The sequence below is a fragment of the Amphiprion ocellaris genome, chromosome 10 (assembly GCF_022539595.1).
Source record: "Amphiprion ocellaris isolate individual 3 ecotype Okinawa chromosome 10, ASM2253959v1, whole genome shotgun sequence".
In the NCBI taxonomy this organism is placed as follows: domain Eukaryota; kingdom Metazoa; phylum Chordata; class Actinopteri; family Pomacentridae; genus Amphiprion; species Amphiprion ocellaris.
The window spans coordinates 7918266-8021504 of record NC_072775.1 but is presented as its reverse complement, the minus strand read 5'-3'; the positions used below and the strand labels follow the sequence as shown (position 1 = coordinate 8021504).

Below are 103239 nucleotides of genomic sequence, written 5' to 3'. Positions count from 1 at the left end.
AGAGATGGACGTCTTTGTGCCTCTGCTGTGGCACTTTCATTATGCATTCACAATTCCAGGCCTATCAGAGTGGTGTGTGTGTTCCTGTTGTCGTGTTGCCTCAGCTGATAGCCTCTGGCTGTCAGCCCTGCAGTGGGAGCTCCTGTGCTCTCCCAGCTCCTCCACTGTTCTCTGCTGTTGTTGTTGGCTGTCACATGTGGCTCCATGTGAGGCTTTCCAGGAGCGTGCAGCAGCAGGAGGAAGGAGACCTGCTCTGTTCTCAGCTGTTCAGGCCAGTACTGACTGTTCTGTGGAACTGTGAGGGTGAGACCGTCTGCCTCCCCCCCTCCCTCCCCCCCTCCCTCCCCTATGTGCTCAATCCCTCACTGATTGCCTTGCTTTTCCTCCATTGCAGCTGGCAAAACACATGCAGCAAAGGCTGACAACACAGCTGTTAGACACAGGATGAGCTTCTCACTTCTCTCAGTGATTTCTGGCCTCCTGTTTTCAGTCACATGTGTTTGTACAAAGACTTACATTTTAAAGCTACATGAGATGTGTGTGTGTGTGTGTGTGTGTGTGTGTGTGTGTGTGTGTGTGTGTGTGTGTGTGTGTGTGTGTGTAGGTGTGTGTGTGTGTGTGATGCATCACATGCCATCCAGCAGTCCTTTGGTTTTGCAAGTAGGTGCAATGTAAACATGTGCACATGGCAAACTGTAAAATATGACAACAATGTTCTGTCAACAAGCAAGCAGTCATGAGGCCCTTTAACCACGTTCAGGTTAGAGGGAAGGAGTCATGTCGCTCTGGCGCCATCTCCTGGTGTCTGTGTGATATTACCATGGTGTTTTTTTAGTTCACCACACAATGAATGAACCAGTTTCTCCACTGGAGGTCGACCACAGGCCAAATAACTCCTTGTTATTGTGACTGGACTACATTCAGACTGGTGTCATTTGCTCCTATGCATGTAGTTAAACTGGAACCTAAGCCTGCAATAGGAAGAGTGTTCACACTGAATGAAGGCCCTGAAAACTTACTAGCAGGCAACAGGAATGAATGAAATACACGATATATACTATTTTCTAGCATCATAACACTTTGGGTAAATTCATTTTTATTTGTATATGTTTCTTGCTGGGTTTAATTAAAACATAGCTAAACACCAATCAGAATGCAGCAACATTTGAATCATAATGACACCTGACAGGTTGTTTTCCTGCCAGATAGTGCCCAGAGGCTTTAAGAATGAAATATAATCACAACATAAAATGTCAAATGTTTTGTGTAATAATTTGTCCTTTAGTACAGAAATACATCATTATTCAATAAGACATGCTGCTGGAAATCATTTTACCTTAGTCTTTTACTCAATATACAGTAATATACACAGCAATGAAAGAAAGATTCTGTTCCTGAATATGCAACTCAACAGAAGAACATAGCAAACTTTAAAATAAAACTAAAAGATTATCACAAAAATCCAGTTATTAATATCTATGGGGTGTTCAGGGGAGCAGAAACCGGTAAAAATGAAATAATCAAATAAATATAAATTCTTAACTCAAATGTAGTGGCTGCAAATATTCCAATAGCAAGACAGATTCCAATAATACTGTATGTATTGAGAATGTAATCGATAGTGAGGATGCAAGGTTCTATGTTTCACTACTGGAGACTGAGATCATGGTTAGTTTCTGTAGTAGATTGCTCTTTGATCATTATTATTGTTGGGTCATGGCATCTTTGTAGTAGGACAAAATCTATTTTTATGATGATTCCATGTGGGAGTATTGTGTGTTATATGCTCTTTTTGGTTCAATATGAGTTGTGCACATGTATGTCATTTGTATTGTGTATGTGTGCTCTTATATGTATTGGTATGTATTGTTTGTGTGTTGTGTAATGCTGATTTGTATGCATTATGTGTACATGTTGCATTTTGGTGTTGTCACAAATGAAATTATGAAGACCCCAGGAAGAATAGCTGCTGCCTTGCAAAAGCTAATAGGGGATCTTAATAAAACAAATGCATACAAACAAACGTCAACTATAATCTATAGCAATCCATGTTCATGTCAACACAATAATTATCTTTAACATTTTTCTTTTTTTTAACTTGAGCACCGCAAAAACAAGCAGCAAACACAACTTTATCTTATAACTCCTTTCAGTTTGATTATTGCAGACTTGTTAACGAACAGTTGTCTGTTTATCTTACACTGCATGTAAATAATAGACACAGACATAGAATTCTCTTTTATAAACAGTCTATGCTGTTTACATGCCCAGTTCATACAGAGAACATTAGCTTTAACATTAAATTTGTTTAAAAAAATGAAAATAGCAGCTTTACTATCAGACTTGTTTGGAACAAACAGATTGCAGCAAGTTTAAAGTTAGACTTAATAAAATCATGGATTTTAGCAGCTTTAACATCAGATCTATTAATTTAAAAAGTTATCATAACAGCTTTGCCATTAGACTTGTTAAAATAATTGATTTTAGCAGCTTTAACACTACATTTATGAGCAGAAAAGTGACTTCATTGGCTTTAGCGTTGTGAGTAAATAAAAAGGTGTTCATAGAAGTTAATTTTTAAAAAAAAAGATTTTAGCAGCTTTAACATTACTACATACACAAAGTACAACTACAAAACAACACAGCCGATGTGGTAAATTTTCCCTGAATAGTGGTAATGAAAGCTTATCTCATTTTATTCTAAAATAAATAACCACCTAAACAAAAAAAACCCCACACAAGGCCATGGTAATAAGAACTTAACCCTCCTGTTGTCCTCATTTATGGGCACCAAAAAATACTGTTTCCTTGTCTGAAAAAAAAATCCCAAAATTCAGCAAAAAATTCTCCAAATTTCTGAAAATTTGCAAAACCTTCAGGAAGAAAATTCCAATAATTCCTTAAAAATTTTGCTTAAAAATTTTATTTAAAAAAAATAAAATCCCAAATTTGGCAAGAAAATTCTTGTAAATATTTTCAAAAAATGAGTAAAAATCTTCCAAAAAAATCCTAAAACCATCTAAAGTGATTCCATACATATCAATAAAACTTCTAATATTTTCTTGAAGAATATTCACATAAAAGCCAACCAAAATCCAGCGAAATTCGCTGGGTTTGGTTGATTTTTATGTGAATGTTCTTAAGAAACATTTTTAACCTTTTTTCCATCAAAAAATGTTCAAAGATTTCCCAAAAATGTTGAAAATGTGGACATCAGAAGTTTCACTGTGAAATTTTTTTTTTTTCCATTTTCAAACTTTAAAACGGGTCAATTTTGACCCACAGGACGACACGAGGGTTAACACATATTTGTTGAGGACACATTTCTCTCCACACAGTAAAGAACAGCTGTCAGTGATTGTTAGCCTGTACATTATGAAACTGTAAACTTTATGATACATTGCCTGTAAAATGTTTTTCCTTAGACCTAGTAGGATAAAAAAAAAAGTATGGTAGAATTGTAACTCCACCCTTTGAGCACCAGCAGACTGTAATCATCAACAGAAAACAAGCATGACATCTGTTCACCTGCACTGTCAGCTTTTCTGCTGCTTGTTGTGTTCTGTATCAGCAGAACGGCGGTAGCAACTTATCACATTATCATCCGTTTAAGTGCACTGAGGAATGACGGCATGAATGAATGCGACTACGGCTGCGGCAGTAAAACGACGGGCTACACATGCGAGGTGCAGATAAAACGCTGCTGCTCTGAGTTCTGGCATGAGATACAGTAACAGGGCAGCTATGTCGGGCATTTCAACACCGACATCTGACCGGAGCAGCTGTCATAGTGCACACAGGTCTGGTTTCTCAGTGGTTTGTGATGCCTCACACTGTCAGCACTGTCATTAGTATTTAAACACCAAACTGAACTGTTTTCATCAAGTTATGGAGAAAGACAGATGTGGAGGATGTACTTTGGTGATGTGTTTTGCATAATAAAGACAAATAAAATTGGAAAATTCAGCTTTTACTTTGTACTTGCTTTTTGAATTGCAGTTGTGTTTTATTGATGCATCAGAGAAATTTATCAGGGGGCAGTTATGGTGGTAAATCTCATATCCGGAAGCCTTGAATCACAAGGTGTTCAAGGACTTTGGCCACTGGAAATTGCTGTGTCTTGTGAGAGATGCTCCTAAACCACAAGTCAGGCAGGAAGACAGAGATGCACAGGTGACTTCTTCTGCTTCTCCTCTTCAGGTAAGAAGCTGAATATTCACTGGATTTGGCAAACAGAACATTTTTTTTGCAATAATAATATTTCAACTATGTCGCATTTTGTAGTTTTCAGATTTGCACGGCTTTGATGTGAGATTTATAGAATGTAAAAGTGAATCTAAATGTCTCAGTTTGAGATTGAAATGTGTTTTTCTTCCTTTAAAAGTCGAGTGGTGCACGACTTTTAGCAGCATTATAATCATTTACTGAGTGTACAACAGCACACAGTCATCTTGAGGCTTAAATTTGTGTTTGCTGTCTGAGTGCAGGAGTTCATAAACATTAACAGAGTCATATGACTACCAGTGTCATAGTCAGTTACATAATAACTCAGATGAAGCTAAACCTCGGTTGTATACTTGGATTTTTGATGATTTCAGATTTAGTTTTAACTGATTGTAGATGTTAATGCTGAATTAAATAAAAGGATTAATGGGTTTTATTATGTGTGCTATGATGCAATATAAGCAGAATTATAATACTTATTATAAGAATAATGATGCAATTTCATCTGTGCTGGAAAGTTACTAAGAACATTTACATAAGTACTGTAGTTAAGTGGCATATTGAGATACTTGTACTTTACTACAGTATTTCCATTTTATGCTTCCTTATACTTCTACTCCCCTACAGTTTAGAGGGAAATATTGTACTTTTTACTCAACTGCTGTAGTGACTTTCAAGGTGAACATTTTGCACAATAGATAATATGACAAGCTTGTGAAATACAAAACATTAGAGACTAAACCAGTGGTTTCCAACATTTTTTGGTTTTTGATGTCTTACAAAAACACTGTGTGTTCGAGGTCACAGTTCAGATGTCTGTGAGTTGTTAACAGTTTTTTTCCCTCTAAACTTCCCCAAAAAATTTCAATAATTGTTCACAGATTAGAGAGAAAGTCCTAAAATTGAAAACAGATTTGTGTATCAGAAGTTTGTTTATTCTCCCATGCCTTTCCCTGTAATTATCTGATAAACCATCATACTTGTCTCCTGTAACTGTGCATTTTTTAAATAGTGCTTCATTGGTACTTTTAACCCTGTAAAACCCACTGTTGCAAAAAATACATCAGTTTTAATTTTTTTGTTATTATTTTTCTTTATTTGGGTTTACACAAACACACACACACATATATATGTGTGTGTGCATTTGTATTATATTATTTTATACAATTATTATTATTATTATTATTATTATTATTATTATTATTATTATTGTAATAATAATAATAATAATAATAATAATAATAATAATAATAATAATAATAATAATAATAATAATAATAATAATAATAATAATAATAATAATAATTTTTTTGGCTATTTTGTTTCTATATATGGGTCTTACAGGGTTAAGAGTAAAGGATCTGAATATTTTTTCCACCCTTGACTTTTAGAGCACAAATCACATATTGCTCCCTTATTGCAGCTGTTGTTAGAGGGACTGTGATGGAGACATTTGGCCTGAGGAGGACTCAGTCCCTGAAGACTCTTTCTGATGTTCAGGAGAGGTCGTGGGTCCTGCCAGCTTCAACCCGCTGGGACAGAAAATCTGTCTCTGAGCTGGTGCAACAGTAGGTTTCACACAACATGGTCAGGCATAACATTATGACCATCTGCCTAATATTGTGTTGGTCTCCTTGATGCTGCTAAAACTCCTCTGACCCAGTGGGGCATGGACATAGGATCTCTGGGGATGTCCTGTGGTACCAGTGAATTCTGTGGGTCCTGTGGGTTGCAGGGTGGGATCTACCTAGATCAGGCTGATCCTGACACATCCCACAGATGCTCAGTAAGATTTGGTTCTGGGGAGAGTGGAACCTGGGTGAACAGCTTAGCTCTGCCATGTTCCCTGGACCACTCCTGAGCAGTTTTTGTGGTGTGTCAGGGGGCATTGTCCTGCTAAGGGTGGCAACTGGCATCAAGGACTGCTGTTGACATGGGAGGTTGCTTGACCTGCAGTGTTTAGGTGGGTGATACCTGTCAAACATCCACATGAATGTCAGGACTCAAGGTTTCACAGCAGAACGTTGCATTAGAACAAGATGATCGATGTTATTCACTTCACCTGTCAGTGGTCATAATGTTGTGGCTGATCAGTGTATATACATATATATAGTACACATTATGGACATTTACAAGCTAACTGAGTACCCTGCTTCAAATGCATGCATTTACACACATTTGCACCCAAAGCTTCTCACTAGAACCGAGCTGGGGTCATTTCTAATCCAGTTCTCTATAAATTTGTTCCAACAGTTACCAAAGCTGTGCTGACCTGAGGAGTTATGACAGAGCAGAGCAAAAAGCTGAGGTGATACGCCTATGTCTGATTTACCAATCCAATCTGAAAACTTTCAATAAATCTGACAAACACCTTAAAATCACCCCCTTCCTCAGCTGGCAGAGAGCTGTGTGGACAGCAGAGAGAAGGATTCCCTCTGGGGGTCAAGAAGAAGCTCTAATCTGTCCAGGAGTCGCTCCATGGACTTCTTACCTCAGAGGCAGACTTCCAGCACCAGAGCTCTGTGTGCTCTGTTTGAGTCCAAAGCCAACCTGCAGAACTACAGCAGCAACCCTGGGCTCAACTCCAATAACACAGGGAGAGACTGCCACCTGCAGGACAGGAGAGGTCACAACACTCTTCTAAAGGACACAACTACTCGGGTATGTGAGCTCCAACATGAGCTCTGTTTAACATAAGAAACCATAACAAGAATTGCCATTGTTACTCAAAAAAATGATGTATTGCACAGAAGTAACTTATCCCTAGACTTCTTTACTCCCTGTAGAGTGTGATTTGTTACACTGCAGATAACATTACTCTTGTGTTACTCCACAACATTGCCTGGGATGCATTCTCACCTAACTGCCAGTTAGCAAGTTATTAACTCTGCTATTGTCTTCATTTACGGGCACCAAAAAATATTGTTTCCTTGTCTGAAAAAAATCCCAAAATTCAGCAAAAAAATTCCCCAAATTTCTGAAAATCTGCAAAACCTTCAGGAAGAAAATTCCAATAATTTCTTAAAAGTTTCCCTTAAAAGTTTTATTTTAAGAAAATCCTCCAAATTTGGCAAGAAATTTCTTGGAAATATTTTCAAAAAATTTGTAAAAATCTTCCAAAAAAAATCCTAAAAATATTTAAAGTGATTTTTTTATTTTTATATATATATATATATATATATATATATATATATATATATATATATATATATATATATATATATATATATATATATATATATATATATATATATATATAAAAATAAAAAATAAAACTTCTAATAATTTCTTTAAGAACATTCACAAAAAAATCAACCAAAATCCAGCAAAATTTGCTGGATTTTGGTTGATTTTTTTGTGAATGTTTTTAAGAAACATTTTTAACATTTTTTTTTCCCACCAAAAAATGTTCAAAGAATTCCCAAAGATGTTGAAAATGTGGACATCAGACGTTTCACTGTGAAAATATTTTTTTCTCCACATTTTCAAACTTTAAAACGGGTCAATTTTGACCTGCAGGACAACACAAGGGTTAAACTTTACATATTTTTTTATTTTATTTATTTCTTTATTTGGTAGGGACAGTGCACATTAATGAACGCCCATTTATTCAGAAATGGGCGTAAATATGCCGGATTATAGCACAATGCTAATTTACATCCGTAGTCCCTAAGAAAAAGAGACATAACAGTGAAACATAAAAGCCACTGTACCCACTTATCAGTACAAATCCCTCACTTAATAAGGAGGATGTAAACAAGATCTTTCTTTTATACTCTTTAATATAAGTATCAATACAAAACCAGCAGCAAAGTTGGTGGAACTCAAAGTGCAGTTCACAGAAAATGTCATGGATAAAGGAAAGCTCTGTCGCATGTGTGAGAGAATCAAAGTGGCAATGCCAGCGGGCTTTACTACAAAATAGTGCTGACTCAAACAGATTAGTAACTGTAACCTGGTTTTAGAAAGAAGAAACTTACAGAAAGTAAACAGTTGAACAAACAAAGAGCAGCTGAAGATCCACTGGCAAAAATAAAAGTCAAGAAGTGAAGAGCTAATCCAGCATATCTCAGAAAACTCTCGGTGCCAAACTACTGCTTTAATCTCCCTTTAGTTAAATCTTGGCAGCCACCTCTAACTTTACATGTTGTTGTTTCACAGAGCGCCACCCAGCTGGATGGAGGAAAGCCAATGAATGGACTCCCAGAGAGTTACAACAGAACATCTAAGCACACACATGGTGAGCAGAGGCATTAATTTCATGTTTATAGTCGCTGACATCTATGAGGCCTGATGAGATCAGCGCCAGGGTCCTTTCAGAGCCAAGAAGCTTATATTTTGGGGACTCAGTTTATAATGAGCTGTCCTCACTTTCAGTATTGACCTACTGAAATATGACTGCAGGCTCAGTCAACATCCACACATATCCAGCATATCACATGAGTCTATATTAAGTTTCTAGAGAGCAAACATGTCAGGATCAAGGCCTGTAGCGCTCAGACCGTCGCCATCTGGATCCTGACAGAGTTTGGTAAGCAGTAACTCATGTTGCTGTTTGGTGGTGGGAGGAAAAAAGCTAAATAAAGACAAGGATGTAGTGGTGTAAAAGCATAACTATGTGTTCGGCACACATGCTTAAAGATAGGCTGTCTGACGGCTTTGACCGTGAAGCAGACCTTGGCCCCGTGAGGTGAGACGTCTCCGAGTCCAGGAACTGATATTGCTTCATTATGGTGGCGTTTTTATCTTGTGGTGTGAGTAAGAGAAGGTCAGGAATGTGAGTGTATGAGCCCAGTATCGAAAATAAAGACAAATTATTTAAACATTTCAGCTATAAAATTGTGTTCTGGTGCAGTAGAGGAACATTATGTGGCACATTAATAGGAAGTAGTATCTGTAGAAATGTTATTAGAGCACCATGTTACCAAAATAGGACCTTCCCGTGTGTTTTTTTATTACACTGCCCACAATACTCCCACTGACACACATACTATTGGTCCCACCCAGCGCCCGTTATAGTGGGTGACAATGTAGCTTTGGGAATGGGAGGTGGAGGGGAGCCCCAGTCCTCCAGTGACTAACAGAGGTGTTTGACTCAGTCGAGTAGCAGCAGCCAGCCCACCATCCCAAAATAACCGCAAGCCTTCCACTGGGACAGCGGGACCTGATAAAAATCAGCTGTCACCAAGGCCACAGGACTAGAAAGAGCTCAGTCACAGTGAGACGAGCTGCAGCTCACATCACTGAGGCCTCCAGAGTCCAACACAGCAGAGACACACAGGGAAGTGACGGGCAGAACAACACCGGATGCGACTTTAGTAAGTAGATATTAACTTCATTCAATAATGAGGATGTGTGGCTGATGTAGAATTACAATCCTGCTGTATAACAATGAAGCTGTTTGATATTACAGCATTCTGTTTTTGGCCTCAATGTGTGAGAAAAATAGAATGAATTTACTTTATTTCAGCCAAATGGGATTCAAAATATTAAGTTTAACATTGTGCCTGTGTGTCGCCTTTTCTGATATTGAGACGATAAAGAATATGTTTGAGATTATTGATTTTAAAATTAATTACGATGATCCATTTTGCTCTTGCCTCCTTATGAGCTATAATGGTCACAAACTGAAGTGTTTTGACTATTTCATTGGCATCTTAATTTACTCTTAAGCGGCTATCGATTTTCAGTCCCTTATCCTTAGAAATGTCTGGAATGGGAGGTCAGAGATCACCATCAATCAGATGCTCAGATGGTCTCCTTCTTTCTGTCATCAGCGTCATGATGAATAACTATAAGAATAAGTTCATCTATTATAACAGAGAATAGAAAAGTCTAAGTTTGTTATCCGGTGTGATACTCATTGCCGTTTGGGGGGTTTGAAGCCCTCCAGTGTGAGCGTTCTTCTGGCATGCTGGTTTTTGTTACAGTCTGTGAATGTGGCTACGATCGCCAACAGCTGAAGGTGGTGAAGGTGGTGGTGGTGGTGGTGAAGAACAAATACCAACTGCATTTCACCGTCATTTGTACAGCTGCCAGCGGCCCAAAACGCCCTCCCATTACTGTGCCGCTAATAGCTCCTTTTCATTCCTGAAGAATGAAGCCGGATCAAAGACATGTCAGCGGAAACTACTCTGACAGTGTGACAATCACCAAAAGAGATACTCGATTGGAAGAAAGTTAATAAAGCCGAATGTCTTTGAATCCCTTTCATGAATAAATCAGTATTTCACCAGCGAGTGATACAAGTGTGAACGTACAGGTGATGACAAGTGACCTCTGGGTTTAGTGGGTGAGGACTTCAACGGGACACACATGGCGCTCGGTTGCTTCATTCTGTCTGCTCACCCATCTATGAAAATGCTTTAAGTCCAGACTCGTGAGAGGCGCCAGCTTGCTGGTCCGTCCTTTTGTCCGGTGAGGGCTTAGTGCGTGAAAAGAGGAGGTGTGTTTAAATCTGGCCATTAGTTACAGCTGGATAGCCTGAGCAGCACTCTGGTCTGTTGACCTCTGAACATGCTGTTCACTATGCTGTTGTTGTTGAAATATTTTCTGAATATATCCTATGCACTGTGTAATTTATTTATATTATGGAGCATTTTTTTTTTTAACCTGAAACACTGAGGGTGTTTGTTGTAATCAGTCAGAATCTGCACTATCGCAGTAAAGACTAAGGCTTCAGGTGGAACACTGAGATCATTTCCATGTTTTTTATGGGGTCAGGCAGTCGCATTCCTTTGGTCAGGTGTTGATGGTTTGATGGTGGACAGCTCATGCAAACAATGTGCAAACAATCTGTGACACTCCAGCTGAGCTAGCAGTTGCTGTTTTTTTTTTTTCCCTTCTTTGGCATCATGGTCGGGCCGTGGCATGCGGTTTGGTTGCCGGCTGTGTGGGCCTATTTGTCTTGTCGGCTGCCAGGATCAAAACCGTAATATACCAGCTTGTTTGTTTTTCTTCACTAAAATGTACTGAGTGTAGTTTCATTCCTTGATGTAAATGAAATAGGTTACACAGGAAGTTGGAGGAGTGATAAGAAGGATTCCATGCTCACTATAAATACACACAATGAACACCACTAAAAATACAGACACAGTGTTATCACTAAACTTGTTGCCGACATTAAACACACTCCACTTTGCTTACCGGATGTCCTACTTTTAGCTGTGTCAGCTGATTTCAACTAGTAAAAGTGAACCGATCCTAATGCTGCTGTCCTATTCTGAAGATTCTACATGAATTTGGAGTGAATTTGAGTGGATTTTTTTTTTTTTTTTTGGTTTTCTGTTGCAGATGACAAATATAGTTCATCACTGACTAAGGGGGGCTCCCCAACAAGACCAGCCAGAGACAGGATATCCACGTCCTCCTCAGTGAGAGACAGATCAGCTCTCTATCTGTCCAGAGCAGCAGCTATTGACTCCACAGGAGGCTCAACACAGCCAGTGAGTTCCTGAAATGCTTCTCATTCCTCCCACACTCTGAGGCCGAGGGCTTCAATAGGGAACCACCACTGTGCTCTGTCACAATGGCAGCAATTTTACAATAAATCTCCTGCCTACTTTAAATATGTGTAACACAGTGCCAGTATTTAGTGAAAATAATGCTGTCTGTGATCCAAGCTGACTGACATCACCCTTTTCTGTCGTTCAACAGGAATTCATTGCCGCACCAGCAACAAAAGTCAAAACTAGTAAGGTATTGTAAAGTTTGTTTGGCTCCATTTATAGCAAAATGTGGTTCGTTGTCATTTGTGTGCTGTGGATTTCAGTCGCTGCTTGCATAACCAATGACACACTAAAACCTCAAAGCCTAAGGAGAAACATTGGAGTAACATAAAATTACATTTACATTAAGACAAAAGAAGCGCAGAACCACAAACAATCCAGTTCATAATGACAGATTTGAGATTTCTATATAGGGCTGCACAGTTAGAAGATCCCATGGTTCATGTCTCGACCTGCGATGTTTCTGTATGGAGTTTGCATGTTCTCCTCTACATGTGTGGGTTTTCTGCAGGTACTCTGGCTTCTTCCCACTGTCCAAAAACTTACTGATGTTAATTGGTGTTTCTGAATTGTCTGGAGGCGTGAATGTGAGTGTGATTGTTTGTCTGTATTTATAGCCCTGTGATGTTGCTGTGGTGGTTTCTTAGACTACTGTTAGCATTGCAAATTATTTGCAAAACCTGAGAATGAAAGTCTCAGTGATTTTTTATGAGCAAATGTAATAATAAGTCAATGTTGTGTTAACCTTTGTTTATACTGCTCCTAAGTGGTCAAAAAAAATAATGCAAGCTAGGATAGGCAATATATTTTTCGTGTCACTGAGCATAAATTCCACATTAACCTTTCAGCATTTTGTAATTGAAGTTGTATTACAGGAAACTTCTACACCTCATCCATTTTCAGGCTTTAGAAAATCTAATCCATGACTGGAGACTTCAGCTAATTGCAATGAGAGAGCATCAATACCAATAACATCAGCAAACAGCATAAGATGTGACAGTAGAATGGGATTATTAGAGGACGTCCATTCAGGAGAGCAGGCTTTGAATCAGATGTAGAGCGCAAGTGAATACTGAGTTTTGGCTTGACTGGGTTTGCACATTCAAAGCGTATATATGGTTATATATTCTTTTGCGTTTTCCAGATTTCTGCCTTCTGCAGCTTTAATGCAGATTTAACACTGTGCCCTATTGGTGTCATTTTTGACCTGAACCAAGAGCCAAAACAAAAACATGTTTCCCAGCCAGTTACTTACAAATTGCACTCTATATACACTATGTTTCGCATTTCCAACCTAAAGAGAACAAAATACCGAAATATAACAATAAAAGCAGCTACCTGCACTGACAGCTAGATTATGTGTCTGTGTGAAGTCTGCCTACTAACAGCTGTGCAGTGTTTGTTAACCCTGGTGTGACAGAGGATGGTTTGCGGTGAAAAACATCAAGTGCTCATAGAGGAAAGGTAAAGTATAGCTTTTCTTGTTAAATGCATGCCATTCTAATATTTGCATGTATCTTAACTAATGCTGTTTTTTGATGACTAGATCCTGATAATGTTGCTCCTTTCTGTTTTTCCAAGATGGCAGATGCCGCCAGAAAAGTCACAGTTTCACAACCCCCTCATGATGAAGATGACCTGCCTCTCCCCCCACCTCCTCCTGTGCCACCGAGACCTCTTGACTATGAAGGGCCCTTAGCTCAAAGTAGCCTTCCAGTGCCTCCACCTAAAGAAACCTTCTCCATGTTCTATCAGCAGCGGCAGAAGACTGAACTGAAGAGGCTTTTCAAACACATCCACCCAGACCTCCGGGCAAATCTCGACGATGCAGTGGACGATGAGATAATGAAGGCAGTGCAGTCGGAAAACACTCAAGCAGGAGACGCAGCCTATCAGGGAGAAGTGCAGTCCATGAGGTGGATCTTTGAGAACTGGACTCTGGACAATATTGGAGATCCTCATGCAACTAAGAAGCTGCTGGATAATGAGGAGCTAAAGGGTGGAGACGTCAGAAGCACCTCCTCAATGTTTGAGCACATCGACAGCACCCAACAAATGTCTGCTCAAAGACAGACTTCTGTCAGAGGGGATGTGAGAACATCAACATGGTTGTTTGAAACCCTGCCTTTAGATTCCCTAAACAAATCAAAAAGAGAAGAGAGTGAACTGGTTGAGGCAGTGCTGAAAGAACCCATCCAGCCCGGAGATGTAAGAGGGACTCGGCTGCTGTTTGAGTCTAAAACACTGAGTGACTTAGGACGCTGCAATTCCATTGAAGACCACAGCTTCCTGAAACTGAGATCTGAGCTTCAGGAGCAGAAAGGAGATGTCCAGAAGACAGTGAAGCTCTTCCAGACAGAACCCGGCTGTGCAATCAGGGACAACAGCGGTAATATCCATGAGATTAAATCCATCTGCAGGGAGGAGATCAACAGTAGCAGCATCAGCACCGCCCGGTGGCTTTTTGAAACTCAGCCTTTGGACCTGATTAATAAGGGAACTGATGGAGTGAAAATAATTCGGGGTATATCTCTGGAGGAGGGGCACAGAGGAGGTGTTGACCGAAAGAGGTGGATGTTTGAAACTCAGTCATTTGACACGATACGAGAGGTTGTGGGAGTGGACAAGTTTGAAAGAACTTCAGGGGAGGCTGATGTCAGCAACAAAAGGAAACTCTTTGAGATGCAACCACTGGAAAAACTAAAAGGAGATTCTGCAGAAAAGTCTGTGGAAAAGGAGGAAATCATTGGAGGTGATGTCAAGACTTCTCTGTGGCTGTTTGAAACTCAGCCAGTGGAGGCTCTTAGTGACAGTTACAAAGTTGGGCACCTGAAGAAAATTACCCTTTCAGCTGAAGAACAAGGAGAAGTAAAAGGCAAAAAAGAAATATTCGAGAGTGGCAGCATTCAAAAGAACACTTCATTTAAAGAGCAAGAGATTGAAAAGGGTGACGTTAAAGGATTCAAACAACTTTTTGAGACAATTCCTTTGAGCAAAATTGCTCATTCTGATCAGGAGATTACCGAGAAGGAAAATACTATTACAGCTGGAGATGTGAAAGGTAACAAAGCAATGTTTGAGATCACCCCTTTATATGCAATAAAGGACAGCTCTGGAAACCTCCACAAGGTTACAACAGTCAGCCGAGAGGAATTCATCAAAGGGCAAGTCAAAAACTATAAGTGGATGTTTGAGACCAAGCCTTTGGACCAGCTGGCAGAAGGAAAAGAAAATGTTGAAATAATCAAAGGTATCACCAGACAGGAGGATAGTATGGGTGATGTCCAGATGGCAAAGTGGCTTTTTGAAACCCAGACAATTGACGGGATCCATTCAAAGTTCAATCAGACCGAGCAAAGCTCTTCACTGGAGGAGGAGCAACGTAAAGGTGACGTCAAGACCTGTAAATGGTTATTTGAGACACAACCGATGGACATTTTGTATGACAAATCTGAAAAAATGAAAGAAAAAGAAGTGATTGACAACACAGATGTCAAGTCCATTACTTGGCTTTTTGAATCACAGCCTCTCGACAGCATCAAAGATGGCGATGAGTACAATCTAAAGCTATGCAGCACCACACAGGATTCTGTCAAATCAGAGGTCGGTGTTCAAACAGTCAAACATCTTTTTGAAACAGAAACCTTGGATAAAATAAGCAGGGATTCAAAAGTAGAACAAGATTTGAGATGCATCAGTCAGGTCAACTTTCAGTCAGGAGATGTCTCACGAGTCAAAGAACTATTTGAATCCCAATCCCTTGATGAAATAGGATTAGAAATGATGGCAACATCAGTTGAGCAGAACCAAGACAAACAGATTGAAAAAGGTTCTGTACATAAATTTACTTGGATGTTTGAGAACTGCCCCATGAACAAAATCAGCAAGGACAATGAGGAAACTAATGTGGAGAGAGTTGGAGGTCTTGAGAGCGGTGATGTACAAAACAAAAAGTTCATATTTGAAACCTCATCACTGGACAAAATCCACGATGAACCACTTGAGCACCAGTCAGTCTGTGTGGAACAACCTGCAATCAATGTCGACGTGAAGTCAAGCACGATGATGTTTGAGTCGCTGCCACTGTACGCCATCAGAGACAAAGAGGGCCTGTTTCATGAAGTCACAACTGTAAAGAAAGAAGAGGTAAAGAGTGGTGACGTAAGAGGAGCAAGATGGATGTTTGAGACAAAACCACTCGATGCTATCAAGGCAGAGAATGAAGTTTATGTCATCCGAGCTGTCACCCAAGAAGATGTCAAGAAAGGAGATGTAAAGTCAGCCAGATGGAAGTTTGAGACACAACCTCTGGACTCCTTCACCAGCCGAGAAGAGTCCCCTGTTACAGTCACTGAAGACTTTGGCAGCACCAGTGTGCAGCTGAATAAACAGAAATTTGAATCTGAGCAGTCAAGCAATAAGTTTGTGCGAATGGTTAGTGTCACTGATGTCCAGCGTGGTGATGTCAGGACCTCCACATGGCTCTTTGAGAATCAGAGCATTGACAGTCTGAAAGGGGAACCTCAGGAGCAGACTCCAGTGAAAACAGTCCACAGGGAAGACAACCAGAAGGGAGATGTGAAACGCTGCACCTGGCTATTTGAATCACAGCCCTTGGACAAGATCAAGGAGCCTGCAAATACCTCAGTGCAAGGTGTTGAGGAGATACCAAAAGCTGATGTGAAGTGCACTACCTGGCTGTTTGAAACCACTCCACTGGACAAAATCACTGTCAACAGTGTTGCTGACACACTTTCCTATTTGCGTCAAATGACTTTTATTCACTCAAGTGGCATCATTATTGAAGCAAATGAGAGCAGGAATGTCAACATGGCAAAATATCTGCTTGAAAGCAATGAAGGTGTGCAGATCCAGAAAGAGGAGGTTGTTGGGGGTAACATCAGGAACATCATGCTACAACTCTTACTCAAACCAACCCTCAATCCGCAAGTTACACTTCTGAGAGAAACTGAAAAAGGCAAAGTTAACACAACAGTAGTAGAGCTCCCTGTCTTCCAGTCAAGCACCACAATCAACATAGAGAGAGATCAAAGAATACAAAACATTGCCCAGATGATCGATGAGCTGCTTGTTGAAGATAAAAATTTCAAAAAGGGAATCGTAATGCAAGAGACTGCAGAGGGACAAGCGCAGATGTCAGTTTATTCGCTCATCTGTAGTTATGAGATGAAAACTGAGAGTCACCTCACAGAGAGGGGAGATGTAAAGTCAACAATTGGAAACCTGTTAGCTACTGCCAACAGTCAGAGGACTGCAACATTATGTAGAGTGGATGAAAACGAGAAGGGAAACGTCAATCTGTACAAAAGCTGTATTGAGAAAGGAGAGCTGCATTACCTGAAGAGTCTTCATGCTGAGACAGAAGATGAAGTTGATCACAGCTATTTGGCCAAAGAGCAGATTGAAACAGTGCAAGGTGGTGTGAAGGAAGCAAAGAGAAGCCTGTGCCAGCAAAAAGAGCAAGTGGAACGAACCATTTCTGATGTTCTGCCAGGAGATGTGAAGAACACCAAGAAAGTTTTTTCATCAGAATGTTCTGTCAACACTGACAACTCTATGCCAAAGGAAGAAATAATTCCTGGCGATATCTCATCAGCAAAGCAACAACTTTCAGTAAAGCAACCTGTGTTTGTTGAAAAAGAGGAGATTGTAGCTGGAGACATCAAGGCAACAATGCAGTCATTAGAACGTGCGAAGCAACAGAGCATGTGTGTGGAGCGAGAAATCTTTACACCTGGAACTATCTATGACATGGACTTGTCAGCTCAAGGTCCAGAAATCGAAGGAAACCAAGCACAAAAAGAGGTCATTATATCCGGAGATGTGAAAGCAGCAAAAAAGTCTCTGGAAATGGCGAAGATGCAAAGCATGCATGTGGATCGGGAGGTGGTTGTTCCTGGAAAAATATACAACCTGAATGTGTCAGCGCATGAGGAAAGTTCTTCTACAGTGACACAGTCTGCATGCTCATCCTCCTCCAGATGCCAGCAAATCAGGACTTTTCCAAAGGTCAGTGATGCACAGAGAGATCAGGAAAGCCATGTTTCCTTTGAACCTTGTCAACAAAGTGCAGTCGTAGTCAGTAATTGTGCCCCAGAATCACATACACCTTTTGTGGGATGTGAGTTTAATGGTCATACAACTGAAGATGAGGCAGAAGAAGCTATAAGAGGAGATGTGAAGGCAGCCATTAGATCTCTGCAGAATGCAGCCACAGAGCAGAAGTTCTTAGATAAAGAGAATATTGTAAGAGGAAATGTGCAATTGGCTCTGGAATCTCTTGAGAAGTCTAGCGTAAATGTATCCAAAGGAGACTATAAAGCTGCAATGATATACAGGAATTCAGGCAGAGCTTGTTCAGAGAGGAGCAAGACTGTTCACAAGCAGTGTGTTGTGGTGTCTGTGCCTCCATCTGACACAAAATTATCTCCTTCAATTTCAGTAACCTGTGAAGGACAGCCATCCATTACAACACAGAATCCAACTCCCAACCCTGTAGCAAATGGAAACTCTAAATCACCCAGTTCTGAAAATGGAAATCCACCTCCACTCTGTTCAAAGACTGAGAAATCACAGGAGCAGAAACCAGCTTTACCACCGAAGCCACAGTGGACAAAATCAGTCGTTGTGGAAGAACCAAAAACGTTGCCAGGTCCTTCTCTTGAAGTTGCTCGCCCTATTAAAGGCATAGTAAAAGGTGCAGTGATTTCTCCAAAACAGTTTCCTTCACTGTCTATAGACAAGCAACAAGAAACTACAACACATGGTAAAATCAGTAAAGAGAACTTACATGAAACATACCACAGAAAATGTATTGAGGAAGCAGTGCAAGAATCTAATCAAACCAGTGAACATCTACTAGTGACTCAGGAAAACATGAAGAAAACAGCACCACTGACAGGGAGCAAATCAGACTGCCAACTGATCAACAGCAATGATGTGGAAATGGAGAGAAATGAGATCAAGAAAATCAATGCAGCTGAGGAGATACAGATGTGCATGAAGAGTTATGCAGAAGAATGTAAAAATGAAATGAATTCAAGCTTGCGGGCAGCTCTACAGAACTTTGAAAGAAAGGACAGTGAGGCTTTGGACAAAAGAGCTTCATTTTCCAAGAAGGTAAAAGTCACAAATGATAGTGTTAATGACCATAAACAAACTGACAACAAACCACATCTCAAACCTTCCAAAAAGCAACACAACAAGACTGAAGTGCAAACATCAGAGAGTAACACCTCAACTGATGTGAGTTTTATGCAGCAAAATCACCTCAATGTAAAGAAAAACAAGCCTAAGGATAAAGTAGTTTTAAGAGAGAAGAAAGCAAGGGAGACAGAGGACGAAAGACGACAAAGGCTTTCTGTCCACAAGGAGGAGATCATGAAGGGAAATGTGAAGGCGGCAATGGAAATCTTTGAAAATTTAAGGAAACGAGAGGAACTCAAAGGAATCCTGTCTCAGGTGCAAGAAATCGAAGGCGAGGCCAACAGCGTAGACACCAGCTGCCTGAAGACGTTGTACGAGAACGTCCCTGCTTGGATGGCTGCACCAAGTCAAAAAGCTAAGCAAAGCAAAATGGAGGAAAAGAAAGTTGAAATAGAAACACAGGATGATGATCTTGAGAGCATCTCCTCAGTGGAGACTGCATTTGAAGATCTGGAAAAGGCGAGCAAGGAAATAATGAATCTGAAGGAACAGACTTTAACAAAACTGCTTGAAATCGAAGAAACAATTAAAAAGGCTTTGTACTCTGTCTCTAATCTGAAATCTGAGGCGGACATTGCAGGGTTGTCAGGGCTATTTGATGAATCTTTGAAATCTGAGCAAAACCTTCAACCCGGCAACAACATCAGGAAGATCAGTATTGTGTCCAGCAAGGCCAAATCAGGTCAAACCCAAGAGACGACTGATGCAAATCTCCAAACAGATTTGGATTCAAGCTTTTCCAAAAAAGACGGGCCCAGACAAGTGCACAATAAGCCACTTATTAGACAGTCATCCTCCCAGTCTTCCCCATCATTCATCTCCATTCGCTCCGCTGCCAGAAGGCCCATCGAGCAACCAAAGTCAACCATGTCAACTTTCAAACCAAAGACGGATGATGCAAACAGTGATCTGGTTTCTGCTGCATCAGAGTCTTCAAAAAATGGTCCACAACGCAAAGTCAGTGTGCTTGAGGTGAAAACTGTTCCAGAGCAACCAGCAGGAATGATCGGCAAAAAAACCGTCAGCGAAACATACGAGGAGACTGATGGCTTTGGCAATGTTTTTGTTTCTTCCGTAACTTCAACATTTGTCACCAAACAGTCTGACAGCAAAGCACCTGCTCTGTTTGAAGTAGTTGGGAGTCCAACCAGATACGAAGTCATGACATCCCCATTAATGCGAAGACCTGGCCGCACTTTTGAAGATAAAGTGTCGAGCAGCACCAAAGAGGAAGGGACGGTGTTTGTAACATTCAGCCAACCGAAGGACAAGCAGTAAACAAGCCACTCGTCAATGTCCTTTAACATTAGGAAAGCAGTTATTCCATTTGTGTATTTATCCCATTATGTTTTAATGGAGAGGTTTTGTTAGTTATTAAACTGATCTTATGAAATAATGAAAATGTTGACTTTAAATTGCAAAACATTTGTCTTATAGATTTTATACTGTAACCACACAATAAAGTGTTAAGTTCTTTTATTAAGGCTAAGCATATAGTTAACACTGTATGTTCTGTTGTGTAAATTGTCAAATAAATTACATTTTAAGAGAAGTGAGTGTAAAAAGTTATTTTGAGTCTCCACACTTACTCTCATTATTATTGAATGCAAATGACAATGAAGGAATTATATCAACAAGCACAGATATAACCTCTGGGGGAATTACAACCCAGGAAATGTTACTTTAAGGATGATCAACATAGTGTAGAAAAACTACTGACAAGGCACACAAACCAGTCACTGATATAAGACAGCGACATGTTCTCAATTAATCAAATATTTTATAGAAAGAACCCAGTAAAAAAATTAATAAACTGTTGCCGCTACGAGGGTAAAAAGATTTTAGAAATCAAACTTTACCAAGCAATAAGGGGAGTAAATTTGAGTTTTATTTAGTAAAGTTAAAATGCCTATATTCACATATTTATATACACAAGTACATTTCAGAAAATTTTAAATATTCAATCCAACAAAATGCAAATAAAAGTAAAGAAAGTAAGCTGAATCACTTTACTGAGGAGGCTCTAAGGGTTCTAACTCAAGGGCTTCAAGGGTCACATAACAATCCCCACAGCAAAGAAAATGCCTCAGTGTGCTCAACTCCAGCATGAGGACCTCAGCATTAGTTTAGCCTCCACACAAAATGGTTGCTCCACTGCAACAGATGTAAAATTGCTATAAAAAGTATCAAATAAACCACCTAGATGGTTGAACAACAAAGGAATTAAAACTGAACTGTAAAATTAAAGAACTAAACAATGATGATAAAACAGCAGCAGGCGAGCCACATTTAGAATTGGGACTTTAACGACGGATGAAGAGAGCACAGCTGCCCCCCCCCATCCTTACCACCTTCTACAGAGGCACCATAGAGAGCTGCTGACCAGCTGCATCTCCATCTGGTTTGGCAGCTCCAGGCCCTCAGATAGGAAGTCACTGCAGAGGGTGGTGAGGACGGCAGAGAAGATCATGGGGACCTCTCTTCCATCCATCCAGGATGTTGCACACAGTGCTGTCTCAGCAGAGCCAGCAACATCATCAAAGACTCTACACACCCCTACCATGGACTGTTCTCCCTGCTCCCCTCTGGGAGGAGGTTCTGCAGCATCAGAATGAGAATAGCCAGGTTCTGGAACAGTTTCATCCCCCAAGCCATCAGACTCTTGAACTCAAACTAACCCTTCTGGGCACCCGTTGTCACTGTGAATACATAACTGCTGCTACTTTTTTTTTTTCACTGCACGTGCAATACCGATGCCACATCTTCACTGTAAAATATATATGTGCGGATGTGTATGTTTACAGGTGTGTGTGTGTGTGTGTGTGTATATATATATATATATATATATGTATGTGTGTGTATATATTTATATATACATATTTATATATATATTTATATAGTTGTTTACATGTATATATTGGAATTGTTTTTTAGAAAAATTCTTGTTTGTTTTTGTATTTATCAGTCCAATGACGAGCTTGTTGCACCGGAATTTCAGTCATAATGTGCACCAGCTAGTGTATGTTCTGGTTGACAATAAAGTGGCTATTCTATTCTATTTTATTCTTAACCCTCTTGTCATCCTGCGGGTCAAAGTTGACCTGTTTTAAAGTTTGAAAATGTGGGAAAAAAAAATATTTTCACAGTGAAACTTCTGATGTCCACATTTTTAACATTTTTTGGAAATCTTTGAACAATTTTTGGTGGAAAAAAAGAAATGTTAAAAGTGTTTCTTAAGAACATTCACAAAAAAATCAACCAAAATCCAGCGAATGCAAACTCCATGCAGAAAGATCCCAGGCCAGGACGCGAACCGAGGATCTTCTAGCTGCAAGGCGAGTCAGTGTGCAGCCCTAGTTATAACACCTGTGACCACAGAAAAAAGTCTGACAAACATGAGACAGTCCCGCATGTTTTTTTTGTTTGTTTTTTTTTAAGTTGGTGAACTGAGATGAAATGGTCAATATGAGATTTACCTGCAATCGGGTGACATTGCTCATACTGTCATTCCTCACATAAAGGATAACAATTGAATGCACCACAGTTGTAATGGATGACGGTAAAGAAATCACACTCTTACCTGAGACTAGGCCAACAATAGGATTTATGAACAGGGGGCAAATTTTTCCACATTCATTCCCATTAACTTGCTGCTCAAGATCCCATTTAAGGGTCGCCCATAGACCTTTGCATGAACCCTACTGGCCTTGAATTCCCAATGACTGCAGGTCCGACTTACCAGGCAGTTTTCTCTTAGACTTTTGGGTTACTAAAGTTCAGAAGTTCTCCTTACCCTCCTCCCATTGTGCACAGCACCTTGAACATGCAAATATTGAACACATTTGAAATTAAAATCATGTGTCTCTCAAACACTGGCTTCAGTGGCTTTCTATGCCTCACTGATGCTGTCCTTACTAGAAGGTTCAATACTGTCGTAAGTGTCTGGGTATCTGCTTACGAACTAAAAATCTGCCAACCAATGAGAATAAAGACGTTTCAGATCAAGAGCTGTATTAGGAATTGTGATACTTTAATGCCTCAGAAGGGAGATTATTACATTTTAAAAAGATAATTTCAAGTGCAAGCAGCTCCATTCTGTTGTGTCACTGTAATTTGGAATACCACTGAAAAAAATAAAAAAATAACTAATCCCAGTGTGAGCAATAAAAACACAACAGAAAGACCTTGTAGTGTCAAATGTGTAATATCAATTCACCTCAAACCGAACTTATTTTCATCATCACAGTTCCGGCCCCCTGCCAAGGAGATGTGTTCTGCATGTTTGACACCCGTCTATCCGATGGAAAAAATGGTGGCCAACAAACTTATCCTGCACAACACCTGTTTCTGCTGCAAGCACTGTAGGAAGAAGCTCAGGTAAGATATTTTTTAACACGATTAACAGAAATGTACTCACTAAAACACACCAGGATAAAAAGATCTAATATTACCTTTCATACGTGAAACCATTTTGGGTAGATTTAATTAAGAAAATGTTATTATTTCCACTTTCTAATGCATTGAAATCATTCACAGCAACTCTTCTCGTACAAATTACAAATCATATAGCAGAACAAATTACTCAATATCAGATTTTGTATTTTGACTTTGTATCATTTCATTGCAGCCTCACCAACTATTCATCTCTTTATGGAGAGTTCTACTGCATTTCTCACTACCAACAGCTGTTTAAAAGAAAAGGAAACTATGATGAGGGATTTGGCCACATGCAACACAAAAACCGTTGGCTTCAGAAGAATAAAGGAACAGATGAGCCAGATGCCAAATCCACTCCCAAAGTAACAAAACCTAAACTAAGCACTTCTGTCACCTCCAGAGAGTCTCCCACTGATGCCATAAAGTTGCCTGCAAAAGAGTCAGGAAATAAAAATGGTACTGAATTTAAGGGGAAACTGAAAATGAGCTGGCCCCCAGAGAAGAACAATGGGCTTAATCTGACACAGCAAACAAGTGCATCATCTCTGAAAAAATCTGGAACAGATGAGTCAGATGCCAAATCCACTCCAAAAGCGACAAAACCTAAACTAAGCACTTCTGTCACCTCCACAGAGTCTCCCACTGATGCCATAAAGTTACCTGCAAAAGAGTCAGGAAATAAAAATGGCACTGAATTTAAGGGGAAACTGAAAATGAGCTGGCCCCCAGAGAAGAAGGATAATGAGGTTAATCTGACACAGCAAACATGTGCATCATCTCTGAAAAATAAGATATCTGAGTTCGGCAAAGCAGCTGCAGTTGCTATGAGCTTTTCAGAGAATCGGAAAAGTGACAAACTCAACTACAAAACAGATATGAGAATTAAGGCAGTGAAGGAAAAATCGAAGGCAGCAGGTTTTATCTCAGCTGAGAAGTTACCCATAGAGAAAATAAATCTTAAAACAGGCAATTTCCAAGTCAAGAGCTCGGAGAATAGTATTTCTGTCCCGAGCCAAAAAACACTTCAGTCAAGTGTTACACCTGCCACGAAAACAAACAGTCCAACACCTAACAGGTTGGATCCAAATAAAGTTCGTAAATCTGTACGGTTTTCTCCGCATGTTGATGTGACTCAGAATGACCAGTCCTCTAAATCAAGTTCAGGAGCTGAAAAGAACATGCTCTCAGATCTACCCGAACAAAATAAAGTAACAGGAATCAGCGACAACACAAATGTTGATCGTTTAACATCTGAGATCAGTGGAGAACATCAAGAAAGTGAGATCTACCTTGAAATCCCTGAACGTAAACACCAAGAAGAAATAACTAATACATCAAACAAGAAGAGTGATGTTAAAGAGGAGAACAGTCAACAGATTCCACAGACTGAGATTACAACTCCCAATAAAGAGAAGGTTGATGAATCACTTCACACTCAAAATTTTAGTTCAACTCAGGACATCATGATGCAGCAGGAGCCAGTTGAGAAGCCGGATGTCCCACCAAGAAACTTGGTAAATGCATGTGAGTCAGAAAATCTAAGTATTCCACAAAGTCCAGCAAGAAATGTGACCGTAGTGGAGGTCAGTCTTAAAAAGAATGAAAACCAGTTGGAAAAGACTGATTCAATCAATGACCAAGAAAACAGCGGTGATCAGAAGACGCCTCTCGCAAGAACAAATTCTCTAAAAGGTTCTGCTAAACAGGCTGACAAGACTAAAACCAAACTGGGATCCTGGTCCAAAGGAAAGAGCCCTTTGTCAAAGTTCTTCACATCGAGTGGAAGCGACAAAACAAACAAGGCTGAACCGAAGGACGACAAGAAACCTGAAGTCAAAACTAGCAGTGGACTCTTGGGGAGGCTGTTTCAGACATCTTCAGAGAAGCCTGAGGACACAAAAAAAACAGCTGATGAAAGGAACAACAAAACACGTGCTGATGACAAGAACACAGGGAAGGAAAAAGAGACAAAAGAGATGCAAAAGGAAAAAGACAAATCTCAGGTCTCAACTCTGGAACCAGATGTTCAGAACAATACCAAAGTGAAGTCACAGCCTTCTGAGCCCAACACACTAGATAGTAACTGCAGATCTAGAGAGCCATCCAACCTCCCCCAGATACCTGCTAGTGAACCGGGTGATGATCAAACAGCTCCAGCACAAACTGATGTAAATCCAACTGGTGACAAAGAGTCAAATTTGCAAAGCAGTGAAACTACAGATCTGTCTGTCAGTGACCCTGAAACTGATTCTAAAGATCCTCCCTCCCTGGACACAGTGCATGAGGAGTCAATCAGTGAGCTGATACCTGAGAAGAGCAGTGAAGACATTTTAAATGATCCATTTAAAGATGATATTTCTGGAGACAGTGTCAGTTCAGCCCCTGTTGACCCATTAGCCGTTCAGATAATTACAGATGAATCAGGCCAAAAGCCAAACAAACTGCTCGATGCATCAGATGAAGGGGAAGGAAAACTTTGCAATAAACCACATGTCAATCTCAACCATGAACATCCACAAGATTCCTCCATTTGTTTGGACCTGTCCAACACCACTGATGATGCATTTTCATCTTCTCTAAATGACACCCAGACAAAACAGGAGGATGTAGATCTTTTTGGTGTAGACAACCAGACAAACCAACAGGACTTAGATCCTTTTAGTGCAGACAACCAGACAAACCAGCAGGACTTAGATCCTTTGAGTGCAGACAACCAGACAAAGCAGCAGGACTTAGATCCTTTTGGTACAGACAACCAGACAAAGCAGCAGGACTTAGATCCTTTTAGTGCAGACAACCAGACAAAGCAGCAGGACTTAGATCCTTTTGGTACAGAAAACCAGACAAAGCAGCAGGACTTAGATCCTTTTGGTACAGACAACCAGACAAAGCAGCAGGACTTAGATCCTTTTGGTGCAGACAACCAGACAAACCAGCAGGACTTAGATCCTTTTAGTGCAGACAACCAGACAAAGCAGCAGGACTTAGATCCTTTTGGTGCAGACAACCAGACAAAACAACAGGACTTGAATCTTTTTGGTGCAAACAATGAGACAGAACAGCAGGATATAGATCCTTTTGGTGCAGGCAACCAGACAAAACAACAGGACTTAGATTCTTTCAGTGCAGAAAACCAGACAAAACAGCTAGACTTAGATCTGTTTGGTGCAGACAACCAGACAAAACACCAGGACTTGGATCCTTTCAGTGCAAACAATGAGACAAAACAGCAGGATGTAGATATTTTTGGTGCAGACAACCAGACAAAACAACAGGACTTAGATCATTTCAGTGCGGACAACCAGACAAAACAGCAAGACGTAGATCTTTTTGGTGAAGAGAACCAGGCAAAACAGCAGGACGTAGATCCTTTCGGTGCAGACAACCAGGCAAAACAGCAGGACTTGGATCCTTTTGGTGCAGACAACCAGGCAAAACAGCAGGACTTGGATCCTTTTGGTGCAGAGAACCAGGCAAAACAGCAGGACTTGGATCCTTTTGGTGCAGACAACCAGACAAACCAGCAGGATGTAGATCCTTTTGGTGCAGATAACCAGACAAGTAAGGAGGACTTTAACTTTGATATATTCAGCTCAAATGACCACTTGTTCACTCAGCCTCCCACTGTTAATGTGTCTCAAGGAGAAGGTGATACTTCCACAAATCAGTCATCTGCCTTGACGGATGACATCTTTGGAATAAGTGATGTCTCAAGCAGTGCAGATGTGTTAACACTGCAGCCAAACAGTCCAGCCACTGGTCAGAATACTGACTCTGATTTACTGAATAATTTATTTGGTTCTGATGCTCCTTATTCTTCTGCTCCATCAGCTCAGATGGATCTTTTTAATGGTGACATTTTTGCATCAGAAGAACAACTGCTGCCATTATCTGAACCACGTAATGCAAATGTATTAGTGAACAGCCTTGTGGTGAGTGAAAACAACAGTGCTGAGCAAAAAACAGAGAACAATAGCTGGATGGATGATTTGCTTGGGTAGACTGTGTTTTAATGATGTACTACTTTCTTTTTTTAAATAAAAGAAGGACTGATTATTAGTTATAATAAAATGCTAACTGGTTACCAAAAACACAATATTGTTCTCACTCACATTGGATTTTATTAGGAAATCTGCATCAAATGCTGTTGTAACATTTATGTTTAAATTTGTGTGGTAAATAGGCTATGCATCTTATGAACATTGCTACAAGATTAATGTATTTTATGACTTGATTTTCTGTCAAAATGAAATTAAAGAGAAACAGAGGATGTAACATTTCCTGAATAACTGAACATTTACTGTGAGATTATGCCTTAACATAAAGGTAAGAAAATGAAGGAGTCAAAAGCAGACCTGCAAGAATTAACTAATAAGCTGTAAACTATTAAACTAAAAGCTAACTATTCAGATAATCGATTAACTAGCTCAAGTAAGCCTTAAAAAGTACAAGTCTTTTGATTCCAGCTTTCAGTTTCTTTATTCATATAAAAGAGAGATTTATCATCTTGGCTTTTGAAAAACACTGATTAACTTTTTTTTTTTGAAACCCTTTTGCTCATGTGTTTTAGACATTTTTATATCAATCAAACCTGAAAATAATTGCCAACTACTGTTTGATTCAAAAGCACTAACTAGATGTATATTGAGTTTGAAATTTTCTGTATGGTTTCGAGAAAATAAAGTCTTAAAAATGGCCTTCTATAAAATGTGTTCATCGATGAATAATCTGTAATAAAATGATTACTTTAAGAACTGAGGCAGTTTTGTCTGATGATTTTTCCTGTGTCTGTCTTTATTTTGCAGGGAACGAGGTAGATAGAAGATTGATGTCTCTCAGAACTATAAATAAATAATAAATATGAAGCCAGCAGCTAGTTAGCTTAGCTTAGCATAAACACAGGAAAGATAGGGACACAGCTAGCCTGGCTCTGTCTGAAGGTCACAAAATTCGCTTGGTAACATCTCTAAAGCTCACTAATTAACATATATCACATTTGTTTAGTCTACACATAAAACTATGTGAGTTAGGTAAAGTTGGCAAGATATTCACAGATTCGGACTTCCGGGCTCAATAATTCATGAGATATACGTTGTAAAAACATAAACAATGCCTCTTTCCCATCGTTGTAAGCTAGACAATGTGCTACAAGGCCAGTTTTATCAAAAGTCGCTGTCTTTCAAGCTGCAGAAATAACATTGATGTCTATGAGCAGCTGGCTGTGCGACGAGTGAACAGGGACCGTCTGCAAATAGCAAAACCGCTGCAATAGCGAAGAGAGACACTACACAAATATTCAATAACTTAACTTTTATACACTGTAGCGTCACCAAATTTACTGGAGCCATCAATTGTCTCCTGCTGGTCATACTACAACTCTTAGTTTGACACTAAATGCAAAATCTGAATTTTAAGGAATTTTTATTATTTTATTATTATTTTATTAGTAATAAAATTCAATAACTTCACTCTTATTTACTGCAGTATTACCAAATTTACTGCAGCCATCAATTGTCTCCTGCTGGTCATACTACAACTCTTGGTTTGACATTAAGTAAAAAATCTGAATTTTAAGGAATTTTTATTATTTTATTAGTCATAAAATTCAATAACTTCACTCTTATGTACTGTAGTGCCACCAAAATCACCGGAGCCTTCAATTATCTCCTGCTGGTCATACTACAACTCTTGGTTTGACACTAAATTAAAAAAAAAATCTGAATTTTAAGGAATTTTCATTATTTTAGTATTGTTTTATTAGTAATAAATTCAATAACTTCACTCTTATGTACTGTAGTGTCATCAAATTCACTGGAGCCATCAGTTGGCTCCAGTGAAATTTTAGAGAAACCAATTTTTTGGAAACACAACCACAGAAATTTTATTCATACAGCATACAACACAAGTGAGTGATAGTGCACACCTGTGCAACAGCATTAAAATGTTAAATGATTGAAAATTGTATCACCTCAATAATTTCATTATTTATAAGATGAAAAATCTTACATCTAACAGTTCAGATTTACCTTATTAAAAAGTAGTGACTCAGTGCAAAAAGAAAAAAACAGTCATTAAGTTTTAAATATTTTTGTTTTCAATACTTTGTATGCTCGCCTTTATTTTTTTAATACAAACTTAATCCTCCTTGGTAAGCAGAATAACAAATTTCTAGAGAGGTGTTATGATATTCTTTGCAGCTTTCTTCGGCTGCTCATTGCTGGAGAGGTTGTGCTGCTCTGTCTCTTTCTTTGAAATATTTTAAAAACAGAATAAAGCAAGTAAGCAACACATTATGACTAAAACAGCGTTGCTGGGGGTGACAGAACCCTCTGAGGCCTCTTCTTGGGCTGTCCTTATTTCTCTCCTGTCTTTGCCTGAGATGGCACAGAGGTGAAGAAAGCAACCCCTGCTATCTGTAAACAAAGTAGTAAAACCTAACATACATTAAAACCTGCACCTTGACCAACATTTAGAGTATATACCAAAGTTATAAAAGTTGCTTACCACAGCCACTGCCTGTACTGACACAAATACAGTTTACTAGCACGATGCGACCATTTGATTTTTTTTAACCCTCACACTCTAATAAAACATTGCAGTCCGGAGCTCTGCACTATGATTCAAATCAAATCAAACTTTATTTATAGAGCACTTTTCATACAGTTAAAAAAATGCAACGCAAAGTGCTTTACAACATTAAAAACATTAAAAACAAGAAAACCCATCCCTCCCTCCCTCCATTCCACAGTGAAGTTTACCTTTTACCTTTTGGATTTAAAATGCTGTCACACAAAGCACTGTGAAAGCTTTTAATTGACAGCTCTTGCAAACATATTTATTAACATAGCCAATAATATGTTGAATGTGCTACAGTGTCTATTCAAGGTAATTCAAGTAAGCATGATGTAAACAATTCAGTCCAATAACTATAGTGACATAACGCAAGCTATTAAAGTGCTTGTAATTAGTGGGCCAGATAACTGCAAATATTACAAGAATCATTCATGTTGCCATACAAGCACCAATATTATTATTTTAACATTCCTGGTGAAGGGTTAGAAGTCCGTCCTGCAGACATGGGACGTTCTGTATGTTCAAGTCTAATCTTCACCTACAAACACTTGTGGACAGGAACAGAAAAAAAAGTAATCCAGTGCATGATCGGAAGTTTCATGGCAATGTTCATGTCAGTTTGATCCTTCTTGTGTAAGTGAAAATTTGGTGGTTCTCTGGGATTCAGCTGAGTCCTCAAAATGAAGAAAATAAGAATGTGTTCTGTAAAAATCATAAACATCTACCCTGAATGACAATAGAGTAGTAGCAGTAACTTGACTATGGACCCAAGAGGACAACGAGACCAGCAGACACAAACATTACTATAGCCTGGTTGAAGCACCGTGCTGAGGTCTGTTTGACTGACTTATGCTCCTCAGGGTAGTCTTACTTCTGTGGAGAAACCCAATACAGAGAGGTTTATTAGTTTCACTGAACAAAAACAGCAAAAGGGTGTTATTATTCATATCTTTCTCTGCCACTTTCTGAACAAGCTCTCTAGATTCTTGGGCTTTAACCTTTTCATGTTAGGTTAGTTTACAATTGAAAATGATACAATATAAAAATGTGAGATATTTGTGAGTTTACTTAAAACTTAAATATATAATTTTGTGTTATATATAACACTAATACATGCTTATCTAAAATTAAAAATCCCAACGTGAGACAGCAATATTCACATTTAACTTAAAAAATATGCTGCCTGTCAAGAGGGTTTTTCCTGCTTAACCTCTGTCGCAAAGTACAAAGTAGACAGACTTACATAATTTACACTTCACTAACAAGCACAGATAATACAGGTCACACACATTCATGGCTTTGATAAAGGTGTTAGGAGTTGACCCAGATTTACTTGCTTGCTGCTTGCATACCTGTTGCCCTCGGCGTCACTGGCTGTTTCTGGAAGCTCTTTGTTTCTGGTCTCAGGAAGCAGGAGGCCGAGAGCTCCGCTGATGATGGTGAAGCTGCTGAGGATGGAGATGGGTATGGCCCAGTGGTACACAGATAACATGTTCAGCAGTGGAGCCACTATAGAGCCTGCTCTCCCTGCTATGGATCCTAAAGCTGTTGCTGATTGTCTGAAAAAGGGAGGTCATATAGGACATTACCTCTCTTATTAGTTATTTGCTTTATTTTCACATCATCTTTCACACTTCTCTGGAAAACTCTCACCAACAGACACCAGAATACAAACTGTGAACACCTACCTAACCGATGTCGGAAACAACTCCTGCATATAGACAGCACAAACAGAAGCCATAAATATCATGCAGACACGTGATGCGACAGCTAAACATGTCGAAGCAATGGCATAACCTGAAGGGGAACAAAAGAAAAGAAATTTAGACGTGGAAAACAAAATTGAAATAGTAATTTTCCTAACCAAACCTAAAGGTTTACTTTCAGGAACAGCCAGGATCAGCATGGAACAGAGTCCTCCAATCAGAAGGACTGCTGTGAATAATATTTTTCTCCCCAAAATCTCCAATAGCCACATGGAGAGTAAAAGAGCAGGTACTTCAAAAACACCAAAAAGGAGCTGTGTCACAAATATGCTCAAGCCCAGGCTTGCCATGTCAAAATATAGGGAGTAGATGGAAAGGTTCAGTGAAAACCTATATAAAAAAAGACAATCTGATTAGTCATCTGGAAGTCATGCATTTACATCAAAACCAGAAAGCTGTTGCTTAAGATTTATGATGAATCTGCAGCATCTGACTATTAGCAATATGATTAAGTGCAATGAAGATATTACAAGTACTTGTACAAACCTTAAAACGACTACAAATGATACATTTTACTATTATACAATATTTCCCATTCTTTCAGACTTACCATGCCAGTGACACAATAAAGAAATATCTGGCCAGTAGTCGTGATCCAAAAATCAATTTAATGCCGCCGTCATTCACAGTGTTGGTCACTTTAATCTGCGGCAGAAATACTGGTTAATGTGGCATCCTCTTTAAAATCCTGAGTTTTGAGTAACTTGACAGACAAATGTTGTCCAAGCAGTTTTAAAGGAAAATGAATGTAACAGCCATTAAATCACATTTACAACACTGATACCATGCAAGGAATACTGAAGTAAAGCCTGAAGTAAATGCAAAGAAACACTTAATGAATAATAATCACTATTTTTAGTCTTTAGTTAAACAGAAGTATTACTATCAAAAACAGACAGATCATAAATAAATGTAAAACAGACACAAATTGTACATGAATAAATGGGCAATGAAATAAATAAATAAATAGATCAAATAATGTTCTGCCAAGATCATCACCAACAATGAATCTTAATATATAATTTTGGGATGCAATAAAGAGAAATTAAGTTAAAATATTATACATGTCATAGACAATGTGCTTGAAGACTCGTTCCTAAAATGCTGCAGTGGTTCAGTACCTCTTCCAGCAGAGAGTCTGGGATGGGACGTTTATTAATGGCTGCTGCTTTGATGATGAGCTTTTTAGCCTCTTCTGTCCTCCCTCTGTTTAACAGCCACCTGGCTGACTCTGGAATGAACCTGAAAGAGAATATGACACTTCCAGTTGTCTGTAATTTACAAAACAAAACAAACAACAGGCAAAGACAAAGAAAAAGAACACAATGCTCACCATATGTAAACAACAGTCAAGACAAGGGGAGTTGCTGAGATTAGTTGAGCCAGTCTCCACTTTCGGACGCCATAGATCAAACCAGCGAGGACGCACTGTCCGATTGCACCAAATAGCTGAGCCACACCTACTCCCCATGATCTTTTGGATGCCCCGATCCATTCAGTGGCTGTAATGACCAAAATATAAGACTAGTTACCTTTATATTACATTAACATGGTGGCATAGAAAAAGAAAAACAACCACTTGAAGAGTTAGTGTTAGGGATAGGTTTCAATGTTAAACATTTTAACTGCTGTAATTACTTATTTTACTTTCATGAATCAGCATGTATCATGTTAATCTTTTTCTTAATATTGTCATTATTTGTCCATCAGCTCTTCTGTCTTGGTAGTCACAAAACATCTGATGAGGTGTCTCACTCTGTCATAGACTGAAAAGACATGTGTAGCTATGACAACATCACCCACTGGTTTGTTGATGACTGTTTTGATACATGGACATTGAAATTTGGCCGTCCACATCTCGGTGTTTTTAAATCAGACATGTTAAGTGAGGGGTAAATCTGAGTAAGAACTTGAAGACAGAACACATGCCCTTCAGGTCACAACATGCCAATCACAAGGTAGTCCCGCCTTAAAGCATACCCTGCATTATTGTCCATTTTACTCTAAATGGAGCCATAATCAAGGTTCAAAGATCCAGGATATGGAGGCAACAGCTCTGGAGAAAAAGCTGTTCCTCAGCCTGCTCGTCCATGTTTTGATGGCACGGTACCTCCTCCCCAGCAGCAGTGGGACAAACAGGGAATGTCCTGGGTGGCTGATGTCCATGCAGATGGCCCGTGCTCTTCTCCACATGTGCTTAGCATACACAAAGTCCAAGTCCAGGAGCTCAGCTCCCACGATTGTCTTTGCCACATTTCCCACCCGGGACAAATCTTCTGACTTCTCCTGTACAGCCACTGTACCACACTGTGCAGCCCTGGCAGAGGATGCTCTTGATACTACCTCTGTAGAACTTTGTGAGTAGTTGTGGAGCCAGACCGCCCTGCTTCAGCTTCCTCAGAAAGAACATCCTCTGCTTGGCTTTTTTCGCCAGGTTGGAGGTATTTAGTGTCCATGTCAGATCCTTGGTAATGTGCATGCCAAAGGAATTTGACTGAGTCCACCCTCTCTACCTCTTCTCCACTGATATGGGGTGGGGACTGTATGACCCTCCTGGTCCTCCTGTAGTCTATGACGACTTCCTTTGTTTTGGTGGTGTTGAGGACCAGGTTGTTGTCTGCACACCACTTTACCAGATGTTGGAGCTCCTGACTGTACCAGGTCTTGTTGTCTCTGATAAGGCCTACCACTGTAGTATTGTCGGCACTTTATCGGGGTGTTGGAGGATTGGGTGGAGACACAGTCCATGCTGAAGAAGCTGAAGAGTGTCAGACTAAGCACACAACCCTGTGGTGTGCCTGTATTCATGGTTGTGGTGTTGGATGTCAGGTTCCTCATCCTGACATTTTGAGGCCTGTTGGTCAGAAAGTTCACAATCCATGAGCATAGTGTGGTGGAGAGTCCGAAGCTGGTGAGTTTTTCTACCAGTTTATGGGGGACTACAGTGTTGATGGCACTGCTAAAATCCTCAAAGAGCATCCTGACATCTGTGTTTGGCTGCTCCAGGTGGATTAGGGCTATATGAAGTGCAACCGAGACAACATCCTCTGTACATTTCTTCATCCAGTACGTGAACTCATGGCTGTCCAGATCATACTTCATCCAGATAATTTACTAAATGAAGACCATGCTGCATTAAAGCAGACCTCAAACTAACAATTGAGACCATAAACTCATTCGGAAAATGTTTACTGAGGTAACAAAACAAGTCGGAGGCAGATTTATTTCCTCCTAGACTTCCATACAGTTGGACCGCTTTGCAACCAAAGAAGTCAGCAGTTAGAAAGAATGCAGATTTAAAGCACTTTCGCATTCACTTCACTTTTCACCCAGAGGCTACGTCCATCTATTATATACAGTCTGTGGGTTCGATTGACTTGTAAACTACTGATGTAAAATATTCAAATATTGGCAACAAAATATACTAGCTATTAAAAGTAAAAATACTTATTTCCCAATAACCTGTAGAGCAGTGGAAGTATAAAAAATTAAAGAAAAATTGTTCAAACAAAAACTGTGCAAAGGACTTTCTTTTTAGAAAATGTCAATAGGCTTTTAACACAATTTAAATTTTACAAACAATTAAATAATCATTCAGAAAACAATTAGTCAATTAATCTATAATAAAAACAGTTGTTAGTTGCAGCCTTATGCTAAATATGTAGAAACTCAGGATACATACTTAGTACAATACAGTTGACCCGATATCCTCCAGCTCCAACTCCAACTAAGAACTGGGACACTAAATATAAATAGACATTGGGGCATAGGGCTGTTGTCACAGTGAATACCAACTTCATAACTGTTGGAATTTGAGTTGCTCGTTTGCGACCGAACCTGCAAAAAAAAACAAAACAAAAAAAAAAAACAGATGATAACCACAATGATGAAGTGTAGATAGACTGGGTAAACACAAAAAAAAAAACAAATTACAGAAATAGCTTTAACCACGAGCTGCATTTCAGGGAAGGAACAATTTCATCTATGCTAAAGCTTCTGCAAACTTTCATTGCCACCATGTGTTTCACATTGACCTAAAAAGCATTTACGTACCTGGTCAGGTTTATTGGAAAAGGATCAGTTGTAAAATAGTGATTACCGTATTTTCCACAACATAAGGCGCACCGGATTATAAGGCACAGTCTCAATTACGGGGTCTATTTCTGTACTTAAGCCATACATAAGGCGCACCGTATTATAAGGCGCATGCTAAAACAAAGTAATGGAAGCAAAACAGTGAGTTTGGTTGAACTTTATTCTATTACGTATTTAAAAATATACACATTATTTTTTGATCAATCTTCTGTCACAAATCCATCAAAGTCCTCATCTTCTGTATCTGAATTGAACAGCTGGGCAATTTCACCATCAAACATGCCGGGTTCCCTCTCGTCATTGTCGGAGTCAGCTTCATTGCCGGGTGGCTGTTCAGCAATGATGCCGGCTTTTGCGAAAGCTCGGAGACAGTCAAAGCAGATACCTTAGCCCTGGCATCCACAATCCATTCACATATGGTGGCGTAACTCGCCCGGCGCTGCCTCCCAGTCTTAGTAAAGGTGTGCTCGCCGTCTCTCATCCATCGCTCCCACGATGCTCGCAACTTCACTTTGAACGCCCTGTTTACTCCAATGTCCAGCGGTTGGAGTTCTTTTGTTAATCCTCCCGGAATGATGGCAAGCTCCGAATTCATTTGCTTCACTTGGTTTTTCACAGTAGCGGTGATATGGGCGCGCATGGAGTCGCAGAAACTCTGTTTTGTCTTCTTAACTTGGCACAATTCATTCTCCTGCTTCCTCCACTTCCGAACCATAGATTCATTGATTTTGAATTCTCTCGCGGCTGCTCTATTCCCATTTACAACCGCGTAACTGATAGCCTGTAGTTTGAATTGGGCCTCGTAAGCATGTCTCTTCGCTGATGCCATTTTCGGGGGTCCTTAGCCAAACAAATGTTGTTTTGCAGCATACCGGTAGTACAGTATACCTGCCTACCGGAGGCGTGGCGGAGGTAAGCGTAGGTACTGTACGTACCTTTACGTAATGTTCTGTAATTGGTTTATCGCTGCCAGCACATGTAGTGTACGTATTACGTCCCTGTCGGCGGGAAATGGTCCGACAGTCAATCAAGCGGAGCGGGTTAGGTGGAACTCAGTGCACATATAAGGCGCACCGGGTTAAAAGGCGCACCGTCGGTTTTTGAGTAAAGGCTTTTAAGTGCGCCTTATAGTGCGGAAAATACGGTATATTCTGTCCTGTGAAACAAACACCTCAGAGTGACTCTCTTGTTTTTATGGTCACAATTAGTTGATAAAGAAACGTTGTTACCTTTGAGCAGTGTTGGGCTAACTGACTCCCAGTCTTTAAGCTAAAATGCTGCTGGCCGTATAGCTTCATGTTTACCATTCAGAAGTGGTAACCAACCTTCAGGATTACAGCAAATACGCATATTTTTCATATATGTCAGTTGAGTTATAAAACATATTCACATTGAATTTAGACACAGTCAGCTGTGAGATAATGAATTCAAGAAGACATAACTTGGACTGCACCATATTTGTATTGCTTTCTGGCCTATAGTATGAATTGTTATAAATTGCATATTGATTAAAATATATCAAATCCTATACAGAAAAAATAAGTATATCTTTGAATCATAGACTGAAACACATAATTCTTGACTGAAATACACTTACGATTCAGCAGCAGGTCCAAAAATGAGGAAACCAAGAACCATTCCAGCCATAAACACTGTTTGTAACACTTGAACCATGTTACCCCGACCACAGACCAGATCAAACTGTAAAGATTTTAAATAGAAAAAAAAGTTCAACTGAAGGTCATAATTAACTGAGAAACAATGTCAGTTTGTCAACACTTACATCAGTGACTATGGTGGCTTCATACAGCATGTTTCCATACACCCATCCATTCAGACACCTGGTGGTCTCATTGAGTCCATTTTCTCTGATGGCATCGATGTCCCAGTCCACAGGGACGAACATCTGACACCTGCTGAAGCTCCCGTCCTCCTCCCGAGGCAGAGTCAGGTTCAGCTGCTCCTCTGTGGTCAGATTAGGACCAGCACTGAGGATCCAGTCTGTGTTACAGCGTCGCTCTGGATCGAACTCGACAAAAAGTAAACTTGCAACTGCAAAAGACTGAATTATATTTGGAAAGCAAAGTGCAAACAGATTTATCTGCTGGAATAATCCAAATTCTCCAATGTTCCTCAGAACCTCTCCAAAGTCTGCCATCCTGATGTTGGTTACCTGGTTAATGCCTGTTTCAAGAGACTGCTCCACAGGTTTTGACAATATCCAATCAATAAAAGTTAATCAGTTTCCAGAGGCTCATCCTGAGTAGTGATTGCCAAACATGGGCCTGACCTTTCTGTCTTTAATTCAACCACAGAATGTTACCTAAATGACATCCTTCAATACATCTAATTTATCTCTATATCTCTCCAAAAGTCTCTTTATGAAGTTGTTGTCAAAATCAATGCATAAATACACATCACCTAAAACAAGGATGGGCAACTTTAATGACAGAGAGGGTCACATTTTTTCCCCCCAACACTACCGGGGGCCACATTATAACTATGAATTTTAATCATACTCTTCTTCATATAAACATATTTTTCATCTAGGAAAAAACAAAATAACACAGACATTGTGGCAATTAACAATGTTTGTTGTACTTGTTTTACAATTGCTAACATTCAAATCCTCTCTTGTAATGCTTCTGTAAAAAACATGTATTTGTAATCTATGAAGAAAGTACAATAACAATTAAGAGTAAAGTGCAGAACTTCAACACAAAGTGCAACTGTTAACATTTATGTTTGCAACGGCTTAATTGGAACTATTTCTACACAACCCTCCAATTCCACATGACGTTTCAAGTAAGGTCCTGAAAAGACCCTGCCTCAGCAACATTTTTCCTAATGAGATATCTGTGGCCTCCCCTGCTGCTGCACAATATTCTGAATGTTAGTGTCAGTTTTTGTGCTTCCAATTTGCATGAGCTGGAGTAGTTTCATCTGTCAGCCTGTTTCTCTCTTTTGATTTAATGTGCTCCATAGTTGAAAAGCTGCTCTAACAGATGCAAGTGTTCGCAAGCATGCTGGCCATCCATCCATCCATCCATCCATCCATCCATCCATCTATCCACTATCTGCTTAATCCTCATTGGGGTCACGGGGAGGACTGTGGGAGGAGCGCCATGCTGGCCATCGAAAGTGAAAAATCCCTAAGCAACGGGAAATGGGACTTGGGTAGCATATTCATTAACTTCACTCGAATATACTGTAGTGTCACCAAAACACTGCAGCCTTCAACTGGCTCCTGTTGACACCAATGTTATTCCTGCAACTTGAAAGACAGCTACTTTTGATAAAACTGGGCTTGTAGCATATTGTCCACCTTACAACAATTTGAAAGAGGTATCATTAATGTTTTGACAAAGTATATTTAATGAGTTATTGATGCCGGAAGTCCGAATCTGTAAATATCTTTCCAACTTTACTGAACCGTGGCCCCGAGGAGCAGTGGTGGGGGTCCTTTATTTTCATTTCTGAAAGGTGGCAAGCCTACGGACCACACCAAATGGTGCTGCCAGCCACATGCGGCCACGGGCTGCCTGTTGCCCATCCCTGATCTGAAAGATCTAAATGTGTTGCTTAGAAGAAAAATGTATTCCAACAAACTGCAAAGTTGGAGTTGCAGCAGCTCTGTATTTTAAAGAATTTGAGAGATTGACAGTAGTCTTTGAGATAATGTGAGAAAAGAATGAAGTGTTAACAATAAAGTGCTGTCCCTGTGCAGTTCATTTCTGAGTTTTGGTGTCTCGAAAAGCTTTCAACCAAAACTACAAAATCTGAGCTGGCATGATTTTAATCGCAGCTTGGTGCTTCAAAGAATCTTAAAGATTGGCCTTGACCTAGACTCTAATCTGAACTTCATTCATCACATCTCACTATGATTTTTACAGGAGACATTGAGCCCAAATTTTAAAACACCCTGAGCTACAGCAGTTCAGCTGAGGGTACAACTACAAGTTAGTCATTAATTCAATCAATCATTAATCCTTACAGCCTCGGAGCTGTGTTCTTCCATCAATCAGTTATAAGTTGCAGTTTATATCCTTGTCTCTATAGACTTGTACAATATATATAGAGTGAGGATTTTGAAAGAATTAAAATGATTATAATGTATTTTTTGATGAATTAGAAGTCATCAGGATACTGACACACGTCTTCAGCCCTTGAATGAAATTTGATTTGTGATACAAGGATGTAAAAATATAATGAGACATCAACCTGTGCAATCATGTTTCATGGTTTACTCATTAACCACCTGTTAGCTGTAGCTAAGTGTCCTGCAGGTCAGAGCTGATCAATCATAACGGATCGACAACTGCTGTCTCCATGTGCTGTTCGTTAACGATCAACAGATATAAATAAATCTACATTAATGTTTCTGCACAGAACTCTGTTACTGATGAATGTTCATCTCAGTTCAGTTCTAAGTTAATATCTGAGCTCTCACTGTTAGTGTCTTTTCCTTCTAGCCTTGGTCTGGATCATTGCGAACATCTAGTCTGATGTGGACTAAGCTCCAGAGAACATGAACATCCAGCTGTGGTTGTCTGAAGAGCCATTTATTGCATGCGTTTACACATCTTTACAGTTCAGATTTGTTAAATAATGTAGTTTTTAAATGTGCAATAAAGGAAATAATGAAGCTCCTGCCCTGAATGTGTTGATGTTTTAATGCAGCATATCTGCTATAAATAACATGGACTTTTAATATTGTATTTCTGCTACAACAGCAGAGATGAAGTTAAAGGTGAAGAATGGAACGTGTGAATACTAAGAACAGAGAATAATAAACTGCTTAAAGAGTTGGTCTGAACTTATGTGAGTGAAAGCTAAACTGGATATGATTCACTGAGGATGTCATCCATTCAGTCTCCTTCTTCACAACCAGATGAGGTTTTCCTTCTGTTGGCTTCCCTTAGAAGATCCTCACAGCATCAGTATCAACAGCAGAGGTTCATTTTAAAGTGACTCTGGAAAGATTTCCTATTTCATATAGTTTTACAAGAACTGAAAGGCCTGTAGTCACTTCAGCTTTAGGGGAGAGGATTTTATTATCCAGCTTATCTGTGCTGCAATTTAAATGTAATAACTGTAGTGTTCATCATGACTTTGGTCATATTCTGGGTTCATTTTTCCAATCTACGCTAAGTAAGAAGTACTACAACATGTGAATCAGTCATTAAACAATGTTAACGACTGTAGCGGCCCCTTGGATTCACTCAGCAAGACGGAGAGAGTTTCAAAGTGGTGTTGATTTATTCTCACTCTCGACAAGCACCGTGTACCATAAGCACCGTGAAAACTACAGAATTAAACAGATTACAAATGCCTCACTGTAGTATCACAAACAACTCACATATAAATCATATTTACATCTAATACAAATAAACGCAACTCATCTGATAATAATGCATATTTAACATTTTCATACCTCATTCCGCCGTTCCAAGGGCGCTAATTTAAGTGTTAGCCATCAGCTAGCATGCTCTCCAGCTCGATATACACACACACACGTCGCTGTTCAGAGCTACGAATACAGGATAATGAGGTAAATCACAATGTAAACCTTTCCTTAATACAATTCAAACAGATAAATGTGATGTATAACTAGTTTTTAGACAGCTTTTACCGTTTCTCCGACGATGCGTGAGCACAATGTTGTTTAGACAAAAAAAACAGGAAGTTCGGCGTCACAAAAACCGCCGAAGAAGAAGAAACGCGCCCTTAACAAAATAAAAGCGGAACAGACCACAAGGTGGCACTGCAGGACTACAATATCTTCTTAATACATAAACAATACTGTGCAGGAGAATAATAATACAATTTATCCGACATTTACAACGACTAGAGAGTAGATTTACTGTTTTCTCCAGTTTAACTTCAGAGACTCAGCAGATATTCAGGACTACTGACAACACAGAACCTTAACCTCACTGTTTTAATCATATTTAGGTTTTCTAAATGTTACATTGATGTGAACCAGTATCTCCACTGACAGTTTTGTTAAGGAAATGTATCACATTACACTAACACAACACACTTCAGCTGTTTACATAAAACAACACAAACATCATTAGCTTAATGCTACGTTAGCTTTAATCAGGCTACGACTGAGCAGCTAGCTCGGTTAGCACTGCTAATTTACATTAAAGCTAACATTTTCTTGATGCTAACTCTCTTCTCTGCTCAATACACACACAAAAAAATTACATCAACATCTGGAGTGCACGGCACACATTATATCTGACACTAAAGTTGCATATAAAATATGCGGATGCCACTGACTCAGCGGCGTTCACAGACATTTTGGCGGGCAGGTGCTCAGTGGGAAAAAAAGGGCACCTTGTGCAGTGTGTAAAAGCACTGGATGCCTTAATATAACAGTGTAAGATTTGAAAAAATAAAAAAGTCAGGAACACATTTTCTGTAACGGCATTTATTTTAACACCTCAATAATAACACACAAAGGGTCAATCAAGCATTGTACTGTAACATTGTAAATGACATCATAATGAAACAAATGACCTTTAGAAAAGTGAGTGAGTTGTGTGTGCATTATCGCTCTCCTGCTTTAAAAGAGCATCCTCCTTGGTGCCATGTCTTTGAAAATTCTGATGACCTCACTGTGGTTTATCTGGATGCCTTTCTCTATGGCAAGCAGGAGAAGGTCAGAGAGTCGTTCTTCTCCACACAGACTTCTTAGTGTTTGATGATTTTCAGTTTTGAAAATGATCTCTCCACAGAAGCAGTTGTCACTGGCAATGTTGCATATATCTGTATCATCTTCACAGAGGTTGGAAAGATCAGCTGACGTTATGTCAGTTAGTTTATTATTATGGGTAGTTGAGCTTGTTAAGCAGACGGGCAGTTGGCTAATTTAGGCACGGTTGTTAAGCACTGCACGAGACAGGCTACTTCACAACAGAGACAAATAAATGCACCGTGTGGCTTGGCAACTGAGGCTTATGAACAATACACTTGATTCATTTACGTCAGTCAGGGTGGAGATGCCTGTGGGCTGTGCAGCTGCTGCCACTCGTGTGTCTGCACCTCGTGTTCACGTTATGAGATGGGGCGGGGCGACTCACGGCACGGCATGGCACGGCACGGGTTGTGTGTGTGTGTTCCTCTGTATGTGCGTCTGTGAGTGTGTTTAATGTTTAAATTTTGATTGAAATGTTTAAATTGAGATGCGGAGGGCACCTGCTTGATACTGAGGGCAAGGGACAGGTGCTCTAGCACCACCTGGTGTCTGTCTGTGCATGCACGCCACTGTGCTGAGTGATGAAGGACATCAAGCCTGTTAAAGGGCACACTTAGGGGCCCTTAAGGATAAATACCGGTGGAGACCAAAGTTATAGAAGTTGTACTTTCACCACTGTACTTAATACAGTCACTGCCTGGGATCATCGTGTACTAGCACAATGCGATCTTGAATTTTTAACTCGCACACTCTAAAAAAAATGCCTGGAACCCTGCACTATAATGTCACAGTGAAGTTGACCTTTTACCTTTTGGATTTAAAATGCTGTCACACAAAGCACTGTGAAAGTTTTTAATTGACAGCTCTTGCAAACATATTTATTAACATAGCCAATAATATGTTGAATGTGCGACAGTGTCTATTCAAGATAAATCAAATAAGCAAACAATTCAGTCCGATAATTTTAGTGAAATAACACAAGCTGTAAAGTGACAGTTTGTAATTAGTGGGCCAGATAACTGCAAATATTACAAGAATCATTCATATTGTCATACAAGCACCAATATCATTTTTATTTCAGCATTCCTGGTAAAGGTTTAGAAGTCCGTCCTGCAGACATCAGACAAAAACAAACATATGTCTGTGTTCATATATACTTCCAACTACAGTAAAATCTTTTTTCAAATTCTGTTAATTCACAGTAGCAGCTCATCAATTCACAGTGTTTTACAGTCCCAACAGTAACAGTAAGTGTAGAATACCTTTGTTTCATTCAAACTTCATTTAATTCAAAGACATTTGGTATTCGATTAGGATTTGAATTATCAAGACTTAGATTCACTGATGCTTTCGGCTGCCATAATAGAATTGTGAGGTGTCGAAATGCATGCAACAATGTTAATATCATCAAAATTGAATAACTTAGTTTAAAGAAATTCAAAACAATCCAAAATGATGACATTGTCGGCCATCTTGAAAAATGGCTGTGATTTAGAACTTTGGCAAGGATAACATTGTTTTCTGAATAGGTTGTTGTTAGGAGTTATTATATTGCACACTTCACTAACAAGCACAGATAATACAGGTCACACACATTCATGGCTTTGATAAAGGTGTTAGGAGTTGACCCAGATTTACTTGCTTGCTGCTTGCAAACCTGTTGCCCTCGGCGTCACTGGCTGTTTCTGGAAGCTCTTTGTTTCTGGTCTCAGGAAGCAGGAGGCCGAGAGCTCCGCTGATGATGGTGAAGCTGCTGAGGATGGAGATGGGTATGGCCCAGTGGTACACAGATAACATGTTCAGCAGTGGAGCCACTATAGAGCCTGCTCTCCCTGCCATGGATCCTAAAGCTGTTGCTGATTGTCTGAAAAAGGGAGGTCATATAGGACATTACCTCTCTTATTAGTTATTTGCTTTATTTGCACATCATCTTTCACACTTCTCTTGAAAACTCTCACCAACAGACACCAGAATACAAACTGTGAACACCTACCTAACCGATGTCGGAAACAACTCCTGCATATAGACAGCACAAACAGAAGCCATAAATATCATGCAGACACGTGATGCGACAGCTAAACATGTCGAAGCAATGGCATAACCTGAAGGGGAACAAAAGAAAAGAAATTTAGAGGTGGAAAACAAAATTGAAATAGTAATTTTCCTAACCAAACCTAAAGGTTTACTTTCAGGAACAGCCAGGATCAGCATGGAACAGAGTCCTCCAATCAGAAGGACTGCTGTGAATAATATTTTTCTCCCCAAAATCTCCAATAGCCACATGGAGAGTAAAAGAGCAGGTACTTCAAAAACACCAAAAAGGAGCTGTGTCACAAATATGCTCAAGCCCAGGCTTGCCATGTCAAAATATAGGGAGTAGATGGAAAGGTTCAGTGAAAACCTATATAAAAAAAGACAATCTGATTAGTCATCTGGAAGTCATGCATTTACATCAAAACCAGAAAGCTGTTGCTTAAGATTTATGATGAATCTGCAGCATCTGACTATTAGCAATATGATTAAGTGCAATGAAGATATTACAAGTACTTGTACAAACCTTAAAACGACTACAAATGATACATTTTACTATTATACAATATTTCCCATTCTTTCAGACTTACCATGCCAGTGACACAATAAAGAAATATCTGGCCAGTAGTCGTGATCCAAAAATCAATTTAATGCCGCCGTCATTCACAGTGTTGGTCACTTTAATCTGCGGCAGAAATACTGGTTAATGTGGCATCCTCTTTAAAATCCTGAGTTTTGAGTAACTTGACAGACAAATGTTGTCCAAGCAGTTTTAAAGGAAAATGAATGTAGCAGCCATTAAATCACATTTACAACACTGATACCATGCAAGGAATACTGAAGTAAAGCCTGAAGTAAATGCAAAGAAACACTTAATGAATAATAATCACTATTTTTAGTCTTTAGTTAAACAGAAGTATTACTATCAAAAACAGACAGATCATAAATAAATGTAAAACAGACACAAATTGTACATGAATAAATGGGCAATGAAATAAATAAATAAATAGATCAAATAATGTTCTGCCAAGATCATCACCAACAATGAATCTTAATATATAATTTTGGGATGCAATAAAGAGAAATTAAGTTAAAATATTATACATGTCATAGACAATGTGCTTGAAGACTCGTTCCTAAAATGCTGCAGTGGTTCAGTACCTCTTCCAGCAGAGAGTCTGGGATGGGACGTTTATTAATGGCTGCTGCTTTGATGATGAGCTTTTTAGCCTCTTCTGTCCTCCCTCTGTTTAACAGCCACCTGGCTGACTCTGGAATGAACCTGAAAGAGAATATGACACTTCCAGTTGTCTGTAATTTACAAAACAAAACAAACAACAGGCAAAGACAAAGAAAAAGAACACAATGCTCACCATATGTAAACAACAGTCAAGACAAGGGGAGTTGCTGAGATTAGTTGAGCCAGTCTCCACTTTCGGACGCCATAGATCAAACCAGCGAGGACGCACTGTCCGATTGCACCAAATAGCTGAGCCACACCTACTCCCCATGATCTTTTGGATGCCCCGATCCATTCAGTGGCTGTAATGACCAAAGTATAAGACTAGTTACCTTTATATTACATTAACATGGTGGCATAGAAAAAGAAAAACAACCACTTGAAGAGTTAGTGTTAGGGATAGGTTTCAATGTTAAACACTTTAACTGGACATTGAAATTTGGCAGTCCACATCTCGGTGTTTTTAAATCAGACATGTTAAGTGAGGGGTAAATCTGAGTAAGAACTTGAAGACAGAACACATGCCCTTCAGGTCACAACATGCCAATCACAAGGTAGTCCCGCCTTAAAGCATACCCTGCATTATTGTCCATTTTACTCTAAATGGAGCCATAATTTACTAAATAAAGACTATGCTGCATTAAACCATACCTCAAATTAGCAACTGCGACCATAAACTCGTGAGGAAAATGTTTACTGAGGTAACAAATCAAGTCAGAAGCAGGTGTATTTCCTCCTAGACTTCCTTTCAATTGGACCGCTGTGCAACCAAGGAAGTTGCCCTCTGCTGGATGTTAGAAAGAATGCAGATTTAAAGCATTTTCACATTATTTTTCAGACCCGGAGGCTACGTCCATCTTTTATATACAGTCTGTGGGTTCAATTGGCTTGTAAACTATTTTCAAAACTCCATTTATGCATTTTGGCCCATTGTGGAAGAGTAACTGAAATGATTTATTTATGCAAAATATTAAAAAAATATGAATACATACTTAGTACAATACAGTTGACTCGATATCCTCCAGTTCCAACTCCAACTAAAAACTGGGAAACTAAATATAAATAGACATTGGGGCATAGGGCTGTTGTCACAATGAATACCAACAACATAACTGTTGGAATTTGAATTGCTCGTTTGCGACCGAACCTGCAAAGAAAAACAAAAACCAGATGAAAACCACAATGATGAAGTATAGATAGACTGGGTAAACCAAAAACAAAAAAAAATGACAGAATTAGCTTTAACCATGAGCTACAGTTGAGTATAGGCCCAATTTCATCTATGCTAAGGATGTCTTGAATGAATGCACATGATATATAAAATACCTAACCAATTCAACACAACAGCGTTTAATAAAACTGCATTTTCAGATATATGCATTCATGGATACATGCCTGAAATATTTCAAGATTTTGGTAAAAACCATACAACCGGGACCAGCACTGATCTGTGAAGTGATTTTGCAAAGCTTCCGCAAACTTTCATTGCCATCATGTGTTTCACACTGACCTAAAAAGCATTTACATACCTGGTCAGGTTTATTGGAAAAGGATCAGTTGTAAAATAGTGATTATATTCTGTCCTGTGAAACAAACACCTCAGAGTGACTCTCTTCTTTTTATGGTCACAATTAGTTGATAAAGAAACGTTGTTACCTTTGAGCAGTGTTGGGCTAACTGACTCCCAGTCTTTAAGCTAAAATGCTGCTGGCCGTATAGCTTCATGTTTACCATTCAGAAGTGGTAACCAACCTTCAGGATTACAGCAAATACGCATATTTGTCATATATATGTCAGTTGAGTTATAAAACATATTCACATTGAATTTAGACACAGTCAGCTGTGAGATGATGAATTCAAGCAGACATAACTTGGACTGCACCATATTTGTATTGCTTTCTGGCCTATAGTATGAATTGTTATAAATTGCATATTGATTAAAATATATCAAATCCTATACAGAAAAAATAAGTATATCTTTGTTATAGACTGAAACACATAATTCTTGACTGAAATACACTTACGAATCAGCAGCAGGTCCAAAAATGAGGAAACCAAGAACCATTCCAGCCATAAACACTGTTTGTAACACTTGCACCATGTTACCCCGACCACAGACCAGATCAAACTGTAAAGATTTTAAATAGAAAAAAAAGTTCAACTGAAGGTCATAATTAACTGAGAAACAATGTCAGTTTGTCAACACTTACATCAGTGACTATGGTGGCTTCATACAGCGTGTTTCCATACACCCATCCATTCAGACACCTGGTGGTCTCATTGAGTCCATTTTCTCTGATGGCATCGATGTCCCAGTCCACAGGGACGAACATCTGACACCTGCTGAAGCTCCCGTCCTCCTCCCGAGGCAGAGTCAGGTTCAGCTGCTCCTCTGTGGTCAGATTAGGACCAGCACTGAGGATCCAGTCTGTGTTACAGTGTCGCTCTGGATCGAACTCGACAAAAAGTAAACTTGCAACTGCAAAAGACTGAATTATATTTGGAAAGCAAAGTGCAAACAGATTTATCTGCTGGAATAATCCAAATTCTCCAATGTTCCTCAGAACCTCTCCAAAGTCTGCCATCTTGATGTTAGTTACCTGGTTAATGCCTGTTTCAAGAGACTGCTCCACAGGTTTTGACAATATCCAGGCAATAAAAGTTAATCAGTTTCCAGAGGCTCATCCTGAGTAGTGATTGCCAAACATGGGCCTGACCTTTCTGTCTTTAATTTAACCACAGAATGTTATCTAAATGACATCCTCCAGTACATCTAATTGTATCTCTACATCTCTTCAAAAGTCTCTTTATGAAGTTGTTGTCAAAATCAATGCATAAATACACATTACCTAAAAGATCAAAATGTGTTGGTTAGTAGAAACTAAATCTTCCCACAAACTGCAAAGTTGGAGTTGCAGCAGCTCTGTGTTTTCAAGAATTTGAGAGATTGACAGCAGTCTTTGGGTTAAGCACTAAACTATGCTAGAAAAGAATGAAGTGTTAGCATTAAAGTGCTGTCTGAGCTTAGGTGTCTGGAAAAGCTTCCAATCAACACTGCAAAGTCTGAGTTGGCATGATTTTAATCGCAGCTCGGTACTTGAAAGAATCTTAAAGATTGGCCTTGACCTAGATTCTAATGTGACCTTCATTCATCACATCTCACTATGGTTTTTACAGAGGACATTGAGCCCAACTTTTACACTTTGAGCTACAGCAGTTCAGCTGAGGGTACAAGTTAGTCATTAATTCAGTCAATCAATCATTCATCCTTACAGCCTCGGAGCTGTGTTCTTCCATCAGTCAGTAAAGTTGCAGTTTATGTCCTTGTCTGTACAGATGCATACAATGTATATAATGATTACTTTGGAGGAATTAATTAAAAGGAATATAATGAATGTTTTGATGAATTAGAAATCATCGGGATGCTGACACACATATCTTCAGTTTGTCAAATGAATAAAATTTGATTTGTGATATAAGGATGTAAAAATATAATGAGACATCAACCTTACTCACTAAGCACCTGTGCTGGCATGGAATCCCTGGCAAAAATATGATGAGCAGATGTAAACAGAGGAGGTTGACAGTCTGTCATGGTGGCGTCAGATGAACATCCTGCTGCTGAACGTCAGTAAATCCAAGGGGCTGATGGTGGACTTTGGGAGAAGCCAGCAGAGGATGAACAGATCACTTGTAGAGATTGTGTGCAGCTTCAAATACCTGGCAGTGCACATCTCTGAGGATCTGTCACAGACAAAGCACATACAACCTGTATCACCTCAGACAGTTTGACGAAATTCAAAGTATCTCTGAAGATTCTGAGGACATTTTACCCTTGAGTGGTGGAGAACGCTTTGACTGGAAACATCATCCACAGACATTACTCTCTCGCAGCCGCTCATATGGTAACCTCTAGATCATGCTAAAAACACAAAAGAAATTATTGAGCGCGGCAATTAAACCTAATTATCATTTTCCTAGCAGAGCTTGTACTGGTCAACTTACCACGGAGATCGGACACAGCAGACTGAGACTGCAATGTGGGGGCACACAGCCCAAGTCTGTAGGGGCCCAGAAGAGTGCGCCCATGCCACATCCGGTCACCGTGGGAACCAAATACACACGTGGACAAAACTGTTGGTACCCCTCGGTTAATGAAAGAAAAACCCACAATGGTCATAGAAATAATTTGAATCTGACAAAAGTAAGAATAAATAAAAATTCTATGAAAATTAACCAATGAAAATCAGACATTGCTTTTGAACCATGGTTTAACAGAATTATTTTAAAAAAATAAACTCATGAAACAGGTGTGGACAAAAATGATGGTACCTTAACTTAATATATTGTTGCACAACCTTTTGAGGCAATCACTGCAATCAAACCACGCGTAACTGTAACTGTTAATGAGACTTCTGCCATCATTTTTGCCCAGGCCTGTTTCATGAGCTTATTTTTTAAAAATAATTCTGTTGAACCACGGTTCAAAAGCAATGTCTGATTTTCATTGGTTAATTTTCATAGAATTTTTATTTATTATTACTTTTGTCAGATTCAAATTATTTCTGTGACCATTGTGGGTTTTTCTTTCATTAACCGAGGGGTACCAACAATTTTGTCCACGTGTATATGTAATATGTGATAAGTGATGGCAAGTGGAATCATTAACTCCGCTACACCTACAGGGCGTATGATGGGACTGACAGTTCTGACACCATTATACTTTTCTAAATCTATTGGCCAGATCATGACATCAGGTTATCATATTTCACTCCTAGATCTCACTTCACAAAGGACCTCAGGTTATCATTAAGTCATCTACAGAGAACATGCCCAGACATTTTCAGACTTTGCCCTATTGAGACATATTTCATGCATTTTATACCATTAGGTATTGTTATGTTTCTGATACACCTCTTTTAAAGGTTATATTGCTTTAAGTTTACACCATTATGTTTTGAACACTCCACATTTCATTTTTCTACAAAGCATGTGAATGTCTTCACACCAACAATACATGTTTTACTTTATCATCTTCCAGCTGCGTGTGTGTGCCCCCCACAGACACACAATACCATCACAACATCAGTGATTACTAGAACCTTCATCATTATGTGTTTTACACATATGTTTTAACTCTGGTCTTCAGTTTAATAGCATTTGCCGTAATTATGTCATCTTTTACTTATAGCACATCGTACTCAGAAAAGATTACACTACAATATCTGTGCTTTGGAGACTTACGACACTTCCTCAAATGTTATGGAGGTGACTGGTATCGAGATAAAACTTAAACCCAGTAGTATGTTTGCAACACACAACGCCTTCATAACACAGAACAATACACACACAACACTGTGATCTTTTAAAAAAATGTTATTTGATACATACTAGAAGAAAATAGTTCTCTGAAAACAGAAATAATATTGGATGTGCTACACTACCTATTCAAAATAGGAAAACTAAGTATGCGGTAAACAGTTTGATAAAATAATTGAAGTGACACAACAAAGTCTGTTAGGTAACAATTTGCGATGCAAATTTTTACACTTCTTGAGATTGCAGCAACATCTCACACATTAAAAATGCATTATTTATTTTGTAACACATTTCATTGTCTTTTATTTTAAATCACTGCCAACTAATTATTACTTTTTTCTGTGATGCAAACTGAGAGCTGCTGTGTGTCTGTGACTCAGAAAAAGTACCAAGACAGCGAGTTCATGCTGCCCAAAGACTGATTATTGCTGCTATTGTCAGCACCGTGGAGAAGGACTAAAAGTCTGACAGAAGAAGTGAAGCAAGTGGTAATAAAAATTAATGTTTCACTCAGATGCTTGTTACCTTGTTTGAGCATCAGTGTGGTTTGGATTTGGAGTTGATTAACTGGAAGGTGGCAACACAAAAACAAACTAAGTGTCCACAACTGAAAGCATGACAGTCAGTTTCACGGCAGTGTTCAGAGGACAGTTTGATCCGTGGGGAGTACAAGTGGAAATTTGAGCATTTCAGAGGATTCAGTGCAGTCATCAAAACAAAGAAACCATAAATATCAGCACTTTTCATAAAGATAGAGTGGAGGCAGTTGCTTGAGCATTACAGACGGGTTGACTTGGCTTCTGGAGATTTATTTGATTTACTTTGCTTCTTCAGGGTAGCCTTGCTTCTGTGGAGAAAATGGAACAGAGGGATGTTCATGTTAGTGCAGATGGAAAGAACCAGTGAATGTGTGCATTTTATTCAGATCTTTCTTTTTTAAACTGATGCAAAAATTCATGCTGAAACTCAGCTGACAGGTAATTTTTTGATTAAGTTTATCTCAAAAAATATTTGGTATATCAAACTAAAAAAAACTTTGCAAATGTCTTTCTTATAAATATCGAAATTTTATGCTAGAAACATTTCAGGTAATTCAGAGATGGTCTAGTTGAAACTGGTGTAAAAACTGCATGATTTCAGATGAATTACTCCCTGAAGAAATCTCTAGCTCCTGCTGCCTCAGTGTCACTGAATGGCCAGGATGTACAGAGTTCTTCACTGAGTGAAGAACTCTGTACAGCCTGGCCATCAGCTGTTTCACCTGCTGCCCTCTAGTGGGCGCTAAAGGATCATTAACACTCAAACAGTTTGTTTCCCAGTTCCATTTGTGCACTGAATTTAACCAAGCAAGGAATGGCTTCTTACATGGAGTCATCTATTAATAAGAAGACATTTTCATTCAAACTTGTTCAAAAATCACATTTACTTCTAGTGCAATAATTCTAGTGCAAAAAGCGACATTCCTACAAAATGACACTACCTCTTTTGTTCGATGTTAACATTTATTCCATGATTAATCTGTTTAGTTATTGGGTTTGTTCTGTTGTTTGTTTTGATGTTTCTTTTTGTCTGCGTGTCGCTTAATGCACAAATTAGTAGTCACGCTCCTAATTTCACAGCATTCTGCACAATAAAATGATGATAAAGACTTTGTATTCTGACATACTATACATATATCCTTCAGTTTTACTTTCTCAACAAACTTTCTGGCTTTAATGAGCTCATCATTTGCTTTGACCACTCTGAGTATTTAGGTTGTTTTAATAAAAAAGAATACGACCAAATGACTAAAACCTAATAGACTGAGGCATCTGGTCCATCTTGAAGTTGTTCCGTTTGAGAATATGTTGTTTTTGCACACCAGTTAGAACCAGCTAACATTTGGTCTATGTAATGTAACGTGCAGCAGCAAAACTTCTGAAGTTGTTTTATTGCACACTTTACAACCAGGTACCAATTTATAGACCAGACTGGGTCAAAGCTTTGAAGTTGTATACTTATACTACTGTTCAAAAGTTTGGGGTCAGCCAGACAATTTCATGTTTTCCATGAAAACTCACACTTTTATTCATGTGCTAACATAATTGCACAAGGTTTTTCTAATCATCAATGAACCTTTCAACACCATTAACTAACACAATGTAGCATTAGAACACAGGAGTGATGGTTGCTGGAAATGTTCCTCTGTACCCCTATGGAGATATTCCATTAAAAATCAGCCGTTTCCAGCTAGAACAGTCATTTACCATATTGACAATGTCTAGACTGGATTTCTGATTCATTTAATGTTGTCTTCATTGAAAAAAAATGCTTTTCTTTCAACAATAAGGACATTTCTAAGTAACCCCAAACTTCTGAACGGTAGAGTACCTGTTGCTCTCGGCCTCGTCAGTTGAATCCGGAAGCTCTTTTCTTCTGGTCTCAGGGAGCACGAAGCCGAGAGCTCCGCTGACCAGAGTCAGGGTGCTGTAGACGACGATGGGAATGACCCAGTGGTACATGGCCAACATGTTAAGCAGCGGAGCCAGCAGCCCACCGGCTCTGCTGGCAATGGAGCCCAAACCGGAGGCTGTTTGCCTGAAACAGAAACATACAACAGAGGATTTATTTGTTGTCTTAGCAGATATGCAGCAGTTTCTGACTAAATGACTAAACCTAATTCATTGTAATAAGTAATGTATAAATAGTGAAATAGTGATCGTTTTGCCCTGGACCACTGTGTTTCTTTTTTATGCCTTTGAATAGAGATGTTTAATGTCGGTCAAAACTAGCAACCAGGTTGAACACATAAAGAAGAATGTGGCACTTCATCCTTAAGTCAACAAACATAAATCACACCTCCAGCTAAAGTGTTGGTGCCTGTTAAAGATATCATAGCCAATCAGAAACAGGTAAGAAGCTATATGACTAATCATAAACCTTTTTGTTTTGGCTACAACCTTGGTCCATTACCATTATTCTGTGTTCTACTCTTCTATGTTTGGTTTGGCATGTGAAATAAATTTAACTTCCTACTCCTATCTTAGAGTGTCCTTTACACAACAATAACAACAAAAGGAAAACTTAAAAAAATAAGGAGGACAATATTGGAGAGAGGAAAATAGTTATAAAAAAACAGGAAGAAAATATGGCTTTTCTTTCATATCCAGTAGAGGGCAGCAGAGGACACATTCAGGATCTCTTCAGTTAACAATAATTTACTATTTGGAATATCATTCAGTGTTTCAATGAACCGGAAGTTCACCCTAAGTCAAAAATAACGGCATTAATATCAATTTTCTCTTTTAACTGTAATACATGTAAGACACAAATGAAACTAATATATTGGTTTTACATATTTTGTCTTCTTTCTCTTTCTCATATAAAATAGTTGGAAAAAAATTGATGTAGGTCTTAGAAATCTTTTTTGTTGTTTCATTTTTTAGGCCTTACTGCAATTATAGACGAGATGAAATTGGAAAATATGAAGTACATGTGTGCTGTTTTGTTTGTGACATATTTAGATGTGATATTTCGCATTTGTTATTATTGTTTGATTGGGTTTGAAAAACAGAAACAAGTATTCAATCACTATATTTTAATTGGTACTTGCACTCACAGCTGGTGTATTGAAAAAAACAAACAAACACAGCAACTGCAAATTTTATCCTTCATTACGGTGAACTGCAAAGACGCCGCTTACCGGAATGATGTTGGAAACAGCTCCTGAACATAAACGTTGCATATAGATGCTGCCCAGTTGGTGAAAAAACGCCCAGCAGTTGCTAATATGGTGACAGCAACAGCATCACCTGAACACAGAGTAACAGCATGACAGAAAAAGGAAAAAACACAGACCACAGAATGACAATCTACAGAGGGGCTTTGATGCTACAAAAAATGTCAATGTTACTTTACAAAAAGCTAATTTTTCTCAGTCTTGATGCTTCTCTACTGTTGCAAAAATGAGGAAAAACACCACAAACAGCTATAAGGAGAAACTGCCCAACACTGCTTTCCACATTTAAATCATCAATGCATCTCATGGCTTTGGGTTTGGTAGAGTGTCCATACAAACTATAGTCTTTGAGAAACAGTTTCTACTCATGGTCCATCAGACCCCTGAACTCCAAACACCTGTCTACCTGAATGCACAATGTCACTTTGTGCTGCTTTGTGCAATTTCCTGACATATTTATTCTTTTTTAATGGTTCTTATTCCATTTCATTTACCTCCCATTGTATACATCAGGCCTCCTTTGCATATGTTGTCATTTTTAATATTATTTTGTTATATATGTACATTTGATTTTATTATTTAATGTTGATATTTTATTTCTTATTGCTTGTTATTGTGAACCATCCAGCGGAAGCTATTTATATTTTCGTCATGCCATGTATGATGACAATAAAGCCACTCTATTCTATACTATACTATTCTATTCTTTCAAGAGATTGAATCAAAGTGATTATGGGGATGTCTTGCCATTCGGTGGCCATCTTGGTAGTGCTCCTGGGCAGTTATTTCGAGCTAACAAGACCACGTTTCTCTTTAAATGAATGGGTCAATGGCAACAAATCACGTGATTTTTGTAATAGGACCCTCCGCGAGCTCGTCACCAGAGTACCACCATCTGAAGAGTTTTACCTTGAGGAACAGCTAAGATTAAGATGCACATTAATCCTCCGATCAGAATCGTCGAAATGAATGACACTTTCCTCCCCACTGCTTCCAACAGCCAAATGCTCATAATATGAGCCGGAAGTTCAGTCAGGCCAAACATGGCCTGCGTCATGAACACGTCCAGTCCGAGCTTCCCCACGTTGAAAGAAAGGCAGTAGTAGGTAACATTCAGGGAGAACCTGGAAAAACAAGGAACAGTCACGCAAACGCAAAAAATATTACTGAAGTACAAATGGTAGAATTTCATATTCCGTTAGCATCGCATCATTTTGTATTATAAAAGGTAACTTACCATGCAAAAATTACGGTAAAGAAATACTTCCTAAGCACAGGTGATTGGATAAGAATTATCGCGCCTCCCTTTGTCTTAGTTTCTTTGACAACAATCTGTAATGTACAGGAGTGGACACAACATCATGCTAACATTTGCTTATGTTAGCAAATCATGTAATCCAACAGCCTTGCAAAAGTAAATTTAAATCCTTAAATTGCAGAACAGTTCGACTGATTGTAGCCCAGTTTATTGCAACCAGTACAACGTCCACGTCCGTATTAGGCTACATTTCGACACTGCAGTCACTTTCTTTTAAAATAGTCATTCATTGCTGATATTCATCTTGTGTTTAGTATTATCACGATCTGTAATTATTCTTTCAAGTCTTGTTACAAAGGCAAAAAACCCCATGTTTCATGTGATACCTTTTCCAGCATAGATTTGGAAACAGCGCGCTTGTTTATGGCTGCCGCTTTGGTAATCAGCTGGTTGGCCTCGTTTATCCTTCCTCTGTTCAACAACCACCTGGCCGACTCTGGAATAAACCTGTCCAAAATGCCCACGTCTCAATAATCTGTGATTTTCCAGTAAATCATGCCAGAAGTGATAGAAAGTGTTGATACTCACCATATGTAAATTGCGACCACTGCTAGCAGAGATGCAGTGACAAACTGGGCCAGTCTCCAGTCTCTGACGAGGTAGATCAGACCAGCGAGGGCCATCTGTCCGACTGCAGCGAATAACTGAGGCAGACATGCTCCCCATGATCGTTTGGACACCCCGATCCATTCAGTGGCTAAAAACAGCAATTCAACAGTTAGTTTTCAGTTCAGTAACGTCTCTGCTGCTGGTCAAGAGTCATAGAGGCCTGAAATTGTCAAAATCTGAACAAATATTATAGAAATATACGAGCTTTGAACTTTTCCTTCACTTGGAGAAAAACGTTTTTGCACGCTTGGATGAAACACTGATACACAATGAAACGCCAGATAGTTGTAATTTTCTCTGTAGCATAGACAAATTTCAGAATATTTATATTACATTTCAGGCCATGGACTCCACAATGTTGCTATTTTTGGTCCATCCACTGGGCAAGAAAAGCACCTTAGCTAGTTTGGGTTCAATCAAGAATATCAGTGCTGTAAGCATAAAAGTTTGTTATTAGGTAATTATTTATCCACCATTGCAGTCATATGGGAATAAAGATGATAGCTTGGGAGTTTTATTAAAGGAAGGTAATGAAGCATTATACCCAGTATAATGGCGTTCATTCGAAATCCCCCATAGCCAATTCCTGCCATGAACTGGGAAGCCAAATATAAGTAGAAGTTGGGACATAGTCCAGTGGTTAAACAAAATATGACCATCAGAACGACTGGGACCTGAGTCGCTCGTTTACGACCAAACCTGGAACAGATGAGACAACTCAAGTCAGTTGGGACACCACGAGACAAACACACTGCTACTGCTACTTTATAACACTCTACTTTTCTTAAATAGACAATAAAAAGTAATGATGTTGTGTACTAAAGTTTTACTCCTTTATTTTCCAAGATAACCCATTTTCAACACATTTTCTCGCACACTAAAATTTGAGGCCATGATTGAGCAACGATATCTCAGGAACTGTTCAAGAGAAAAGACAGAATTTTTGATGCTGAACTTGCAATTTTGGACAAGTAGATCAGATGTTATAAAATACTGAAATGTCCAATGTTTGAGCACAGATTAGCAAAGAAAAAAAAGATAATACAGGAGTCAATTGGTTATATTTTCTGAACCACATATGGTTGCATGCCACAGTGGACAATATTACATAATATAATAAAACAAAACAAAACATGGATACTTGGCCAGAGTCCAGATGTGACTTTGGTCTTGAAGGCCAGGTTTATTCTAAATGGAACACAAAGCTGTTGACACATTTTGATCCTATATAGCAGTTTCCATAACGAACATGAGAATAAATTCACCACCAAAGTCAAAGTTCACGTAAGTACATCAGAGTCCCATTTCCCACTAAAGGAATGTCACTGTCCCAACAGATCTGTGTATTTGGCTGTGGTTCTATTATGCTCATGTCACCCTAATGTAGGACTAATTCCCAAAGAAGTTACACAAAACTACATAACATTTCTCCTCCAAACAAAAGTTTAGTCCCACATAGTAAAGTCTGTAAATTATTTATATTTTGTGGACCATTTTGAAACTCCAGAAGTCTATTGGACTTGGATCAAGCCATCTGGCAATACTTTTACAACTGCCATACCTGCTCAATCAGTTACCAAAGTTCACTGAAATTAACTTAGTTAACTAGTATTTCACATTAAATATAAACATTTTGTATGTTTTGTGTTACTGTAACATTCAACTACAAACGGTTCAGAAAATTTCACTAGTTGACATTTTTTGTTTATGTGCTCAAAGATTGGACTTTCCACAGCAGCTTCAATTCTTTTCATATTTCAAAAAACCTATAATCAGACATTATTTGATCTATTTGCCCAGTATTGCAGATTCCAAATGCATGGCACTATGTTTAATAGTTCTTGATATACTGTCACTAAAACACAGCATGAATGTGTTTATAAATATCCATACTGTAAAGTTCAGGGAAATCACAGATGGACAGAAATTGCTGTAAGAATCAGATGATTTAAGTTGTGGTGAATCAGCACAGAATGAACAACACATATTGTGTATTGTTACAGTTACACTTACGATTCAGCAAATGGTCCAAATAAGAGACATCCAACAAGGATACCAGCCATAAACAATGTCTGTGCCACTTCCAGGAAATTTGCGTGTTCACAAACTAGATCAAACTGTGGAACAAATAATCCAAACTGTTATTAAAAGTGGCATAATTTAATGGTAGCATCACAAATGACCAGAAGACAGACTTACATCAGTGACTATGGTGGCTTCATACAGCATGTTTCCATACACCCATCCATTCAGACACCTGGTGGTCTCATTGAGTCCATTTTCTCTGATGGCATCGATGTCCCAGTCCACAGGGACGAACATCTGACACCTGCTGAAGCTCCCATCTTCCTCCTGAGGCAGAGTCAGGTTCAGCTGCTCCTCTATGGTCAGATTAGGACCAGCACTGAGGATCCAGTCTGTGTTACAGTGTCGCTCTGGATCGGACTCGACAAAAAACACGCTGGCAAAATGAAAAGGGAGAATAAAATTTGGGAAGCAAAGAGCAAACAGGGTAATCTTCTGAAATAATCCAAAATCTCCGATACTACGGAGAACCTCTCCAAAATCAGCCATGTTCGGGGCACTGACTTCCACTTTGGAGATGCTGCCAGAGGATGACCTTTAAACAATATGTCCATTAATGTTTAAACCCAGGACTGTGTGCTTCAGGAAGGATGAGGCAGCACTTAAATTGATATGTCTTGTTAGAAAGAGCTGCTTTAATGATGATTTAACCAGATATGTCACTTTTTAGCTTTCACAATGTAATATCTGTAGAACATTTTCATGCTTTGGCCTGAAGCCCAGAGTTAAACTCATGTCAGCACGTGTTGCTCAGCAACCTTCAGTCTTGCAAAATATTATATAACAATTAAATTATTTTTAAAAATAATTTAACACTGAAGCAAACCTTGTATAGCAAGTGAGAATGGGCATAGCTGAGCCTTTGCAGACAGTGTACCACATGTCTTTGCTTATCTACTGTTGATGTTTCAATGACTTTTACAGTATGCTGACTTATGAAATCTTTCCCTCGGAACTGTTACGTGAGATTCAAATGCGTTATGTCACTGTAAGTCATCGTGACTACAGAGAAGCAGTTATTCAGCAAACTGCACCTTGTAAAGCTGTGGTTCCCAACCTTTTCTATTGGATTTACTGCCACAGGCCTGTCAGACACTCAACCACCTCCAGGGACGTGCACAAGGCCCGGTGGAAGTTGCCCAAGTAACACATTATTTGAGGTTTTTGGCTGGCTTGCCCCTCTGGAAGAAAATATAAGCCTCATTTTGCTGTTTTGACTACATAAATATGTTAAATTAAATTGGCAAATAACCCAAATTGTTATTACTTTTTGATTGGCACTTTCTTACACAGCTAAATGAATGTGAAGTCGGCCTTTTCTCTGAGAAGAACTGTTAAAAGTTGGAGGTAGGCAAATAATAACTGAGTAAAAACCAACATTTCAATCATTAATAAATACTCAGAATATGATATCTGTGCACAGTGTTGTGAATTAGTTTCATTTTTTAACATAATTAAAAAGAAAGAGCTTTTCTACAGGGGATCAAGTACAATACTTCTAAAAGCTCTTGTGATGTATGGCATGGAAGATCAGAAAATATGTTCATGTAGACCAATATGACATTCTGCAGCTGTAACTGTATACTAGATACAACCAACTCCAGTGTAATTCCTTGACTTCACCAGGAATTGTTGAATCAAGACACTGTCAGTATCCAGTCCATTAAATCTCCGCTGCTACACTAAGTTGGATTAATGAATTTTTCTGCAGTGAGAGATGAAAGTTGATGGTTCAGTCTGATGTTGAGGATTAAGAGGATTGGAATTGTTGAACCGGAAAAACGAAACAAAACAAAACAATACACACATGAACACACACATATATCAAAAGCTGAGGTTCTATGATGAACAAGCAACTTTGAATCTGTAATATCTTCTCCACTTATCATTACACTTGTAACAGAGTTTCTCTATTCTCTCCTTTTTTTAATAAAAATTGCAAAAGTGCAAGGGATCTTTATCATCCACCTTAATTAATTTGCTTCAAGGTCTTTTTCACAATCTTGTAACTTGACTCTATCAGTCTATTTTCATCTTGTTTCGTTCATCTTTACGGCAGGCAGCACTGATCTATTTCCTTGCTCAAACTGAACTTTTTCTCCCCAGTTCTTGGGTATAGTGTGGGAACCACTTCTCTCTAGCAAGGCTGAGATCCAGAAGGATGATATATGCAGTGAACTGCACACATAACATACATAACCTACCATAGTAAACAGAAAATGGAGGTTATCTGGCAGTAAAGCGTTTCACAACTTCTTATCAGCTGGGAAAGTGTTGCTGAAGGCCGCCACTCTTTTGAAAACAAAAACATTTTCCGAGTGAAAACCCGTCATATGCAGTTGTTGTTTTTGGGTGAATTTTTAACTGATTATATGGGTCACGTTTGCTTTTGCCGTCACTTCAACTTTCCTTTTTTTTGGACCGCTGTTCACTTAAGTTGTCTCATTCATCCATTCATGGAATCGGTTGGTAGAGTAAAATACTATTCAGTGTTCAGCAATGACACCAGAAGACACCAACATTTGACTCAGAGACAGCAAACAATGAAGGTATAACTGGTTATTTTACTTACTATTGTACAGCTAAAGTTAATCCCAACAAAAACATCTGTAAACAACAGTGTTCCCACTAGAGTCTAGTGGAATTATTACTGCCGTTTTCAGTCATGTTGAAATCGCTTCCTGCTGCCTTGTTGGGCCCCATCCTATAAAAAAACACAACGTAATGCGTTAGACATGACATATTGCATTTATACTTTTACTGTATCTTAATTACTACTTGTGCCTTCATATGCAGTATAGTTACACATGGAAACACCCAAGAGTTTCAATAACAGACTGGTAAATGTGCACATGAACAATGCAGGTGTCAAACTTTCAAGAACTACAATTACAGCCTTGAACATCTTCTACTAGTGGTATCTTATTTTCTTACTCATTTTAATTTGTATTTTTTCTAGACACTTTACACACTTAAGACTCTTGACACACTGTGACACTTCACACAAGCACTTGTAGAAACTTGCATTTTGTACTTTGTATTCTGACTAACCTCTGTGTAAATGTGTATATTCTACTAACCTTTGTTTATTGCTTGTTGTACTCTGGCAAAAATAATTTCCTCCAGGATGAATAAAGCAGATCTTATCTTATCTATCTTAGCTACGTCACAGTTTAGATCTATGCATGTCCAAGTTCTTGCGCTATACAAAGTGAAGATTTTGAGGGAATTTAGAAAGTGGGCAGGCAAGGTTAGTGTCACCAGTTTCAAATAAGGAATACAGTCATAAAATCCTCCTCTCTTCCTGAGTTCTGGAGTTGAATGATGTCCAGAAGATTCTCTGCAGAACAGCATGATGTCACTGAGAGACTGAAACCGTCATCGTTTCAGCATTTTATCCTATTAGACATTTGTGTAAAATCTTGTCATAACTGGCACATGAATTCTTGAGTTATGGCCACCAAACTTGAATCAGCTCATCACTGAGTCCACAAGAATTTTTACACCAAATTTGAGGAAATTCCCTCAAAGCGTTCAAGAGGTATCACATGAAGATGAACAGACAAAAACACAAAATGCTGAAGACCATCATAACCACATGCAAAAACAGCTGTAGCAAATGAATAAGGAAAAAAGACAGGGTTTGGACATATTGGTATTATTACACATTTTTGTAAATATGTCCTTATTTCTGGATTTATTGCTTTCCAGACTTATATTTGTAACTCTGTCATGATTTAGCGTTTTAGATGAAACATATTATTTCTTCTCCTACACAACCACTCAAAAGTTTGAACACTCCTTCTCCTTCAATGGTTTTAATTTAATTTTTTACATTGTAGATTAATACCGAAGACATCAAAACTATAAAAGAATACATAAAGAATTATGTTGTAAACAAAAAAATTTTAATATTCAGTATTAATCTACAAAGTAGAAAATAACAAATAAATAAAAAGCATTGAACGAGAAGATTTGTCCAAACTTTTGACTGGCAGTGTATATTTGTAACTTTGTCATGATTTTCAGTTTTAGATTAAACATATTATTTCTTCTTCCATATATTGTATTTGCTGCCTTGGTGACAGGCTGCTACATATTATTGCCAATGCAAAGATAAATAAAGTTGTACTGACCTGAATTGAACTGAATTGGACTGAACTGAACTGAATTGAATGAACAAAGGATGTATTTGTGACACATACTGGGTGAATATGGTACTTCTGTTCAAATGTAACAATCTCAGTGTAAGTTGTAGTTGTATGGGCTGCCTGTGCCCGACTATTTCTTGGCTGAATACAGTAAAATCCCATTAGTGAGTTCAAGTGGTGCCTGTAGGTTTTGCTTTTTCTTTACATTTGGACATAAGAAGTTGAAACCCCCCATTTTATTCCTCTCTGTTTTCTTTTCTGTGTCATGCTAGACTTTAGAAACAGAATTGCTCCTAGTAGAGCAACTAGAAAATTTGATTCTTGTAGAACATCAGTGCATTCAAACACTTTTTTAGTTTTAGAAGACTGCACAATATCCATATTTTCTACATATAGAAGAACCATGTACAAGATCAATATTTGCTACACTTAGAGGACATCGTTTTACTTATTACTATTGTTGTATTTGTGTTTTACTATATTGTGTACTATTGTATATTTCTTGTCCATTAAATTTTTTTACTCAAGCCCTCATTTTTGTAATATTTTTATTTTTGCTGCTGTAACTGTGGAATAAATAATGTATCATCATCATCATCATCTGAAAAATTGCAAAGTCTGCACCAAAGGAAGTTAATCTCTCCCACAGAAAACACCACTCATTACCTGTCTAAAACGTCTTGTTTAAAGTCGAGGTTTTTATTTCCTTCACTGATCTACATCACCTTGTAACACATTTGCATAACGCCTGCATATAGTGGCTGTTTTGGCCTCAAACTATAGTTGGGGTTGCAGTATAAAACCACTGTTGCCAATCAGAGCAGACTTGGCTTTTTAGGGTCGAGGCCTTAACGTGACAGGAAAAATAATGTGCTTTTGGAACATAAAGCATGTAAACACAAGCTTAACCCTAAAATACAATTAAAAATATGCCTGATATGGGCTCTTTAACTTTTACGTGTTTCTAATTTTATGCTAAGCTAAGTGTGTCTTAGTTGGAATTTAATATTTTATTGGTAATCATTACAGCAGTGCAGATCCTCTCACCTAACTCTCAGGCAAGACAATGATTACATGTGGGTTTTTTTTTTGATGTGTTGAACTTTTAAAGTCTTCTTCTGAAGTATTTTTATGTACTAACAGCTTCAGAGTATTGACTGTAATCACTTTTATAGCCTTTTTTATTGGACAAATTTTGAGAAGACCCAGGGTTAAAATGAATCTAATGCACAAATAAGCTCCACTACATTTATATCAGAGCAGATAATTTCCCCTTTTGCTTTCCTGTGAATTAAAACCCTATATTGCTACCATCCTTCAGTAAGTGGATAGAGGATAATTTTGTTGTAAAATGCTTACCCGTTGACATCACTAGTTGAATCAGGAAGCTCTTTTTTCCTGGTCTCAGGAAGCAGACAGCTGAAAACTCCACTGAACACTGTCAGGACGCTGAAGACAACGATGGGTATTGACCAGTGGTAGACGGCCAACATGTTGAGTGGTGGAGACAGCAGCCCTGCCACTCTGTAAGCTATGGAGGCCAGGCCAACAGCTGTTTGCCTAAAAGAGACGACAACTCAATTCACCTGCACACATACAGTATAAATGTACATAACTTCTGTATAATTACATATTTCGTGTTGTTTTATTTTGCACACCTGACAGAAGTGGGAAACAACTCCTGAATGTAGACCATACATACTGAAAACGCCCAGTTCAGGAGAAACTTCCCTGTGGTTACAAGGATTGTGATCACCACGGCGTTGTCTGGAATCACAATTTAAACGAAATTTAGAAAACTTGCTGCCACTCAGATAGATGTATCCTAAAGAAGTGAATGTTAAAGGCAGTAAAATCACCTTGAGGGAAAGCCAGGGTTAAGAGGCAAACGAAACCACCCGCCAGAAGTGTGGATATCAGGGACTTTTTTCGCCCCAAGAGCTCCAGAAACAAGATACAGAGAAGATGTGCAGGCATCTCTGAGATCCCAAACACAAACTGAACCAGGAAGATGCTCAGACCGAACTTTCCCACATTCAGAATAAGGGAGCAGTATCCAAGATTCACACAGCACCTTAATATTGCAAAACAGGGAAAATTAAATTCAAGTAAATTAAGCGGAAAAGTACAGTTCAACCCATGCGTCACTCACCAGGCAAAAGATATAATGAATAAACGTTTGGTCAGGACTGCAGACTTGAAAATTTCTTTGATTCCTCCGCTTTGGACTTTTTGTTCCCTTTCTACCTGAAGAACAAATGGATTGTTAGAATACAGAAAGCACAAATTAACAGATTTGTATCACAAATTAGGCAGCAGTTATGTTTATACTGAGAAAAGGTGACTGGGCTTTTGCAGCCCAGGCTCTGAAAAAGTCTCCAGCTTCACATTAAACCCCACCACTGACAATTCTACATTAAAATGAACAACTTTACTCTTAATTCTAGCTCCTCGTGAAGCTACCCTAGTCATGTCCACTCTTAGGTTCGTTTTATCATCCTGATGTTTTGCATCAACTGCCTTTCTGCTTTTACTCAGGTTGCACTTTGGATTCTTTCTTTTGCTTTTTAGCTTTACATCTTTTTCATCTTGCCAGTATCTTTGCTGTCCTCTTCATATAGTCATCTCAAGTTTTTTGATAATATTTTCACTCCCTCTTTGTACTCACATGCCACTATTACATGGCTTGTACTTTACATCTTCTCTCTCCCATCTTTCCTGTGGCTTTCTGCAACGGTACAAAGGTGTGATTCTGGAGCCGCATGTTTTGCATCAGAAACCTGCCCAGTGTTCATTGTGTTTTAATGTTTTGTCTATTTCTCTCTGCATTCTTTTATCTCTCTCCCTCCACCCTCACCCCAACTGGTCGAGGCTGGCGTCGATCCTCCCTGAGCCTGGTTCTGCTGCAGATTGCTTTCTGTTAAAATTCTTCCTCTATAGTGTCTTCAAGTACTTGCTTCAGCGGAAATCTCTGGATTTCTTGATAATATTAATCCTTTGATGCGCAACATGGGTCAAAAGTGACCCAAATCCAATGGAAAATGGGCCTCTCCTGGCCCACACTGCACATCAAAGGGTTAAAGGGTCTTAACATTAAATTATTCAAGTCAGTTTTTAATGTTAATCTCATTTCTCTGTGAAACACAGCTTTGCGTTGCTTTAAATGTGCTACTTGACTACAACATCTCTGACAAAGACTTGCTTTTCCATGGTCGACCCATACTTTTTTCAGTTGGACCCTATAACCCCTTAGAAATGCGCTCAGCTGATTCAACACCACCCACCAAGTTCCAAAGGTTCTCACTGCAATTTATTTTAAAGTGAAGACTGTTTATTACGCCGTAATGCTTGCATTAGTTTCCACTAATACTGCTATAACTATAAAAGGCAAGACGTACTTTCAGTCACGTATTTCCCATTCATTAGTATACCATGTACTACATGTGACCTTCTATTCTTTACTTATTCCCACCATTCAGCTATTACCTTAATCCCAACAGAGCACTTTGCTCTCAGGCTGACCTGTGGTTCCCAGAGTTTCCAGAAACTGAATGGGAATTAGAGCCTCAGTTATCAGGCTGCTCTGTTGTAAAATCAGCTCCCAGTTTGGGTTCAGGAGGCAGACACACTCTCTGCTAATAAGATCTGGTGCAAAACTTCCCACTTTGATAAAGCTTACACTTAGGACTGCCTAGGATCACTTGAACCATCCCTTAGTTATGCTGCTGTAGGTCTAGACTGCCGGGAGAATTCCCATGATTCACTGAGCTCCTCTTCTCTAGTCTCCTCCATCTCCCTCCATACAATTCTATGCCCCCACTGCACATCACTAACTCTTATCTCCCCCACAGTTTGTGCTTTCTCCCCTTGGCTGATATCTCTGGATCTAGAGTTACTTGTTTCTGATCAGCAGTTTCAGTGTTTATCTCTCTCTACTTTACGCTCACCCCAAACAGCCAAGACAGATCCCTGAGCCTGCTTCTGGAGATGCTTTTTCCTTCCTGGTAAAGGGGAGTTGTTGCCAAATGCTTGGATTTCTCTAAGGGTTTGTTGAGTTTCTCTGTGCAAGTTTTGTGAAGTCGTCACCTTACGATGTGAAATACTCTGAGATGACAGATGGCTGAACTGACTTGAATTACTTTCAGAAATGTCTTTTTTGAGCCATTTTTTAAAAATACTTTTAAATGAAAGTAAGATTGTTTGCATGAACAACAACCTGCTTTAAGGCCAACTAGCCTGCTAGTTTGGTCCACAAAAGATGAAGAAGTGTGACCCAATGATCTTTCATCAATCTCACTCACTTTTAAGCTTGTATTTGGTGTTAACTGGCAAATTTAAGCTTGATAATATGTTCAATTAAGGAAGTGGACATGATAAATATATCAGCATGTAGGCATCGCCATTGTGATCCTACTGATGCTTATAGCTCAAACTAAAGCATCACTGAGCTGCTAAGTCCTGTTTTCTGAGGGATCATTATTTGGTCTAATGTAATTAGGACTGAATGCAATTTACCTCATCCATCACATTCTCTGGGATTTCCTTTTTATTGATTGCTGCAACTTTATATATCAACTTTTTAGCTTCTTCGGTTCTTCCCTGTCCCAGCAGCCACCTGGCAGATTCAGGAATCCACCTTAAAATGGGTCATAATCCAAATGATCAAGATGTTAATCATCCAAATTAGAAACTGAGCAACCAGCTAGTTAATCTTATATTCCCTGAACAAACTGTAAGCCAGCTGCTTTGGTTTCTCATTAAGTGAAGTAGCACAGGATCTTTTACACCAAGGTAGACATAGCTCAACTGGATTTGACCAGACAGGACTAAATGTGTTAATGTCCAAACACAGCACTGTAAATATGTTACCGTGGAACCAACAGTGGGTTTATATAAATCAATATACAACACTTACCACATGTACAAGAATACACAGGCCTCTGCTCCTGCCAGGACATACTGCACTTTTCTCCAGTCACGAATAGCATAGACCAGACAGGCCATGGCACTCTGTCCCAGACCTTGAAACATCTGGCTCACACAGCTGGCAATGGACCTTTTGGAGGCCCCAATCCACTCTGTGGCTACAAACAGAAACGAAACACCAAAATCACTGCATGGCTAAACATAGCAACCTCCTCTGGAAATACCTGGGCAGAGATGTTCAACAGAAGTCCTACCTAACACAGTGGAGTTCATCCTGTATCCTCCAAGTGCAGCCGCAGCTATGAACTGTGTCACTAAGTAAACGTAGAAGTTTGGAGACACACCAACTACTATGACAAATATCACCATGAGGACGGCTGGCAACAGCGTGGATCTCCTGCGGCCGAACCTGAAGTTTGGAGAGTGAGTGACAGTGAAAATGGTTTGAAGCTTTCTGTTTCCCAGCATTTCTCACGTCTTAATCTTCACTTACGATTCAGCTACAGGTCCAAACACAAGCGAGCCGATGAGTAAACCTGTCATGAAGACCGTCTGCACAATTTCAGCCATGTTAGACTTCCCACAGACCAGATCAAACTGCAAAACGATGACAAGATCAGTGGACGTAGATGACATCAAAGAAGACATAATGAATCAAACTGTGCTTACTTACATCAGTGACTATGGTGGCTTCATACAGCATGTTTCCATACACCCATCCATTCAGACACCTGGTGGTCTCATTGAGTCCATTTTCTCTGATGGCATCGATGTCCCAGTCCACAGGGACGAACATCTGACACCTGCTGAAGCTCCCATCTTCCTCCCGGGGCAGAGTCAGGTTCAGCTGCTCCTCTGTGGTCAGATTAGGACCAGCACTAAGGATCCAGTCTGTGTTACAGCGTCGCTCTGGATCTGTATCAACAAAAAGGAAACTACTAAGGAAAGTTGCCATTAAGAAATGCGGCAGAGCCAACCCAAGAGTGATCAGCTTTTGGAAGAAGCCGAACTCTCCGATGCTTTTCAGAATCTCTCCAAATTCCAGCATTCTCGCGCAGCAGATGATGAGGGAAGACAGCTGCAGTCCAAATGAGGATCAATATTTAACTGAATCAGTGACGGACCACGTGGGGAGGCCACATCCATATCTGAATGCTAACTCTGTTTACTAATGGTTGACCTGTTAAATGAAGAAGGTGAAAAGAGGGATTTATCACATGCTTTAAACAAACACTCTTATCCACTCATTGTAGTTCATAATGTGACTTTATTGAACTCCTAAAAATCAGGCTGCATGTGTTGAAATTTTCCAACAACATATATATTGGTCAAGGAATCTCCTTTGCATCTTATCACAAATATCCTGCTTCAAATTCAAATTATGCATGTGTGGATGTACACATTTTATGATTAAGCACATTTAAAAAATAGATGAAATGATCTGTAAAAAAGAAAATTACAAGGAAAATGTATTTGCCAATCAGTTAATTTAATACAAATCATTCAGGAGAGGCAGAATGAGGTTTTGTTTTTATGAGTAAACAATAAAATAGAAAGAAATTTAGAAAGTCGAGGTGACTTTCAGCACAAACTCTTTGACGATCAATCGTTTCATCACCAAATCACACGCACACACAAACACACAGGGAGAGAGAAAAGTGTGACTTGTGCCGTCCGTCTGGTTAAAATAATGTTCTTTATCCATTAGCCTGGTTTCAGTGAGAAAAGCTGCATATCATGACATCAAAACAGAGTGTGATTACAAGCCCCATGTGATTCCAAAATATGCATGTTAACGTATCAATAAGGTGTCAATTGAACTAATAATCTGTGCATGATTAGTGACGCTCTGACAAAAAGGCCAATAGTGGAAAAACACTACAAAACAAATCAAATGCTGTGGACTGAACAAGATGAGTCTCAATCGGTTTGCCTTAATCAATATTTACAAGTAAAATATTTCTTTTTTTGTTTGTTTTATCTGGCATGTACACTTCAACAGTCAATGCATCTACATCGTTACATACAAACCTCATGATGTTTGTGTGACAGTGCTTGGAGTTGCCATCATATGTACATTTACAACATCTTTACATACACCATTTACATCGGTACCTGAACTAGGAGCTACATCACAGCCCTTTGCACGTGGTACAAAACAACCATACAGCTACACTGGGAGTGACGAGTGATTTCCTTGGTGAGTGTTTAGAAAGCAAAGAGACTACAGTGCTGTCAAACTAACTTGAATAGTGACAAAAACAACTAATATAAGAACTGGTTTCTGAAGACATTTGAAGGGTTACTTCACCCAATATATGAAAATAGTGGTACGCAGCCATGCTGATAGGTTTGGATTGATTTACTGAGGCTTTAAGAGATTCGTTGTAACCTTTGATGCACAACATGGGTCAAAAGTGACCCATATTCAATGGAAAATGGGTATCTCTTGACCCATGTTGTGCATCCAAGGGTTAATACTGCAGCTCCTCAATACAGTGGAGGTGGATGGAGTTGTGCGAGCGGAGCTCATGGCATTAAAAGCAAGTTTACTGTCAGACAAGCAGCTCAGTGGGATTAAACTGAGCTAAATATAATGTCAGAATTCTAACATGCTCATATTTCGCAGGTAGCTGGAGTTTGCTAATTAACAGCAAAGAAAGTATTGGGGAAAATTGAAATTTTGACTTCATTGTGGTGCTACAGGGAAAAAAAAATCAGAGTATTAAGAGTTCTACTCGTGTCTTTAATGGCAGCCCATTCATTAATGTGTGGTTTTCTAACAAGCAAAAACGTCATCTTGCTGGAGAAAGTCATTAAATTTAATCGTCTAAGAACCACAAACTCTTGTGCCAATCAAGATGGTGAGGTTTCACAGATAAAATGAAACTCTGACCGCTAATTTTAACAGGATTTGTCTTTTAGTGAACTCAATTCATGGTGTTTCATTCAGTAGTTTTTGAGTTATTGACTTAAAAAAAAAAAAATCACTGCTATCCATACTATCCAGAGTCCATTTATTTCCATTGTATCTGGCTGCAGTAAAACTCTCACATCTCTCAAAATCTCAACAGTAAGTCCAAAACTATCTGCTTGGCTGATGACAAATTTGATCTTCGAACTGGGTGAACTGCCCCTCGCAGTTTTATTTTGCATTGGAAGAGCATTTTCAGTTTTTCAACATGCGTACCTCCACAGAAGTTCATCAGCAGTCAGCCTGTAACATGAGCCGACTGGGGCTCGACACTCATAACCAGCATTCAGGATTCTTCCCAGCTGTCAGATCAGTCATTTAAAGGCTCTAACTTAAAGGGGAACGCAGAAAATGATCTATCATTACCCGTGTCTGTCTGTTTTTTTATGTTAGTTTGCTGACGTATTTGTTGAAATGAAAGTAAAATTCTCGCTGCAGGTTCTGAGAGCTGCCGCTTTTGTTGGTTGACTCTTCATGAACTTCTTTTTTTTTTGAGGTACGAGCACAGAAAGTGGTTTTATTCAACACAAGAGAAATAATATTAGCAACCGGTGGTCACACACGGTGAAAAGAAAACAGCTATTGCATAGTATAAGAATATCAGGCAGGTCTCAATCTGTGAAAATAATCCTGTCTTTAATATCTCAGGAAAACACCATCTCACTAAGTGTTCTATTGTAAATAATTATCAAGTTTTTACAGCTGATCTGACACTCCTTTTTTGTTCTGACAAAAACATGACACCGATACAGTGGAGGAGAGAATTCATCGAACTGCCGTGGGCCGCCTTATACAGGAGAACGGATTCTTTTTAAGGTTTTGAGTTTAAATTCATTTGAACTTAGAGAATTACAAAACAAAAACTATGCTACAGAGTGTTTAGAAGGTTTCTGTATCAAAGTGAAGGGATTTTCATAGAATACACCTAATAATCACAGACTGACTTAATTTTTCACCAATCACACTGGTAAAGTCTATAGTAACTAAGGCTGAACTTACACTTTTCAATTTCAGTGCAGCATAAAGTGCCATATAAAGGTGGCACGATACTCCCATGAGTTTTGTGGCACAGTTGATTTTTTTTTTTTTTTTTTTTTTTTTTTTTTTTTAAAGAAAAAAAAAATAAAAGGCAATCATTTCCAGTACTGGCAGGAGATGGTTTGGATTGTGCTTGTGTATGAAGAGGAAGAAAAAAAAAAGAGATAAAGAAATTACGATTTGATATAGTTGATTGCATTTCTTCTCCCGTTTACTGTATAAGCGCACTGTAAACTTTTCAAGTGTGATTCCGGTGATGAACTGAACCCCTCAATGTGGTCCTCATGCATCCTGCAGTAGTGTCACACTGCTGCCAGCCTCACGTCTCCTCCTCCTCCTCCTCCTCCTTATCCTCATAATCCTCCTCCTCTCTTTGGCAGTAGTGGTTTCTTGGAATTGACTACAATGCAGCTGTGCAATACCATTTGCTTCTGTCCTTTGTTGCTGGCTCTACTTGACTTAACTGATGCTGAGCTGCGCGAATCCAATGAGTTTAATGTCATCAGGAATTTCAGACTCCTCCACACCAGATGCCTGAAAAAAATCATAAAATGTACTTAGTAAATCTCTCAGCTGTAATAACAAAGCGACATAGCACAAATGAGTAGAACAAAATCTATGTATGGTTTAATAAATGGTTCAGTTCAACTGCTTACCAGTTTGAAGGTCACATTTTTGTTACTATGAGGATCATCAACAATCTTTTGCAAATTGGCAGCGACTAAGGAGGAAAAAAAAAAGAAGTGAGACGACCGTGTCAGATGATTAACAAATAAGAACAAACAGGCCTTTTTCAGTCATTTCAGCAGAGAAAACTGGAAGCGACTCACAAGGACTATTTGTGCTGCTATGATTGGGTTGTAATTAACAGGTCAATATAGGATTGCAGGACTTTTTGTATCATTTTTTATTAATAAGTGATTGTTTCCATAATAAATAATTATGGAATTTGTAGAGACATGATCACAATGAACATAAAAAAACATCAGTTTTTTATTTTAAATAAAAATGTATGAAAGATATATCCCATGGACTTCAAAAGTCCCTCAGTTTTATATTGACCCTCACCTCTATTTCAACATGTACAATGATTGTTAATGTTCTTTCAATTTCTGTACGAAACGCCGACCTGAATAAAGGCTGAGTGACTTGGATCCTTTCTCATGGACACAATAAAATCTAAATCTTTCAGATCATACTGTACACATTTACTACAAATCACATACATTTTATGTCTTTTTCAGTTTTCCTTAACACTTATTTCAGTAAAAACTTAAAGGTTTACTTGCTTGACATAAGTAATACGAAACAACTGTCATGATAAACTTTGCATTAAGCTTCTATGATGTCAGAAAACTAAACGCAGAAGACAGTTGGGTTCAGCTGGGTTTGTACAAACACTATGACAATATGAAGTCTGCAGTGTGGGGGTGGAGATTGTAAAGTTGCACAAAGCAGGCCTTTATTTCTTTTCTTTCAGGGCAGGGAACATGTTACGTAAAATATAGACAGCTTTATGGCAGACTACAACTTAATTATACCGAGCTACGTGCAGGTAACGTCGCTTCATTTACACCTTAGAGGCCCTCACTTCCCACAACAGCGGACCGACATCTCACACGGGTTACCCACAAGGCACATTTCTTAACAGTGCATTATCAGCAAGGAACAAGACCTCAGGTTTCAGCTTATCTTATCCGTTTACCACGAGTGCAGCACATGTCATCACAAGGCTAAATGAACTCAACTAAAACAGCCCAGGTCAAATCTGGGGTCTTTAGCTACCCGACAGCCGTATAATAACTCTAACATCTTTATTCCATAAAGAAACAATATCCCACCATGCAGGATCATATCTTTTACTCACCAATGACTAAGTCCCTCCCATCAACCAGACCAGCTGAGACTAACTCCTGAGAAACTCCATCAGCAGAGTCTGAGGACAGAAATGAAAACAAAAACAAATCAGATATGAAACTTTAAGTGGAAGATGAAATGCCGGACAGGAAAAAGCAATGTGAGCATTCGTACCTCTGCCAGGCATGAACTCAAACCGAATGTCATTGAGCTCCTTCTTAAGGTTCCTCAATCTCAGGACGAGGCTGATAGGAACGCTGGTCGAGGCAGGTGGGTCCTGCAAAAGCACAACAGTAAAAGGCACACTGGTGACAATATGGCAAGAAACATGGAGAGTGTCAAAGACTGAATAAAAATGTCTTGAAGAAGAAAAACTACATTGTCATGACTGTTAGACCTCAAGAAGGAAAACGTGAGATTCTTTGGCAACACTAAATGTTAGCAAATCTTTGGTTTGTTTACAAGAAAACTCCACAGAGTACCTTTAAAGTTAACTAGAGGAGTCATTTCATGCCAACTCAACTAACCTTCATAGGGATTGTTGTGGATTTTCTTCAAAAAACAAAAACTAGGGTGTTCAGATAGCTGACCAGACGACTCATAAACAGGGGCGATCGTTCCCCATGCAGCGGCCTGGGTTTGATTCCAGCTCACAGCCCTTTGCTACAGGTCTTCCCACCATTCTTCTCCCTACTTTCCTGTTCCTGTTTGCCTCTCTACTAACTTGTCTAATAAAGCCAACAAAAGGCCAAAAAAAAAAAAACTTCAAAAAAAAAAAAAAAAAAAAGATGTGAGAAAACTTATATTAAATCTATGGGACCTTAAAAAATTGGAAAACTTTATTGCAATTACTTTTTAGTTATGAATTTTTGAAGTTCGGTCTTCAGAGCTAATTTTCAGAATTTCTCACCAATCTCTATTTTTTCCTGGATAGAGTTGAAATTTATGCTGAGCATCCATGAAACACTGAGGATAATTTGCAACTAAATTGCTGTTGCTGAATGTTTTACAGCAATCCTATTAATAACAATAAATAATTTTCAACACCAGAAGCTTCAATTTTTTTTTAGTTCTCTTTTATTTATTGAGTATTTGGTGACGCATAAATAAACTGAGTGCCACAGACTTTCTTAAATGTAGCTTTTGAGCTGAAAGACACGCTTTTAAAGGTATTTCTATTCCAAAGTGGCATATGTTCCAAAGTGTTACAACCCTGTAAAACCCACTGTTGCAAAAATACATCAGTTTTATTTTGTTATTATTGTTTTCTATTATATATATATATATATATATATATATATATATATATATATATATATATATATATATATATATATATATATATATATATATATATATATATATATGTATTTATACTTCAAAAATATTTTGGATTTTATTTTATTTATATACACAAAATAAATATGTAGTTTTATTTTTCTATTTTATTTGTTTATGTTATGCTCATTTGTTTTTCTATATTTGGGTCTTATAGGGTTAAAGTGTCATATGTGCTCTAAAATGGAACCAGCTGTTAGGGTCTGAGTGAGTTTGATTAAGGGCCTGTACAGAAAAAGCAACAAAACAAAATCAACAGCAGGATTGCTAAAACTACTTTGCATGCCTCCCAAAAGTCATTCTGCAAACAATGCATCTGCATGTTCTTAAAGAGCACCCTGCATTTTCCTATCATGTCTTCACCTGAACAGCAGGTGTGTGTGAAGGGCTCGCTGTCTGAGTCGGAGCCTGTGGTGGTGGAACATCCTCTTTTGTTGGACCCACGGTGGCAGACTTCTCATGCACTGCAACGGGTGGCTGCAGAGTCGGTGCGGAGCCATCTGCTGGCGGGAAAAGCTAAGAGACACGAATTTACAAATAAATCAGCGAAATCAGTTTCACATAAATGCAGAAGAAAAAGGTAAACAAAAGAAGACACACATAAAACAGTCATGCAGATCGCTCTGTCAAGGCATTACGTCAAAATCAAGATTTTCAGGTCATGTCCACTACGAATAGACTCACCTCCATGTTCTGGGACCCGTCCTTCACTCTGGGTGACTGCAGAACGGACATGACAGATTGTCAGGATTAAATACATGCAATTCTCCATTTATCCCCCCTACATATGGACTGATGAGGCATTGTAGGATTGAAGAAATTTGACACAAAGTAGGTGACGTTAAAACACAAGGCTTGACTGATATCACAGTTAAGAAGGAAAGGACAATGAAACCCCACACCCAGACAAAAATTGAGAAATAATTTGATCAGGTGATCTGAGCAGGGAGTTTGTTGGGGGTTTTTTTCTTCGGCCTAAACTCTGGCAATTTAAGTTTAATTAAAGTAATAATTGTTCCTGTAAACTGTAACACTAACTGTTTGTGTTGAGATCACGGCATTATTCATGACTTGTAAAAGAGAAACAGCTGAGTCCAAAAGCATTGGGGCATTATATATTATAACTTGAATTCCCCTCGGGATTAATAAAGTATCTATCTATCTATCTTGCTTTCTTTCTTTTTGGAGCTTAACTGCATCTTTTTGTTGCCCAAAGCTGCAGCAACAAGGAAATAAAAGAGAACTGGACTCTGTCAACTTTGTATGTATTTATAATGCATTTCGTTGCAAATATGCAACAACAATAAAAGAAAATCTATTCTGTTCTTTAAAAAAAACATTCTGTTTCTAAGTCATACAAAGTTTTATAAACTAGTATTTCTTGGTTGATTTTCCTAATAAACCTAAACTTGAACTACACTGAAATTGAGCAGGAGGTTTCAACAAAAACACACTCTTGTTTCGCTTTAAAAAAAACAAAAAAACAAAAAAACAACTCAGATTAACAGCACAGCAGCACCATCTGCTGGTCCGAAGGAAACTGTGCACTGACAAACACAGCATAGTGGCCTGTTAAAATAAACCAGACTGCTGTAAGACGCAGGCATGCAGAGTCTCACCCGCAGAGCCGCCACAGCAGCTTTGCCCTCCTCGCTCTCCTCATCCAGTTCATCGTCACTCCACTCCCACCCACCGTCCTCCGTTTTGTGTAGACGGCCGCTTGAGCCGGGCACCCGACGCACCTGAGTAACAGAAGAGAAACACTCAATACTGACTCATTTATCAGGTCTTTAATACGTGCCAGACTCTACCCAGCATGCATTAGCAGAACGTTACGAAACTGGGACACACCCTGGACAAGACAGCACACCTTGGCAGCACTCTACATAGACATTATATTCAATTAGTGTACATTCAGTGTGGTGCTAATGGATGCCAAACCTTTTTAGATCTGTCTGTAATTGTCGGACCTTTCTGTAGGAGCCTCTCCTGTAAGTACTCATTGTTCTGTAAGAGGAAGATCAACATTTCTTACACCATCTATAAATACTCTGGTTAAAAACTACATTTTTATAATCGTACTACATGGCTCACCTTGGCTTTTGTGAAGAATTTATGCTTCAGCAATTCAGCAGCAGTTGGCCTAAATAGGAAAGAGACACGAGACTCTTCATTATATTTGTTTCGCAACTGGGGAATCTGGTAGAAAGCAAAAGCAAAACAAGCACAAACTTAATCTGGCATTTGGCAGAAAAGGGTTTGGGGACTAACAGACCTTTTTTCAGGATCTTTCTGTAAACACAGTGAGAGCATCTTCCTGAAGGACTTGCCGTACTTCTTCACCATTTCCTTATCCGTGATGCCCGTCTCCAGACAGGGAGGGTCGTTCTGCAAAGTCAGCATCAGCACCTGCAGACACGCAAAGTCCAGTTTCAGTTAGCAAACAGATTAAAATTATCTGGAAAAACAATATCCACTCTAAAATTTTCCTCAGAATTAAGCTTTTCCAGAATATGCACAAACAGCTGCAACACAGAACTCTGTTAAAGAGTCTCAACTGGTTTTGTTGGAGTTGTTTTAACTATTTCTTCTGTGGTGAAATAAAGAAGCAACATGTACCCACAGGGGATTTGAACAGTGTTACCTTCATCGGTGGGTATTTGTGGTAAGGTGCAGCCCCAGTGGCCAGTTCAATAGCTGTTATCCCAAAACTCCAGATGTCCGCTTTGAAGTCATATCCACGAACCTGCAGATTAAAAAAAGACAAAAAAAACAGACGCATGTGAACCCAGGTGGCCCTTTCATATCCGAGCTGAGGCATTACAGACAGAACAGAAAGAAGCCATCTGTAAAGCAAAGCTCCTACCTGCTCCATGACCTCTGGAGCCATCCAGCATGGCGTTCCCACGAACGTCTTCCTAACCTTGTTCCTCGTCATGTCTCCCCCTGCTGCTAGAAAGGCACTCACACCAAAGTCTGAGGAATGTTTAAGACAGAAAACAAAAAGAAAATAATTTTAAAATATTGAGAAAAGTCATTTTTGTAGTCTAATCTGCACTGACATCATCTCCGAGTGCAATATCTCATGAAGGTGTAAAAACCACAGTAAACGAAGAGACAGGCGAAGCACTGTACCAGCAATTTGCACTGAGCCATCATCCCCGAGAAGAATGTTTCCAGCCTTTAGATCCCTGCCCATGAAGAGAGGAAGGATTAACATCGCAGCATACAATTAAAATGTCACAAGTCAGTAACTGCAGCACACAGGTGTGGCTCTAAAAGCAAACAAACACCCTTTATGATTCCACACAAACACGTCAAAGCCGCACTTTTGTAATGTTTCATCGTAACCCACTTGATTTCTGTTTGCGTTCTGTACACAGAGTCCAAACTATGCACAAAGAGCTGGAGTGGATTAACCTTACTTCAACCTTTATCTTTCCTGATTAGATGTAAGTGAGTTAGTCACAGTGTCTGAGCTCGATCAGCTGCTGCTCATTCTGTCGACTGAACTGCTGTCGACTAGCACTGAAGCTGAAATACCCATCATCCACTCTCAAAATGTTAGCAAAACAGGCTGTTTTATTAGATTTATCTAACGAAATGAACAACGACAGGACAGCAGTACATCAGGTTGAAGAAAACCTGTGTCTAAAGAAAACCTCTTTTGTGAATGGAGTCTGTACTGTACTTCATAAAACGCAGCACAGACGGTACAGAAAGGCCTTTCTTCTCAGTGGTGGTTCGCTGTGTTCCTGGGAGGAGCTTTTATGTAAAACAAACCTCCTCAATTATGCATTTTCACTTTATTAAATATTGAATGAGGCAGGTCTAGTTCAAACTGCACTCTCATATGCAGAGATGAAAGACTCGGTGCCTGGCTGAGCTGAGACAGCAGTGCATGATGGGACACACGAGCTATCAGAATTCAGAGTGCAGAGGACAGTGATAAAACATTGTAGCTCACCGATGAATCTGGCCGTTTTTGTGCAGGTACTCCAGCCCCTCCAACACTTCCTTCAGGATGGTGGCGATGCTGGCCTCGTCCAGCACTCCACTCTTGTGCTCGCCACGAGAGATGATGTGCTTGATGATGTCCAACACTGAGCCTGGGAGAGAGGCGGAGACACGAGACAAGCACACAGAACATGAAGGGGATCTCTAATATGGCAGGCGTTTAAGGTACATCAAATGGAATGCATCTGGTGGCTAGTACTATAAATAGCACTTTACATTCTTCTATCTGTGCCCTGCTTCCTAAAACAATACAGTGATCCCTCACCCTATCGTGGTCTCACTGTATCACAGATTTTTCGCTGTATCGCAGGATTTTGCGGTATAAAGGTATAATCATATATTTACTATTGTGACAAGCTGTGTTGAACAACGATGCTGGAGAAGGGGTATCTGCCTTTTATGCACTCTGCAACTAGCAAATGCTTTTATTTTGACATATAAAGAGCAGCACTATAGAGAAATGTGGCAGGAAGTCATCAAACACACTTCACACTCACAATCCTGACAACATAACACTTAACCAAACTAACTAGGCCGACTAAACCACAAAAACACAATAAAACACAAACACTAATAACACTGTAACACTAACATAAACCACAATAATGACATTTAAACCCCCAACACCCTGAACTCCCATGGTGCATTGCAGCACAACAGTTCAGTCATAGCTATCGGCTCTGCGATCACTACGTTATTTTAATTATTTTTGAGGTAAAATAAGCATTTTCTAGCCTAAAAATTGAAAACAATATAAGAATAATATAAAAACAATAATTAAAACACGTTAAAAGAATATTTAATCAAAATAAAATGCATAGCGCTGGGCTCTGATTGGCTCAGCGACTGTAGCATCAGTCTCCTCTGTCTGCAGTGTATAGCAGCATTCAGTATCTGGCCTTGTCCATTTCACATAGACATCTGATCACTGCATAGTGTTGCTCTGCAGTGTTATGCAGTGTGTGGGGAGGGTTTATAAAGCCTTAAAATGTATATAAATAATGAAATAAATATGTTCGCTTCCCGGATTTTTGTCTACAGCGGGACCAGATCTTCAAATCCTTTGGAAGAGTGCACTTGAACTGACAGATAATATGAAATGAACTAATGCTTTTATGTTGTTGTCTATTGTTTCTCTAACAAATTATGACAAATTCTGCAAACATTTAAAAACAATTATTGATAGACCAATGATTCAGGTTGATTAAAAGTCGTTTTGAGATAACTGGCATTGGCTATAAACCAGGGAGGGGCTAACAGGGGCCACATATGTTATTTTTGTTTTGTTTGTTTACAGAGTTTAGGTTTTTGAATACTTGGGTAGGTTGCATTTTTTAAAAATGTAATCTACTCAGACTGCAGGTCTGCTTACACAAACAGACAACAGCATATGTTCATTTAAGTTCAGCAATTTTGTTAATATGAAGAAATTGTTGTATTTTATCAGATGCAAAAACACAAGATATCAGCATTATGCATCGGCTATCAGCCGCAAATTCTCTCTAAATATTGTCATTGGCCACGAGTCATCAGTTCAAATAGTCTACGAAAATAACAACAGCAAGGAAGCTTTTTGTAACTAGGGTAAAACAAACTTCACCAGAGTAAAATATCCAGTTATCAATGTTTATGGTTGATGTATGTAGCACATAGCAATCATCAATCTGAAAACAGAAGTCAACTTTATCTGACATCTGCATGAAATCATGCAGAAACACATGAAATGTCACCGCAAGCTAGTTTATACACAAACCTCCCCATCATACTAGGCACTGTTGTTTTTCTTTTTGAAAACCAAATGATAATGTAATGCAGCATTACGCAGCTAAAATAGCAACATCTCCCACTTCCTCCCAAATGATGTAACATAACGATGAAGAATGCAATTAGTTTTATGTATTTAATTAACTTGTTTTTCAGAGTTTAACGGGAGCTGTGTAAAGAAAACCAGTTTATAATGTGTGATTATGTCCCACTAGGAGGAAATGCAGTGAGCAAGTGACATTATTACAGAAAAGTGGATCACCAAACACTAACTACACCCCTACACAGTATCTTCTATAGCTATTCATCTGTTTTTGATGGGTTTCATAGTGGATACAGTGTTCAGTGTTCACATATTATTCACTAAAAGTCCACACTGAAAGTGGAAGTGCACCACTAAAGTGAAGGAAACTTTATGAAAATTAAAAAAGGTAACTCTGAAGTTAAGTTTTAGTGCTGGCAGAGGAAAAGTGCAACATACCAACTACTAAGACACAATATACGGCTCAATATTACTGGCTCCCTGCTGAGTTAATCCAAACAGTCATCCTGAGTTTAAACTGGAGCTTGTTTGAGATAAAAGAAGGCGGCATGACAAACAAAGTAAAGTCAAGGTAAAGTTGGGAGTAAGCAAAGAGCAAACGAAACAAGCTTCTTCAGTATTACCGCACTTACCACCACTGAGCAGCTTCATCACCAGCCACAGTTCATCCTTCACCACAAAGGAGGTATAATAAGACACAATGTTTGGATGGTGGCACTGGCTCATCGCCTGAATCTCTTTCTGCACACAGGAGAAAAATGTGGGATAAAAGGTCATCCGATGAGCAGAAGCTTTAGTACACCGAGCCAAGCACTAATTAAAGCTTTACATTACACTTTCAGAGACAAACTCAATCTCAGTCACAGGATTTGATCTTTAGAGCTTATTCCAAGCGTGGCTTAAATCAAACAACCTAATCCCTGCTATTACTCTTACCTCAGAGATGAAAACTCACTGTTAAAATAGCTAAATCCATGCTTTCTACGCATTTTCAGCTTCACAATATTTTACAGACTTTACAGCAGATTTTTTTAGCCTATATTTGAAAGTAAATGTTTGTTATGTAAATAATATGACATGTATGTTATGTTTATTTTACTAAAGAGCTGCCAGTAGATTGCAGCTCTTGGTAATGTACAAACAATTAACATCAAACCCATGCACAACATTTTATTCAAGCAGCGGCGAGCAACAAGATGTGCAACACCTCAGGAGGACTGCTACCATTTACACTCATATTTTCCGCTACCATATCGGAAAAATATTATTATACTGTTTCCTCTTATTTTTTAAAAATCTTTTTATAAATAGGAGGCAAAAACAAGTTAAAAGTTAAACAATTAAAGTGTTATGCCATCTGTGCAGCCTTGTTTATTCACTGTTTCCATGGAAACAATGAAGCAATCAAGGTATGGGTTCCATACACAGAACAGATAACCCCTTTACTTTTCTGATAATATTATCACTGCATAATTCATGAGTGTAACATACATATGCAATTCCAAGATATTGGTGCATTTTTTTAAAAAGTAATCTAGCCATGGATTGTCTGGATTTGGTGTCGTTATAAAGCACTAGGGGTAAGGCTCTTTTGCAGTCAGTGGTGTCCAGGTGAGAGGCAGCTCTGAGTAGGACTGTGCATTCAGTCATACAGCATCTTCCTGCATTGCTTCAGACAACATGAAGCTCACTCTGGCCTACGCTCTCTCACATAGTGGTAAACATTTTACTCTTATGAGCAACTATTATTTAGACGTTTTGAAGTTTATACTTCAGAAAACAGAATAGGGGCAGTAGCTTGGTAACACAATTTTTTTGTCCATACTCTCTTTTCTCATTCTTTGAAATTACTAAATTCCATAGGTTTCAGTCCTGTGTAGGAACCCTGTAAATCCTAAACCTGGCGAACACAGCGCCTTTGACAAGGGACACCAATAAGCCACGACATTTTAACCTACAATACAGATTAAGGTGGATACAGGTCCAGCAAAAAGGGATTTCGCTCCACTAGTTTTACAATCCATCGAAGATGTACAATTGTGTTATCTCTTCTATGCAATACATGCAAGCTATGAGTAGGACCGCTTCATGACAAGAATGGATTAACCGGATTTTGTTTAAGTACCTTGCCTTCTGAGGTATTTAATTCAGTGGATTAAACAAAAGATGATACTCCATCTGGTTATTTTATCTATGACCGTTTCTGTGTAGAATTTTAAAGCAATTCTGCAGTAATATAAAGCTGCCCACTCACACTGCAGGGCATCGTTTCATCAGCCAATTACACTGGTGAATCACCACCACACGTTTTTATTGTAATTCAATAGGTGCGAAAAGTGTAAGACAGCAAAAATCCCCCCAATGATGATGCAGAATAAAATCATCCAACTTTTTACTATGACTTTCTGTTGTACTTGAGCTCTTGTTATCGTCGTAGGATTTCTGAAATTCACAAAATCAGGTTTGAAAATAACATGTTAACTATCACACGTACTGTTTTTAATATTAAACCACTGCTTGGTGTATAGCTCTCTGGACACTGATGTTGTGACACCTGACAATCTGGTTGTAATGAGCCATATGACAGAGTAATGTGTGTGTTAGACTTTTTACTCTCACGTGAGTGTTTGCAGCTGTGTTACATTTGAACATCAACATTCAACAATACAACACAGTGAAGAAATCACAATATTTCAGTGCAGGACAGCATTGTTGCACAATGACATGTTCTTTATTCACATTTAATTTTGTCCCAATGAGAACAGTAGCTGTGGTGTCCAGCTTTTGATCTTTCCTTGACTGATCTAACCGCACACACATAACAAACAGCTGGACACTGGCTCACATATATATCAACGGTTGCTTACCAGGAGCTCGTCCATGCTAGTTTGACATTTCTCCAGGTTGATGCGTTTGATGGCCACCTTCTCCTTCCTCGGCTTGCAGTAGGCTGCCTGGACAACTGCAGTGGCTCCACTCCCTCGGGACAACAACATTAGGAGCCAAGTCATCACACTGTTGGAGAGCTTTGACTTCCAGGACACAGCAGTCACCACATAACAGCTAAACTAGTTCACTCAAGTACATTTTAATGTCAAAAGTAGACTGAAAACAGGCCTCTAACATTAGGGACTAAAGTCATTTAGTGTAATATGCAGCATGAATCTAAGTTCAACAGATATATGAAAGGGACAGTTTACTTTAGATACCACATCAGACCAAGTCTTTAGCTCAAAGTCATCAGTCACGTTATCTGGACCAGTGTGAAGTATGAATGGCTGTCTAAAAGCCGTATCACACCTTCAGCTAAAGAGCACCACCCACTCCAACAGCGGACGACTCTTCACGTACTGTATGCTAACTTGCGTTAGCTAGCCGTTTAGCTTCAAACTGGCAACCTAGGAAGCAAATTCGCTTTAGCTCTCCAGCTAATGAGAACAGCTAATTAATTTGGCATTGCCATAGAGAAACTGCTGAGCTATTGACGTTGCTGCAATGTAGCTACGAGTTGTAACTGGACTTCTGTAGCTACAGACATGCAGTGCTAAGTGGCTAGTGACGGTTATAGCAGCCGACACCGCTGTGCAGGCAGGCAGGCAGGCGATGCTAAGAGCTAGCATTAGCAAGCTAAGCTACTCACCTATCACCTCATTGAGCTCATAGTCGTCCTTGTCGATGGACCAGGACTGAGAGGACTGGTCGTCTGCCATGGTGGTAGTTTGAACGGTGTGATCAGTGCTTCTGGACAATAACAGAGACGCTGTCTGTGGTAGTATTTTTGTGATTACTCCATTCGTCTCCGGTGAAGCTGGCTGCTGCTGCTGTTCCGCTGACAACTCCTGCCGCTCCTGTCAACACAACTTTACGCGCGACTGACGTACCGCGTTACGTGCGCGCTCTGGAGGAGGAACGAAGAAGCCGCCATCTTGAGTGTGGCAAACGTCAAACGTCAAATCCTAAAAACTCAGAAAAACACTGAAATGAACCACAACAGTGAGTAGTAGTACACTGACTGTTCTATTTAGTTGACATATTTTAGCATTTTACAACACAGATATCTGTTACTTTCTCGCTACAGCTACACATTTAAAATAGTTCGTGGTACACTCAGCAGAGGGCACTAATACCTCGAGTAAGTATGTGACTTTTGGGTCTTATTTTACTTTTTAAAAAAAAATCACATTTGTTACCCTGATTGAAATGTGAAAAAAATATTATAAGTTGTGTATTTTCGAAAAAATATTTTAAATATATTTATATATACACATTATTTTATCTAAAAAAACCCCACATTGTAAGAAATTACCTTAACCCCTGCAACTATTCTCGTGGCATTTTCTACATCTCCACAGGAAAAATAAAAATTAAAAAATATGTGTAGCATGATAATAACGCTGGGTAGTTAGATTTGTAACACAGCGTTATTTTTTTTTACTAGTGTGTTTTTATGTGAAATTCTGTACATATTTCTAAAATATTCAGTAAAAAGTACACTTTTTTCATTAAATATGTGTATCATAATAATAATGCTGGGTATTTACATTTGTGAGTGTTTTTTAAATAAACTAATATGCTTTTTATGTAAAATTCTGTTCATATTTCAAAAATTTTGTTCAGTAAATAGTGCAATTTTTTTTCTTAAATGTAGTAGAAATAATAATATATATGATATATTTATAGAAACTACACAAGAAAATGTGTCAAGCACTTAAAAATTGTACTCAAGCACAGTGTTGGAAGTTTTTTTTCATTAATGAATGAAGTACTGGACACAAAACATACTCTACTGTATGTTTTTGGTTTATCTGTAGGCTATTTTCTGATTTCCTGTTAGTAACCTTTCAATTTCCATGTTGAATATTGTTTTCATGTCAACATTTGTTAACATTTTTGTGAAGACAATTCATCAAAACCAGATGGATGGTGTGCTGTGCCAAAAAAAAATCCCCAGACTTTGGTATTTACAGTAAAAGGCTGCTTCTTTCTTAATTTTTTAAGTATTCTTTTCTGTGCAAATGCCTCTGTGTCCTATAAGACCTGTCCTTTGCTAACCCCAGGACTTACATAATCTATGTCAGTGAAACAGCTCCTCAGACATGAGGATGCTTTGGGGAAAAGCAGTCAAACTATGGAAGGTATCAGTGGTATGTGAGAAAACTGCAGGGCCTGTTCGTGCTTGTTTGAGAGGCGCAGACACGAATCAAAGACACACTTTATCAACGAAGGATGTCTCTTACAGTTTTTGCTTACACAGTTTGGAACTGAAGACAGCTTTCTTTTTATATTGTCTGTTATTGTTGAGGTTAATTACTAGATTAAATACTTTACTTGGTTGCTTCCTAATTGCTTTTTGCACATTATGCCTTTTAAGTGAATGATTCATACGTGTTTTTTTTTTCACTTTTAGGTGTATGAGACTATCTACAGTGACAGTTTCTTGTGCATTAAAGAAAACATCCACACATGCAGCGCTGATGCAGATCTGCAGAAAACGCTGCACTCTGTTTTCCTGCCTGTTTCCCTGAACACTGTGGATTTTTAAATTTTTTTTGGAAGTGGCCGGCCCTTGCCCGGAAGCTCTCCCCCCTGATGCTGCATTAAAGCTCACTCACCCTGATGCTGCATTAAAGCTCACTCACCCTGATGCTGACAGTGCACTGAGGGTAAGCCGGGCCTGAAAGGGAAGTGCTGAGAGCCACAGGAGCCCCAGCGCACCAGTGCCTGCACTGCTATTATCCTGCCAAGGCTAAGCTGCACATGAAAAGGAAAACTTCATTCATTATCACCAATATGCTCCAACTCTTTATCAACTATGTGGACTGGAAACTGTCCAGCTGTGCTGTTCAACCATGTAAACCACGATTACCTTGTTTTCAAAAGAGGGACAGGTGTCCACATAAAAATACAATCGCCAAAGGCTTAAGCAGAAGTTGATAATAGATATGAATTTCCACCCTGCTCCTCAGGTGAACCTTCCCTCCCTGTTAATGTAGTTTTCTCTTAGTGTGGGATTGGCTGTGAGGCCCTGCATGGGAGTGTTTTATATGTACAGAAAACAGGATTATGGAAGGCATGTGAGGACTTTTTTTCACTTTGGCTGCAGGTGCACAGAAGGTAACTATTACTAAGACGTGCATTAAATACTGGGTTGGGAGATCAGTGTTAACCAATCCACTACTTGATGGCAAAAGCTGATGGAAAGGTGTAAGCTGCCCTGTTGTGACATCAGCAGCGCAGCTTGTCAAACCGGTGTTGAAGCCTGCGGCGCGCTGACACCAACCACACCGCCGGGAGAAACCCACCTGTGTGGCCGCGTTTGGTCGCCCTTCTCCTCACACTGAGACTCGAGCAGGCCCCCCCCCCACCCCGAAACCCGCCAGCTTTGTCCCCCAGCAGCGCACATGGAAAGAAGGAACAGCTTTACATGAAACGGTGCGTCAAGTGAAACCAGCAGAGAGAAAAAGAAAAGAAAAACTGCCTGCGTAAAAGAAGAAAGCCAATAAAAAAAAGTCAGAAAAGATGGAAACCAATGGGCTCGAAAAGAAAACTAACGGTAGGTCACGTTTTGTTTGTGCAACTAAAAGTGTGTTTTGGAGTTTATTTTTTGGGTGTTTCACTTTTAACAGTCCTCATGTTGAAATAACACTTGCGCAACGTGGCCTTGACTGTCATTTATTGCCTTTACACTCCGGGCGTCTCACTTTTCTGAAGAAATTGTGGATATTTTCGTCACTTGATCGAGCAATTGTTCGATAACTATCACCTGCACAAGTTTTAGATTGCTGTGCCAAAAGGTGTGGCTCCTTTCATCCAGCTGGGTTTCACCTTGCTGCAAACAAACCACAGCAGCTTCGAGTTAACATGAAAAACAACCCCAGTGCTGGTCATACTGGGATCAGGAGGTATCCAGTAGTCCTGCATTTGTCTTTTCTCACCCAGTCAGAGTGTTTGCTGACCTGTTGCTGTAGACCTGCAAGCTTTTATAAAATAATGAGAAGGCCTGGTCGTGTTGAGTGAAATCACAGCGCCCTGCAGTACCACAGTGTCACCACTAGATGGAGGCCGTAAGTCAACAGAGCACTGCAGGCTTTAGCGTTAAATCTACAGCTGCTCAATTAAGGTTTCAGTTCACTCATATAATGCTATTGTCTAATTTCTTGCATTATTTATTCATTTGTTTGGCCATAAGTGAAGCTTCTGTTGTATTTCTGCATGCTACATGTCTTGTAATCTGATTCTTTGGCTGGTTAGCATTTTATTACACACATTTGATAGTTAGCCAGCAGCCAAGGTAAGTTAACTATCATGAAAATCAGTTTAACTGGCTGGATATTATTTGAAGCTACCTTAGGGTATTTGGTCATTTAAAAAAATGCTCTGTTTTCAAAATAGTGAAGTACTGTAATTTTTAAAATAAAAATAACAAATATCTGTTAAATAAGAATATTACTACGTAATTTCAATACACAAAGGCAACAGTATAATTTTGTTTAAAAAAATAGCATGTTTTTATAAGTACAGATTTTTGATATGGGCATTATTTACTTTTTGGCCTGTGCATTTTTGTTTTGTTTCTGTCTTACAGTCAGCATTTATATTTTTTTTCTGTGATTTTATGAAATTTTTAAAATAAAATTCAGTCATGTAATGGCAAATATCTTTAAAATAATAATAATAATAAATATATATATATATATATATATATATATATATATATATATATATATATATATATATATATGTATAGTATTATAGTACAATATAGTACCAGACATGGGAAATCTGTAAAATATTTTTTAAAAGAATAGTTACCTTTTTCAGTCCTTAATATACACAACTTTTCTTTCAAATATCTGTAAAATAACAATATTTTTACTGATTGAAATACAGTTAAAAAAAATTGACATTATTTTACAGTCAAACATTATAAAAGAATGAACTACTATTTAATAATATACTGAATTTTGATGTTGACATTATTTACAGTTTTTGCCTGTTTTTGAACAATCAACATGTCCATTAATACTCCTTTCTGTGATTTCACAAGATATTAAATGTAATTTAACAAAACATCAAAAAATCTGCAAAATACCAGGAAATTGTTTTTTTTTTTAAATACTCGTAAAAATGTTTAAAAAAAAAAAAAAAAAAAACAGTGTAGTTTCTGTAATGACTTTAAGATCCAAACAGAACAAACCAGGCAGAAGTCTTGAGTCTCCTCTTCTAGTCGTAGTAACTGCAGTGGTTGTCAGACTATCAGCTGACCGTCTAAAGGGAGTCTTGACAGAGATGGAAAGTGAACTTTGAATGGGGTTAGTACACGCCCTTCACTTACTGCCCAGTCGCAACGCCTTGTGAACACAGCTCACTAGTACTTGAGAGCACCATGTCATGCTTACAAAGAGAGCCTGAACTCAGCAGATCTCAGGAATTACTCCGCATTGCCAGCCGCAAGAAGGCGATACAAAAGAATGTAAAGCTCCTAGGTAGGCTGCACTGCACTTAATTGAACAAAACCTTGAAGCTGAGGGACCCAGAGGGTTGTCCAGGGTCAGACAGCCGTGGAGCTCAACTTGTGTAATGCTGTCAAATGGCACGTTGAAGGGCTTTTAATTACTCTGCCTTCAGTTCTTGCTTGACTTTGAGCTTTTCGTGCATTTTTCTGATGAGATACATGCGGGTTAAAGAGGAGGGAATATAGCAGAGTTGCAGGTTTGAATTATCTGACATATGGGCCGTGCAAAATGGTTTCCAGCCCTGTTGTTTTGTGGAAAGTCTTGAGTGCTTACGTAGTTGGATTTTTCTCTACATTCTCCGTTTTCTCAGGTTTGGAGGGAGATTCGGACCTCCAGTTCCTCCTGCAGGGGGGAGACCTCCTGAAAGTCCGCTCCTCGTCATGGAAGAAGACTCGATACTTCAGACTCCAGGAAGACTGCAAGACCATGTGGCGCGAATCCAAGAAAACCTTCAAGTCAAAGCAAACCTGTGAGTGCCATCCCAGCATCCCCCCTGAATGTGTGTGAGAAAAGCAAAAAGTCACACACACACCTGTCTGGTCAAATCTGCTTTATTTTTGAGTTTTTATTACTTAGTAGCATCGAAGACATCTGTGCTTCCATTGCTGACTCACCTATGATATCGTGCTTGATATCTTTTCTCAGGACAGACAGATCCTTCCCTTCATGGATTATAAAAGTGATCTTGGAGCTGTAAAAGATTATATCTGTTTGAAGGTCCTTTGTGTAATCATACGCAGCTGCCCATGATAGCAGTGATATGTTTTGTGGGTGTGTTTGTCATGGTAGTGATTATTTTATAGTGGGATTACCATCCATAAAGTGTTCTCATGCAGTTACAGGCTGATAACTGCAGTACGGTGACGTATTTATTGATGTCCTCATGTGTGCTAACATACCCCTTAACCTGCATCCAGCATCCTAATGGTGACTTCAGGCTCAATAACAGGAAGTGGAAGCAGCAGGTTGTGTGTACCAAGCAGTGATGTCTGAAGATAACAGAAATACCAAAGAGCAGCTTTCATTAGCAGAACTTTACATTTGTAGGTAGAATACTGTTCGTTAATAATGTGTTGTAACTTGGGCGGCATTGTTCCTGTCCTCAGTTTCACTTGACGACATCGCGGAGATATTGATGGGCCGACAGTCGGAGGGTTTGAAGAAGAACACAGAGGAGCAGGTGGAGAGTCGCTGCTTCTCCATCATGTTCAAAGGCCGTCGCAAGAACCTGGACCTCATCGCCAGCTCAGAGGAGGAGGCCAAGCAGTGGGTGAAAAGTCTGCAGAAAGTGGTCTCCAACATCAACAACCTCAGCCGCCAGCAGACCACAGAGCAGTATCCTTACATATGACAGTGACTTCTACCATAAGTAAATATGACGAGTCACAACCACTCGATCTACATCATTATAAATGCTCCTTACATTATAAACTTTACAGCTGGATCTTCAGCTGCCTGAGGAAAGCAGACAAGAACAAGGATGATAAGTTGAGTGAGTCAGAGGTCAAGAACTTCCTGCGTCTGATCAACATCGAAGTGGATGATGACTATGCAGAAATGCTGTTCAAGGTGATGCCATCAGAGCTTCTCAGTGGTTCCTAATGATAAGAAATAGAAAATGATGACTGATAAAATGATTCAGGTTTCACATTTTTTAAAAGGAAAAAGTGTGAAGCCTTGTCACTGGAGCTGTGGTGATTTGTTGTCATAAGAAAGCCTCAAGAGGAATCAGTGTTTATGTGGTGTTGAATTGAAATGATGATTTCTCATTTGGGTATATCTAAAAGGCGAAAATTCCATTAAAAAGCAATGATTGTTGACAAAAACTTGCAGTAGCTTAAACATGGCAAACATCTGATCATGAAAGTCATTGTTTCGTGCCGTTTTGTTGCATGTATGCGTGGGTTTTGGTAGTTTACATCTAAAGATACCTTTGTGATTCAAACTATGTCATGGTTTTTAGCATGGAATTAACTTTCATGTTACATTCTCACATTACAGAAATGCGACAAGTCCAAAAGTGGATACCTGGCAGGAGAGGAGATCGAACATTTCTACGACCTGTTGACCCAACGGGAGGAAATTGACGTGATCTATGGGGAGTACGCTAAAACCACCGGCTTCATGAGTCCTCAAAACCTGGTGGACTTCCTGATGAAAGAGCAGAGAGGGAAAGCTACGCTGGCTGATGCACACAAAATCATTGAGAAGTACGAGCCTGATGAACATGGTTAGTACCTTTTACTGAAGTTTTAGCTCCTTAGTCTGGTGGTGCAGTTATCCTTAGTCCTTTTCTTTTAAACATTTTAGATATTTAGTATTTAAAAATGACCCTACACAATCAGTCTTGATATTATTTTTACTACAAACTCAGTACGTTTAGGTTTTTTGATGCCATAATAAAATATGAATGAGCTTCAAACCACAGAGTGAGAACAAGAGCTCGACTGGGCTAGGTTTTATTTTCGGTGAACTAATGGACAAGACCTTCTCTGGTCTTTTGTTTCCGTAATATGAGCTTTGCAGCATCATCAACACAAATGTCATGTCAACTAAGCGTCACACATCTGAACAAAGAGAGCTCAGCTCAGTTAATTAGACATGGTTTAATGTCCGTGTGTTGCACTGGTGAGTACTTGTTGATTAAATTCACAGGAGTTTTTCCAAGTGTAGGCAAAACAAGAACATGTAACTGTCAGTAGGTTGATGCTACTGGGAGGCTTTGAATTACAATTTGGCTGCAAGGAGTAACTTATAATTGCATATTTTTAACAATTTTACAAGTCAGATATCAGGCTTAGACTTTTTATGATCATAACTAAAGCTTATTTATATTAACCTGTAATATAATTTTAAAATAGATGCAAAGATAACAGCCCATTTTTGGATGTATTACATTACACGTAAGATAACTAAGCACAAGTTAGGTCAGGTTTACAGAACCTACTGGCTTCTTTCGCTCCTATTTGGGTGAAAGAGAGCAGAAAATAAGCCCCATTCAGTCCATTAACATGCAGTCTTTTCAAGCAGCACATTTCATCAAGGCCTCCAGTGTGAAAGGACATCAGATCCTCTTCAGAAATCTTAAAATCTCTCTCAGGGCATTAAATAAACACCTAAAACCATGTCAGTGTATCAAAATTACATATTTAGAAGTTTGTTTCCATGAAAATAATCCCTCTCCCATGTTAAAGTTGGTTATACGTACAGTCATGAGCAAAAGATTTGCGTTTCCAGTGACTCCTACATCTCCTTATTTTCTACGATGGGAATCAATGTAACACATGCATCTTTATCACAAAAAACCATTCATGCATGTTGGTTCTTTCATAGATTTATTATCGGTCTTCTGGAAAATTGAGAAAATTTTCTTAGTGGCATGACCTCTTGACTTCTCATGAGTGATTCCAGTTGACTACAGCTGCTGACTTTTTCTGAGCCAATTGAAATAGGGCCAATTTGATACCCTCATTTTACAAATACTCATCAGAAGAATAATGAAAAAGAAAGTCCCACCCAGAAAGTTGACAGGATCTGATGCTTTGGTTGTTACATATGAAACCCTGGAAGTCTGAATCTGTGTTTTTGATACATTCATTCAGTCTTGGAGTCTTTAAAAAGCACCCTATAGACATGTTACTAAGTTAAAAAACCCGATTTTCACCAGAGAAAGTCTTTAATATAAGAGTAACATACTTGGTCTGTGAAAAAAACGACCAAACTGCAGGTTGTTCTGATCCACCACCGACACTTGATCTGCTTTGTCTCTGTGCTATCAGCCAAGGAGAAGAAGCTGCTGTCCAAAGACGGCTTCCTCATGTATTTGCATCATCCGGAGGCCATGATTCTGAATCCAGAGCACAGCGAGGTTTACCAGGACATGAGCCAGCCCCTCAGCCACTACTTCATCTCCTCCTCGCACAACACCTACCTCATGGAGGATCAGCTCAAAGGGCCCAGCAGCACAGAGGCTTACGTCAGGTGACAGTTCTCATCCGGCCTTCAGGAATTTGTCCTTGAATCGTTTCAGCCGTTGCAGCAGTGATACACTGATAAAACCACTGCAGTCTGCAGATATTTATCTAGTTTTTGGTCTTCAGTTATATCTCTGCCCCAGTCGTAGGAGGCTGGAGACTTTAGAAAAGGGGATGTTTTTCCAAGTGTGCAAACCTCTGCATCACCAAAACCAGAAGACAAAAGTATAAAGTGGTGGTGTAGAAATCAGCATGCTGGGAGACATGGAAGTGCTTCTAATTATTGTAATTAGAGCTGTAGCAATTAAGCGACAAGTTGTCAACTATTACAGGACTCGCCAGCTATTTTGATAACTGATTATCAGTTTGGGTCATTTTTTTAAAGGTAAAAAAAAGTCAGAATTCTCTGATTCCAGCATTTAAACATTGAACATTTTGAGATTTTGCTACTTATCAATGACAGTAAACTGAATATTATTGTCATCTTGGGCTTTAGGAAGCACTGATAGACATTTTTTTTTTTTTTTAACCATTTTCTCATATCTTATAGATCAAGCAACTAATCAGTTAATCAAGAAGATAATCGACAAATGAATTATTCAATCGTCATTAGTTGCAGCATTGTTAGTAAGACTTTCCAACAGGAAAGAAGTATGCATTACACTGTATTTTAATGTAGTTGAATATAAAGTTAAAATGGAGCTTTAAACCAAGTCAGTGGGGAAAGTTTCAGAAACTTTAAGGAAAAAATATTTCTACACTTTCTTGTTAATTAAGGTAAGATAGTCACTGAGTGGAGTATATATTGTTTACTCTGATTCAATGTCCTGCAATCTGTCAAGTCTTGATGCACTGAGACAAACTGATCACATGATCCTGATGTTTACCTGAACAGATAGAATTTTGTCGGAACAATCTTTACCTCAGGCCTACAGTTTTATTCCTCAGGCCTTTCTGGCTGCTGTTTGTTCAGTCACTAATGCTGGTTGTGACTCTCAGGGCTCTGCTGAAAGGCTGCCGCTGTGTGGAGCTGGACTGCTGGGACGGATCAGAAGGCGAGCCGTTGATCTACCACGGCTACACACTCACCTCCAGGATCCTCTTCAAAGACGTGATCAAAGCCATCAAGGAGTACGCATTTAAGGTGTGCTCAGCAGCATAACATCCACTAGTATCTAATATAACGTTGAACAGCTTTCAGTAACTGTCTCCTGTATGTTTCCCCTGGTTGTCCTCAGACATCCGACTACCCAGTCATCCTCTCCTTGGAGAACCACTGCTGTGTGGAGCAGCAGGCAGTCATGGCCCATCACATGAGCTCCATCCTGGGCAGCGCACTCGTTACCTCTCCCCTGGGCGACGGCATGCCCACAAACTTCCCATCTCCTGAGGTTAATATCCACTCAGCTGGTTCCATCAGCAAGCTTAAAAAGACATCAGTCATACAGTGTTTTGTTTATTCATCTACCTCCAGGAGCTGAAGGGGAAGTTCCTTATTAAAGGGAAGCGATTAAACAAATTAGAGGCCTGCTTTGCTTCTGAGACGGCAGCAGACGAAGACACTGATGTGACAGAGGAGGAGGAGTCAAATGATGAAGATGAGGGTGAGGCTGAGCAAAAAGAGAAGAAAAAGGTAGGCGAGACATTAAGTTAGAATCAATTAATTCGCACTTTGGCAGGCATGTCATTTTTACTCACCTTTACATTCTATTTAATATGTAAAAGAAAAAGTTGAAACTGGCCAAAGAGCTGTCCGACATGGTGATCTACTGTAAGAGCGTCCACTTCCACGGCTTCGACGACGCCAGGAAAAACCTGAGCTTCTATGAGATGTCGTCCTTCAAAGAGGCTAAGGCTGTGACGTTGGCAGAAGAGTCAGGTGAGAAGTTCTTCCAGTGTTTCTGCTGTAGTTAGGTCTGAATGAATTAGACATAATCAAAGTTCAAAATGTCAAAGTTTATTTCTATAGCCCTTTACAACGGCCCAAAGGGTGACCAAAGTGCTTCACAGTGGAAAAACAAGAGAACGCCCAGTCATCCCGGTGTTTATATTTAGACCTAGGTACTCCAAGTAGCCGCTGATTGGAAGACCTCAGAGCTCTTTTTTGGTCTTTTAAAGTTAATGTATAAATTATGCATGTGAAGGTGCACAATCGATAACTAGTCCCACTGTGTTGTTTTTGCAGCGAATGCCTACGTGCGCCATAACGTGGAAAAACTGAGCCGCATCTATCCAGCAGGCAAAAGGACCGACTCCTCAAACTACGACCCAGTGCCCCTGTGGAATGCTGGCTGCCAAATTGGTACATAAGGAAGAACTTACAAACACTGATATCCTCTATCCAGCCAGTATATGATATAGTAATCATTAAATGCACCAAACCGACACAGATGCTTGTTTTGATTTCATCACATTCCCTGCTTTGATTCCTTTTCAGTGGCCTTAAACTTCCAGACGACCTGCAATGACATGGATGTGAATCAGGGCAGATTCCTGGTTAACGGGAAGAGCGGCTACATCCTTAAACCGGCCTTCATGAGGGACATAACCACGGAGTTTGACCCCATCACCCTGACCCGAGGAGACTGGCTGAAGCACAAGACGCTACATATCATGGTGAGGTTTTTACTGGGAAGACAAACTGGGAGGGGAGTATTCCCAACGGTTTGATGTAGAGTCTCATTTAAAGTCCTGATCCATCTTCACCCATCACCAGGTCATATCGGGCCAGCAGCTCCCCAAAGTGAACAAGAAGAAATCCTCCATAGTGGATCCGCTGGTTAAAGTGGAGGTCCACGGAGTGCCGGCGGATGTTGCTGAGAAAGAGACCCGTCCTGTTGATAACAACGGTACCTTTTGTTCTAACTCTGTGTGTCACTTTTGTACTTCTAGAAAGAGTCTCATGATTGCCTTCAGGTTATCAGCCAAATATAGACAATGCAGCATATTTATTTTATTATCAGAGCTACAGAGGACTTTCCATTTATCTAAAATCTAAACAAACATCAATTGGCTTAACTTTAGATGGGCGCATTATTAAGCAAGTTCGACAGTCATTCTTTCTTTGCATTAGTTGTCTAAATAAACTTAAAATCCCAATTAGAGATAATAGGTGGTTACCAACATCGTTAACCCAGGTTTTCTTCATTTCGCTTGGATGCTTACATTTTTATATATTTTTTATTTTAAAAAAAAGGCATTTTATACTTCAGACTTTATCACAAAATGGATCAATTGATGCCTTCTTCAGTCAAGAGGAACATGTTATACCATGAATAATCTAAAAATTTACCAAGTAAAGAAGTACTTTCACTGCAAATGAGGTAAGAGAAGAATACTGACAGAAAACTGTTAGCTATTTACTATTGGCTGCAGTTAATTATTAGTTAACTTCATAGCAAAATGAGATCAACTACAAAAACATATTTGTGTATTTTCTGCATGGCTGTAGGTTTCCTTGGCAATGGGACACATGCAGTTGGACAGTGTCATTAATAATGTACATGTAACTGGTTTGCAGAAGTAGCATATTTCCACAGCTGAGAATCTGAATCACCCATAGAGAATCATCACGAGAAGAATTGGCAGAAACGGTTTGACAGATCTTTTAACTATAAAACTGAGAACCAGACCGGGTTAGCAGTGCAGCATCAGTTACCATGGTGATCTCGCACGTTTAGAGACCACCTTTGTGACACTGAAAACTCTGGCTTTAGGCTCAACATATTCTCTAAATCTCACTACATAGCACACCACCCTGGATCAAACACTGCAAATGAGCACAGGATGATTCGACATGTCTTTCTTTAACATGTAAAACCCACAGGTGCGTATGTCATGTGTAATTTACCCTCTAGCGGTAATTACAATGCATGCTGGGAAATGTGAGATGGAGATGAGACAGGTTTAAAGATCACTGAAACAATCCTGGAATGTGTTTAACATCAGAAATTAAAGGTCCCATATGGTGAACAGAAGATCAAATGGATTCCTTTTATTTTTCATGTTACCAAAACAATCAGATAATCTTCATGGTTAGAGTCTAGTGCAGCAAATGTGGCTAATGTTACCATTACCATTAATCGTACAAGTCAGAGCTCTGCGGAAACTGTAAAGCTGAGGAACATTCAGAGGTGGTGGAAGCTTACAGACCAAAATGAAACCAATAAACAAGGACTTGTGTTTCACACTACAACCTAAACTCAGCTGGTGTTTACATCTGTTTCCTTCTTTCCTGTGCTCTGTGCTCATATACGCTTTATTTTAACACATTCGAATTCCCCTATAAAGCTGTTCTCATTTACACATGTTCTTGTTTCTGTTGTCAGACAATGGAACTTATATGAAAGTGTGACTGAAGTGCAGCCTTAGAAGACAACATGTTTACCAGCAGTCACTTCAGAGCCCCTAAACTACAGATTTTATCACCATATGCATGAGTTAAAGACTGTGTCTGGGCTGTAACTTCTGCGATACTTCCATGTAAAATGACCACTCAGAGAGAACGTTAGAAGCAATAGAAAATCCTGGTCCCAAGCATTCATTCATTAATTCAATGATTTGGTTCAAACACAGATGCAGAGAGAGTTTTCTTCCTGAAGGGGACACTGAAACAGCCCGTTTAGTACATGTTTAAAACCAGGAGTTATACAGTCATAGTTAAATGAATCATTTTGCAGTATTTTGAGCTTCAGATTTAAACATTTGGTGACTTGTAAGACTTAAATTAATCTGTTGAAATCGGGTACAATGTGGGACCTTCAATCTCGCATAATATTGGCGATACATGCAGCTATTGACACCAGGTTTCTACTTTTCTGTTTAAGGTTTTAACCCTGAGTGGAACGAAAACTTCCAGTTTGACGTCTATGTGCCAGAGCTTGCGCTTGTCCGCTTTGTGGTTGAAGACCACGACTCCACGTCTGATAATGAGTTTGTTGGACAGTACACACTTCCCTTCACCAGCTTACAATTGGGTGAGTTTGTCAGCTGGCCCTGGATATTTGCTGAATTTATCACTGCAGCCCAATGATGTAAAAACCCACTGATAGGCCTTTGTTGTCACACTTTATAAATGAACAGACGGGAACTTTCTCTTCTCTGGTGCTGCATAGAGAACTCAATTCACACGCTGCACAAAGAGCTCTTCGTTTTCTCCCTTTTCTGATCACTGACTGCGACCACTTTGTGTTCCCACTCAGGATACAGACATGTTCCTCTGCTCAATAAGAACGGAGACCTGCTGCCCTCAGCTGGACTCTTTGTACACGTCATGGTCATGGATGCTGAATGAGACGTCGTCACCGGCTGCATGTTGCTCTGCAGATCCTCTTTAACACGGCCATGTTTTAGCTGTTTTTATTTTGCTCTGTAGTTTTAGTTCATGATTAACTTATTGGCTTAATGTAAGTAGTTTGAGAAGCTACTCTAAAAGTCAGCCCACACTTGTCTCATCTGGAGATTAACTGAATTGAGAGATGGGTTCATGCATGCAAACGTTGCATATAGAATCCCTAAGTTTGCTCCATAGTAATACTCCATGTGAATGACATTACAGGGACATCATACAAACTGTCTAAACTGATTGGTTGCATAACTTCACCATGTTCAGTTTGCAATGGCATTGATTTTTGAGCTTCTGTCCCTAATTTTTAGTCAGTTTAATGTATTGTCTGTTTAAATCTTTTTATTCAAATGATCATTTTATGAATTTCAGAGAAACATAAGCCAATATAGAAACTATATGCTTTATCATCAATAATTTTAGTCAGGTATGATTTTTTTTTCATCTAACAACTTCTTTATCTTTTTGTAAATCAAGATAAAGACAATAAGTGTTAAACACAAACACCTGTCTCAGCCTTTTTGTCAGCACTTTGGATAAATATCGGATCTATTGTAATGTTTGAAGGTTAACGAATAGTTGGAATAATTCAGCTGTACAGTACTTAAAGACGGAGTAAGTCATTCCTGAGAACGTTTGATGTTTGAACTGGAGAGCCAAACAAACACACACCTAATGTCAGTGCTCCTTTAGAAACCTTGCCCCACAAATTTATAGACGTGAACGTCTCTTTTTGAATAGATGAGTCAAAACAAACATAATTTAAAGCGTCATGAAATTATCGACATGCAAGAACACAAATGCAATATTCAACACACAATGGAGTAAAAGCTAGCGAGAGTTAGTTGTTTAAATTGAATCCATGAGAATCCTAGAGCCGGATGCAGTAATGCCACCTGTGTCCATGAGCAAAGAAGCAGAGCCTGGTGGTGCTGAATCTACGTGTTTGCTGCTTTCTCTTACACCTTTTCTACAAGCTGCTGCTGCACAAAACCATCCAATGCAAAAACGTTTTTTAAAAATCCTCTGAATTCACCCTGAACTTGTAGGAAAATGTGCAGGGATTCAAAGGGCCTTTGATCAGAAACGCTCTCTGATGCTGGTTCGCTGGAATAGTGTCATGTGGCTCAGTCTAAAGGTACGTGTCCACTAGATTGGGCTATTTCCCGCTCCCCATTCATTGTCTATGTGAAACGTACCACGTTGCGTGCTGGTCCAGTTGTGGTGCGTTTCAAGCTGCGATCCGGTGCGTCTCCCCGGAGTGGGCCGCAGTTCATTTGCATAAAGTGGACTTGACTTCTACTTTATGCAAATTCATCGTGGTGTGCGGAGATCTGAAGCATCACAAAACTTTCATCAAACATCTAAACAAGCCACTGCTGATTCAACTACTGCACAGGTTATTTCTCACCGCAAATGCTTTCAGAAATACTGTTCGCTGAACTGTTTTTGTATTAAAAGAGAAAGTTTGCGGGCGTGCCGCCATGTTGGTCCGGCTTGAAATCCAGGAGCAGACAGCTCCCGATTCGATACGTTTGTCCAATGAGGGGCAGGGAGGATAGTTGGAGGAGAAGGTCAGCAGGAGTTTAATATCTGCTACTGGCCTCAAGTACACGCCCATCAAGCGGGCGATTTTCAGATGTGGCACGTTTACATGCGGGAAAAATGCATCTAGTGGACACGTAGCCTAAGCCACTTTGTTTACCATTTACAGAGCCAGGACCATGTGTGCCACATATTTTTGGTGTATTTTACCATTTAGTTTTCATTCAATTTAATATAATTTTTATTTACAAACTTGTGATTTCACTAGGAAGAGCGACTGTGTATAAATAAGCAGTGGACTTGCATGGCACTTTTCAGTTGACACACCAACAAAGTCAAAGATGTCCTATTAATTCTTTTAGTATATGTTCATCTGATTGGTGCCTGATTGCTGTGTACACCACATGCACAAACACATTTTTTTTTCTCAGCGTACACACAGAACAGACAACTAGCAGACTGTGAGGGGATGAAAAAAAACTGTATTGGCTTCAAATTGCTTACTCTACCTTTAATAACACATCTGTTCCTCCCTTCTGTAACAAAATAAGCTCAATAATGGGCTGCAGGGCATCCAGTTGGAAGACCAAAAACCTTAATGAATCACTCTTTTGAACACAAGAAGGAAACCTGTTGGGGTCTGAACCACTTCGACCTTTCCACAGAATAACATCATTACCTCCTGAGCAATGTTCCCTGTAATTTTTCCTGAGTCTGAGCAAACACACCATCTCCCTGAGCGTCCTTTGGACCACTGTGAGCAACATCAGACATGTGCACTGTGGTCACACCAGCATCACATCCATTCAAGTTACATGGTTCATTAAAAGAATCAAATTACAGCATTTACATTTCTGTTAAAACACTTTGTCAACAGGAGCCAGTTGAAGGCTGCAGTGATTTTAGTGACACTACAATGTATAAGAGTGAAGTTATTGAATATTTGTCTCTCTTTACTGTTGCAGCGGTTTTGCAAATTGCAGATGGACCCTGTTCACTCCATAGACACCAATGTTATTCCTGTAGCTTGAAAGACAGCTACTTTTGATAAAACTGGGCTTGTAGCACATTGTCTGCCTTGCAACAATGGGAAAGAGGCACCGTTTATGTTTTGACAACCTATATCTAATGAGTTATTGATGCTGGAAGTCCCAATCTGTGAATATCTTTCCAACTTTACTGAACTTGGGGCCACTACCACCTAAGGAGTGATATATTTAATTTTGAAAAAAGCATTTAGCCATACTTAAAGCCTTAAGTGCTTTATTAACACGGAACTAAAAATTTTGTATAGTTTTATTATCACAGGTTCTGTCTGAAAAGAGGTGGCATCATTTTAAACAGTGAAATCAAACTAACAAAATGTAATGACCAACCAGTGAGCAATACTGGATTCTGCAAAAACATAAACAACTTTTTTAAAATCTAAATCTTATCTTAACACAGTTAATGTATTAACTTATTTATGTGTGTATGCATGTATTTATTGATTTATTTAGTACTGTTAACATATCAGAGTTCTGAGTGAATTTTTCTTAAGATAGGCAAAGGCCATTTATTGATTACATATAGGCTCTTAAATGTTTATTAAAAACTAAAAAGCATTTTTAAAAAAACAACTTAGGCATTTATTGAGTCACTAAAATACTGTAGAGTACAGACCACATCAGCATGATTATAAGCATCCTCTGGTAAATGAACAACCAGATACTGATGTCTCTCACCATATGGACTTCAGGAGATGACTGGGGGATGATAAACTGTGACCTACTGGTTGGGTTCTCTCTGTTCTCATGTTTCTTACATGTTTGTCCCCTGACAGCCGGGTCCTAATGTTTTTTGAGCAACACACCATACTATGACGTTTTTACAATGAGGGTTCTACTATGGAACCAGTTTGACATGTTCAGGTGTTCTTTGTGTGAAAACTCAGAGATTTCAGGTATCAGAAGGTGGTTTTCAACTTTCTTTGTTAACTTTCTGCTTCAACTTTAAACTAAATTTCCTTCACTAACCCAGCCTCTGGACTTCCAGTAAGCTGTGTTCCTATTGGCTGTCCAGGTGGCTGCTTGGTGTTATCAGGAACACCTGAGCAGCTCAGTGTCTTCCTGCTTTATTTAGCTGCAGACAAACATTTCCTCTGATTCTCTTCACCACTGAACCGGGTTTAGCTCCGTTACTTTAGTTTGTTCTTTAGGCGTTGGTTTGCAGCTTCCAGCAGTAAAATAGACTTTAATGTGTTTCTTGGTGTGTTTTAGGGTTTTGTACTGGATAGTTGTCTTGGTAAATGTGGTTCTTTAGCCACAGTTGGCACATGGTGCTAATGTGTGGAGTGATTAGTGGATTTGGTACAGCTGAGTTGTGTCTTTATCTTGGCTGTAGTGAGTCTTCAGAGGTTTTTGGTCAGACACATTCTGTATTCTTGTTTGTGAACCAGCGTTGGTTGTCCAGAAGGTAAGAGTTCCTGTCCTGATTCTCTGTTCTCAGAGGTTCTCTGGTAGGCTGCAGGAGACTTTAGTGTTTGGGTTGTGCTAGTTTGGTTTTTGTATGGTTTCATTTGGACGACTATCTTGAGGCCCCTCCATGTGGTTTAGTGAGGTTTTCTGGAACAGTTCTACAAAGCAACCTGCAGCAGAAGAGACTTTGAGAGTTTTTAGGAAGTTCTGGAGACCAGACTTTAGAGCAGCAGAAACATTTGTCAGCAGTTTGAGCAGGAGAAGGTGAGCTTCAGAGTAGAAATGAGACGGAAACCTTCTTGACCCGTGTGGTGAGGTCCTGTACCAAGAGTTTGAGCAGGTTGTGAAGAGTCTGTAGTTCTTTGGTCTGAAAGCACAAGAAGAGTCGACTCATTAAAGGAGAAAACAGGAGATATTGTTGGTTCTTCTGTCGCTCTGCA

At 39.1% G+C, this 103239-nt stretch overlaps 7 protein-coding genes and 1 long non-coding RNA gene across 15 annotated transcripts; 3 read left to right on the top strand and 5 right to left on the bottom strand.

The window, feature by feature from the left end:
* Positions 1 to 4045: 4045 nt before the first annotated feature.
* On the top strand, positions 4046 to 20511 carry xirp1 (xin actin binding repeat containing 1). Of its 2 annotated transcripts, XM_055014204.1 has the most exons (8): positions 4046 to 4200; positions 5648 to 5792; positions 6478 to 6532; positions 6619 to 6885; positions 8386 to 8464; positions 11518 to 11669; positions 11881 to 11922; positions 13314 to 20511. In XM_055014204.1, exons 2-8 carry the CDS (start codon positions 5668 to 5670, stop codon positions 20235 to 20237), a joined length of 7644 nt encoding a protein of 2547 aa, XP_054870179.1. In that variant the 5' UTR covers positions 4046 to 4200; positions 5648 to 5667; the 3' UTR covers positions 20238 to 20511. The 2 variants fall into 2 exon arrangements, with proteins under 2 accessions (XP_054870179.1, XP_035798088.2); XM_035942195.2 differs by lacking the exons at positions 4046 to 4200; positions 5648 to 5792; positions 6478 to 6532; positions 6619 to 6885; positions 8386 to 8464 and adding an exon at positions 9317 to 9542.
* Positions 20512 to 29285: 8774 nt separating this feature from the next.
* Positions 29286 to 41495, bottom strand: LOC111577987 (solute carrier family 22 member 13-like). 3 transcript variants are annotated; one of them, XM_055014025.1, is made up of 12 exons: positions 41463 to 41495; positions 41265 to 41360; positions 37614 to 37795; positions 37428 to 37531; positions 35418 to 35572; positions 33069 to 33237; positions 32857 to 32977; positions 32286 to 32380; positions 31851 to 32065; positions 31658 to 31766; positions 31322 to 31528; positions 29288 to 30842 (listed from the first exon to the last, which is right to left on the bottom strand). In XM_055014025.1, the coding sequence occupies exons 3-12, from the start codon at positions 37734 to 37736 to the stop codon at positions 30773 to 30775; spliced, it is 1368 nt and encodes a 455-aa protein (XP_054870000.1). In that variant the 5' UTR covers positions 37737 to 37795; positions 41265 to 41360; positions 41463 to 41495; the 3' UTR covers positions 29288 to 30772. The 3 variants fall into 3 exon arrangements, with proteins under 3 accessions (XP_023140305.2, XP_054870000.1, XP_054869999.1); XM_055014024.1 differs by having other exon boundaries at positions 37614 to 37892; positions 41463 to 41480; XM_023284537.3 differs by lacking the exons at positions 41265 to 41360; positions 41463 to 41495 and having other exon boundaries at positions 29286 to 30842; positions 37614 to 41256.
* Positions 41496 to 43374: 1879 nt separating this feature from the next.
* LOC111577999 (solute carrier family 22 member 13-like) lies at positions 43375 to 49989 on the bottom strand. Of its 2 annotated transcripts, none has more exons than XM_055014700.1 (11): positions 49641 to 49989; positions 49324 to 49551; positions 48018 to 48199; positions 47832 to 47935; positions 46800 to 46954; positions 45941 to 46109; positions 45729 to 45849; positions 45158 to 45252; positions 44723 to 44937; positions 44530 to 44638; positions 43375 to 44400 (listed from the first exon to the last, which is right to left on the bottom strand). In XM_055014700.1, exons 2-11 carry the CDS (start codon positions 49400 to 49402, stop codon positions 44133 to 44135), a joined length of 1497 nt encoding a protein of 498 aa, XP_054870675.1. In that variant the 5' UTR covers positions 49403 to 49551; positions 49641 to 49989; the 3' UTR covers positions 43375 to 44132. The 2 variants fall into 2 exon arrangements, with proteins under 2 accessions (XP_054870675.1, XP_023140324.2); XM_023284556.3 differs by having other exon boundaries at positions 48018 to 49551; positions 49641 to 49729; positions 49813 to 49989.
* Positions 49990 to 51165: 1176 nt separating this feature from the next.
* Positions 51166 to 60133, bottom strand: LOC111577997 (solute carrier family 22 member 13). The gene is made up of 10 exons (XM_023284554.3): positions 58971 to 60133; positions 58785 to 58888; positions 57316 to 57470; positions 56691 to 56859; positions 56489 to 56609; positions 56082 to 56176; positions 55754 to 55968; positions 54809 to 54917; positions 53497 to 53703; positions 51166 to 51973 (listed from the first exon to the last, which is right to left on the bottom strand). The coding sequence occupies exons 1-10, from the start codon at positions 59343 to 59345 to the stop codon at positions 51904 to 51906; spliced, it is 1620 nt and encodes a 539-aa protein (XP_023140322.2). The 5' UTR covers positions 59346 to 60133; the 3' UTR covers positions 51166 to 51903.
* Positions 59094 to 69134, bottom strand: LOC129347223 (solute carrier family 22 member 13-like). The gene is made up of 11 exons (XM_023284555.3): positions 68607 to 69134; positions 68427 to 68530; positions 68188 to 68342; positions 67923 to 68091; positions 67523 to 67643; positions 65160 to 65254; positions 64867 to 65081; positions 64666 to 64774; positions 64367 to 64567; positions 61429 to 61560; positions 59094 to 59232 (listed from the first exon to the last, which is right to left on the bottom strand). The coding sequence occupies exons 1-10, from the start codon at positions 68979 to 68981 to the stop codon at positions 61485 to 61487; spliced, it is 1620 nt and encodes a 539-aa protein (XP_023140323.2). The 5' UTR covers positions 68982 to 69134; the 3' UTR covers positions 59094 to 59232; positions 61429 to 61484.
* On the top strand, positions 68217 to 72012 carry LOC129349895 (uncharacterized). Its single transcript, XR_008603079.1, has 2 exons — positions 68217 to 68356; positions 68434 to 72012. It is a non-coding gene; the product is annotated as an uncharacterized LOC129349895 (long non-coding RNA).
* LOC111577995 (serine/threonine-protein kinase OSR1-like) lies at positions 69402 to 84826 on the bottom strand. 3 transcript variants are annotated; one of them, XM_023284553.3, is made up of 17 exons: positions 84605 to 84825; positions 83832 to 83944; positions 81597 to 81705; positions 79108 to 79249; positions 78276 to 78331; positions 78007 to 78116; positions 77785 to 77886; positions 77416 to 77549; positions 77235 to 77283; positions 77082 to 77147; positions 76760 to 76882; positions 75825 to 75860; positions 75504 to 75656; positions 73977 to 74079; positions 73813 to 73881; positions 72602 to 72666; positions 69402 to 72479 (listed from the first exon to the last, which is right to left on the bottom strand). In XM_023284553.3, the coding sequence occupies exons 1-17, from the start codon at positions 84672 to 84674 to the stop codon at positions 72405 to 72407; spliced, it is 1575 nt and encodes a 524-aa protein (XP_023140321.1). In that variant the 5' UTR covers positions 84675 to 84825; the 3' UTR covers positions 69402 to 72404. The 3 variants fall into 3 exon arrangements, with proteins under 3 accessions (XP_023140321.1, XP_023140320.1, XP_054870674.1); XM_023284552.3 differs by having other exon boundaries at positions 77785 to 78116; positions 84605 to 84826; XM_055014699.1 differs by lacking the exon at positions 75825 to 75860 and having other exon boundaries at positions 84605 to 84826.
* A 2247-nt stretch (positions 84827 to 87073) lies between these two features.
* LOC111577994 (1-phosphatidylinositol 4,5-bisphosphate phosphodiesterase delta-1-like) lies at positions 87074 to 99302 on the top strand. 2 transcript variants are annotated; one of them, XM_023284551.3, is made up of 15 exons: positions 87074 to 87517; positions 89791 to 89949; positions 90587 to 90815; positions 90920 to 91049; positions 91482 to 91710; positions 93260 to 93461; positions 94454 to 94598; positions 94693 to 94845; positions 94929 to 95087; positions 95180 to 95333; positions 95640 to 95756; positions 95892 to 96070; positions 96171 to 96303; positions 98281 to 98430; positions 98656 to 99302. In XM_023284551.3, exons 1-15 carry the CDS (start codon positions 87484 to 87486, stop codon positions 98745 to 98747), a joined length of 2265 nt encoding a protein of 754 aa, XP_023140319.1. In that variant the 5' UTR covers positions 87074 to 87483; the 3' UTR covers positions 98748 to 99302. The 2 variants fall into 2 exon arrangements, with proteins under 2 accessions (XP_023140319.1, XP_023140318.1); XM_023284550.3 differs by lacking the exon at positions 87074 to 87517 and adding an exon at positions 89306 to 89450.
* The last annotated feature ends 3937 nt before the right edge of the window (positions 99303 to 103239 follow it).

Excerpts from the sequence above, each read along its gene's own strand:
- xirp1 (XM_055014204.1), top strand. The coding sequence starts at position 5,668 with ATGGAGACATTTGGCCTGAGGAGGACTCAGTCCCTGAAGACTCTTTCT. Across the intron at positions 5,793-6,477 it reads GTCTCTGAGCTGGTGCAACA|TTACCAAAGCTGTGCTGACC; the intron begins GTAGGTTTCACA and ends TTGTTCCAACAG. Across the intron at positions 6,533-6,618 it reads GAGCAGAGCAAAAAGCTGAG|CTGGCAGAGAGCTGTGTGGA; the intron begins GTGATACGCCTA and ends CCCCTTCCTCAG.
- LOC111577987 (XM_023284537.3), bottom strand. The coding sequence starts at position 37,988 with ATGGCAGACTTTGGAGAGGTTCTGAGGAACATTGGAGAATTTGGATTA. Across the intron at positions 32,066-32,285 it reads TTTATTGTGTCACTGGCATG|GTTTTCACTGAACCTTTCCA; the intron begins GTAAGTCTGAAA and ends TTTTTTATATAG. Across the intron at positions 31,767-31,850 it reads GATCCTGGCTGTTCCTGAAA|GTTATGCCATTGCTTCGACA; the intron begins GTAAACCTTTAG and ends GTTCCCCTTCAG.
- LOC111577999 (XM_023284556.3), bottom strand. The coding sequence starts at position 48,392 with ATGGCAGACTTTGGAGAGGTTCTGAGGAACATTGGAGAATTTGGATTA. Across the intron at positions 46,110-46,799 it reads AGTCAACTGTATTGTACTAA|CCACTGAATGGATCGGGGCA; the intron begins GTATGTATTCAT and ends TGGTCATTACAG. Across the intron at positions 44,938-45,157 it reads TTTATTGTGTCACTGGCATG|GTTTTCACTGAACCTTTCCA; the intron begins GTAAGTCTGAAA and ends TTTTTTATATAG.
- LOC111577997 (XM_023284554.3), bottom strand. The coding sequence starts at position 59,345 with ATGGCTGATTTTGGAGAGGTTCTCCGTAGTATCGGAGATTTTGGATTA. Across the intron at positions 54,918-55,753 it reads AATCTTAGCTGTTCCTCAAG|GTGATGCTGTTGCTGTCACC; the intron begins GTAAAACTCTTC and ends CTCTGTGTTCAG. Across the intron at positions 51,974-53,496 it reads GACGAGGCCGAGAGCAACAG|AAGCAAGGCTACCCTGAAGA; the intron begins GTACTCTACCGT and ends TTTTCTCCACAG.
- LOC129347223 (XM_023284555.3), bottom strand. The coding sequence starts at position 68,981 with ATGCTGGAATTTGGAGAGATTCTGAAAAGCATCGGAGAGTTCGGCTTC. Across the intron at positions 68,092-68,187 it reads GATGAACTCCACTGTGTTAG|CCACAGAGTGGATTGGGGCC; the intron begins GTAGGACTTCTG and ends TTCTGTTTGTAG. Across the intron at positions 65,082-65,159 it reads TTCATTATATCTTTTGCCTG|GTGCTGTGTGAATCTTGGAT; the intron begins GTGAGTGACGCA and ends TGCAATATTAAG.
- LOC111577995 (XM_023284552.3), bottom strand. The coding sequence starts at position 84,674 with ATGGCAGACGACCAGTCCTCTCAGTCCTGGTCCATCGACAAGGACGAC. Across the intron at positions 75,861-76,759 it reads CTGCTGTGGCGGCTCTGCGG|TCACCCAGAGTGAAGGACGG; the intron begins GTGAGACTCTGC and ends TCCGTTCTGCAG. Across the intron at positions 75,657-75,824 it reads ACGGGTCCCAGAACATGGAG|CTTTTCCCGCCAGCAGATGG; the intron begins GTGAGTCTATTC and ends CGTGTCTCTTAG.
- LOC111577994 (XM_023284550.3), top strand. The coding sequence starts at position 89,351 with ATGTCATGCTTACAAAGAGAGCCTGAACTCAGCAGATCTCAGGAATTA. Across the intron at positions 95,088-95,179 it reads AGCAAAAAGAGAAGAAAAAG|AAAAAGTTGAAACTGGCCAA; the intron begins GTAGGCGAGACA and ends AATATGTAAAAG. Across the intron at positions 98,431-98,655 it reads CTTCACCAGCTTACAATTGG|GATACAGACATGTTCCTCTG; the intron begins GTGAGTTTGTCA and ends GTTCCCACTCAG.